We start from the raw sequence: 144,179 nt of genomic DNA, 5'->3' as shown, positions 1-144,179 counted from the left end.
CTTGAGAAACCTCACACATTAGTCGGACATATATGATTAATTTTAAGTTATGTACGCTGTACTGCTAGGCAACGTTATCTGGTTTTTAAATTACTCTTATATGTATGTCATAACGGGTACCTCCGCTCAACATACTTAACACCGATATAGATTTTGCCATGCAATATAAAGACATTTAACTTGGTTTTAACACATGGATCAGACATTAGTGTTATGGTTTATATTAAAACATGATTGGGTGATGGAGGGTGAATTCGATGATTTTTTAAAGAAAATTACATGAAAAAGATCCCTTTAACAGCTAAAATCCTGACCTCTTTTTTCGGTCATCTGCCAGCCAACATTCTCTTTCTTGACATAAATTTGACATATTCAACGAAAAGATCCCCCGGTCTTCTATTTGATGATATTTTACATGTTAGTTACTGATCTAGTTAAACAAAACTTTTTTTTCAATTAACTAAGCGATCGTCACTATTCTGCTTTATAGCCGATCTGATTCCACGGCTTTAGAACTCTCTCACCTACTACTCAGTCTGTTGATAGGTCGACCGTCTGTCCATACACACGCTGTGGTACTTGTTGATACAATGTTGTTTTAGTTAGTTCGATACAGAAATTGTCGTTTAAATGTCATATTCAGTCAAGCGTTTGATTATGTCTCCTCCAGTTTGATTGACCTCGGAAGTATGTTAATTGTACAATTAGAATGTTCGATCGTTCGATCTTATGGCTAGAAATTCTGAATTTCAAACAGATTCATGTTATCTTTTTTTATAACAATAAGATCAAGACCTATGTCCCATGTTTCATACATTATAATTGTTTGAGAAAACTTATTACATTTTTCAATTTTGTGGTTAAAACTATGAGAACGCTGCGAATATATGGTATGTGTCTCACTGGTGTCCTCGGCAGGTAAAATACACACCGAGCACCTGGGTTTTATTTGACTTAAAATGCCGATCAATTTTCTCTTTACAGCTTAGGAGAATGTCTTAATAAAAGATTGTTGTATCAATTCATAAAGACCCTACTGAGAGGGGAAAGCTTCGATCTTTGTTAAATACCGGCTTGTTTTCTTGGTAGATTATCAGTAGCCAGTAAAGAGTCTTGAGGACCATGTCCACTGACAGATCAGTTATGACAATATTAATACTTTTGCCCTATATTACAGGTACATAGTCGTATGTTTGCATTGTCAGCTCGGACTTTGAATCATTTACACGTATAACGGTAAGTTAATCAAATGCACCTACAGTCATTTCAGCTTTTTTCCGTACTTTTTTGTTTATTTTAAAAATCATCATTTCTTAACTTTTTTGATGCATTTGAAACCGCCATTTTCACTTGATGTGATAGAAAGAAATTATTCGAATTTTCCATTTTTGCTGTTCGTGTTCGTATTGTGTGAACATGAAAGAGATGTGACTGATTTGCCCCATGGGGTTCGTTGTCAACGCTAAGGAGTTAACTATTTGACATCAACGAATCTATATTTCATATGTTGAAATCAACCGAAATCAATCGTTTGAGAAATATCAATAAGGAAATATGATCACAGATCAGAGCACTTGACCATTAAGAGAAATAGGGAGAATAATTAGAGAGACATTCTTCCTGTGATAATCATTAAGAAATATATGTTTTTGTACTGGATGATATACGTTTTGTAGGTGTGATAGTGTTAATGTGGTATTGGCCTTGTGTTAACTACGTCGTTCTGTTTGACTGAGAATTCTGCGATGTGACTGTATGATCAACAGTCTTTCTAATAGCACATTAGTTTGGAGAATTCTTGCCTTTAGATTTCTTTTCTTTCCGTTAGAATCGTATAATAATTTTCGTATGAAAACTTAAACTGATATAATTCCAATTAATCATACGCAATTGGAATGGGGTTAAAACTGTTCGCATTTATCTATAAGATTGATAAACTCTGTGATAAAGAATTTGTAAATTCACATAATACTTCAACATATCTCTACCTATTCTAAAAGAAGTTGGTTAAACCCTTCATAGCAAGCCTGGACGCCAATGCAACATCGGTGAAAAATAGAAATTTGGTTCAGAAACGGTTAACAATTGACTTTTAAAAACAACTTAATGACTTAGACCAGGTTTAACGCAACACTGAATATATTCTAACTCATCGATTGCACCAGCCAGGGAATCGGGTACCTTCGATACTTTTCGTAAACGAGAAAATATTTACGGAAAGAGCCGAAGTTTCAAATTGGCCAGCGATATATGCAAATAAATGTCATGTTCTCTAACCGAGAGTCTAACTTATTTCGTTAAAGGTTTTTTCAAAGGAGTATTAAAACCTATTTTTCTTAAGTAAACAGATCATCATGACAACCAAGAAAAGAAATCGTCTATTGTGTATCAAATATTGACGAGGTAAAAAAATATACGACGTAAATCTGCTGACATTTCTAATTCGACAAATTAGTATTTTTCAAATCCTTATTTTGGCATATCGTGCTTACTGATCTTATTTAAGGACTTTTATGATTGGATGGTAAGTAACAGTTGATGGTCAATAGTATTAGCTGGTGACAACTTCGTGACTAATACGAGTCAGACAGGATCTCTTTGATCCCTATCAAGAGATATTTTTCAGGAGATGTTTATATGTACCCAGAAAAACAGGGTGATAACGGCACCTGATACTCAAACTGATTAGAGCATACATTTAAATGTCACATATGTTGACGTGGAAGCGTCTTAGTTGCCAGGTTAAATTCAACCATTTACGATATGCATTGTTTTATATCCTGTTGTCGTCTCTTGCAGTGAACAATGACAGCTTAACAAACAGATTGCAATTTATTGATATTTAATTTGGTAACTGAAATGTTTTCTCATTTAAGTTTATTTATGCATCTTATATTAGTAAGACCATTTCCAGTCTCATTTTTTTCATTTGATTTTAATAATGTTACCAGGTAATCCGTCAGGCACACTTTTATACCTTGAAAAGTATTTATTTTTCGTATTTTAATTGTTCTTTTGATTAAGTGATATTGAGTAAGAAAATCGTTCTGTTTTTTGTTGTTGTTTGTTTGGGGTTTTTTTTTTTTTGTTTATTTTTGCAGTTTGTAAGAACTATCTTAAGATAAATTCTTTAATAGATCTATCCTATATTTTGGCGTCTATTGCCAAAATCATGAATTATAAAGTACAGTAAAACAGATGTTATAAAATCTGGTGATTTGATATACCATTTACGGTATTTGATCTCGGGCAGGTAATCCCTACGATGACAGGTACACATGAAAGAGTAGTAAGTAATAAACAGGTAAACAATATACACACAACTAGGTCCCGTCAGCTTAAGTCGTAACAGCTTTGTCACACGAAAAGGTTGTTTCACATGTATGTTTAAAATTTATATAAATTTGGTAAAGTAGTAACATACTTATAAGTATTCATTAACAAGTTGTTCATAAAATGATGGATCTGTATATTTCATTCTTTACTAAATACAGTTTTCCTTAATTTATTGCAGAGAAGAAATGTTTGTTGTCATGTTGATAATAAATATTTTACAGGTAAGCAAGTTTTTCACAAAGGAGAACTATATAGCAACATGACATTAGAAAGTCGCTATAAAAATACGACAGCCTGTTAACAGCAAACGTTATTTAAGTCAAACCGTCAGCTTGCCTTACAACCAAACAGCAAGAAGAAAATCGTTCAGACCTGTTAACAGGTTCCAAGGGACATGTGATTTATAATCTGTGTTTATGATAGTTTCCATATAAATACAACAGGGATCAAGGACCAAATGTTTCTGTCTGGACATCTTAGAGAAATTCAATTTAAAACCGAAATTCCTCAAATACGAAGATTATCTGGTCTTATCTTAGTATATTAAATCAGAGTAAATTCAATAAATGTTGTGTTTACATAGCGCGTGCGTAATACACGAATGATGACCTTTGCCATACATTTTACGAAGACCTTTTTCCCACTGCTATTTTCGAGATTCGTTAAAACTTAATTTGATTTGAAAAATCTGTGAATACAAATGTATTTTTTTTAAAACTTGATTGAGGAGTATCAAGTGCTCGTAAATGTATTAGTCCTTGAAATTAAAAGCAGGCGGGATTTATCTTTATGGACCTGGATTTTAAGGATAGGTGAGTAATAATATGAAAGGAAAAATTGTGAGACTAAAATTAGAACATAATTACAAAATCAGTCCTCTGCTCCGTATACAAGTCAAAGCAGGGCGTTTTTTAACTGTATATAACTACAAAGGTGGAAGTGTATAATTGAGTTTCCCTATTTAAAAAAAAGGAGATAGTGTGGCAAGAAAAACATTACAAGTTTCTCACACTTGAAGTGAAAGATATAAGGTGTTATTGACTAAAGCTGACTGGAGTAACAAGGTTTCGCTGTATGACTGCTGTCGTCCAATAATTCCCCATGGTAAATATTGAGATTATACGTAGCTGTAGCAATCTAAAGACCAGTGTTGTAACAACCATCATGTATCTACTAAAGTTAGCAGTTAAATGTACTTAAATCACTTTGAATATTTAGTTTGTTTCTTAATTGCCGTTTTTGTGTACGTCATACTTGTGCAAACACGGTGTTGAACATTGTATTTGTAAAATCCGATATCATACAGTATTTCTCAGTTACTGAGTTGAATGCTATTTCTTTAATACATCCGAGGAGTTAATATAAACAAATGTTGATGACGTGCATGATGTTAACGTAAAACAAAAAAGTGCAGTTTAGTTCTTCACCCAACTTTGTTCCTACAGTCATGTAAACACTCAGAAGTGGGTTGGCAAGCACAAGCTATTGAATCAGGTCATGGAATTTTATTGAGCTAGTATTGATATTTTAACACAGAGCATTATTAATAGACTATAGGTGACTTTTAAAACGATAAAGTAAGAATGCTAAATATGATTTATAATCCCTTCTATTGGAAATCTTTTACGACTTCCGGTTACAGCAGGAAACACGTGGTTTTAGCTTTGCATTTGTGGACAATTTAACAGAAAGAAACTCTTTATCAGACGATCAGATATACTTCGGAGTGTAATGTAAACAGAATGTAACAAAAATAACTCATTGTTTGCGTTCATGCAACGCGAAAAAAAATCCAATAAAATAAGTAAGAATATCAATGAAGGGGTTGATCCAGGTTTCGTTTGGGTTGGATTTGTCTTTTGAAAAAAAAAAAATCTTGTGGTGGTTTATAAGCAATGTGTGAGATACAACAGTTTTTTTTATTTATAGTGACAGCAGTACACCACAAGAAAGTGAGATCCAGTTTTCTTGTTTCTCAAACGCTCCTCTCATTGGTTATAGACACGATGGGATCCTACAGCGTTTGGTATTGCACAATGGCACTTTCAACTTAACTAATGGCTCGAAGATTGTGTGCTGAAATCAACGACAAATCTAAATTTAGACATTGAAGATTTACTCTCTCGATGAAGTTTTGAAGGCCAAGCCTGCGCGAAATCAAGTTGAGGATACTTGAAATGTTCTAGTGTTGGCAACATGTATTGTTTATATAAATTTAAAGTAATTTCAATCACTAGCTAGTGTTATTTGACCGAATGTCTTCATATATGTGTAAATTGTTGGATATAAGCTCCTTACATAGCTGTGGATCAATATCATCATTCCAGGAGAAGGGTTCTGTTCCTCATATTGTTTGAACAAACCCGTCAATACCCCATTTACCATTTTCTAACTGAATATAAAGCACCTAAGCGCAGTACACGAATTGGTACTTTTTCCAATTAAATATAGCAATAGCCTTATTCATAGATTTATCATAAAACACTATCGATAAATCGGGTTGTGTGAGTCAAGGATTAACAAGGATGATTTCACGTTCAATGATATATTGTGATTGCTTCTCTTGTTGAACAAATACTTAAAGATAAGTGTTTAAACAAAACCACGGATGAAGATCGTTGATTTTACCAAACAAGATTTTGTGAATAGGTCTGCTTACTGTGAATGAGATGAGACTATCGGATTATTTACCCCTCGGCTAACACCAGTATACACGGAATTTGATCGTTTGTCTACCATTAACATACTGTATATTACAACACTTTAAGTGATCTTCACTGGATCTGTGTTTTCCTTGGAAGTTCAAACACGATTGTGTGTTTCCTTACCAGCCCTGGAATACACAATGAAATCGGACAGGGGAAGCTACTTCAGTGCTATGGATTCCCCTGTCCTATCCCGGCTATCCTTTCACGACAGAAAGATGAGTCTCATGTCCAGCAAGTAAGTAACATATATGAATATACTTTCCAATTCTTTGAAGTTACTCCTTATTTTACTTTACACATATATGTCAGAATTGTTATTTTGTATAATTCATGATTCAATATTTATTCTTTTATTGTTTTGTATGTACATTCTGTCACATTTGAATAGATAATACATGATTGAATAAGAATTCATATACAAAGTATCAGCTTTACTAAAGGCAATTAGATTAAAGAACTGACCAGGACAACATAATTCGAATTTACCTGAACAAATCAGATGTATTTTGGGAACGTGTCATGTTAGATATTCTGCTTTGAAATATCGATTTTATTTCATTTTTAAGATTTTTGTTCAATATTTGACGTACGTCTTTATTGGTTTTTAATAAGTCATTTTTTAGTACGTTGGATTAGTTACATTATGATAAAGACCCCCCGAAACGATTTAATTAGATTATGAAAATATATATCACATAAGGCTAATTATATTTATAGTGAAATATCTCACGAAAAATCCATATTGCTTATTCGACATAGTTCACAGTGTTCCAATATTCTGGGGATAATTGACTTATTTGACGAACTCTTTTCAATCGATGTATCAATATAAAACATAGTTAATATGAGGTCTTTTGGCAGTAAATATTCTTCAGCATCAGCATTGATGTACATATTGATCAGGTAAAGTGTGAACAAACCTACTGCCGACACGGCATGTATCTAATTTATTACCAGATTAGAAACGCATTTTAGCCATTTTTATGGGTGTTGTACATGTATATGTAATAGAAATGTTATTCAACTGATTTTCCATGGCAAACGTTTGTATAGGAACGCATACGGTATGACACAAATTTCACGTCACAGTATTCTTTAATATAACGATGACTTTGGATTAAGATAAAAAGCCACAACAATTTTCAAAAATTACTTTAAATTGCATTAATTTTCATTTTCTTTCCGATATTTACAAAAATATTTTCATCCTTTAATTAAAAAAATGGCATAGATTTGATATTGTTTTAAATGGCATGTATAAAATGGAAGTCCAAGATTTATAGTCTTATGGTGAATTCTTCGCTCAGCATTCGTCACTATTAAAAACAACTTGACGTGTTATTGTGAAACATCTTTAAAATGACATAATGATGAATCGGTGCACATGATGATAATATGATATAAATTACAAAGCTACACTGTACTATCTACCCAACACATTTGAGATCTATCTCCCCGATGTCTCGTGTCAATTGATAATTCCTATCACAGTCTTTGGGCTTATCTTTATAGCCAAACAGTATGTACCGAAACTATATTAGGTGAGCATTAAATGTTACTCAAACATAGTTTTTCAAACTTTGTCTGTGATTAATTTGATAGACGGCAAATTTCTATATTCTGAACATCTTAATTAATTTGTCAATTTCACTTCATCTTATTTGTTTGAATGAAAATTTCCCGAATAGAAAGTTAAACCCAAAACAAATGTACGCAAGATGTTACATTATCTAATTGCCATGTATCGATATAAATTTCTTTTTGAATTAAGTTCGATTTCTTCTGTAAGACCTAATAAATATATTTGTTAAGGAATGTTCAAAAGTCCTTTTATTGATATCTGGGTACAAACAGTTGATCGGTTGTCAAGACCTTGTCCATATAATACCACCGTCCTAGGACTATTCATTTCAATTCTAGCTAGCTTAACAAAATCATGAACTAATTAAGGTGTATATTATATCGTAATCCCCATTGTAATTATTATTTCTTTTTTGTAAAATTTATTTTCGTTCTGTTTCAAAAACGTCTACAAACATTTTAATTTTCATGTATTTAATATGATTTCAATATATTTGTTGATTACGATATTAAACGGACTCGCAGAAATTAAGCTGACTAGGTGTGCCTTCCGTCATAAAGATAGATATGAACTCACATGCTGTGGGTATACTCTGCGGTTTGGTCAATGGAGTGGGTATCATATTTCACAGTATAAATAGAACAGCGATATTAATTAAAGGCTTCACCGTCTTATGACCGTCTAAAATAAGACAAATTGAACATTGAAAGAATTCACAGACATACTAAAATGCAGTCGGTTGGAAAAGTCCCTTGACTAACTACACCTTCTTCCTTTATGATATGATTGCTTTATGTTAAAATGTTTTACTATGTAAGTAAGTTATTATGTTATTATAAGAATTATCAATATAAGATGTGCAGTTTACGTATAATATTACTTTCTGTAATTAAATGTCGATCAAGGCGTGGAATTCAGTATAAAAAACTATTTACAATGTACGCTATGGTTGTCATAATATTTAATGCTACAATGAACTTAAATAGTTAAATACAGTATTTGTTACAAGTGTATAGACATGACACAACTTTTCTCACTATGAAAGTGTTTTAAGATACAGAGGCATTGATCAGGCGTTTGTCCTATATTTCAGCGGTTTATAACGCGTAATATTAAAGTAAAAATTCATTCTAATTCCGTCATAAAACAATGGATAATTTATGATTTTGATGTTGTATTCAGAATACCTTAGAATTATTTATTTTCGCGGGTAATCGTAATCCACGAATATATATGCCCAGGAATTGTTCAGATTAGTTTAAGTTCTGATTTATTGACTTGGTCTTAGGCATAGGTCAACGAAGCAGTAATATTTTGGAAAATTGCGAAAATTGAGCACCACGAAAATATATAATTTTGCAGTATAATGTATAACTGAATATGGTCAGTAAGTGATTTACATTGATCATACTAAGTCATTATATCATAATTACCAGCATTGAATTGTCTATTGTTAATAGAAATATAGTGTTCGCTTACGTATCTGCAGGTACCGGTTTAGACATTTGTGTAGGAAGAGTTCAGATACGCAGCTCTACATCAACACTTGAAATATGAAGTCATGTCTTGCGACGACTTTCTATCTGAACGTTTTTTCCTCCAAATAAGATATGGATCTCCACTTGGAAGTCATTGAATGAAAAAAAATCATTTTTTAATGATTAATACGGAAGCGAAAAGCGGAAGAGTTATTACTAACTCGAAATTTCGAGTTGCTACCTCTAAATTTCGAGTTGCTATCTCAAAATTTCGCGTTGCTATCTCGAAATTTCGGGTTAATATCTCATAATTTCGGATTACTATCTCGAAATATCGAGTTGCTATCTCGAAATTTTGAGATAAAATAAGACACAACGTGGCTGGAACACGCTTCCGTAGATTTATACCATATAGGTTTACATTTTTTTATAACAAGATAGTTAGGCAGGAAATATAACTCGAATTCGGGTAGAGATAATGTGATTTAAAGTACAGAGAAAAACTATTGAAAGAGAATCCTGCCGCTTACTTCTATATCACATTTATCTCTCGGTTTTGAATCGTCTTATCGAAAACACACCTGGGGGCAAGATTATATATCATTTTATCAAAGTCCACTCTGTGACCTTTTTCTCGGACATAACTATTGACTATCTATACCATAAAACAATTATTTGAGTATGCAATGGTATGTACCTTGATATTTTTTTTGTTACACAATGTTGTTTAACTCCGTTATATAGGGCATGTAGGTTAGCATTTTCATTTTTGTATAAATTTTGTTCCAAAGCGTAATTTGGGATTGTCACTGTCTAACAGAATTCTTTAATCTTAAAAAAAATTGAATAATGATTTGATTTGCTGTAGGTGTTCTGCGCTCATTTCTAAACGTTAGTTTGCAAGCTATCTTCAAAACCTATAGTCGAGATATTGCCAAACCATTATTGCATATGAGCTGAAAAAAAGGATAGTTCCTGCAGATGCAGGGGAGAGAATGTTGCGAAAAATTCTGTCTGTTTTTCAGTTATGGCTCATTAGCCACTAGCCTTATCGCACGACATACGTGTACGAACTCTTCTATAAAGACTCCTCAGAGTATAAACAAGAGCAGGTTTATCAGACACCGATGGAGACCTGTATCGTGTTATCATGTACTCCGCTTTAACACCAGATTGTCAGTAAACCACGGGATGTACTTGTCTGGTGTTCAAAAATCGTTTACGCTGATTAGAGTTCTAAAATGGTATTCTGTGTGTGACATTTTGGGTGTCAATGACATTTTAAAATATGATAACACCCAAAACAAGATACTTATACATTGTACTCTGATCCGTGGTTAGACTCTCATCATTTTATCAATTCATAATTGAGACGTGGGAATGTCAGCCAACAGGTAACTATGTATATATTTGTTTAAAAGTGTGACTGATTTTAAACAAACAGGTAAATAATACTGGTTCATTTTCAAAGAAAAAAATTTTTTGAACAAGGAACAGTCGACCAGTTTACTAAATACCTAAACCTTAATTAAAGGGTGATACCAAAGTTTTGATAATCGTGTTGAGCTTTAACACTATGTTCAGTATTTAAGTTGTTATACACAAGTATGTTTTAATTCAATATTGCAATATTAGAATTTTAGGAATTTTGTGGGAAAAGCATGGAACTAAAACGGACCCATGTTCTTCGATTCTGCTACTAATATTATTTTTGTTGCGGTTTAGGGACAAAAGGAAAAAGAAAAGACTTGTCCATTGCTAAATTAACCAACCGCAATCTTTTTGTTTTTTCTAATTCATAATTCTAAAATTTCATATGTATACTCATTGTCCATACAGATTGCAGCCTACGTTTGGGAACGTCGCTCTATCATATCACATATCACAAATGAGTCTGTACCTAAGAAAATGCAAAAATAGCTTCCATGATACATTGCTTGGTGAGGTAATATACCTTATAATCAGCATCACGTCAATACTAGGCTTGTGTATGCGAAGTGGGTGTGTAAGTAACACATAATATGAATTGACTGATTGGTGATGTCTTAAGTAGGTATCAGTCAATCAAAGTATCAATTATTCTCATTCAGTAAGAATACGTGCTTAAATCCGCCCATTATATTGCCACTTATTCCACTCGGTAAACAACGCAGCGGATGTGGTTGCGAGTCTGTGTAAGGTTATTTCCTATAAAGGTGAGGGAGCATTCAGCTTCTGTGATCAGTTTGTTGATAATTCTTGAAGTAAATATTTGTTACTGAAACTGGACCAAACTGATCGATCATGACTGTATCACACCAGTGGCCTGGTACACTGTTCATTTCAGGTGATGTGTGATGATGGTCACTCATTGAGGCTGTAAAGTCAAACAACATCTTTGAACTTCTGGTACATGCATCACCTCTTCCTGTCATTGCTGCAGATAGTATCTCACTATAGTCATAGAATGGGTATTTTTGAGAAACCAATCTCCCAACTGTTCCACTGTTGGTAGCAGATTCCTGTTGTTTTACCTATGACAGAAGATATACGTCCTCAATCGGTCCTAATAAAGCGCTCCATGCGTTATGACGATGCGGTATTGCATACTGCAATGTATATGTCCATTCGTTCACAGCGAACTGCGTGCACCTGCTTATGTCAAAGAGAAAGAGCTATGGAAACATCTATTTAAACCAAGAGACACTTTTACAGAGTTTCGTGTTACCTATCATGTTAGTTGGGAACACACAACATACGTAACAAATAAATAAAATCAAAGAAATATTATTAATTTATAACTCTTCAAACTTCAAAATTACATTTTGTCATTCACCCTCACGACTTGCTGCATATATTTGACAGAACCGCGAAAGGTGGAGGAAATTTCTTTGTATTCTCCGTGTGGTGTAGTCCTCCATCTTATCAAAAGCATCGTCAAATCCAGATTTTCCTCAACATGTACCTCTTGTCCATAAGGCAAAAGAGAAAGAAACCCCAGTGTTTGTCTTGAAAACCATTTCAAAGTTACACTGCAAGGAAACGGTCGAAACAAAATTTCTTTTCTTTGCGGCTAAAAAGCCATAAAAGAAGCACTTCATACGGGTAACATACATCATATTGTATAGACACTACTTGCCTGCTGATTCTATCTTTTTTGGTTGATACATTACACATTGTGAGAACAAGACGCGTGCCAGCCCCAGGCAGTGTTGCTGTAACTGTTTCGTTCGCTCCTTACGTAAAACACTTAGGAATCTATTAAAGCATTATCTTGGTTGCTACATGTTTTAATTATGACAGGTTACAAATCAATACGTTGATAACGTGACACCGTCAATAATAGACTATGATTGAAACATAAATCGTTTTCCCTTTGTTTCCAAGTCCGTCCACTTATCGTTGGGAAGGGTGTTTTGAGCGTCTCGATAACGGATGTGTATGCACGTAAATACATCTGTGTGCTTGCCATTATCGAAACAGGTTCGTTTAACAACCATCTATTTATCTCACGTGTTACATATCGAAGAGTATGGTATGGTACGGGGACGACTACTGATCCAACAGATCAAACCTCGTAATGAATGGCGGTCATTTCAAGGTATGATAAGTGTTGTTCGGGTCATAAGTGACTTTGATGGAGGTCTCAAAGGTATCTTACTACCACACAGGTGTGTTAAAACGTTTGATAGTCTGATTCCAATCTCGTTATACAGTGGCTGCTCATTGGGAGAGGCCTTGGGGAAAAGTAGTCCAGATAACTTATTCCCTGAAAAGCTTTGTTGCAATGATTGCCTGACTATCATTGTTAAAGTCAGTCAGTTTTCCTGTTAACGATTGAGAAATTACGTCATATTTTTCTTATAAAAACAGTTGCTATTATTCTGAAAGTCATAACATTTTTACATCAATCCCGGGTGTTTATGCAGTTCATGTGTTTCATTGTTTAGGTGCGTTTGATGCTGCTAGGGTTTTTTCAGGCGCGTTTGATACAGCACTTTCATCATATACTTGTCTCGACAATCTTACCTCGTTAAACAGGTTTAAAACACCGAGAATGAATAAACGTGTCATTAACAGTCGTTATAGAGTAAAACCTGCAGGATAAATATATGCAATGTCTGTAATTTGTGAGCTTTAGAGAAGGAGTCGAATCACATAGCACTATTTCTGTAACGTTTACATCTTTTCTTAAAGCTATATTAAAGAAAACATAAATACTTTCTGGATATATTGTGAATGTTATGTTCCCGTTATCATTTTTATAAGAGTTTCTATCCTCCCATATTACACACCGGAACTCTGCTGTATATAATCATATTGACGAAGAATGATCTTTTGGTGTTGTAATATACATCTGAAATGGATGCAGTGGGGAGCATAGAAAGGAATTGGAGGGAAAGTGTACTAGTTATTTAAAGAATACGCCGTTGATGAGTGACATTCCTCAAACATAAATAATGCCAATAAATCCAGAGTATAATGAACATGCCTTCTATCGTACAAAAGACAGACAAGTGAATAGCACTTTTCAATACAAATTTAGAATTAGAGACAATAAAGCCGAATAATGAATTACGCTGCATCATACAGTTTTTCGTTCTTGTATTACTTATCAGCGATGTTAAGGGTCTAAATTTCAAAACCTTGGAGGAGACTTAGGAAATTAGAAAACTGTAGAAAAAAAAAATCAACGGAGAGAGGTAGCTACATAGCTATAAAGATTTCATAATTTTCATATATCAGCAGATTTCTAAGCATTATCCGATATCTAGGTTTAAGTCAAACCTCGAGGACCAAAAGTCACCAGCAGTGTTTACCACCTGCGGTCTAGAAGATTATACAAAAGACACACAAATGAATAGTGCCTTTGAATACAAATTTAGAATAAGACACTCCGGGAAGGGAGTGTCGAGCCACACGCACCTCGGGTCTTCTCCTCAGTTTCTACCGACAACGCCATCGCAATCTTTTCTTTCCTGATGATACAATTTTTTTTTTACTTTAATTTCCAGATAATTGAGAAAAATGGATTTTTCATTTAAATTTTTGAAGTTATCTTGCCCCGTTACCAATGTTCTTAATTGTGACGTCTTATCATAAAATGCAGGTAAATGACGTCATTCTATTATTTTGTATCCAAACCAAAATCGGCCATAACATTCATTCTTTCAACGAATAACATAACCTTTTGTACATACTTATAAAATACTGTAGGTATGTGTTACAAATTGGTACATGTTGTATTGTCATGTTTTTGGATAAGTCCGTGAATAAGAAATGTTGCTATAATCAAATTACAAATACATCAGCACAATTTTTTTTTCATTTGACAGGTGAAGGATTTTGTATGAACTTCGAAGTAAGAACGGTATTTAAATAAAACAATGGAAGTGAATGTCCTAAACCCTATAAGTAAATCATGAAAAGGGCTCAATGGAATTGTTTCTAACGTGAATATTTTAAAAGAAAACGTTTTACAGCGCAATAAATGCTTATGTGTGTTTAATTTTTAATATGACTTCCATAACAATGACCAGAAACTGTTTAAAAGTCAACAGGATCGTAAATCTGAATACACTGGTGTGTTTCGTATCACATGACATTTACGAACGCTCAACTTATCTTTAAAATGATGTAAGCAAATATTTATGACAGTACGGCCGTGAATAACGTAAAAACTAATTATGTTTTATAATTTACGACTCTGTCGAAAGAAACAATAACGGAACTCTGTTTTATGACCAGGAAGCCGGGGAAATCTCTAGAGAACACTAAAACTATCTGGCTGACCGTAACAGCTCAATATTGTTTTACAGTTGTGTAAAAGACAACGGTATTGCAGAGTTCACCTATCATATCGCCCGTTGAAGACTCGGTACGATTTTTTAAAATATATTTCTTTATATCTATAAAAAAACGGAATGCTTTAATATGTCATTGACAGTCGATCTCAGCAATATTGAATAGGAGGGAAAATCGACGCACAAACAAACAAAAGAAAGAGAGATACACTGGATATTTACAGAAGATTTGTCAAAAATCTGGAAACAATTACAGACAGAGCTCGTTACCTTTTCTAGGGGTCAATGTCAAAAGTTAAAAGTTAATATAGACGATTAGTTGAATGCCCAAACATTCAAGTGCTGTCCCACCGAAGTATTTCTGTTCATATTACTACAACAAGCAATTGCTGTTTTCATAAACAACTGGATCTCTACTGGGATCAATCTAGAATATACTGTAAAGTTGGCATTTTCCCTCTGGGTTTCGGTTAATATCAAACTTTGTAAATCACATATTTGCATAGTTCCTGTTCTATTGACACTGTGTCCCTTTGTTTTCCAAATCTAGGTCTTGCTCAAACAACATTTGTATTATTGAAAATGCATATCAAAGTTTCAGAACGTTTGTCTCTTCCAGCGTTCAGACCAGATTTGATGTACAAGAAGTGCTCTGGGATCTAAGCGAACACAGGTTAATGATCTGTGTTTGATTGCTGCTTGTTTATAATTAATAGTGTGTGTGGAAGTGTTATATATCAATTACCGGTCAGTGAAAACTCGTCCGGGCATGACCAGGTCCCGGGGGTCAAATTCAGTCCGTTGGTATGATTTTGGGTCGATAAACACTTTGTTTAACTATGCTTATCACAAAAATAGAGAATGCAATATAAATTCATGGAAGTGAATCCACTGGCAGCATGTATGTTAACACAAACGTCTCTGCACGTACTGAAAAACAGATAGGAAATAAGGACATGTCGATATAATCAATATTCAAACCTGACATAGATTAAACGCGTATAAAAAAGAGTGTTCCGAAAGAGTAAGCGTCTTCTTCTTCGTCCACGATGCCCAGTATGTAAATCTTGGTCAGTCCAATTAAATGATGACTCGTTTCCAATTGAGATCAAGGTAAACAACAAAAATTGGCAACAAACCTTGAATATCAAATCAGCAGCGGGACGTAAACGAGAAAGGAGGAATAATTACTATCTATAAATAGAAAACTCACAATAGGAAAATTTAAATCAGCATATTGATCAAACAGGTTTTTTGAATGTGTCCACATTGTTATTCCTTGTAGAAAAGCCAAAGATAAGGGGATGCCAGCGTCTTCTATACATAAAGCGGATTTAAAAAAAAACTTATATGACAGAAAACCGAGAGTTAAACATTATAGAAATAGTATCAACTTTGTACAAATTCATATGATGTTTATATAGGCAGATGAAATCAGGTTGCTTGGCTTCAGTGAAATATTATACGTTGATAATGATTCCGGAAATAATGTCCGTCTTCGTTTTTCTAAGTAATCTGTTGATACAGCTATCCTACTTTTTACCTATTAAGATCTCACATGTTAAGTGTCAATGCGATCATGAAAACAAAGGCGAATGAGAGACGAACAACACAATTGAATTGACGGAAACAGTAAATGATGTTGTCTTTGCGGGAGTCTCTTTATAATTCTTTCTTTCGTTCATATTTTGCTCTAGTTTGATTGAATTCAAGTTTTCATGTTGATTCTGGTTGTCGATTGTGCATTCATCTGTGACAGCTGGTAATTTTATCACTTTAGTCATGATAAATATTATAGCTTCAGTCAGTTTTGAACAAGACAAATTTTTATCATATTTTCAACACAACCATATTATAGGGAATAATGCACACACAATAAAAACGCAGTTAAACTGTTGACCAATGAACTACTGACCAAGATATTTCAGGGTCTATTATCCCGCCGGCTTCTCGAATCCAAGATGGAGGTTAAGAAGTGCCACAGTAAAATAATTGAGACAAATAAACATTGATTTTGCGTCTCTTCCGTCTTAAAATTACACGAAATTTTGTGAGAACGCATCATTACTAATGAAAACAAGACAATCTCCTTCATAAAGACTTAAACTTGTTACATTATGCCGGATGGAAATCGAAAACCACCTGCCGAGTTCTCACTGTACCGTACAAAAGTCCACACCAGAATGCGTGTCTGCTAAATCAACAGATATGTTCACACGGTAGTTCGACAAAGTGATATTTCCGTATTTCACTTTCTTTTTAATTGTTGTTTTTTATTTCTTTTGTTTTTCTATGACATCATCAATTTCAGGTTGATATCCAGTCATGAGATTTGAAATCTTGCGCGGATAAATTTAAATCACCTGGATACTATCGATCCTGCAGAAAGCCAGCTGTTTTTTTTATATTGAATTGTGCTACGTCATTCTATAAGATAATACACTTGAACGCCTAGAACCAAATCGTCTACCTTTTCTGCTTCCAGGCCATCAATCATTTCTTGGGACCTTTTTTACCGAATGAAAGAACAATCAACATTTTGCGGGAAAAGCCTCGGTTCTCATGTATAATTTAGTATTTGCCGATAACCAAGTGTTTTGGTCTGCACGTTTTCGAGGCCCTAAGTAGAATGAACTAATACTCTTTTAATTATCATTTCATTAAAATATTCATATGGAAGTGATTTTAATGTATTTTGATGACATATTTCAATCGGTTCTTCAAACATGACGATTCTTTTCAGAAACACAATAATTCAGAAATCATATCCTTTCGGAAGTTCCTGGTTAGTCGGTAGCGATAGAACTCTTCGGCGTTTTTTTTAATTAAAATATATATACCTGCGTGATGACATGCAATAACTACGGTGGTCAAACCGATAAGATCAGCACATCTTGCATCTATAATTCCAACTGACGGGCTGGTCTTTAATTTACATTTCATCGTTAAAGACGACTTCGGGATGCGTCGTGGAACCTTATTATCTCCATCCGGTGTGAACGAGTCGTGCCTGGCAAATTGTATTTTTCATACTAGTAATAAAACTGATAATGTTTCAGTGTGTTCAACAGAACTTGAATTATGAAAGCCTGGATATTTCAAATATTTTTTATCATCTGATACTTCAACCTACTGTACCCAGTATATAACTATTGCAGCGATGACTTGGCTTGGGATCTTACATGACTGACCTATCTATGCCAGGAAAGTGTTGAGAGATACACTTTCACTGAGACAAACCAAAATACATCAAACTGGCGATCAAATGTATTTTTATTTTGACGTTAATATTATTACAGCCTATATATTAAGTTCCGCCCCCTCCCCCCACCCACCTCCCATCCCACGCCAACCCCGCCCCTTTCCCTCCCTCACCACACCCATTCCCAATTGTGGTTATCGTTATTTTCCTTTGCCCGAATGAAGCTATCAAAATCTGAAAATCTCCCAAAAACTTTGAAAACAAGCATTACCCCCCAACCTCCCGCCCTCGCCCCCTCCACCATCCATAAAATAAAAATAAAATAAAATGTATTTGTAACCATTACTTTTGACAAAGTGTATTTTATACGAAAATCAACATATCTTTCTTACGGTCATATATATATTTGTTTATTTGTTTATTTGCTATTATATATGTATTTCATTATTGCTCAAACTTCACTCAGTTGTTAGTTGCCGTTATACATGTTTTGTAGAACTGTTGTAAATATAAATGTGGTTTGGCCAGGATCGATTGGTCATTTACCGGACAATTTCATGAAGTATGAAGTATGAAGTATGAAGCTCGAGGCAAATTTAAGATCGAATTCATTTAAACAAGACTTGAAATGTGGCAACATAATGAATATATCTAAGTTTGATCACTTCAGAACTATCCTGTGCCTGGACATTCATAATTCAATTTGCCTATCTACCAGTTACTAGACATAAACACCGTTACATATATATATTGATATATATCAAAGCGAATCCCTTCAAGCATACAATTACAGAAAATCTACCAGCAATTTTTTTTAAAAATTAGATATCAAAATACATGACGAATTCGTCTTTTCTTCCGTCGCTGTTTGATCCCGGGACTGTTAAGTCCGACTGTCAACCCCCACTGATTCTGATACAGAGCATTTGTTATAGTGTCCCTATCACTTCACTGCTGACACTCCAGTGTGTAACACATCGAACAAGAAGGTTGTTAATTAACATGTACAGGGCCGTTACAAACTGTACAACGCGTCTCAGCCCGTACCGTTGCGATCGAATAGACTACTAATTGACATTGTGGATCGCACAAAAACTACTTAACGAGATGAATCATTCTTAAGAATAAAATATGCTGGGATTTAAAAGGTACTGTTACTTCATGACTGGTAACGTACTAATAAAACGATTATTCTGATCGTCATTGACATATGTACTGAGAGCCAATACGGAAACAATGGCGACACTTTAGGATCATCTTGGATATTTAAACGGATTAGATAAATATAACATAAGACAAAAACGGATACGTAACAGAAAACAGTTTAGTCACTACAGCATGTATATATAACGTGACCCATTGAAACAATGAAGCTATGAATACTTGGCGCAGCGCTTTGGCTGAAACAATGATATTTAATCTTTTAATTGTCTTTCTGTAACGACAAAGAAGCAACTCGACACCCGAGACTTAGCTCGCTAGACCAAATATAGGCTTCACAACAGTCGTACGGAGATGTTCCGAGTGGGAAGGTTGAGCGTGACATATCTCTTATACTAAAGAGGAGAACGGGCAAAAATCTTCACCCGTACCTCGATACCGGATTGTCAACACGCCGCTACCCGGGTGTCAGATGGAGTGGCTAGTTTATCTGAACGGAAACTGCATTTAATGTGAGGTTATATATTAACGGCCGTGTGTACCTCTGGGATTAAACTATCATTGTCTTTGGGATTTATACAGAGTCGGTGATTTCGAATACCTTAACAACCTGTTCTTAGTGTTTTGGAATCGGCACAAAGTTTCGTCGTTAATACTGTGAATTGAATGGGATCTATTTCATTTAATTATGCTTAATAGATAAATGGCAACTAAAGGAGTGACGTATCCATGGATTAGATAGAGAACACGTCGTTTTAAATAAGTGTGTTTATTTAATAGTATTTATCAAGGAGATAGCGTTTAATTTATGCTATTGAATTTGAGATTATATAAAATAGTTCATGTTTTTATTTTCAACGACGAACTCGATCAAAATGTTTATAGAAATAACATAAAAAATAAACATAGATTTAAATATCGATGTAAGTTTTTATATAGGACCAACATTCTTAATTAAGTAAGCAATGCATGATAGACGATGTTAATTAAAGAATTGATTGGAAATTCACCCATAAATAACGATTAGAATCGGTTGATATTCCCTTAATTTTTTAAGTAAATAAATAGACAGATAAATTAAAAACATGGCACAAAAGAATGCCACAAGTCCGTCCAAGGAAGACGGTCCGAAAAACACTTCGGAGCAGACGGAGCCAAAGACAAGGGAAACAGCCATGAAAAGTCCACTCGGCATTATAGCCAATGGTCACGTGACCAACCCGGAAACTGTATCGCTCACTTCGTCTGTTGCCTCCTCACGTACAGACATCCGAGAGATGGGGAGCGTCTCTCAACGAAATTCCGCGTCAAATACCTCGCGGGGGGCATTTACAGGAAGATCTACACTCAAATCAACCAACAGTACATTCGGGTAAGTTTTAATGAAAGTTTGAATTATTTTTCTTGCTATTTTGATGTAATATCTTGCTTGAAACCTACGGTTTACTAATCATCTCGTGTCGACGCTGTTATCTTTTTAGAATGCCTGTACAGTGTATCTGAGGTGATATGAATCTCCTTTATATGTCTCGGCCTATTCTGCAGGTAGATTTTGATCTGCAAAAACAAACAGCTTTACCCTCTTGATCAATATTTTTTATAACATAGCCTGATCAAATGGAAGAAATGGGCCTTATATTCATGAACTATTTCTCTCTAACGTTGTGCAAGTTCAATATATTATGAGGAACTGTTGTCGTTGTCATGAACAGAATCTATATTCATTGGTGTGTAATTCTGTTTCGTCAAACTTAAGGATCACGAAGCAGTGCTGGATTGAAGTTCCAGTTCGGAATGTAAAATAAAATTTTCAGTAAAATCATTGGAAAACAGTTCGGTTACTTAAAATACATTATTAGTTACGCATAACTAGGCAATCAGCTTTGAACTTTAATTTAAAACCGACGAGATCGAGGTAGTATGCAGATGAGACATTTCATTTCAATAATAACGAAAAATAATAAAAATCGATTTATTTTCATTTGATGACATCGCACGTGTTCCATTATTCGTTGTTGAAATTTTCCAGAAAATCTTTGAAAATACAGATACTGAAATATTCCGCTGACGTCAAAAATGATTGATTGATTTCAAATGTGAAATAATATAATTTCATTAATAATTCATTTCTACATATTTCTATTTCCGTTGTCGTGTCTAGATGGAACTTGTCGTCCAGTCTAAATGGACAATGTCCAGTCATTATCATTCAATACCCATTTAACATTGTCCATTAGGAAATGAGATAGTACCTGCCAGCATGTTAATGGACATTGGCATTCTAATTATCCAACAGTTACTCCATAAAAGTACATGCATTATTTAAACTCGGATCCTTTACTATCTACAGTCTATGTATACAATGCTAGTCTCAGAAACGCCGGCTTGGTCAGGTAATCAGGTCAGATCGATGGACAAGGCAGGTGTCTTGTACATGTAACATGGAACATCTGTACTTTACCTGAAGGTAGTATCCAGTGCAGTGTTTGACAACCATGAATACTGGCTCTTTATAAGAAGACAGAATTGTAACAAGGGCCCACGTTAGATAGTTCAGTTGAGCGCTGGCTTAGGTAACCTCAGATGAACATCTGAGGTGCATGGTTCGAATACGTGTTCTTTATAAGAAGACAGAATCGTGACAAGGGGCCGCGATAGCTAATTTAGTTAAGCACTGGCTCACGTAACCACAAGTGAAGATCTGAGGTGCGTGGTTCGACGCTTCCTGCCCGTGGTGGTGTTTGTTACTTCGGAAGTGGAGAAACGGACATATCTTTGGTGACGCAGTTGTGTCCTCGGGAGATTTTGCCTCGAAATGACTCTGGCTACTCACGAGGCGATAGACCGAGCACACAAAATAAACGGTAGAAAAAGAATGATAACCTTTGATTAACGAAAATGTTCAAATGACTGACATAGGATCGATCCTACCATGTGCGCGTGCTTTTGTATCTGACCATACGCCAATTGCGACTGTTCTTTCGTCACAAAGCAACACCAACAATAGGATTAGTGAACGTTTGTGAGTGAAAGTACCGTTTATATTTATAGTGAACCTACATAAGACTTTTATCTAAGCAAAAGGTGAAACTGTTAATTTCCTGACCAATCCACTTCTTGTACGAAATATTTAGTTAGAGTTGCTGATCATTCTAAGACCAGTTTTCGTTAAAATAGGAATATTAGTCACGACTTTGAATCCTTGATTGTACAGAACGATCTTTTTGATGAGTCCAAACCCTTCCTCAACAGAAACTTTCAACAGACGTATAGAGGTTGAAAAGTTGTTAGGTCAGATATTTCATTTTTCATCAAAGTAGGGTACTAAGTACTTTTTGAAATTACAAAATCCTAAATGAATACAGACTGTTGACAAGAATATTTTTAGCATTCCGTATAGAATTAACACTTTACATTTTCTTTGGTATTTCAACTACTCTAGCAATATTTGACCATTAAAAATCTTAAACGCAAACACGAGTTTCTTGGTGTTTGAATAATAAATGACCACAACAACAGGACGCCATTACTTGAAAACTTCTTTTCGACTTCTAATTAAAATGTTGACATGCTGTGGCTTGGTCTGTAGCAAGTGGGTATTATAAAGGCGGAGAAATATTACTCGTCAAAATGGCTGTTGTCCCCTGTGACCGGCGTGAAGGTTTTATGAACGATACTTGTATATTTCAATAACCTGTCTATAAAGAAAATTGATGACTGTTGATTGTCTTGGTTGTAAGTTTAAGTACAAACATCAGGTAAGCAACTGAAAACTGCAAATGAACGTTTTGTGGCTAGCCTCGTTGTCAATGTTTGATTTTCTACTTACCTACATGACAACGAGAGACTGTCTAGACAATTTGCAGATTGGACACTCCATATGTTAATTAATACGCTGTTGACCTGGATCTGATTGAAACCCTAAAGTTCACAGCAATCGTGTCCGTAAACCGTGTCTACCATTATGTCGATATATTGTAACCCTGGTAAAATACTAGCAGCAATATACCACACGGCTAGAGAGAACTACTCTGTAGCTTGATTGGTTGAGCGTCAGACTAGCACGCCATGGGTTCCGGGTTCGATTCCTAGCGGAGGCATTGAAATGAAAATTGACCTCTGTTGCAATATCCAGAAATTTTGTTCGTGAAAATTTGTGGTTTATGGTCTCGTATTGTTAGGGACGATCATTGACAAATTCAACCTTACATCTTTATTTCACTATGGGAACAAAATACCAATGTCAATCAAATGCAATACTGATAAGATTATATCACGAGTATAGATTTTTTCATGATAGACACAAATATGTCACGGTAAGAAAAAATGAATGGTGACCAGGTGTGTTAAAGAGACGTCACGGTAAAAATACTAATTTAGTTATTGATTGTGTGTGTTTGATACACTTCCGGTAACGTTTCTATGCTATTCCGATAGTCAGAGTCGATTTCCTAAGTCCAGCTTGAGCACTCCAATGGTTCGAAAAATCCCTCTAAAAATAAGCACTGAGAACGTCACACGATAGTTTTGAAAACGAGGCAGTTTATTTTGTAAACACGAACACATGATGGCAGCCACAGTAATGACACAGGCAGTAAAATACCATTTTCACCAGAATCTTTTATCATGGATGAGGCAATTGTTATTTGAAAATTCTAAATCAATTCAGTATTATGAAATACACCATTAACCGCCAACCAATTCGGGAAGCCATTTTGTTCTCAGTCGACGGTGTTTTGTGCGCATGCATTATCATGCATGTATATGACGCAAACAAATTACATATTCACATCGTTGATTAACAGATAAGTATTTCCTGTTTATAATAATTAATTATGTGCATATTTCAGCGAAATTTTAATTGTCATTATTAATAAGGTTAGACACTTGATATTTAGATACTTATACATTGTATATATGCAATATTAAGAATATCATTTAAAAATCGTTTACCATGATGTTGATTTAATAAAATTCATTGTAGACAGAAACAGTCCATTTTTTATTGGGAGACATAGTTTTTGACACGTTGAATGATTAATCGTAAGATTTGATCTTGTCTTTACGAACATTACTAATTACTAAACTGGGATTTAAACGTCATTTATTTTAACACGTTGAGAGACATGTCACTTTGGTATATAAATAGACTAGTTGTCGCCGGAAACAAAGCTTATTTATACGTGTTTACTACACAAAAGAAACACAACCTGTTGTCTTATAAAGGAGTCCAAGATCTTCAGTATTGGACGTAGCTGACAAAACTATAGTGAGTGGTACCGAAGTTTCCATACATGATAGTGGACTGGCACGCCACGTGCACCCTGAGCTAGTTGGGGCCCTTGAAGGGCTTGTATGATAAAAGTTATTCTTGTGAGATGATGACTGATAAAAAAATGTGTACTTCTTTTTCAGCCATATTTTTCGATTAACTAGAGATTTAGGGGAAAGAAAACAAACGAAAATTAACAAAAACAAAAAAACAACAACAAACAACATCCGCAACAACAACATCAGCAAAAACAACAACAACAACAATCAAAGTGTTTATGTAATTTCCGTTTTTTCAACTTACTAACAAATATGTATCTCAAATTAATTTGAAAAACGGCGTTGAGAAATATCCGGAAATGTGTACTTCAAAGTTGCGACATCGTATGTTTGTAAAAACATGTACATCTTTTCACATTTTGCGACACAGAGTATATTTTGGTATTTATCTTAAACTAAAATAATTTCGGCATAATGTACATTCGCGTGAAATTGATCAATCGCGCCCAAAATGTAAATTAGTAATCAATTGTATGAAAATGAATAAATCGATGATATGTCTTTGAAAATGATTTTTTTCTGAGGATTTTCAAATGCCATAAGACTTAAGTCAAGATGTTTCGTATAATGTTTCTTTACAGTCGAACCCTTAAAAACACTGTATATTTAAATGTCTACCCCAAAGTTGATTTAAACCTACTTTAACTGAATATCCATTCTTTAAGTTTCATTTACAATCAAATGTGTCCATATTCTCACACACAACTACTTGATTTAATAATTATTTTATTGCAAAACTTTGTACAATTGGATTGGGCACAAGTTTTTCCAACTTATTAAGCCCTCTCCATTACATGGATGGTAAAACAATACTTAACTACAAGCAATGTAACAATATATTGAATCATAATATTTTTCATTGAAACAAAAAAAAAGAAGGATGTAAAGAAGAAAGGAGGATAGGTGAGGAAGGAAAAAGGGAATATATAGTACAAAGGAAGAAATGCAGAAACTAGCCAAATCGCCCAGAGGCATCAATAAATTTTTGAACAGCTCTAGCTAAAAGTGAGTTTTCAGCTGAACTTAGTCGTACGTCTCCATTTAAAAGTACATCTATCGAGATATCACCCTGATACCACGACAGTTCGGTGAACAGGGTGTTACGAATTTGAATGTAGTTCGAACAATGAATTAAATAATGAAAGGAATCTTCAGAGGGATGTCCGCAGGAGCAAGATGCTGAGTTCATGAGATTGGCTCTGAATAGGTCATAGTGAGTGAGCTTGCCCTATTTCTTAAACGACAATGAAGAATATTCAGTTGACGGGGGCCATATGATAGGAAACACGATTTAAGCTTGTTGGAGTTTTTTGGACGTAGTTTGGTTTTAAACAATTTTAGTGAACCAGCCGTTTTTAAAGATTCATCTAATCTATTCCAGAGTTCAGTTGTAGAAGGAAAAAAAGAGTTACACATAGATTGAAGACGATAAGTTGGTTGTCGTAACTGATCTGCATTTCGTAAGTGATACCTAGTGAGATTACCAATATGTTCAGGGATAAAGTCAGTGAGGACGTCTCATTTTAATGATCTAATATGAATATCATAATGTTATTTAGATTTTTTTTCATGCAAAGAAAACAATCTAAAAGGGTATCAGTCTGAGCAATTCGTGCGTTCACTACTGTAAATCATTTCTATTTCGCGTTGGATTTATTTTCGCGTTAATACGCGAGGAGAGTCAATCGCGAATTCAAATCCCTCGCAAACATTTGTACGAAACTAACACATGAAGACATCTCTTTTGATAAAGTCACTGATATCAGAGTCCATATATCTAAAAGCCCACCATTCGCGATTTTAAAGTCATTTCTATATTACAGTTCGCGAAATTAAGTATTCGCAAAATCTAAGTTACTTACAGTATGTAGAAATTTGTACAACGGCCAATGACATCCCTCTTCTTAAACGAAGTTACACTTCGAACTACAGAGTTGTTAATTTGAGTACTAGACTTGCACTGCTACAAACATTTTACAGGTGTCTGTATACAGGAATAATAGAATTATAGAAAAAGATGTTTGTACAACCGCGAACAAGAAATATGCGAGTCATGTCATCTAAAACCAACAACAATAACATCAACAACAAGAAAATACCAACATGTCAACCGAATTATAATACATACATCAATTCAATAAAAGCAGGGGCAAAATATGAATAAAATACATACATGAAAAGTACAACGAAAATCGGTAAACCGACTCGATGTTTACAAAATAATTATAAGGAAGCACCTGCTTCTTTCTTTCTTCTCTTATTTTTGTGTTTGTTTGTTAGTTCGTCCGTCCGTCCGTTCGTTCGTTCGTTTATTTCTTCGATAACTATAGGTTCAAACTCTTACCTGCCATCATACAAATGTGAAATGCTTCCGAACGGTTACTGAAGACATTATTATCAAGTGTTTGGTCGTAGTTGTTTTGTTTACTGTTTGATAGGATCTCATTAATCCTATGCATTCGGTGTAACCACAGTTGATACTGTCATACACGATAGCACCTTCAATATTTCACATTTATTTGTGTTAATGTTTGTTCATGCCATTGTGTTATGTTGACGTGTCAATGGATGTCGTCAAAAGACCCTTAATGCTTTATTTTAAAATCCATATAAAGATTAGCTTATCAGAAAAAGGCTAATAAGAACCCGTGGTAATTTATTTGTTTGTGCTTAAACTTTGCGTGTGGTATAAACAACAATGATGTGATAAATTTATGTATCTCTCTGAATAAAGCAAAACCTTCCGCGAATCTTATTATCATATAATTAGATTTGACATTAAGTTGCCTGACAGTTTAGATTAAATTTATGTCAAAGAGATATTTCCGGAAGTTATAACGAAATCTTTAACAATGTTAAAGAAGTTACGGCGTTAGATATCCGGAAACTCATACATAAAATTTAAATTTAAATTATCCTTTTAAATGAACCCATTTTCTGGTGGACTGGCTGTAACGATTTCGTGTTTTGGGTTAAATATCTTTAAACGTCTATGATAATGAATGCAATAAACTGAGTGCTTCAAAGTCCATTTCATTATAACCGCACGTGAAAAAACAAAGCAAAAATAAAATATTGGTAACGACGCTTCAAAAATAGCTTTAATTTGCTCTCCGTTGGGCTCTCCTGATTCGGGACAACGGGAAATTCTGAATTCATCACATACCCTACATACAACGCCTTCAACAAGGCATCTCAATATCTCTCGCCTCTGTTTGTCCCGTCATTTCATTGTCTGAGGTGTTGCGAGACCGTATAAAGCGGGCAGGGAGAATTGGCCTTTGTCACAAGTGTATAGCCGCAGACAAGGTTCCACTTCTTGATAGAAGATTTGCGTTTCCATAACCCAGAGAAAAAAAAATGGGAAAGACCGAGATGTCTGAAAATAGCATCGTAAAAATAACCACTTTCTTGTCGCCTGTGTATGGTCGAGTGAGTTTCGATTTCTACCGACCCGAGTTCGCATAGAATAAGATATAATATCATGAGTATGAGATAAGGAATGAATTAATTTGTGATACGAAACTACCACTTATAAAAATACGATTCCATATTAGGTACAAATATATCCACTTCCGGTGCGTTTAATTGAAGGTTCTAATCCCTATGTATTCGTTTTCTGTTGGTTTATATATTCATAATTACAGTATAATCCTTTCCTATACATTCCAATACCTCCTTATCCTATAAGTTAAAAACCGAAGGTGCTTTGGGTATATATTTAATCGTACACAATTCTCTGGTTTACGCTAATCCGCTATAGAGCTACAATCCTGTTTTTGTGGTTATTTCAAATAGAGCGTTAGTTGTAGTTAGTTAGTAAGAACAAATCAGTGCTACATATGTCTTCTTGGGAGAAACTGTGGGCGAAATTCTACTAAGATTCCACGTTTCATCTGTGTCCTGGTTTCATGTTGATGGAGAATTCGCTTATCTTATTTAGCATTCATTGTATGCAATGATTAGTTCAAGAGAAGGATTGTGTCCTAAACCTGTGTCATTATTTTTCTTTGAATAATGATAATTATGAAGACTGTCCAAGCTGATATACCAACCTTGATGTTATGAAGGACAAGACATGATTGTAAGTTGACGATTAAACGATACTAGTGCATGAAGGAACTACACGTACGTTCACTTATACTTGTCAGTCGCCAGGCCACTTGACCGACATGGATATGTGCCAGTAAATGGAATATATTCCAATTCTACTATTCTAAATTCGGATTTATTTTTGTAAATATGTGAATGTAGCTTTGCAAATCATGGATGGCGAACGTCAAGAAACTGGAAGAGAATCCCGTGGAACAAGGATTCCAGTGTCCAGACGAAACACAACAGTCATAAATAATCCTCAGCTTACTCCTGGACATTACTCGCCAAGGAAAAATGCCAGAAAAACCAGATCGTTTAATGAAGGAAGTAGTTCCGTCACGCCACGTCCCCATACTGTGATGAGAAATGGCAATGTGGATGGACAACAACCAGAAGATTTGTATATCATTGACGAGATAAACTCGGCAAATATCACTAAAATCAATCTTTCCAATATAGATAAAGTGGAACCGGAAGTGAGGCGAGATCATTCTCCATCTCGGGTATCTCGGCTTTCCATTGATTCCGTATCCGATCGTCCGCTGTCAGAGTTTCGATCTGGTTACAACACACCCAACTTTTCTCTTGGTCCGACCCCATCGCCGACTCCAAGAAACACACCAGGGGCAACTCCAGCGCCACCTATCGGAATAAATTTTAAACCCAAATTCGATGTCAAAGGGAAGTGGTATGTATTTGCAAAAGGTTGAAAAGCTATGCTTTGGTTAAGCAATACAACATTAAATTTATTCAAATCCTCATCATATCTAATAAATGATCCCCAAACCTTTGCTCCTGAAAGCTTCTCGACATCCAAGATTTTCAGTCTTGATATACATATCTCAAAATCCAGGGAAATACACTCAAACACGTGTGGCCGTTTGCCTTTTTCAGTACATGTTGTTAACAAAAGTGAATTTCATTTGTGGTATTTTTGTACTTCTATGTATACAGCTATGGAACCATGCAATGGATACTATTAGGCATAATTTGATATCCACGCAAATGCAATTTTATTAAAGTAAGTTTAAAGTTTAAAGAACGTAATGGAGTAGATATTTGGAACAACAGTCGCATAATTCCTATACCCTATACAAACATATACAAGTAATCGTTATCCATCTCATTCAGATAGACGAAACATTCACATATTATGTCACAAGACATCAAATGACAGATTTGTGGTAAAAAATAGATACGCCACTTTGGAAAGATGTTTTAAAATCGTTTTGAAAAGGAAAAAAACATGTTTGGTAGCCATAGTGTAAAAAAGATTGTCAATGGTTTTAATTGAAAAATGGTTGTCAGTTATAAAACCAGTGAATAGAACTATCCGTATATTTTGTTTACAAAATGTGGAACTGATCATACTTTTTGGGAACAGACTCGACATATTTTGTTGTCCATGTGATAAGTGATACAGGATTAACGTCCGCATGGTAAACAATGCAATATTATTCTTTGTCCCATCTCCAACATTGTTTGATTCTATCACCAATCAAACAATATATCCCGCAGTCTCAATTATATGAAATTCAAGGCGATGTACGTCATCGTCTCTTGGGGGTTAAACATGAACACACGGAGAATGAGGGATAGCGTGTGGTTCTTCGTGTTTGTTTTTATGACTTTTCTGTAAATAAAGCAATGATAATATTCCAACTGAAGCCGATTCACAGATATTTTATACTACCATCCATAATATTACAACGGCGGACAAAACATCAGAATGTTCATTGTTGTCCAACGTAGTACAGTATTTCGTGGTTATTCCACATAGATGAGTGGTTTAGATATTCTATATTCGCGCAACAATGACAGGGAGTTGACCGTGTTGCTTATGGTGCTGGTTTTGTTCCAATGTTCCAAGAAAAAATTAAATAAATAATAATAAAAAAAACAGAACAAAATCCTGTCCTCAAACATTCAATCTTTTCTAGTAACAGTTCTTCGCGTGTATTCTGAATATCGGTTACTTCACTCCTGGTATTTAACAGACTTATCGTCCGTTTTAGCAATTAATCAGCATAGCAGTAAGTACAACCGCTGAAATTATATCATCTTACAATCAGCTTATAGTTCAACACTTTATCCAAACCATTATAAATCTCATCACTTTCTAATCTTTTCAAAGAAGAATCCTGACCAGTCACTTTAGATAAGTTCAATGGCGACTAGACGTTATTAAAATACAAAGGTAAAGGTCAGCCTCTTTAGTTGACCAATGAAATGTATTTTATATAATGAAATAAAACATCAATAACATAACACTTGTTACCGCTTTTGTCGTTGTTGATTGGTTGGAAATGTCGTTCAACCATCAATGAACTGTAGACACGCGAGGTTCAGTTGTAATATTGTTTCATTTACACTTGTGGGTGCGCTTGTATATGTGTAACCTGTATTGATCATTGGTCAATGTTTACCTACATCGATATAAAGGACGAGGGTAGTATGTAACACCTCATAATGTAATCCGATTAAAATTGTATCGAATTCTAGTCCAGGTATCTTCTCACCTTCATATGCCTCATCAGATACACTTCAGGACAGGTGGTCGTTGTCATGTAGAGATATTTGACACGCAAATTATGAACACATTTGGAATTGTGTATTGAATTCATAAACAAAAGTGTCATATGAAAAAAATCGTTTTTCCATGTTATATTTCAGCAAAGAGTAGAGAAACAGTTTATGTATTTCTAATGGGGTGGGTGGGTTTCATTTAAAGCGGGTGGTTGGGGCCCACAAGGGAGGAGAAATTCAAGACAAAGTTTTACCGGTAGGTTAGACAAGCAGGGATGGTTATATTTAAAACCAAAACACTTTGATTTGTCACTAATTTGAAAATTTGTTTTTATCGTATTCAAATTTCTTGAATAAGATACATGAGGATTAGTTTTATGAAAGAGTTTCCGTGTGGAGCCCTTTGGTCCTTGCGAATAGTTTCTGATACCTTAACGATTAGTTATCGAAGTGTATACAATCGCTGTGTGTAATTAAAACAGAATTCATAGTAGAAAATAAACATTTGTGCCAATAAATCTTGATAGCACTTGTTTAAAATGACTACGAAACCGAGGTTAATCCGCACACCTGCATTGAAACTGGAATGTTAGTAGATGTTAGTGCGTTCAAGCCATAAATTCGGGATGTTGTAATGCTGATCAATGGATATCAACATCCGTTCTTTTGGAAATTCAGGAACCTGTACCTTTGTGAACATATCAGGAAAATTGTTATCATATTAATTACGGGAAAAAATTTCACGGACAAATATATAGTGTAAAAAAATAATGTGATATTAAGCGATATTAATTTGTGTGAATTATACGGAAGGTGATATTACCGGGAATTTCGTTCCCGTGGATGTATTTTACCTCTCTCGCGCGTCTCTTTGTGAGGGCTAACTGAGTGCACGTGATGAGTGACATACAGTTGGTGTATTCTGCTGTGAGACAGGGGAACCATGAGGTGGATTTTCTTAGTGACCTGCCGGATACTTTGGAGCCCCTCTTTACACCCCGGCAACAGGTGTATTCTGTCAACTCGGATATGGTTGACGCCATTTCTATCAGGTGCTACGTCGTTGTGATATTAAGTGTACTGAATTAATATCAATGGTGTCACTGATTTGGAAAAAGATGGTTTATTTAAGATAATGCTACATTCTCCCCATTTTTCAGAATCTGTGAACATTCTAATAAAAAATTTCCTAAACGCATCTTTCCTGCATTTTCATAATAGCTGTCACCTATACATAACAGATATGTATTATTAAATGTTTTCTCTCAGTTTGCACTTCGTGTCAGAAAAAGTTGAACGAAAAGATAAGAATATACGTGTCATGATAATAGAATTAAATTTGTCGGGAACATTAGATAAATAAATTTTGAGCAATAAAGAAGAAAATACAGAGACCTAAAAAGAGGTGTAGGTAGCCGGAAAATTAATCAACATTAATACTTAAAGCGTTTTGTTGACAAGGGTCATTTCAACATCTCCAACCGGAAGTAGACCGCGACGGGAGATATTTTACGGAAAGGAGGATAGGTGTCTGCTGTCACTCTCTAAAAAGACCACGTGATTGTCTTTGCTGCAATATATAATAATTCTATAAAGTTTCAAGAAGGTGAGACGGAGGGAACTGATGAATGTCAAATCACAGGTACTTCTGGACTCAATTTCAATAGCATTTGAAAATAACAAACCACACAATATAACGCTATTATGTGGTTTGTTATTTTAAATGCTACAGAAATTGAGTCCGAAAGTACCCGTGATTGAAACCCAAATTTTTCAAAGTCTTTCATGTTTTGAAATATTTGTTACCTCCGTGGCAACCATTTTTGAAAATTTAAAACAAGGTGAAACATCATGATATTGTAGATTTCACATCCTGACCAATCGAGGCATGATGGAGAAAACACATCTGTCTACGTGGAGTTCTTGGATGTAACCAGACACCAAGGGCTGTTCATTTAACTAATACTGGATTAAGAGTGATAGTTGTGGTTATTTACTGATGTCATACATTACTAAAAATCCCAAACGCTAGCCCCTTGTGCTCTTATTTCTTGTTTCCACACACTTATGGATTAATATAGAATTTGGGGAATCTTGGAAGAAGGGAAATTTTTGGTTTATTTTATTTTTGAGAAATGGAAGAATAATTTTGGACTGCCCTTTGGTCACAATTTATAATATGGACATAGTAAAAGGTGTGTAACATACATGCAGATTACTTGAATGAATTATGACAATGTTAATGTTAGACTGATTTTGAATTTCCTTTGTAGGATGATTTGAAAACATGCTAAGTAAAAATACTCCAAATAGCTCTGTTTTGGGGATTTTTTTCCCTATTTGATGGAAATTTTCCCATGTTTTCAGTATACAACTAGGCATACCACTTGGGGAATACTACCCTTTTCCGTTTGTAATAGTTGCCAAGAGTAACCCATGCCAGTGTGCAATATTCGCCACTTTAGATTTATCAAGGAAAATATTTTAGTACCACGTATCTTAAGCCTGCTCCTATTGATGTAAATGTGTTCCCTGTAGACTATTGCACTCGAAAGAATTGAATGATGTTTTACATCTATGGTAAAAATCTAGATCTATTGACTTGTATATATGCAATGTATGATTAAAGGTATTTGTCAGAACCAGTTTTAAACTGAGGTGAAATCTATGTATTTCACTTTGCGAAATAAAACACAATTGATAAGAAAATAGTTGAAATATAAAACCCACAACAATACTTATGGTAGAGTTGGATTTTGTTATCGTACAAATATTTCTGAAGATTTATAAGGAAAAAAAGGGGAAAAGTAATTGGACCAAATCTTTTTGGTTTGTGTGAAATTTCAATTTCTGTTTGATCAATTTACTGTGTACGTACTTTATAAGAAATTAAAAAGAAAGGATATCAAAAACTAAGCAAGTTATACATAATGTTTACAACCAGAATATTTCTGGAGTTTGAATACTTTCTACATTTTTTGTATAAGTATAAATTTATGTATTGAACATATCTAATTAAATTCTGTCGATGGGTACTCCTAGGTACCTGAGTTGCTAAACCACTGAAAAAAAAATCTACAAATATATGTTGAAGTTTAATTCCTTAATGTTTAAAACATTTGGAACGTCAATATATTTTGCTTAAATTACACTGAAAACATATATAATGTGTGTGTTTTTTAAAAGTTGAATCTATTATATGATTAATTGTAAACAGATTGAACTTGAGCATGAAAGAAAATATCCCAAGAAACAGATATTGTTTATAAGCAGGCAAACTTCATTTCTGCTAGTTTTAAAAAGCACACCAGGGCATTCTTATACTGAGTGTATACGAGTATATATACTGTATCGATCATCTATAAACAAAACTCATAACATGCCAAGTCTTACGAGCAGTGACCCAGGACTTGGCATTGTACTGCGTATATTGTTTGCGTTACAAGTTTATTTGGCCTATACCCATTCCTCAGTAATGAACTACAAGCAAGACATAATTAAAAAGGCCCTGTGTGTATACATTGCTAGTGTATATATACATGGTGTACACAGTATATCCATGTATGGCTGACGTGGTGCTGTGTGTAGATTCCGTATAGGTTATGCTTGGCTTTGTTGGTTCCTACAGGGGTACAATGGGCCACAATGTCCATTACCTGTATAGTTAAAACCCAGCTGGCTATAGTGTATGATTAGTTACATATGATCCTCTGTAAACTCTAAAGAGACATGTTCTAATATGCAGATTTTATCATAATAAATAATACTCCTTTGGTGGAGGTCTATCAAAGACCTTGAAAACAAGGAGTTTGAACAATATTGTTTTTCATCCATTTCATGTGTGTGATCCTTTTCATAATTTTTGGATTACGTACATTGGAACTCAACCCATAGATTTACATGTAATATGACTTTATAATTAAGTATAGATGTTCAAAATGCATTGATCAAAATCTCCATTTTATATACCCTGGTAATTTAATTACTAAATACCTTGACATGTATGAATGTGAAAAACTAAACATGTTTTGAAGCAAAATGTATTTACTTTGTTATGATTCTTACAACAGATTTTTTTTTTAACAATTTGGATGCGTTTTGTAGCAGTATATTCATAGTTGATCTTTTAAAATTGCATTTATACATCAATAGAGATATTCACCTTTCTGTTTTAACCATAATATCCAGCTTTAAATCCACGCCTGGTAATAAGCCCACCCAACCTGGTCAGTAGTGTATGTTTCATTATCCCGTGTCAGAGGTAATATGGCATTGTTGGCCTCCAAGCCTTATTACAGGATGAACTTTTTTGTATGTTATGTATGTACAAAAAACCTGGTCGTTTTTGAGCTGCACAATTTGATACATATCTCTCAAGATATTGCCCTGTATTGAGAAGTGGGATTTACAGTGGAAAATGTCATCAATAGCATTCACTAGTATTTGTAATATTGATTCTGCAAAAATTTTTCTGCCATCTTCCCTATATAAGTAATTGAACATGATGCTGTACAGATTGATTATCAGCACAAAAACTTCAAATAAAATGATCTCCAGGTCCTTATATCTATAGTAAACAAAAAAATTGTTTATCGTTTCATATTTGTAATCAATCAGGTAGACAGGTAAACAATCTGTATGGTAGGAGGGTGATTATGGCTGTGAATCCTTACTTAAAAATGGTGATCAATCAGGCCCTGGTTTATTAAAAGTTATTTAGCGTCAAAACCAGTAGTTAGTGAAAAATTCAAATTATTGCTACTAAACTAACCAAGAGTGTTAAATGTAAAACATATCAATCTGGTAAGTTTTAACAAACCTACAGCTGTGACATGATAAATGTGTTTCCAGTACAGTTTAATTCATGTTTAAACATTGTCCCGAAACACTGGTTATCTCGTACTGCCCTTTGAATTTCTAACAGGGCAAGAAAGTTTAGGTAGGCACAAAATAAATGGTATGGTATAACCATGGACTTTAAATAATCAAAGTCCGTACTACAACAACAACAGAAAACAAACTGTATTTTGCTATGCCTGATTTGATTATGTTAGTTGACACTTACAAACAAAGAGTAAATTTTCTAAATGATGTCCTATTTTTATGCTGATATCACACGTTTAAAATGCTAGTGTGTAGTTTCAATGAAATTGTCACCAGTTATGTTGAAATGACAAAAGAACCTGTAATTTTGGTTAAAAGTTGGGTCAATATCTTGATTTGCTTTTTCAAAATAGATGTTATTACATAACGATTAGAACATTCGACTGAGTATATACAGTAACACATTGAGTTGTTATACACCCAATAACACCCTTTACAGTAAAATATCTTTAGAATATCTGTCTGTAAAATTGAGCCGTATCAGAGAGGGTATTTATAGGGTCATATTACACGTAAGAACATTGTGTTAACGAACTGAAGGCTATTGTATGACCAGTTTGAAGGTTTTGGATACACGCCTCATGAACAAACACCAGCATATAGCAATACTGACCAGCACCATAAATCTTACCATGTGTTTACATTTTAAAACTGTGTGTATGTATGTAGTAAAATGGCTGTCTCTTCCATGTCTTTCAGGAGCTCTACGACTCTGTCATCAGCCACAGGATTAGAAGGTGATGATGTAGATGAGCACATCAATGTGGTTCTGAGGTTAGTATCAAAAATAAATTTAATGTTCACACATTACTTATCAATTCAAAGTAATTTCAGTAATGTTTTCTCCGTCATTTGGACCCCAAAAAGAAAGTTAAATAATTCTCAAAAAAAAAGAATTTAATAAATCTCTTTAAAAGAAAATTTGATAATTCTCAAACAGTTTAAAAAAAAAAAAAAAAATTCTCATTCTTGGCAAAATTACAAGTTTCCCAATAGGGTAAATGTTTCTCTGGAATAGATCTTAAAGGTAACTTAAATTTGTTTGTAATGCAAAGAGCAGGCTCTTTGAAATTGATTTACAACCATATCATTGTGTGACATGTATGAACAATTTGAAAAGAATTGTAAAATGGGTTTCTGTAATTCCTAATTAGCCACATTTTCATTTTTTTGAATTGACAGGCACTCAGAATATTCACATTTATTAAATGCTTTTCTGAAATAACCAGGTATATGAAAATTAGATGATTTAAAGGGTTAGTGCACTCCACACCTAGATTCTGACATTTCTTTCAATCAGTGTTGATTACCTTCATTATCTCCAAAGTTTCAAAATTTACGCCATTTCTCCTCAGCATCGCACCGCATAACAAGTCCTAGAAGGATGAAACAGCTGTGTGATGTAGTTTAATTCATTAATTTGCATTGAAAGGTGATATTCAATTCTGTGTCTTTTGTATCATCTTTGAAATAATTAAATTTCCTGTGAAAATGAATACAGGAATGAATTATTGATCTCTGATATTGATAAGCATATAGCCTTACATATCAGTTCAGTCTTTTATGGTACATTATGTTTGAAAAAGACCTATCTGGGGTACAGGAGTTTGTTTAATACACTTACTAAATACACTACTGTCAAACCTAATAGCGTAAATGTATTGAATCTTAGTAAGTTTACAAGTACAATACAAAAATAGCTTCAGAGTAGTCTATATTAAGGTCCTTAACTCAACTTTGCACGCTGACTTCTTCAACCCAAACTTTTTCTCATCAACAAAACAGGAAATCAAAATGCCTTGTAATACATTGTTCATGTTGTTCTATATGGTTTGTTTTGCTTTGGATGCGTGTCAGAAGCAAAAAAACGAATTATGACAACAGAATCCAAATTCTTTTATATATGTGTATGCAATTACACGTAAATTGAAAACTGTAAGAAAAAAATTCTTATTTCGTGATAAAGGAAACACCGACAGAAAAATACTGTTTTAAATCTAAGTTTCTGACTCTGCTTGATTTTTGTATAAAAATTTACTGTATATGAAATATAGTTTTTAATTTGGTATCAATTCAAAGCATGTGTTTCCAAGTCAAAATACACTACAAATTAATCACTTGTTCAGCTTTTAGAAACATTTATTATCAAAGGACTATTCAGTTTAATTCTCTTCATGAATAATGAATAAAGTTTGTGAGATCATTTACACTTCCGCAAAGCGACTGGATATGTATTTACTATTTTGTGTAGAAACAGGGTCTTTGTTTACCTTGTGTAGATCTGAATGGTTAAGTCCGGGGGCTGCTCACATGTGACAATTCTGTTTTGTGTAAAATTTATCAATGCATTTCGTTGTTATACATTGCCTGACAGAGCTCTAAATTATCAAGAGGAAGTCTGCGTCTGCACTTTTTAAGAGATATTGGATCGTTTGTCAATATAGCACTGTTTCATGATACACCAAGGCTAAGCAAATAATTTCCTTAAAATGTGTTTTTGATTTTGGATACATGTAAAATTTGATTAAGAAAGAAAGCATCTGTAAAAAGATATTTTGGTAAGGTATATATAGGTCTCTCAGTGACAGTCTCAATGGTGCCCTTTACACATAGTTGACTATTTACCTATGTAAATGAGGAAGGCTTTGGGCTGACCCTTGGCCGAAAAATACCAGAGTCTATAAAAAAGGTACTTGAGAATTTTTTGTATCCTGCATTATGGAAGTATAACTGGTTTTGTCTATTGTCAGTGTCATGTGACCAGTTGGTCTCTGACTATGTACTTAAGTATGATGTCATGTTAGAATTGGTTTCAATTCCACACTTTCACAAGCAGGTTTACACAAACAAAACATATATTGCATCCTTTGACAAATACATGCACGCCAACCACACACTCTCAACTTCCAGACATACATTGGATAACCATCCTTAAATGTCTATATCTGTTGATAAGAAGTTACATGAAGTAAAAACAACCAACCATCTTCATAACGCTATCTTTTCCTAATACAGTCTTCTCTATTCTTGTCAGCAGACTCATTATGTCATACGTTTGTATGAGAAGATTATGTTTTTTCTCATAACATTATTCTCACAGATTAAAGACATACCTGCTTACCGGAGTTAATGAAAATTACGAATTGAAGGAACTATTCATTCTAAATTAAGACTTAATATTCTTTCATGTCCACATTTCAGTGTTTTATCTTTTGTATTTTTAAAAAAAACTTTTAACCTTGTACATGAGTTGAAATAATTGCACTGTAGCTTTTTAATTGCAAGCATTAAGATTTCATCAGAAAGTTCTACTTTATCTGCATATCCAAGATAAAAAGGACAGCTGATTTCACTTGATATTTTAAATCACATGGTACAGGATATTGTTTACAAATTTTAAATTTGAAACTTAAACTGTTATGGATTGAATGTTAAACCAGAAAAATACTTCATTAAAAATTTATCTCCGACTGTCATTTAAAAAAAAATCAGTTCTATTTCTATATAACACTAGGAGGTACCATAAACTGAACATTGAATGTCTGATCATGATCCATTGATCTCACATTTGATACCCAAGTCAGTGTTCTAGCTCTTCTAATAAATGGCTCCTAGCCAGAGGTTGTCAAACTCAAATATCTAGTCACGAGATTCTTGTTCCATTCAAATAAAGTCTGTTAGTAATCAGGATTGGATTGTTGATATATATATATATATGTGTATGTAATTTCACATGGATGTTACAGTGATATGATTGAGGTACCTAAAATAATTACAGGATTATCAATCATTGTTGTTTATTTTGTATGATATTTCATACTTATCAATTTAAAACCCATGTCTGGTAATAAGCCCATCCCCATAAATTATCAATTTCTGTAGAAATGTAGATAATAAGCCCATCTCTGTAATCAAAGTGTTAAGTTAGATGTTGTCGCCCTGGGCTTTGAAATATTACCATTGATAACAGGATGAATTCGGTAATATGATATTCTGTTATAATTTTGTATAACTCAGACTTATAAGAGGCCATGGTGGCCGATTGGTCAAAGCCCCTGACCTTTACCGCTTGCCCTCGACCACTGGGTTTCGAGTTTGAGGCCTACACAGAAAACTGTCCTCCATGACCCAAACTTTGCACATCTTTAATGACCCTGGCCACTAATATGACAACAGTAAACTAAACTTAGACTATAGATATTTGTATGGTTTTATTCCATATATTTTTACTTTAAGCATTAACACTACTATGTCAGAACAAGAAGTTTAGCTTACTTTATATTTACTGCATGTAGCCTTTCACCTAGCTGTTCGGGGTTCGATTCCCAGAACTGAAGTGCAAAGGTAAGGGGTCACGTGCCTGACCATGTTGGTTTTCACTGGGCACTCCCGCTTCCTCCCACAATCAGCCCCCTCACGCACTTAATCCGGGCCAACAAGAGTGACAGGTATAAGTTGAAATGATTGTTTCGCAATTATGAAATGAATAAAGTTTATATTTATATAAAAGATAAATGCAATAAGCTTATATCAAAGTTTTCAGCAATGGTCCCATCAAAATGTATTACAGTTGAATCAAAATTCAAAGACATGCTTCAAATTATACTGCAATAAGTCTGTTAGATGTTAGTTCCTTTATAATCGAGTCAAAAAACATGTAGATATATCATGAATTATGCACGTTGCAAACTTTTTAAAAAACGTAAATTAAAATTCGGATTTTTGCGTACGAGGAAAATCTGGTGAGAATATTTGTCAGTGTGTGACAACACTAATGCAAACATTCATGATTTTTTAATTCAGATTTTATAAATCTACCTGGCCATCGGCCATATATGTAACCACAATATGTGTCTGGCAAGTATTTTATTTTTCAAAACCTCTTTAGATTTGACCCACCATTAACCCTATAAGTTTACATTTTTGATAACAAATAGTTCTGTGACTGTAGAATAGCCATGATGGTGTAACTCTTTAAACCCTGAGATTAAATTCTCAGCTCCACTCTAGATAAACAAATGCATGTATACAGGATTATGTTAGAGCTTTTACCATCAGCGACAAATTCTTCACGAAAGATACATTAGCAGGACGGTGATCCCTTTGATTTGGAATTTTAAAATTGCTATTACACATTATCAGTATATAGATCATAGGTATATTCAGAAGACTTTTAAAGTACACACATTTTCTTGTGATTATAAGCCTGTCAAAGTTAAAGGATACACAACGATATGACATTGTCCACAGGGCTGTGTTGGCTAAGTAGTTTAGGTCTGACTGTCTATATCACTAGCCATCCTTCTCTTGGCCATGGGTTCGAGTCCAACATGAGGCAGTCACCAGGTACTGGCCGCAGGTACATACAGGAGTTTTTTTTAAACTCTTGGAGCTCTGGCTTTCCTCCTTGACCCATACCTGACACATCCATAAATGACCCTGACTGTTAAAAAGTAGCTATACACTAAATAACCTGTACATCTATCCGTCCATTCATCGTCAACTTCCTCCCAAAATTTACAGTCAAAATTTAAATTTAGTAATATATAAGGCTTCATGTCAAATGAGAATTAAAACTGCATCATACAATTGTTTTGTCCTTCTGGACAATAGTAGTGTTGTACATAATCTAAAACAGACTAAAGTGGTCTGTAAGTACAGCAGTGAGCGGAGCTATAAAAGCCTGTGTGTTCACTGATGCCCTGAACAGCAGATTCAATAACAATGGAAGTTGCACTAGCGTCAAGCATTGGTCGATCTGCCCAAGAGCATTTCTGTATTTACAAGACAAGTTGCCCAAACAGAACTTCAGCATACTGTAGTGGTATACTGCAAGGAAGACCCATTTCACTACAGAAGTTATTGCAATAAGGATTACTCTTTTTAAATGAAGGTGATTCTAGACATATCAAAGAAGAAATTCTTCAAACAATTACGCAAACTACTGGTAATTGTCATTTAACGATCTTAAAATCATAATATCTTCTTTATATGTATTCAATTTTAGGAGGTTGCTTCTATAAATATAGATTTCAATCATTTAGGAATAATTAAGGAAAACGATCAAGTAACATAATCAAGTGTAAATTCTTTAAGGCGACATTTGAATAGATATGTAGTTGAAACTTTAATGTCTAATCTCATAAAAGTACTTATTTTATATGAACATGCTAGAAGAAGTTGAAAGATTTGATATTTTAGACAAATACAACACTATTACACTACCCTTTACCTCCAAAATATTAAGTCTTTTGCCAGATTTTAATTTTTTTTCAATTCCACCACACAACAAAGATTCAAAGAAGGGAAATAACTCTTGTACTACAGTGATAATTCCTTTTCAAGATACAAGGAAACAGATGCATTGAAATGTAGAAAGGGACTTCGGGGAATGCTTTGGATTATATGAAATGTCGGAAATGTTCCGTACAAACCCCATACTTTAATAAATATCGTAAATTTTTGATGTAGGATAATTTTAAAAGGATATCAGGTACAGATTTATATTCTGAGCTAATATCGCTGTTTGTAAAATCTCAGATATGCTATGTAAGGATTACAGTAAAGCGTGGGACTAGAGTCTTCCAGAAGAGATTTTCCTCTCAGCATTCTCTAAAGGCGGTAAAAAACACACATAAAACCCCTTCCTTTATAGTATGTCAAAAATGTCACTTAAGAAAACATGTTTAAACATTCAAAAGCTTAAGGGTTTAATTTAGCGAAATCATTTATGATTTCCTATAAAAGGTTTTATTTACTTATTGTGATTGATTAGCTGAAATATTATTCTAAGATCACAAGATGCACTTTCTAAACTTACTTCACCCAGATGAGAGGCTTAGTGAGCTTATGCCAAGGTGCACTCTCTGTCCTTCAGCCAGCAGTCTGTCGTCTGACATCAGGACTTTTTTTTTTCAAAATTGTTTAATCAGATATAAAACAACACTGCGTGGTGCAGGCTTTTTAGGCCTCTTTGTTGTATACACTGTATGATATGTTTAATTGTATAGTATCTAAACTTCTATCCAAATGTTGTAATTTACTATCCAAATATTGTAATTTAATACTTTCTGCTTCAGAGTTCGACCACTCAATAATCAAGAAATTATGAGAAAAGATGCATTTGTGGCGTCCTTTCCTGGTGCTGGTAGAATTGAGGTAAGGTTTTCAAACTTTGTAGAATCAAGACAGTTTTGGTTATAAGGAGACCTGCGTTCTTGCCATGTTATGGTGTTAGGGGAGTAGTGAAGAACTTTGGTTGAAATCTTGATGATTACTGATGTTTCCATCTTAGGTAATCTTCAGTTTACATTACAATAATGCATAGGTCAATATTTTACCTGAAAGTAAGGTCATTCATTTAGCAAGGTCAAGTCTAAGACATCAACTGATTACGGTTTGAATAAATATGAACTCCAAAATCGAAACAAGAAATTCATTTTAAAGATTAAACTGATTTTCGAAGTTTTGAAAATAGCATCTTTAGTGAATACAATTTAGATTTGATTTTTGGTTTAAAATCAAGGGTATAAGCTCATTTATTCCTTAGCAGAAATAGGTAATTATGTGCCAGTAGGCATGAAGTGGATAGGTTACAGACACAGTTTAGTACCGGTATGTAGTAATGAAAATATGATTTGGTTATAGTAGGGGGGTTTATGGCAATCTAAATTTAAGATTGGACAGCCTTGTCTAACACCATTGGGAATTTTAAAAATACATCTTAAATCCTACACTACTAAAAGCTTCCATACTTCTGTTTAGTTGCCAGCTACCTGGGGCATTCATGTTTCTCCAACACACTCCCAATGGTCCATATGTTGATTTTGACTTTATGTGTTTGTTTAGATGTGTTTTTTTTTTGGTTTTGACACAGTGTGATGCAAACACGTCAGTGCGGTCGTTTGGGTTCAATGTGGTGTTTGAGCCGGAAGCCACGCAGCAGGACCTGTTTGAACACTCTGGGATGAAAAAACTTGTAGACATGTCTTTGAATGGGTAAACATTTCTTTTAACTTGCTGAGATTTGTTGACGTAGGATTAAAGAGCATTTAAGTATATCTTCAGCTCACCAGTGGCTCGAAGAACTGAATAAGCTTTAGTGGCTTGTCATGGTATTCATCGTCCATCAGTCCATTGTCTATTGTCTATTGATTAGCTTACCTGTGAATCACTACTAGTTTCAAACGGCTAAGAAAGTCTTTTACCAAATTTCATCAGATGCATCCTTGGGAAGTGGAAACGTATATACTATAAACAGTGGATCTTCAACCCTAAGGGCCTCACTGACTGGGGTCAATAGTTGAAAGATAGCTTATTATTTAAAATTCTTTTTCTATATGCACAGAATTTGTCGAAATTTGGTTTGAAGTCTATTGGGGTGAAGGGAACTCAATTTTTTTGTAAACAACAGTGGGAACAATACTTTGAGGACTAATGGGATATGGTTTGACCATTTACTATTGGTAAATAGGACCACCCTCTTTATTTCCATAAAATGAAAGTACCACCTACTGTAGAAATATATAGATGGTCACCATGTGACATTAACTATTCCAAAGGATGAGTAGATTTTATTCTATCATTGAATATTTAATTGAGATATGTAACAGAAAAGGAGTAGTGTGCCTCTGTCTGTTATTGAACCCATGACCCCTGCACTCAGCCAATTAAGCTACACGCGGTAGAATTAAAATCTGCTGTAGGTAGATGGTCACCAGCTGAGGTCAACTATCAAATGGATTACTAAATACATGTATTTCAGTTTAGATGCAACTGTTTAAACAAATTTCAGAAAAACCATAAAAAATGGATATTTTGCAAACACAAGTTATTGGTTAATTATTGTGACTTGCACATAGCTTAAAATGAATGCAGCCCTGTCATTTGACTTACGGAATATCCAACTTTAATTTGGCTCAGATGTAAGAGTGCAGTTGGAGTTATCACCCCAGATGTCTAGCTAAGTTCAGGTTCTTTCAGAATTGGCAAAAATACGATTTTCCTGTTCTTTCAAATAGTTTTTTCGAATAATATTTAAAACTTCTATTCTTTCAGATATGCATGCACAGCTCTTGCCTTTGGACAGACAGGTTCTGGTAAAACTCACACAATGACAGGTCCGCCACAACAGGTTAGTATCAGGGAACATATAGTTGTTACAGGTATCCACAGAGGCGTAGAGCATTTCTCAAGGTCAAATCGACACATTTTCAAGGTCATTTGTGGATGAAAATAAACTAGATTCCAGTTGTTCACAATTTTGAAATCATAGTCCATTATATCAGAACTATTTCTACCAGGTGAAAGAAAGAAAATGAATGATATGTTCTTTAAATACAATGGCCTGATAGTCACAATTAATGATACAAGTTTGGGGTGAGTTTGTAAGATTGGTTTGTGTCATTATTGTAATTATTGTTGTGTGGTTTACAGCCAGGGTCAATTTGAGGCAGAGTCTCCTTGTGACTGGTGTCTACCTCACAACAGATGGGAAGCCAGAGCAATTAGGATAAAGTGTTAAATTTGCCAACAAACGACCCATAACAGCACATGTATTTTAAGCCTTTGAAACACAAATTGCCATGAATGTAACTATTGTAAAATATGAGCAGGGATTTAGAAAGTTTTTATGATACAAGGCTTTGAAACTTTGAAATAAAAAACAGAAATCCTGGATGAGTGTTTTGTATTAGGCATAGCTTCTCTTTACTCTACAATATAGGTAGATTAGAGTGTTGTCTTCTTGTAGAAAACACCTCTCTGTTAGTACCATATTGTCATGGAATCTTCAACATAGCATCAGTTTCACCATTTGTAATTTTTATTGAACTCTTTGTCAGCTACCAGTTGTAATCCCTCACGTAGTGTTGATATCTTCTTGTAACGTATTTGATAGATGTTTTTTCAAAGAGATTAAAAGTACTTGGCTTGTTAGTGGTAGTATTGACGGCGTTACATTACTTAATGATTATATGTGGTATGTACATTCTGTTTGGTACTAAAGGTGAAGTACTGAGTACACAGGCAATTAAAAAACATTGAAATTACAATAAGTCATTTAAGGCTAACACACTGGGTTGGATATAGATAATACACTTTCCAATCAAGTTGATAAGAAATGTTATATTGCTAATAGTGTCTAAGTAAAGATAACTTGGCAATTGACATAAAGATAAATAGTTTATTTGAAATTCTTTACATCCATTTATGATTTGTGTTGAGTTTGAGTGAGGTGACATGACAAAACATTACTACACAGATGTGATTTTATTATTAACCTGTACACTTCATTGGATCACAAGTCAGTGTCCGGTCTTCATTGTCTAATACAGAGTTTGACGTCTTGCTTGCAGTCACTAACATTTTTTGGGGCAAAAATGGAAATTTTCATATTCAGATACATGTATTTGTATATTGTATGTTGAAAGACAATACTTCCCACCGTACTGCCATATCTCCTAAAATATTTTTTCTTTTATTGTTGCATCACTCTTGATTCATCAGAATGTTGAGGTTTTTGCTATACTTTCACCATCTGATATAGAATTAGTCAATACTTTGTTAATATAAATGGTATTTTTCTTCGAGACAGTGCTGAATCATGTAGAAAGATAATGCACTGTAAAGAATCTATAATTTTCAGAGATAATTTTATATATACTGAAAGTGATACGGATCAATTGGGATAATTGATACCAAAAAATGATATCCTCCATCAGATTAAATGTTTCTAACATTGTGGTTATCCTCTGGTTCCATAGATTGATTCTTTCTGTCGAGAAAGATACCAGCAGAATTTACTTGTGCACAAGTTTCAGTGTAGGTCTTCAGAACCTATTATGGTGAAACATGTCAGCAAATAAATTTTCACTGATGTTTTCTGATGTTGTCTAGTCATCCTTATCGTCAATTTGAAATTATCAAATATATATGAAAAGTGCTAGAAAGCTTTAGGTGCTTCATCATAAACAAATATATTCCCACCTGTTTACAGGATTTAAGTGGTGCCATTAATCTTTTTTTTCCTTTTTAGTTAACTATCATTTAATTTCATTTTAGGGTCTATTTTCATTAACCAATGAGTTGTTAGGTGTTATACCGAGTATGTTTTGCAGTACTTACATCTTCCTACCATTAAATAATTTTTTTCTTTAACTTTCAGTATTATGATGAGGTTGGTACTTTTAAATGTATTGCCAAATTGTTCAGAGACCCATGTATGTAACACCTGCATATCGTTGATAACCTTACATATATTTTCCAAATAAGTTGATATTGATGTTGCACCCAGACCTAAACATTTTATCAGAATGGCATGCAGGTTCTTGAATTCACTTGTTCTGTGTTATATTGTTTGTATTGAACATGTTGTTGCACTCCCGCCCCACGTGAACGTATTATTTTTGTCGCAGCATGAATTAAGTTGCCCGTTTGTTTTGCAATTTTTGCTCACATTCACTTTGCATGAACTTGATTAAATTAACACTAGATTTTACATGGATAGGAAAGTGTGTTCCTTAAATAAGCCCTGGAGTCCAATCACATTGATTCTTACTAAATAAGCTCAGGGAGCAAATCCAATTGATTCTTACTAAATAAGCCTAGGGAGTCAATCACATTGATTCTTACTAAATAAGCCCGGGGAGCCAATCACATTGATTCTTACTAAATAAGCACAGGGAGCCAATCACATTGATTCTTACTAAATAAGCCCAGGGAGCAAATCCCATTTATTCTTACTAAATAAGCCCGGGGAGCCAATCACATTGATTCTTACTAAATAAGCCCAGGGAGCCAATCACATTGATTCTTACTAAATAAGCACAGGAGTCCAAGCAGGTTGATATTCACTAAATAAGCCCAGGGGTCCAAGCATGTTGATCTTCACTAAATAAGTCCATTGTTCCAAGCATATTGATTCTTACTAAATAAGTCAGGAGTCCAAGCATGTTGATTCTTACTAAATAAGCCAGGAGTCCAAGGATATTGATTCCTACTCAGTCAGGAGTGTGTTTATTTACATACAGGTGATGAAATAGTACTGATGTGTAAATTTGCTAAATATCAGTAATACAGATACACATTTACAGATGTATCATCACTTTATGCGATGCAAATAGGTTGGTAAATAGACGGATTCACTTGAGACCTGCAGTCTCAAAAGTTGACTAAATCAGGCACGTATCCAGTCAATAATGTGATTATAATCAGTAATCTGTCAATTTTTGTTTTATTATTTTTTTTTTGTAGCCGTTGATGTTATTTTGCATGTCATCCTGCAGTTGTGATGTTTGATAAGATTAAAATTAGTCTTTTCCTGCTTATGTAAAGTTGATTGTGTAAGCACATGTTTTCATAAAGTTTGTACATTATGTGATAAATTTACATAAATCCTAAAGCCACAATTACTTATTTCCTTGAAATACAGCTGAAACAATAAGGTAGAGACTATAGTCTTAATATTTCAGGAAATAACCATGAAATAACTACATTATATAAGAATAGTTAGGTTACAGTATTTGGATATGTAACTCATACAGTACAATAAATTAAGAGAATCATGTTCAGTTTGAGGAAAAATATCATTGACATAGGAAGAATTGAATCTTAGGAAAAGAAGTGAACTAAAGAAAATTTAACTGAAGGAGAATAAAAAAATGATAGTTATATAACACATGTAAGTGATGCTATAGGCAAATGTTTGTTAAAATGAACAGAAGTTTGGGTGAATATATCATAATATTTAGTACTTTAGTACACATGCACTGAGTTCTGAGTAATTTCACTGGTGTAATAGATCAGTTCTGTTACCAGTTAATATCTATTGTTATTCTCCTGAACAAGATTCTAGTATGTAACAAAATAATATATAGTACTTATGTATGTGTATGTTTACTCATGAATTTAATGCCATTAACGTAACCCTTGTACCTTGTTGTTTATCATTTGTGTTCACATTTTTACATTTTTTCACATTTTCACATTTTAACATTCATATGTTGAAATAGAAAACTGCTAGTTTAAGCCTCTTTTTCAAGGTAACAAATTAGTTGCAGCATTTGAGATTCCATGGATGCTGTGACAAATTGCCCCCAGACTGAGGCAGAGATTTCCTGAAATAAAGCAAAATTAATATTTTCTTGAACCACCTCAAAAGTCATCTGAGTAAAGTTCAAAGTTCATGTTGGGTCAGAATTTATCCTGAAATAAAGCAAATTTTATATTAAATCATTTCAAAGGTAAAGTGAGTAAATCAGAATGTTATCCTGAGCTGTGTGTATTTCTGGTACACTGCTTTGATATATGACATTTATATTGTGAATAATTAAGAAATTTTATTGATGAATTATATCTTTAAGATATATTTGAAATTTCTTTCCTAAATAAGGAAGTTGATAAGTGCATTAGGTTCAGGGTTAACACCTTAATAAACTTAAAAAGAATATTGTGTCATGAAAATCACATCACACAACTGGGAAATATACATTTTGATAATACCATCATAACTATTCCTTATATGTATACCATTATTAATTATGACTAGTTTTCAGGAGAAAATGTCATAAATAACAAACCTCCATTGATAATCAGCTCATTTCATTAATTAGACTGTACAGTATATCACTTCAACAAAACGCTTTTACATTATAACTGCAGTGTAGCTGGAATATCTGTTTTTTGTTTGGTAAATTTTATTATATGTGATTACATTGGTGTCTAACTTATTGTCCTAAAATATTGCTTTGAATTGTGATTTCAGTTTGAAGGAGGAAAGCATCCCCCGGAAGACATGGTGGGGATTATGCAGCGCTCATTTGAGTACCTAATTCACATGTTACAACAGAATGGAGGAAACAAGACCATTCGGGCATCCTACCTCGAGATCTATAATGAACAGGTAAATAAAGCCTACCTCAATATCTATACAGGTAAATACAACCTACCTCAAGATCTATACAGGTAAATACAACCTACCACAAGATCTATAACAAACAGGTAAATATAACCTACCTTAAGATCTATAATGAACAGGTAATTACAACCTACCTCAAGATCTATAATGAACAGGTAATTACAATCTACCTTAAGATCTATAACATACAGGTAATTACAACCTACCACAAGATCTATAATGAACAGGTAATTACAACCTACCTTAAGATCTATAACATACAGGTAATTACAACCTACCTCAAGATCTATAATGAACAGGTAATTACAATCTACCTTAAGATCTATACAGGTAAATACAACCTACCTCAAGATCTATAATGAACAGGTAATTACAATCTACCTTAAGATCTATAACATACAGGTAATTACAACCTACCACAAGATCTATAATGAACAGGTAATTACAACCTACCTTAAGATCTATAACATACAGGTAATTACAACCTACCTCAAGATCTATAATGAACAGGTAATTACAATCTACCTTAAGATCTATACAGGTAAATACAACCTACCTCAAGATCTATAATGAACAGGTAATTAAAATCTACCTTAAGATCTATACAGGTAAATATAACCTACCACAAGATCTATACAGGTAAATACAACCTACCTCAAGATCTATACAGGTAAATACAACCTACCTCAAGATCTATACAGGTAAATACAACCTACCTCAAGATCTATAACGAACAGGTAAATACAACCTACCTCAAGATCTATACAGGTAAATACAACCTACCTCAAGATCTATACAGGTAAATACAACCTACCACAAGATCTATACAGGTAAATACAACCTACCTCAAGATCTATACAGGTAAATACAACCTACCTCAAGATCTATAATGAACAGGTAAATACAACCTACCACAAGATCTATACAGGTAAATACAACCTACCTCAAGATCTATAACGAACAGGTAAATACAACCTACCTCAAGATCTATAATGAACAGGTAATTACAACCTACCACAAGATCTATACAGGTAAATACAACCTACCACAAGATCTATACAGGTAAATACAACCTACCACAAGATCTATAACATACAGGTAATTACAACCTACCTCAAGATCTATAATGAACAGGTAATTACAATCTACCTTAAGATCTATAACATACAGGTAATTACAACCTACCTCAAGATCTATAATGAACAGGTAATTACAACCTACCACAAGATCTATACAGGTAAATACAACCTACCACAAGATCTATACAGGTAAATACAACCTACCTCAAGATCTATAATGAACAGGTAATTAAAATCTACCTTAAGATCTATACAGGTAAATAAAGCTTACCTTGAGATCTATACAGGTAAATAAAGCTTACCTTGAGATCTATACAGGTAAATAAAGCTGACCTTGAGATCTATACAGGTAAATAAAGCTTACCTTGAGATCTATACAGGTAAATAAAGCTTACCTTGAGATCTATACAGGTAAATAAAGCTTACCTTGAGATCTATACAGGTAAATAAAGCTTACCTTGAGATCTATACAGGTAAATAAAGCTTACCTTGAGATCTATACAGGTAAATAAAGCTTACCTTGAGATCTATACAGGTAAATAAAGCTGACCTTGAGATCTATACAGGTAAATAAAGCTTACCTTGATATCTATACAGGTAAATAAAGCTTACCTTGAGATCTATACAGGTAAATAAAGCTTACCTTGAGATCTATACAGGTAAATAAAGCTTACCTTGAGATCTATACAGGTAAATAAAGCTTACCTTGAGATCTATACAGGTAAATAAAGCTTACCTTGAGATCTATACAGGTAAATAAAGCTTACCTTGAGATCTATACAGGTAAATAAAGCTTACCTTGAGATCTATACAGGTAAATAAAGCTTACCTTGAGATCTATAATGAACAGGTAAATAAAACCTACCTCAATATCTATACAGGTAAATAAAACCTACCTTGAAATCTAAAATGAACAAGTATGTATTATTTTAGTTTATTATAGGGTTATTTGTGGACTAGATATGGTATTTGTACCATTGATAAAACCATTTCTGATGGATAGTAGTATATTTCCTAAAGCCATCCTGGAATTGACACGAAAATATATGGTGAAGTGATAATTATCAACATAACTTTTTACAGTGAATTTAAACTTAAAATTAAATTGATATTTGCACAAATGATGTTGATGGTGTTAATTACCAGTGATTTAGATGTATGTTAATATCTCTTGAGGATAAGACTTTTACAAACTGGTTAAAAGGGAACAGCTCAAAACTGCTGATTACTATAATTACTTAGAGATTTAATACAGCTTAGAGCATCAGGAGATGTACAGAAACTTATCATGGCAGACAGGATATACCTTGAAGACTCAACATTAATTTAAAAGTTTTGAAACTGAACTCACAACAAATTATTTTCAAATATTTCTTTAAAAAACATACAAATTTCTGAGTTAGTCACATAGATATACCTGTATATGTTTTAATTTGTTAATTAAGAGGTTTGAATTTCTTTATTTGAGTTGATAAGGTAATCTTTTCTTCAATAGATTGTGCACATATATGTGTATTGTTGTGGCTGTATGCTGTATACATTGACCCCAGACTTAACTATATAGTGTCATTATTGGTTCTGTGTGTATAATATGACAAGAAGTGGGTTATTTAGAGTTTTAGAATGGTATTGATAAAAAGGTTTAACTAAATACTTTTATCTTGTGTCAACATTCTTCTTTTCTTCACCTTTTTGTCAGCTCCTACATACCAGACCTCCCTTGACAGTGTTTCCACCTTATGTCATTCAACTATCCTTGTGTACAATTATAAACGAATACACTCAAATTTATATTAAAGCTGTGTGTCACAGGTCGAGAATCCCCTGATAAATACTTGTTATACATGTGAAGTTTGTGTTCTTTTTGTATATAAGAGACAAGTGCTTCGAGTAAACTTGCTGAAAAAAAGCATGATACCTTTGGGTTTGTTCATAATGACCCACAGAAGTATTTATGAACAGATAGTAAACACTTGTTATTGGAATTTTGAATGAAGGACTTATTAAGTGTGGGTAGATATTTGTATGTTTATATACATATATAACTAGGTACACAATACTTGATCTTTAGGTTACATAACTACTAGATGAAGGAATCAAACAATATTATTTTTGATAAGTGGGTCACACATCTTTTAATCACACTAATTTGTTACTTGATAATGTATTAACCGCTAATATTTCAAGTTCTCAGTGAGTATAAACCAACTTCCTTTCGCTGCTATCATGATTTCAGTTCTAAAGCTGTGATTTCTTTCGCTAATTCTGAGCCACAGTTGTAAAAGCTCTGTAGGGATATCCCATCAGTAACTTGGCCATGATAGGTAAATTTACAGGATGTTTCTGGGACAAAGATCAGCATACACATTGCACTGTCCATAGACATGAACAACTTTTGACACATGTAGGAATCTGAGGTCAGTAACTTGGCCACGATAGGTAAATTTACGGGATGTTTCTGGGACAAAGATCAGCATACATATTGCACTGTCCATAGACATGAACAACTTTTGACACATGTAGGAATCTGAGGTCAGTAACTTGGCCACGATAAGTAAATTTACGGGATGTTTCTGGGACAAAGATCAGCATACACATTGCACTGTCCATAAACATGAACAACTTTTGACACCTGTAGGAATCTGAGGTCAGTAACTTGGCCACGATAAGTAAATTTACGGGATGTTTCTGGGACAAAGATCAGCATACACATTGAACTATTCATAGACATGAACAACTTTTGACACATGTAGGAATCTGCGGTCAGTAATTGGGTCATGAAAGGTGTGTTTATGGGATGTTACTAGGACAAAAGGTTAGCATGCACATTGCCCTACCCATAAACTAGTACAACTTTGGACACATGTAGCCCAATGTACTAATACATATAGACATTGTCATTATTATAAAGCAGCAAATGCTAGGTATGGAAATTTGAAGTTCATTAATGATGTTCCAATATAACTTACGTCAATGAATGTTTGCGATTTTGCTTCAGTCATAAAAGTAAACATGTAAATCGCATGCAATAGGAAGTTTCTTTACAGTAAATACAGATGTGAAAATCTAGCCATTGCTGATTATATTGTGCAATTATTTGATTGAATCAGTTTGTAACCATGGAAACTAAAAGCTGAAATTTACAATACGTAAACATGGTAAATTTTAGCTGCAATAGACCCCTTTGCTAAAAAGAAACTTCTCTTTAGCTGAATTGGTTAGGCATTGGACAGTGGTCACTTGTTGGAATCTGGGCAGAGGCACTGAAATAGATCATGACATCTGTTACAAATTTAATCACTGTTAACTCGATTAAAAGAAATTACATGTAAGTGTCTTATTGGAGGAGGAATCTGGAGGATCTGTTGAAAACCCACAAAGTTAGGCATGTGACTCCTGACCTTTTTGTTTCCATTCAGGGAATTGAACCTTAGTCTCCTGGTGGAAAAAACAAATTACCCTGCACCACCACAGCAGTTGACCAGATTAACGTACAGGTTATCTATTTGAATACAGTCACACTTCATTATTTGGAGGTTGGTGGGCTGTTGGAAAACTTCGAATTATCTGAGTTTCCGATTTTAGTGAGATCAAATGTGAAAAGTTTGGCTGTAACAGATGAACAGTTTCAGATAATGAGGTTAAGCGGTATTATTAATTCATGCAGGTTTGTGAAGAAAGATTACCTGGGTGATGAATAGTGTAGCCACTTTTTCCATAGTATTGACTGTTTTAATTAGGTTTAATTACATGAGAAGTCTTTAGGTGTAATGTGAACAGTTTTTTAAAATACTGGCTTGATATGTGTATATCAGAGATTCAAGTCATATTTTTCATTTACAATTGATTCTACGTTGGTTTGATTTATAATCATGCAAGTGTTAAAATAATTCCAATATCGCTTTGCAAGTATATGAAGAAGTCGACTAAATAATAATTTACTGCCTCAACAAGAGCAAAGCTAGATATATAAGATTGATTACCGTGGCATGTGTTTCAGGTAACGTACCAAGTGCCAATCATTGTAGGGGGGGTCTCACATGATATATATATTACATACCGTGGTATTGAACTATCTCTCCCACATAGATTGTAACCCAATTTTATCACCTCATACTACAAATGTTACAGCATAGTGTAAATAAATTTCATTTTATATTATGTGTAACCATTACAGGTAAATTGATAAAAGATGTGGGAATCCTTGTAAACTTAGTCAGGCCATCATTGATAAATATATAATTGTTCTTAACAGGTTGATATGTAGAAAAATATGCTTTTAACAAGCTTCTTGTTTTAAAAATAGTTCCTTGAACAAACATATATATAAACAGAGTCCATAGTCCTATATATAGATATTAATGATTAATTTTCTGTGAATTTCCTTCAGTAAGTCATGGGCTTATCACAGGACAATGATTGAGCCGTTGTTGACTTTCTACAGAATTATACTAGATGAGAGTGGGAATATGACAATGTATTATGAATTCAGAGTAGCCTGTGAAATAAAGTAATGTACACAGTGAGCTGTACTCTAAAGATATAGACAAGGAAATGTTTATATAAAAAAGTAAAGGTATGGGAATATACAGTCAGCTGAGGACTGGTCTTTATAGACAGGATTGTTTTACACAGATTTAGGACAATGGTCAACATGGACAAGGAGTAGTTAGCTGAGTCATACCTGATCATTATAGACAGGTGGTTGTTATACAAAGGTTAAGATGAAACAACTCATTGAGTCATAGACACGTCATTATAAACAGGTGATTGTTATGCAAAGGTAAAGATGAAACAGAATTCATTGAACCATAGGCTGGTCATTATAGTCAGGTGCTTGTTATACAAAGTAAAGATGTAGAATTAAAGAAATTGAGACTGGGCACTATAGACAGGTTGTTGTTAAACAGATAACAGTAAGATAGAAATGCATGAAAATGATGAAAGTGGAAAAGTTAATGTATGTTTGTGTATACCGCAATCATCTCTGATTAAAAAGTTTGAGAAAATTATAATGATTTCAGTTATAACTCCTTTTATTAGTGAGATGTATGTTATTTTTACAGGTGGTGGACCTGCTCAACCCAATCCGCAGGCGGAACTTACAGGTACGCTGGTCCAAGAACAAGGGTTTCTATGTGGAGAACCTGTTTGTGATGGAGTGTGAGACAGTAGATGATATGATGGCCGTTCTGGAGGAAGGTTCGTGTCCAACGATTGTGTCCAATATATATATATACATATTCAGCAAGACATTTTATGTAATACTGCTCTAAGGTTTTTCCCCCTTCAATGTGTTTGGCTTGGGAATCGGCTCTATTCTAAACATAATTTCTTCCGGTATTTTAATATAGCTAAAAACTCCTTATTTAAAAATTTCCTAAAAGACATATGATTTATATCATTGAAAAATCTTTTGAGATTTCTAGATCAAACACAGCTGTTTGTTTCTTACAATAATACTGCCATTTTTGGTAAGTTTTCAGTACCAGCTATAAAATTTTCTTTTGTTATGTACCTGAAACATCTTTCCTTACTTATCTGTTTTTAGAAGATTTTCATTGGCTTGGCCTTATAGAAAAACAATTTTGTGATTATTGCATCACTAGCTAATAAATACATACCCACTATATCTTTTTGAGAGTAAGACACCCCCGGTGTTATTATCAATGAAACAGATGTGTATAAAGCTCGCACCCAAGTCTTCTAGCTATTGATTTAGACTACACTCGACCTTGACAAGCTGCGGTTGAACAAGCCTCAAGTATTACTCCATGTCACGCCACAGGTGATATACATCCTCTCAGGAACGCAGATAAATCACCCTCACTGCCGAATTGAAATTGTAACATAAATAATTTTGAACAGGTTTACACTGTGGTTCTAGTGCATGGGAGCCGTTATGAGTTTGATTGATTGTATATTTTACTGCCTGGTGGTATTAAGTATTACTTTTGTCTATAGATTTACGTACTGATAAGACAACTTGATGATTATTGAAAGTGGGAACGGCTTGTTAACATGATATATAAATATAAGTAATATAATGCTAATCACTAAAATTCCCAATAAAGCATTTGAGTATGTTAAGAAGAAGGAAGCAGGAAAAGAGATGCTGATGTGTGAGGGGGGACAACTCTAGTATTGATAAAAATATATCGTCAACCTCTAGTCATTTAATACCAGATCATAACCCTTCAAATCAAGGGTGACAGGGTGTTTAAATAGGTCATCGATGAAAAAGACTTTCTTATCAGTTCCACAGTGATATAATCACAATTAGGTTTTGAAAATAGATGTTTTATAACATGTACATATATATATATGTCAGGATGACCTGATCAAATTGGATGAGTTGAGAGACACTTAATATGGAATTATTTGGTGGTGTAATGTTCAAGAAAAATATCATGTCTGAAAAAACCTCTCACAACAAACATTTTTATTTTAATCCACTTTTACTTTCTTAACTTTAAATGAATAACAAAAGAATAGTTTAAATATTTAAATTTCCCTAATTATTCACAGTATACTTTAGTAAACTCTTCATTAAAATTGGAATTTATATATATATGTATTATCGCAGAATGATCTAACAAGTTTCTATCAGATCACATGAACAGTATGACTTCAACTAGTCGAGTCAATTACAAAATCAAAAAGAAATAAAAAATAATATAAAGTTTTAGAAACCAGAATAAGTACTTCATGATAAAGGGAGACAACTCAGTTTTACTTGTCTGAAGTAATATTTCATTCAGACTTTTTTTTAAAGTTCAGGCTTTCTGATGATCTGTTGAATGCTGCTGAAGGGAAAAAAACTCTACTATGTCTGGCTTAATCATTTCAGCCCACTTAGTCCAGAATCCAATTAACTAGGAGTTCCATTATCAAGTCAGTGTTTTAGTAAAATTTTTACTAATGAAGCTGTCACACAATGCATTGTGTAGTCAGATCAAGATAGATGTAACAAAATCACATGTACTTACTGGAGACCATTCAGAGCCAATTTTGATAGAGAAATTAAGATTTGTTTGTAAGTAGAAGATAGATCAGAACTATTTTTCACTTATTTGGAAGTGGGCCTGTTATCTCGTTTTGGGGAGAAAAATTTTAAGGACTAAACTATATATTGGGAATTTGACCATATTATGAAATATATTGAATTGGGACTGAAGCCTACATTCAGCCTCACAGAGCCCCATGAAGAAGGCCTATATATCATTTTGACCTTTTTAACACCTTCATGAATTGCCTATGGAAAGCTTTAATATGATTTAAGTGGGAGCTGCATGATCAAATTGAGAGACGACTGGATTTTTGTCACACAAATAGTCGACCAGGGAACAGCTAACACTACTTGTATTGACCTGGTACTTAGGTGTCACCAAGATTTTAAAGGCACTTTAGGAATATGTCTTAAATGGGTCCACCATGCTAAAGGGTTAGGTATCAAATTATATGTGAAATAAAAGGGCCTGAAATTAAAATCTGTTAAGTTCAGCTTCATTGATATAACACATTAGTGTTAAAAGTCTTGTTGTTTTTATAAGAAGTAGATAATTTATGTATGGGAGAAGCCATGCCAAGTTTCTCGATACCATGTGCTTGCACTTAACACTTTCAATAATGTCTGACATTAAACGGTTGTTATACAAATATTTGTATTTGAAAACAATGTGAGATACATTAGATTTATCAGTGAACTAACAAAAGTGTTTGATGTTGAATTAATGGTTTAATTTAATAAGAATTGATAATAGGAATTTAAGTATGAGATTGAAGCATTTGATTTTAATAAAATTTCAGTCTGTTTTTTAACAAAAGGTTACAGATATTTAGGGATGGAAAATAATTTGATATTTAACTTAATTAAATCCTTTTTGACATTGATATCATAGTTTGTGTTTTTCTGCTCCTGAAGAATGAATATTATAAGAATAAAAATATGATAATCAAAATGTTTTAGGAGATGAAGGCTTGTTACAGTGTCTCTGATCCATTCCCTTGAAATATTAATGAAAATAACATGTTTTGATATAGATCAAATGTATATATTATAATGTGTAAATGAGGCTTGTGGTTAATAGGGAAGATACATAATTTTTCCTCAAACTTCCTTTATTTTTGCTAAGTCATCCATTATGGTTAATGTTTTTCTACTGTGTTATGTTTATATGACAAACTAGTGATGTCACCCATGGTCACGCCATGTCCTTTAATGGTGCTGTAAGTTAATTTGAAGTCTGATATAGATTTTTTTTGTTAAAATTCTTTAGAAAGTACCATTATGTATGGAAATGAAAACACAATCAATTAGAATGTTGTAGTGGTGTGTGATTAAACGGCCCATTACTGAAGGTTTATTAATGTATTGGCATGGCGGTATTTACGTGCTTAAGTGCTGAAATAAACAAAATTTCCCTAGGGGTTGAGTAGTTAAATACCAGTTGAATTTGAATGGAAAAGAGGAGCAGAACACGCTATACAAGTGGTAGGCAATCTTTCACATCCAACAATACATAGGAACGGTAAGGTGATTCTTTTTTGATGAATTGTCTTTCATAACACCTAACAAAAATAAAAAGGTTAAAAAAAAAACTTAAAGAAAATAAAGAATAATATTTGTGTTATTTATTAGTAAGGGGAGATAATTAACCTATACACTTCATTCATTTTACAAAAATTAAGAAGTAAGTGATGTCAATGTAGGTTATTTATTCCTGACGGCCTAGTTTGGTCAGTCTCTACTGTGGGAGAAAATTCAGCACCTGATGAAAACCCAATTGGTCTATAGGAAATCTCAGATTATTTCACATCTGATATGGAAATTAGACACTTCATTGACAGGTGTGGTATCACTGCACCTCTTGACCAACCAAGGGAGATAATCAAGTTGATTTTTGATAATCATATCGGTATAAGTTATTTCAGTCTAATTTTGGACAGAGGTAAAACAGGTGTAGTTTTGTGCAAAAAAAAAAGTTATTGTAAGAAAAGTTCCATTATAAAGACTGGTAATTAATGAAAGAATAACATCTGATTTTATCTTAGTTATCATAGTGTATTGAATCATTTCTGTTGGACATGTACCCCTGTATATTTGATAAATAAATTTGAATGTTGGTCCAATATAGAAGGAAGAAACAATGGAGTATTTCCTCTTTTGACTGGATTGACCTAAATGAATTTCACACATGATAATATTCTTGGATACTTTGACTATTTTAAATCTAAATGCTCTGTGGTTTTAAATCTTTGCCTAGAAAAATATGTTGTACATGTTTTGAGATGGCAATCGATCATCGTAATAAAATGCCAGATGTTAACCCCAGAGAAGCATGTCTACCCAGATTTGTGATAAATGGATTGTAACTTTCATTAGTTATTACAATTTTTTTCTTTGAAGTTTGGTATTTATTGAAATCTACCTTTGTAAAAGTTGTAACTTCAAAGTGTTGATTTTCTCTAACATTAGATTTGATTTATTTATGATTCCTTATATCAATACCACTAGGTATGCCTGTATGTATAATTGTTATACATATGTACTATATTTGGGCCAAGGTTTCCTGGAGTAATCAGTTGTTCTGGGACAACACATTTACTGTCTCGTTGCACAATGGTGTTAAAAGGAATGACTCCACACTCGTTACTTTTAATATTTGAACAAAATCCAACGATCACATCTGATTCATGCCTGTAGTTATTAATACATGTAAGCTCTTATACAATGTACACCAAGTTATTTAGCTGTTTGGATCAATGTCACCACTCCCACACTGGCCCCTAGACTTTTACCGTTCTGCTGTAATGAACAGTGTAAAGAATTAAACGCGGTCCATTTCCGGGTGCGTAATCAAGCATTGCAACACACAACATTGTGACACAGCTTTTATATGCCTGGCTGGTTTTAAGCTGTGCCAGAAATGAATGTTAGGACTGGAATCTGTGAGGAGAACATAAATATAGTTTTATCACCAGAGGCTGGAGACATTGATTTTTTTGTAACACTCCTGTATGAAGACGCGTCAATAATCATTACCTGAATTTTATGTGAAGTCCTTAGAAAATTCTGTATAGAAAAAATATATTTTGAAATATGTATTTCAGACGTTTGTAGCTGGTGCATTTTTGATGTGAGAGTAAAAATTTTCTATACTACATTGAAACGACTGATATCATTTTAGAGGAAATATGTCTTTACATACTGTAAACATGCTGAATTTGATGCTTTGAAATTTTTGCGCATTATCATGTTCTTGAAAATATGTATTATTAAGCATGAAATGGTAAAACATAGGATTAATGATGAAATATGTATCTTTACAGTATTGTCCTCAACCGGATATAAATCTGGCAATATCGTAGCATTAAGATAGTGATTTTCCTGAAATGTAAAATGAAGGAAGGGCACTATGGCTATCATTAGATGGTTATTAGGTTTCCTTTTGATCAGTAAAAATGTTTGTAGCTATACTTAAGGGTGTATACTACCTAAATTTGATTTGTATCTCCATTCCGAAAGAGTTCCACACTTTTTAACCTGTTAACTTTTCACTAAATCTGACACTGTATTTTAGTTTGGTTGCATAAGCTGTGTGACAGGGAAGATACAGAAAATATCTACCAACAAACAGCCCAAAGTATACCTAGATGTTCTATTGATATGTCACAAAGATAACTCCTTTGTAAAGTTACTGTTACCTTAGCTGACAATAAATACTTGATTATAATGTCTGTATATAGTGTTGCTAAGAGGACAAATTGCACTGCAAATACAGACGATAATGTTCTCAGGTAACTTAAACATTTTGCTTTTGAATGATAATACAAAAATTATTAAAAACATGAATTTTTTTTTTTTTAAAAAAGCAGTTATATGAAATTATCATATGTTCTTTAGTAAAAGCTTGAAAATCTATTTGAAAAAATATGGTAATTATACTAATGTCCTTTATTAAAGCTAGACAAACTAGTGGATATTCATGATGTAATCACCAGAATGGTGTCCAAGGAAACAAATATTGATTAGACGTAAGTAAAACTATAATTTGTTAGCTATGAATATTTAGTGAGCTTCATCACGACTAATGAAACTATTTCTATTGGTTGAAAGGAGACTCTGAAGTATCAAACTGATCAGACCAGACAATTAATCTTTTTCACTGGTACATTTGCCTGTTCAGTATAAAAAGATAATTTACCCTTATATAAATAATGAAACAATGTTTTGGTTGCATTTGGATTTTAAATACCATTACAATGTAATGTAAGCTGAAGAATTAACCGTTAAAACATTTGAATAATTTATTGATGCAAGTTGTTAGCGACTAAGAGGGATAACTGTACACGTTGACAAAGTGCTAACACTGTTCTGTGTATACATAACAATACACCTGAACCACTTCATAATTGATCATTTCACATCAATTGATATCCTACAGTGTTATCTTCAGATGAAAAGTGTTTCTGCATACATAGTGCTGTACAATGTAGGTATTAGCCTTATAAAATCGGTATCAGAAACACTGATGTTTACATCACCTTGTTTTTATCTCTATGTACCTGTCCCAGCATCTGCGTCATTTTATGGATTGTTTTGGGCTTTGATAGCACATAAATAGGTTAACGATACCTAACACTCCCTAGGTGGCCTTGTCAGCTTCCCTCACAACGTGATCGATGTATAACTGGCACTAAAGCTTGTCGACCTGTCCCATACATTGTGTAGTTTTATCTCGCAGAGTTTTTCGTTTGAGCCAATCTAGACAAAGTGATAAAAGTTTGTAATATGTAGTACATGTTACAGTAATGTATATATATATATATATATACCTGGGCAAAAACACCTGTATTTTTTTCAGCAAGTAAAACAGGTGTAGAATATTGACTAACAGGTAAATGGTGCTGATTATATAGAGGTTACAGGTTTCAGTGGCAGAATTGATTTATCTCTGAACAATACTCAACCGCTATACCATTTACGCGGAGAAACTGTGTTATATATACACCTGAAACAAAACATTTCATCTGGTGGTGTACAGGTTATCATTTTGTTAGTGCAGGCTTTTAGGATTTTATAAACAAGATTATTAATCTGAAAAGTATGACAGTTGTAACATGGCTATATGTCTTAAGCATTGCTCCTCAAAGCTAGATGTACTTGTCATTTAAACATCATTACTACAATCTGGGACATTTTACCCAGTTGGAAACCATGTAAAATACACAGGTGTAGTTGAAAGGGTGGAGTTACCTGTATGTTTTGTTGGGATCTTACAAGGCATCGAAGAGACGACATGGAGTGAGAATATTTAAACCCTATCTCTGTGTATATTTGTTTGTACATGCCTGAGCGACTCCTTCGTGTACATTGACATACAACTTTGCTTCCTAGGGGATATAAAACAGTTCCATATAAGTGGAATTACATGGCACGGGTCAGTGGCTTTAAGGGCCCTACGTACTGTCACCAGACACTGACACACTATTGTTGTTTACAAGGACTTCTCATTTATTGTCCGACTTTCCTTTTTATGAAGTGTTTGCTTGAGACACTTGATCACATATGGAATTTAATTTATGCTGCTCGCCCAATACTTCTGGAGTTTAAAGACTATGTATGATTACAGGTGTGCTAATTTAGTATTACCTGTACAGCTGAAGACTGTTAGACATTTAACATACACATGTGTATATTGATAAAAGATATTGGACAATTCAGCTGGGATAATAATTCTACTTTCAACGAAGGTACGACTGTGATTATGAAGTACATACTCCAATACATAGTACAAAACCTGTATATGACTTTTCCAATGAATGTTGAGAAATCATGTCGTGAATAATTTTCAATAACATTGAACAGTACACAATCTGGCTTCATATTTAGAAGCCTACAAATTTGTTGTTCGTTATTATGTTATATATGCCTTAGTACACTGAAAGAAATCCACTTTTCTCCTTACAATAACTGTGATTTCTAAAGACTGAAACAAACCTGTTTGGCTTTGCTGTACTAAAGGAACATTTTAAAATGTGCTTGTGGAGAGCTACAAAAGGCTATCCAAGACCGGTGGTGTGGATTTAATTGCTTTTGCAGTTGAGTACTCGATACAAGCTTATCATACGTCTCTCCAGTAATACTGGCCTCATGATGGTCTAGATCAGCGACTTGTTGACCGAGAACTGATAATGGCTGGGAGATTTTGTCCAGACTACTGAATGTGAATTTAAGATGGTGACACATATTGATGACCTGGAGAAAATGTGTTATGTAAACTTTTCTGGCAGTTATAGTGATATATATACATTAAAGTATATCCACTTGTGAACAGTTGATTGAGAACTTATCAGACCTTTGTTACTGGATCTGCTTGACACAATTACTGGTGGGACATTAATCACAAGGAGATGAAAGTTTGATTCAACTTTAAGAAATTGAGGATTTAATTATTTTAAGGATGATACTCTATTAATAGGAATGAAATATCATTAAGTGACTGGGAAGTAACTGTGTTTGTGTCCTGACAATGAGATACCAAACTGATGACAGACAGCAGCCTGCAGCAGGCCGACCTGTCTACCAGCCAGAGTTAAGGGATCTGCCTGCTTTTCAACCAGGGCCCCCAAGGAGTCAACAGCCTGGGTACCATCTGTCTGTAGATGACCGTCAGCGATATTATGACCTGAAGGCAAATTCCGGAAAGGATAGAACACCGAACAGGGGACAGGATCATAGAAACTCTCCAAGGTATGATAGAGATGGAAACAGACCTCCTGTCAGAGATATTCCTCGTAGGGGAGATAATCAATACAATAATTTTGACAGGGGAAGTAATCAGTCCAATGATTTACCGAATATAGACCCAAGATATAGGAGAGCTCCACAACAGCAGGAGCGACAGAACTTTGACCAGAGACAGGAGTTATACCCTGATCGACAGCAGAGATCCCAAGATGCCAATTATCACAGACAGGACACTAATCGACAGAGATATCCTGACCAACTGGACACACACAGAGGTTTGGAAAACCGTGGACCATTGCCTGCTCATACGTCTGTGGCACCAAATGGACCACCTCCACCACGTGATCAGCGACTCTTGGACAGTCCAGCATACAGCACACCAAGGCTAAATCAACCCTATGCAAATAATGATCGTAGAAATCGGGACCCATTTGGACCTGATCCCTACTATGGGGGACCTCAGCAACAAAGGGCTCCACAGGGCCCAGATCATCCCCAGTATAGCGATAGATCCCATCCCCCACCCAGGCAGATGAACAATAATAATGGCTCAAGGCCATTCAGTGAGCAGATATCTAAAAATGGTCAGGGTGGGCTGTATCAGAGCCAAGGACAACGGAGTGAGTCCCAGATTATAGACAAAACAAGAAACACTTTTTCTAAGGAAAACTCTGTGCAATACTTATTGAGGAGTAATTCCAGGACAAAAAGTTCTATTAGGGGATCAGGTGTAACAAGGACAACTAATGCATCAGGTCAACCTATTAAAGACAGAACAGAGGTCATTCAAGGTCAAAGCAGGTTTAGTCAGGGTCAAATGAATGAGGATGGTAAAAGTAGAGACACTGCAGTCAAGGGCATAATGTCAGGACAGAGGTCAGATTTAGAAAAGGAAAATGCACAGAAAAAGACTGTAGAATTTCATAATAGTAATAAACAGACCAGCAGTGATCTGAAAGTTGTTGAAACGCTAGACAAAACAAAAAATGTTTCCAGTAAACCTAAAGTAGAAAGTATAGGTAGTAAGACAGGGTATGAATTTCCTGATGTCGATGATTTAGATGATGTTGATCTAGAGGATGTAGAGGATGTTTACGAAGAAAAGGATATATATGTGTGCTACTTAAAAACTGAACAAGGAGCTCTTGTCGGGCCTTTACGTTTTGACATCGAAGACATCAGTATGGGGCTTCCAAAACCGGACAATGAATCAACAGACACACAGGAAGGTATACATCTAATATTCATTTTATTCTAATTCACAATTTTTTTTGATGTATTCTTTCAGGATGTTTACACACTGTGTTTATCGTGTAAACAACCAAGGTGTTTGATTGATTGACACAGAAGCTTCTGTTCATAGTAGGAGGTGTACTCATGATGATGGAGTGTCACATGCAAAGTTTGGTTTTGACCTATCACTATACAGAGTTACTGCCCTTTATTACATTGTGACATGTTCAGGGGTAATGGACTTTGGATTGGCAAACTTATTTCTCTTCATAATTTTTTTTTTGTGTGGCTGTTTGATCAAGATGTTAAAGATGTGCAGGTTTTAGGCTTATGTCTGGGAGAGTTGCAGGTACTAGCCGCACTTTGGTGGTTTGTGAGAGGTACTCTGCCTTTCCTCAACCACCTTAACCTGATAACCTTGGCTTGTTGATAGGACAACAAACTGATGAAGGTGACATATAGAATGGTCATGCTAGTCATAGAAACCTCCCATAGCCTTTTCATTTGTTGTATCAATAGGTGAAGTGGAAATAAATTTGAAATCCTATTTAGATACATAGTATTTTTTAGTTATATTAGTCAGAGAAATAAGTATAAAGTCAGTACCTAAAATCACAGGTGGTCTCTGTATTAAACATATCTCTGGATAAGTAAAAATGTCAGAAATATTGTCTGTTAAAAAAAAGGATATTGATTGAAGTTATGTCAAAACACTTGTACTGTTGAAATATAATCCCCAAGGTCAGATATTTTCTTTGAATTGATTGTCTTTGTTGAGAAAGAAAATTTATTTAATTTTACTTAAAAATCTAGTGGTCAAGGATGCTGGGGTCGTACTTCATCTACATAATACTGAAATACAAAATGGATTTCCCATTTTCAGGTTTTTTTTGTGAGTGTAAAAAATATTCTTGTTTATTTGTGAATTAAATTATTCAATAAGTAAAGTGATGGACAGATTTGTAGAAGAGGTTTTAAGTTCCAACCAAATTAAGTAAACAACATTGTTTGAGAAGAGTATAGAAATGGATGGTTTTGTTTGGTAGTTACATAGATGATGTTGTCAAGATGTCATGTTCACTAGCAACAATCTCCAGGGGTCCAGTCTTTTGATGACAACCCAAAAGGTTACTAAGTACCATACAGATGTTTAAGTGTATACAAACAACCTTGACATGACCTAAGACTGAGATCTTGGTACACATAACAACATCTTGTAAAATATTTGTTTTAAACTGTCAGTCTCCTAGACAAAGTTAAAAGATCAATAAACCTTTCACAGTCATGAATATAGATATAGAGAAATAGAATATATAAATAGTGTGTTGGGGAAATAATAGGAACTGTTTCCTGGAGTAGAAAATCTCTTCTCAACCCAAGAATTAGAAAATGTTTGTTTAAAAATCAGCCTTGGGAAAAATTTTAAGATCAATATATTGAGGTGTAGATATGGTAAATAGAAGCGTTGATGTGATAAAAGAGCTGACTGCCTCGGTTTGAAAATCTCTTCCATAACCCTTGACTTAAGAGTAATCGTAAGTAATTAAAGCGACTACTTGTCTGTTTATATTGGCTAGTGTCTATCATAGAACAAATGTTTGCTTTGTATAGTGTTAATCTGGGACCACTTGCTGTCAATGAAATAATGCTGCTTGTTAAATGACATGCCCCTTTGTCAGGTGCAATGCTGCTTCTTTTACATCATTTTTACCCTTATTTTTTGCCATAACAAAAACTATTGACATTTTGGGACCATATTACCTGTTGCTCAATATGCATTCAGAATTTTACAAAAGAGTGGAGTTGAAATTTTGCCAAGACTTTTTAATTATTTTTCTAGATTAAATGTCTGTGAATCTAATGGAGTGTTTTGAGCACTAGGTGAACAGCTTGAATATATGTGACATTTTGTGACATGACACTGTGAATATTTTAAACCTTAACTTTTGACTATAAGAAAACAAACTATGTATCTGTTACATAATGAAAGTGGGAATGGCCAGTCACCGAGTTAAACACATCATTTCCACCTGAGTGTCTCAGCTGTGGGTAATGAAATCAAGATTAAGTGAGCCTCTTGATTATCATAACATTGTCCCAGGAGTGATCAGGTCCCATTTAAACTATACCTCCTTGTTGAATATATCTAGAGGAAAGAAGAAGGAATTTTTAAGCTAGATTCAAGGTTAAGATCAGTATAGCCGTGTCACAGTGAAGCCTGATGGGAAACTCTACAATACTTTGGTTCAAGTTATCGAGTCTAGCTGTGATCTTCATAAATTTTCCCCTTACATGAGAATTCCGCAATATATTTACCCGAAAGAAAAAGTCCCATGATAATTAGCTGGAAAACCTTAAATTTTAATTTGATTAAGTTTGACTGTGTATATTATATACTGCTGTGTATGTCATTGAATACACATCCATCAAGGCCCATTTAACTTCAGTATTGTTGTGGTATACATTATTATTAAATACTTTCCTGTATACTTGTTATCAGATATCGTGTATCACTATAATTAATCACCTAGTCACTCTGTATTGAACCCAACCTAAGAGTTCCACCACTTGAAATGCCAAACATGTTAGAATATTCACAACTACTCAGATGTCTTGATATGATAATGGAAACAAATTCATTAAAAAATTCAAATTAACTTGGAGACATATTATACCATGCTAAACCTAATGAACATTCCTCCCTGTAGGCACACCCTCTAATGAAAACATACACTCCAGTAAACACTTTCCTGTCCTGTAAATACCTTACATAATGTAAACACACACAAATACCAGTAAACACACTTCCTGTCAGCACACTCCCAATATAAGCTCACAGATACCCCTGTAAGCAAACCCTCAGATGTAAACACATACATCAGTAAACACACCTCCTGTCAGCACACTCCCAATATAAGCTCACAGATCCCCCTGTAAGCACCCCCCCAAATGTAAACACATACATCAGTAAACACCTCCTGTCAGCACACTCCCAATATAAGCTCACAGATTCCCCTGTAAGCACACTCTCAAATGTAAACACATACATCAGTAAACACCTCCTGTCAGCACACTCCCAATATAAGCTCACAGATCCCCCTGTAAGCACCCCCCCAAATGTAAACACATACATCAGTAAACACCTCCTGTCAGCACACTCCCAATATAAGCTCACAGATCCCCCTGTAAGCACCCCCCCAAATGTAAACACATACATCAGTAAACACCTCCTGTCAGCACACTCCCAATACAAGCTCACAGATCCCCCTGTGAGCACCCCCCAAATGTAAACACATACATCAGTAAACACCTCCTGTCAGCACACTCCCAATATAAGCTCACAGATCCCCCTGTAAGCACCCCCCCAAATGTAAACACATACATCAGTAAACACCTCCTGTCAGCACACTCCCAATATAAGCTAACACCCTTTGTAAGCACACACATGCCATGTAAGCTACCTCCCTGTAAGCACACACACCCTGTAGGCACATCTTCCTGTAAGCACACACCCTGTAGGTGCACTTCCCAGTAAGCACACACACCCTGTAGGCACATCTTCCTGTAAGCACCACCCTGTAAGTGCATTGTCCAGTAAGCACACATACCCTGGAGGCACATCTTCCTGTAAGCACACACCCTGTAAGTGTACTTCCTTGTAAGCAAATACACCCTGGATGTAAATGCACTTCGCTGTAAGCACTCCTGCAACTTATTTATTCAGAGAAAGAGATAATCTGGTAATTGCTGGGATGGAAAACCTTGACTCACGTTCAAGGTTAAAGGTGAAAAATAGGGACAAGCCAAAACAAAAAATGTATCTGTTTATCACTAAAATGCTTCACACCAACATCGTATTATGTTGGGGCATACAGCATTACTCATATCCATCTTGTTCTTAAGCAAGGCTGTAATTTTCATTACATTTGATTTGATTCATGTTTACAATGTCAGAGTATTAAGCTGTATATTTGATCAGGTACTGGGTTACATGTGAGGAGACGGGGGGGGGGGGGTAATCATGGCTTTTAAAATTTTTCTAGTTTTACAAATAATTTTGCTTCGTTGTGTTGATTATCAGTTACACTTTGTTGTTGAATTTCAGTAACATTTCTCATAAATAGATTAATCTGTTCCTGAAACGTATTTTCAGAAGTAGATTTCTGAAATCCAAGTATCATAGATATAGATAGTAAGTCAAAAACAGTCTTATTTCAAAAAGTGATTCATACATGCTATTTTGAATGATCCCTTCAACCCAATGTTTGCCCATGTGTTGTTATTCCAATACACTTTACTAGAAATTCCTGTTGTGTTATGTCAGTTGTGACACAGAAATCCATGAAACTGGAAAGTATCAAATATTTATTATCTATAAAAGGTTGGACTGTTAAAAGGATTTTTTTAACTTGTTTTGTCTTTGAATTCAAAATTACCTGTTTAAAGGAGTTGGTAATCTTGTCTGAAATTCTTCATATCTTTGAGCTAAACCAATATCATTATCTAAACTGAATACACGCCAAAAAAGTTCCTATTTGCCTTCATAAGTTTCAGTATTATTGATTGAGAGTATACGTGTAAGCTAATCAGCATCTGGAAATCTTTGTCAAACATGTTGTTTATTCAAAAGTCTCTTTTGTTCCTTTTGTAGAACTCTAAACACTAAATATAGGAGAACTTACAAATCCTCTTAGGACGGTGTTGAATTTGAAATGCTGGTAAAGTAGTGGATATGAAATAAAAATATACTGGTTAATTAATTGTTTATGTATAGGCTGTAAACAGTATGTTTTCAAAGTCAAACCTCGTTATCTCGAACTCTTATAACTCAAAGACCCTGTATAATTTGAAGTATTTTGTCGGTCCCGACTGGCCAGACTTTACGAGTAAACAAGTAATCAGATAAACCTAAGTTTTCCCACGACTTTGGACAACCAGGTTCGGCTGTATTTTTTTGTGAAGTAACTCTTAGATATTGATCTGTTTCCACTGAGATATTAATTGATCAAGCTTTCAGTGGTAGACATTGAAAAATACAATGTACAATGATACGTAGAGGTGCAATATGAAATAGGCTTTGCCTTTCACTTCAAGTGGGAGGGTACATTGGGGATAGGGTATACGTTGGCATTTCTGCAAAACTAAAATATGGGTAAGGTTGTCTTATTGCCAGAGATGTGGTCAGTTGTCAATAACACAACAAAATACAGAGCTGGTACAAACTATAATCAAACAACTGTAAAATCATTAATTTTGGTGGGTTGTTTATTTTATTGTTGAATTTGTTGTTAATCCACAAATGTATATGTCCATGAAATGTTTGGGAGATAAAAATTGATATTGATCACCTGGTATTGTGACTGATGGATTGTGAGAGCAAGATTTATACCTGAATACAAATTCCAAGCATTGTTCACATTTCTGTGAAACTACAAAATTTAAGCCCAGACTAAATATGTGATTTTTCAGTATTGAAAGTTAAAAACAAATCTTTTATTTTACAGGAATGAAGAACCGTCAGACAGGGTCGCATGGTCTTAATGAGACGTCAAGTCGTAGTCACAGTATGATGACGTTGTCCATTGACTCTGAGCTTCAGGATCCCGAAGATGAAAACTTGTATGTTACAAAACGTGGAAAGCTCACGTTTGTGGATCTAGCAGGTGTGTTGACATTATAGAAACCTATATACACTTTATCTTGATCAGAAATATGTAAATTGTTACCAAAACTAATTTAATTTTAAAATTGAAATAAAATTAAAGTAGGCCCGCACTGAGGTTGTTGAACTCTGATTGTTTGAAGTTTTCAGGTAATTCTAATATAAAGTTTTCTTTGAAAGCAATCCAACCTAGTTGTGGCAAGTCTAGATCTTATTATGTGTTCTATTAGCATGAAACAGGTCAGTTGACGGGAATGTTTACCTTTATATCCATATCAAGTATTGATACCTTCTGTATCCGAGTTGTTCTGAAGACAGCATTTTGGGTCACTATTCTACTGAATTAGGTCGAGACACTGTCTGAACCAAGCTTTGTGGCAGCCAATTATATTGCGATCAATCTATACCATATATATTAGTATTTATTCAAAGACCGCCTTATGAAGGATGAAATTCGTGGAGTGGTTGGGGTGGAGTAAGGAATGGAAGATAGGCTTTCTCCTTCGTAATTAAATTATGACATTTTTTAAAGTCATATTTACACTGAAGATTAGTAAAAATGGGTTTTATATCTGATCATGAATTTTGGTGGGTCAAGGTCAAAGAATCTTGTGGATGTTTGAAATAATGCAAGTTTGTGTACAATATATCTTGCACATATAATGCCTCAATGGTCAGATGACTGATACATCAAGATATATCTTAAATAAGAAATTTTATGTATTTTGATTATTCTAAGATGGACCCGATTATCAGACACAAAAAAAAGACTTAAAAATTATCAAATTCCTAAATATTCACAGACATTCTCCAAAATTATTTAAGTACACATGTACTTGAATGAGTAAAATAACAGATATTGTAATGTCTGATCCCCTTTTGTCTGTTGTTTGGGATTTGTGTAGTGTTTTGAATTCATTAAATCCCTGCTTTGACATTTTTTATGACAGGGAGAAATTGATTAATGATTGTCAAGCAGTATAGAGGTTCTGTCTCACTGTTTCTTGGTGGGGGTCCATATTTGAGAAGCTGAGATTTTGGATATGAAGGATAGGGGTATAAATGCTCTCACCAGGTCAATGTGCCATATCTATCTGATGCATTTCATATGTAAATGCTGACTATGGGCAACAATAAACAGATAACAGGGAGTTTTAAACTTAACGTACCTTGTAACAATATGGCTAGGCAGATCTAAAGAAGGTTGACACAAATTCAGTCAGCATGGTAAAGGTTAAATTTTAACGACATAATGTGTTTGAGAGTGTGAAATAGATGTTTTTGTATGGAAATTTTTGTAATAAAAATCTGAAAACAGGGAATTCACATGCATTTGGGGATATAAAAATCACACTTTCTAATGTAATTTTAGTCCAGATTGGGTGATAGATGGTTATAAGAAAGAGTTGTGTAATACTGATGGTATACCTGGATAATTCTATAATGCAAAGTGTGTACCCACAGTATGGGAATTTAAACTCATCAAGAATGATACAGACACCCAAGCTTTTACAGACTGTAACTAGATGATATGTGTATATTAATTATTTCTATATAAAATAACACAAATTTCTCTACAAATTCTTAAGATATGAGGTTTGAACAAATTCAAATATGGGTATTATAGATATATGAATTTTTTCTCAGTGTAATTTTTTTTGAAATGGGTTGAAGACAAATCAGAAAATTCAGAAATCAGACCCAAGATGTCTCCTCAAAAGGTGAATACACAAGGCAATGTGTAACCTGTATGTTATCATTTTGTTTTCCACAGGAAGTGAAAAAGTGAAGGATTCTCATTCCACAGCAGAGACACTTATAGAGTCCAACAACATCAACAGGAGTTTACTGGTGTTAGGTAAGTACACACAGATCATTAATTCCTGATGAATCAAAGAAATAATGTTTTGGTCAAGCTGGATGTAAATTCCTGATAAAGTAAAGTGTAAATACAGGTCAAGATAATTAATCCCTGATAACGTTTAGCTTAAATGTAGGTCAAGCTGAAGAAATTCTTATAAAGTACAGACTAAATATAGGTTAAGATCAACTATAGACTAAATGTAAGACAAAGTGAATAAATCCTGATCAATTATAGATTAAATATAGGTTAAGGTGAATACATTCTGACAATCCTGATCAAGAAGACGAAATATAGGTCAAGGTGAATAACTTCTGATCAACTATAGACTCAATATAGGTCAAGGTTAATAAATCCTGAAATATAGGGCAAGGTATAGGTATGTACGCAAAGATGGGCTATTACTGAAGTCTAAGAAGGGGTCGTGATCAAGGTGAATATGCATTTCACTTTTAATATCAGCAAATTAAAGGTCATGAAGTGAACATTTGAGTATGCCAGGGCTCTCACACCCCATTTTGGGACTGGGGCCTGGGGCCCTTACAATCGGGAAAAATAGCGGCATTTTCCTTAGAAGTGGGAAAACTTGGGGTCTAAATTGGGAAAAAAGATACTATTTTGCATTGGGAATGGGGCCGAATATCGGCCCCAAACCTGGCAGATCGAGAGCCCTGTATGCTAAATGTGAAGTCAAAGTTAACTTGAAAAGATCTGGTTTCAATAAAAGTCAAGGTTAGTCTGTGTACAAAAATGTCAATAATTCCTTATCAGTTTTAGACTAAATATATACAATGTACTTAAAATCAACAACACAATTAAGACCCGTACATTTTCAATAGAAAATTCACCATTTTTGTTCCCAGTAAATACTTTTGGGGATACAAAGATGTCAACCCGAGGGGTAAAAAATTTTGGTTGTTCCATGTGTACCATATACTTATATCCAACATAGGCAGATGTTGGAGAATAATAGAATCTTTCATCCCCTTTGAGATGAGTTTGGTGGACAAAAGTTAGTAGCACCTTTTGATACAAATTTAGAGTTAGGTACAGTAGAGCCAAAACTATGTATAGAGATGTTTAGGGTAACAGAAAATCTAATCTTGATTCATGGGGATAAGATCCTGGAATGACAGGATTAGTGGTAACTGAGTGTTTGGACAATTCAGAATGTCACATCACTTGATATGTGTGTAAGTTAATGTTGGCTTGTTACAAAGACAGTCATTGTATCAATATAAGGGGTTTCTTGAAACAGACTATAATGAGCAAAAGTCATTGTTATTATTGATGTGCTCCATTACAAACATTGACCACTAAATCTATGATTTGTTATTATCAGGAAACTGTATTTCGTGCCTTGGTGATCATCGAAAAAGAGGTGGCCATGTTCCATACAGAGACAGCAAGCTGACTAAACTGTTGGCGGACAGCTTAGGGGGCAGTGGGGTCACTCTCATGGTAAGCAGGCAAAAGTATTAGAATCTTGTAAGTGTATGGGAGAAATGATATCTTGTAAGTGTTACAGGAGGGAAAAAAGTCTTGAAAGCAACATCAGTAAGAGAATCTTGTATGTGTATGGGAGAAATTGAATCTTGTATATGTTACTGGAGGGAAAAAAATTTTGAAAGCAACACCGGAAAGAGAATCTTGTATGTGTATGGGAGAAATAGAATCTTGCATATGTTACTGGAGGGAAAAAAATTTTGAAAGCAACACCGGAAAGAGAATCTCATAAGAATATGGGAGAAATAAAATCTTGTGTTACAGGAGAAAAAAAATATTGTAAGTGTATTCCAGTAAGAGAATCTTGTAAGAATATTGGAGAAATAGAATCTTTAAAGTGTTACCAGAGGAAAAAATCATGAAAACGACTCCAGAAAGAGAATCTTGTAATTGTATTCCAGAAATAGAATCGTGTGTGTTTGCAGGAGAAATAGAATCTTGTAAGTGTAAACTAGGAGAAATAGACCCTTGGAAGTGTGCAGGAGAAGTAGAATTTTGTATGTGTAAAGGAGAAATAAAATCTTGCAAGTGTACAAGAGAAAAAGAATCTTGTAAAGTACAGGAGGAAAAGGATCTTGTATGGGCATTTGAGGTACAGAATCTTGTATGTATTCAAACTGTCTACCACAGATCTATTCTGGAAATAAAGAGGCCTTTTTCAGCACTTATATTTCAGTTTAATTACCATATGTCAGAGATAACATTGATTTTTCAACTACATGTCATGCAACTTGAAACAAGCTTCATACCAGCTGGGATTTCAACCCTAAACATGAAAAGGCTGCACACATTTATTAACAAGTCATATTTAATGATGAGCTATAATGCTCCCATTCCTGATGACAACCTAAAACGCTTCGTAAATGAATCGTTAAATTTGTTTGACAAATGACTCATGGGATCTGTAGTATTGGATTTTTTTCTGGATCTTTATAGAATAAAATTACAATGGCAGTATTATACCTGAGTTGGGTGGATAAACTGGTTGTAAACTAAGCTTTTGAAAATCGAAAGTTGGCTGTTTGTATTCATTAAATGCTTTATAAATGACAAGATACGTCACAATTTTTTGTTTGAGAAATGGTTTCTGTCTGTGTTTGCCCTACACGTCAAGATTTAACACACCCAGCAAACACTGGAGAAACTGTCTGAAATATATTGAATTCTGTTATTTTGATATTTTTGATAGTTTTACTTCTTGAGGTATAATTGTATTGGTTAATAATTTCTTCTACTCTATAATAAAATACTTGTCAATATTGTATTGTCAAACTGCAAATCAGGAAAACTAGAGGCAAAACATTGATTTTATAGAACAGCCAACAAAACAAAATTTCCATCAATATGCATGTATGATTTGCATTTTTTGTCAGGAAATTATTTAAGTATTTACTATTTTCATGGAAAGGAGTGACAAAGTCTAAATAAGAAAGAAAATTCAATCTTACATGGAAAAATTGTACAAAAATAAGATGTCGTATTTATCTGTTATAAGCCTACCCACATCTATTGCTTTCAAGTTACAGACATAGATTTAATGTCATCTCATTGTCCTTTAATAAGCCCACCCCTGACATTGAATAAGATTTTGTATGCTGGCCCCCTGGGATTAATTCGGGACAAATACAACATGTAAAGATTTTGTTTTCAAACTGATAAGAATTTGCAGACCAATGACTGACTTACACATAAACATGTGGTGTAATGACAGTAATAGTAATACTGTACCACAGTTATATATATTACCGGTATCTGTTTTTGAAATGTTGATTCGTGTTTAATATAAGTATGTAGCTGGATATTGTGATACAGGTATATCTAAAGCACAATCAGAAATCAGGTTGTTGGGATAATTTGTCTTACTCATGTCAGCTTTTCTAAATTGACATAAAATGTGTGTAAAAAAGATACACAGCCACTAACTATATATTTAAATTACTTTAAACATAATTTGAAAATCTTTTAAGATTCCAAATGACTTGAATGAAAAACTTTTGAATCCTGTTTAAAAACGAAGTGATAGCAAACATCTGATCCTATAAACTGGGTAAAGAGTATGAAACAGTGGTTTCTCGGATGTGATAGGCTTGTGGAATACATTGGTTGCTTTGCCTTTATCTTTAGGAAAGTTTTGACATAAAAGTGATAAGCATATCACATTTTTTATCATACAAAGCAAGCCTAAGGGTTTCCTGTGTTTCCTGCACTACACCTGCCTCACGACCAGCCTCCGTACCTGACAACAGGTATTCATACCTGTCCTGTTCCTGTCTTAAGACCCTTATTGATCAGTCTGGAAGCTGTACAAATCTCTTGATATTGATCAAGTACAACTGTATTGTGTCTTTTCCCTTGTAAAGAAATTTGTTGAAAGCCAACTCAGTATCCTGTATAAAATCTGTATACGGCATTACATTAATGCTCTTGTCGAATTGATAGTTGAACATATACGTACAACTTATAAAAAAATTCATTGATTTTTATCAAACTATTAATAACCTGCTTCAGCTTGCTTTGGTTTTTTAAAGCTTGTGACAGTTTTTTACTGTGATAATTGATTTTAAGCTTAAGATTATATGTGCAAATATAGAAAAAATCTGTAGACAGAAAGCTTGCTAGGAATTTCATGAAAAACATAAAAAAAAATATCACAGCAATGAGATATATTGATATATAGGAATTGATTTCCTTACAATAACAGTGTTTTTAAATATCTTCCCTCTAATGCCTGCTTCCATGCAATACCTTCTTTGTATACTTAGCTAAATTGTCTCTTTATGACAAGCTTACATTGGTATACACTTTCAGATCCTGATTTGTAGATGAATGTATCTTCTTAAATCTAGGGAAAATTCAATCTAAGGAAGGACTTTTTTTACTTATAAATATTGCTGTAAGGCAATGTATCAGTGACGGTCGCCTTGCTCCAACTAAACTGATCTTTTTACATATCATATCAATCTTTTACTGTATCAGTGAGATTTAGTAAGTTTAGAGAGTATTTCAAGGGTGAATATTTTTCATTAATTATGATACTATGAAGATGAAATACAGAATGTCAGTCTGTTTCATTGTTTCCATGAAAACTATGTCCTCTTTGCTTCAAGCTCTTGGCAAAACTTTCAAAATTTGAATATTTGAAATGACAACCTTTAATAACGATAAGTGAAACAATCGTTATCGGTGACAAGAATGGATACGGATGCTAATTAAGTTTCTTCCTTCATTAAATTATTAGTGTTAGTAATCGTTTAGTCTCTTTAATGTTTTATTTAAGTTTGGGTATTATATGAGGCATGAATTGATCAGATGAAAGTTTTTAATCTTTAACATAGAATTGTTGAACTGCGAGACAATAAATTGGTCGATCAATGTCGTCTCATGTGACCACTGCCTGGCCTGCTCTGTTGATATAATGTAGATTTTGGAAAAAATCATAAGGTAGTTTTGTTTTGTGATAGAAACTGCAGTAAAACCTGTGTAGAGTAAGGAAGCCTTTAAAATCAGGTATATTACTGTAAATCACTTAGATTTTGGGAATACTTTATTTCACAAACTTAACTTTTCAGACATATTTGCAAATACATGATTTTGTGAATGCTGATCTAGAAATTACTTAGAATTTGCCAATGATGAGTTATTAGAGACAGGACAAATCAAGAACCTGATATTGGTAACCAAATCAACGTGAATGCCAACCAGGATTTGAATTAGCGACTTACTCTCTTCATGTACTAATGCGAAAATAAATCCCACTCAAAACGTTAGTGATTTACAGTATCCGATAGGTGGTTGCTATACACAGGATCAGTTAGTGATTTACAGTATCTGATGGGTGGTTGCTATACACAGGTTCAGTTAGTGATTTACAGTATCTGATAGCTGCTTGCTATACACAGGTTCAGTTAGCGATTTACAGTATCTGATGGGTGGTTGCTATACACAGGTTCAGTTAGTGATTTACAGTATCTGATAGGTGCTTGCTATACACAGGTTCAGTTAGCGATTTACAGTATCTGATGGGTGGTTGCTATACACAGGTTCAGTTAGTGATTTACAGTATCTGATAGGTGGTTGCTATACACAGGTTCAGTTAGTGATTTACAATAGCCGATATGTGCTTGCTATACACAGGATCAGTTAGTGATTTACAGTATCTGATGGGTGGTTGCTATACACAGGTTCAGTTAGTGATTTACAGTATCTGATGGGTGGTTGCTATACACAGGTCCAGTTAGTGATTTACAGTATCTGATGGGTGGTTGCTATACAGAGGATCAGTTAGTGATTTACAGTATCTGATGGGTGGTTGCTTTACACAGGATCAGTTAGTGATTTACAGTATCTGATGGGTGGTTGCTATACACAGGTTCAGTTAGTGATTTACAGTATCTGATAGGTGGTTGCTATACACAGGATCAGTTAGTGATTTACAGTATCTGATATGTGGTTGCTATACACAGGTTCAGTTAGTGATTTACAGTATCTGATAGGTGGTTGCTATACACAGGTTCAAATTGGTTGGCAATTGATATCCTTCATCCTCCTTTGTAAGGGTGATGGATCTTTGAATGATTGATTTTTTTTATTATTGATATTTCTGCCTAGTTGAAATTCACTTTGCTATGATTTTTTATTAAGAATCATAGACACAAGCAGTTTTTAATTAGAATAATTATCAGGGCTCTCTCTCCCCATTTTGGGACTGGGGCCCGGGGCCCTTAGAATTGTGAAAAATAGCAATGTTTTCCTTAGAATTGGGAAAACTTGGGGTCAAAATTGGGAAAAAAAAGATACTATTTTGCATTGGGAATATTCAGCCCCAAATCTGGCAGATCGGAGCCCTGATTATAGATTAAAATTTACACATTTTAAATAAACATTACTCTGGTTTTTACCTGTTAATGTGTATTTATTACATTATAGTGTTGATGGTTTAATCACCAGGTACTTGAGTTTGCTAATTTTCAGGCTTTCTACATGTATAATGACTAATAAGAAAAAACAAATGTCATTACCTTGATCAAACATCAAACATGGTGATTATTTATATATAATTTTATTTTAGATTGCCTGTATCACCCCTTCCTCACATCACATATCGGAGACCATGAACACGCTGAGATATGCCAGTAGGGCCAAGAAAATCAGAACTAAACCACTAGTCAAAATGGTAAGAGCTGTTACCCTGGTGTCTCCAGTGTTATGAAAGTTACATTAAACAACATCTTTCACATTTCATTTGAAAAGTAGTTCTGGATCTTATTAAGGTTTCCCTTTTAGATGTATCTGTTATTCAGTTTTGCAGTTTGATTAAGAAATCTATTAGAATTTCCTGGTAAATTAAGTGCTAGTGAGACAGGGACATTGAAATATATTGTACAAATATCCCCTGTTTACATTGGTCAGGTTTATGTATTAATTTGTGTGTAGTTCTGGTCTTGTAGCTGATTATTCATTTTCTTCTTTTCCTGTGAAGTATTGAAAACTAATCAATAATTAATATCTATATGATACAGTTTTTTATAATTCCATGCATATGTACAAATATAGAAAAACATGAACATTTTCTCTTCCTTCATATTAGGATCCAAGAGAAAAATTGATTATGAGTTTAAAGAGAGAGATAAAAATACTCAGGAACGAAAACCAGTATTTGCGTCAACAGGTAAGTTCTTTTCATTGTAACTTCAATTCTTTTTTGTTTTAAAAAAAGTATTTGTTAACCTTCAAAAATATGTTTATGATGCTATTTTTAGAAGAACACAGGTAATTCTCAAGGGTCAAAATTTATGATAGCGTAAAAGAGTAAAATTATTTTCATTACAGAAATTTGTAAAATATTATCAGTATGTATTCCTTGTTCAAAGACATGTGATATTGAATAGAGAACTTTCATATCAAGAAATAAGATGGTGATTTTGAAGTAAATAACCCAATAGAATATCTAGATAACACAAAAAATATTCAAATATTTACAGTTGGAGTTCCCAGAGAAGACAAAAATTGCCATGCAGAAAGAGGATGATGAAAAATACAAGAAATTTCTAAAAGAGCAAGAAAACAATAAAAGTAAGTGATAATCAGCTTTCCTGTATTTTCAGTTTCTGATACCCTTAAAAAATCATTGTCACTAAAAATGTCATTAATCATGATTTTAAGGTATGTCATTTTCTGTCCCTTTCTTTATCATGATTTTAAGGTATGTCATTTTCTGTCCCTTTCTTTATCATGATTTTACGTATCCATTATGGTTTTATTTACATGTAAATATAACACAATAAGGTGGATACCAAAGTATTCTGATAGAGCTCCATAGACAATAGGTATATAATAAGTAGATAAAAGATGGACCATCAATATCAGGGATTTAGTGACTTTGTCAATGTGATTTGTTGATATGATTCGGATGGTTGGGCTAGGTCTGATGACGGTTGGCCTTGCCATCCCAAACATGTCGAATAAAAAAATAGACAAAGTCAGTGAATCCCTGGTGTTGATATTCCTTCCTTTATCTACTTGCTACATGTAGATATATATGTGAATAACAAATTTAAAAGCTTCATGGGGTTTGTTATCTGACATCTCATGTTTTCTTCATTAGGGTGGCATAGGAAAGTTCATTACAAACTCTTGTGTTACACTGACACAGGTTTAAGAGCCTGTTTATCAACAAGTCTAAACCTGCCTACTTTTTACCCTCCACGATATACTAATGTTAAGGAAAACATAAGCTTTTCATAATATTTGTGTGCCATCTGTAATCTTCATGATGGTGACAGTAACTCAGAATTTCTCAGTGGTTCTGATGTTGATTACATAATTAATTAGCTACATCAAAGATAAATGATTGACATTTCCTGTTATATCTTTATCAGGCGGAGACAAACCCAAAACTGACCCCAAATCTGAGGAAGCAGGATTATATGAAATGTTACAGGAGTATATGATTGAAAATGAGGCTTTGAGGTAGTGTATATTTTTAGGAAATAGTTAAACAAAAATTTTGAATTTCAAGCAGGTTTGCTTTGTTAAAATGGTCTTCAACAAATGATGTAATTGAAAATGAATGGTTGAAAGAAATTGATAAAAGATGAAGCTTGGTCATAAAAAATTCATATGAATATGTAATTTCTTATTTAACATGAATATGTAAATTCTTACATGAATATGTAAATTGTCCGCATAAATGAAGATCTAAAGCTGAATACAGTGCTTTATGTTTCCTGTATATTGTGTTCTAAAGGACAGAAAATGCTGATCTGCATGCAACAAAGGATAAGATTCGACGAGAGCAACAATTACTGTACAAAGACAATGAGAAGATGATGAAGAGAATTGAAGATCTAGAAAGGTACAGAAAGGTTTGAGTGCTACTTGGTACCATTGACTTCTTGGTTTTTTCTCTCTGTCCCACTTAGTATAGGGTTGAACACTTCTGACGGCTCAAATATGTCTTAAATACAGTAAAACCTCAATGCCACTTGTTTGTCTTCTCTGATCCAATATTTGGATATCTCCCTCTTTATATCACCTATTTCCTTTACTGCCAAAAATTGTTTAACAAATGGTGGCAGTATAACTGGATTTCACTGTATCGTTTGGATTAAATTTCAGTACTAATTTTTTCCATTCAACTGCAGAAGTTGATTTAGTGTGATGTTTGGAGATTGTAGGGTATATATTGTGATTTTACTGGAAATGTGTGTCGCCATGTAGAATTTACAGATGTTTTGCGCAGCATGATTTATGGAGGAAGTTGCCATCTACCTTATATCATATCTCTGACTTTTTACTGTCTTGGAACTCTTTTGTATTGAAGATTTTTCACAATGATATACCATGTAGCCTTAAATAACTAATTATTCCTGTGTCAGTTTATAAATTATGCTGATATATGTCTATTTTTCTTCTAATTATTTGAAAATTAGACCAAGTTGTAGAGTTTCTTGTTTCTCAGTGAAAAAAGCATCACAGTTCATTCAATTTAAATTGCAGTTTACATAATATTTATCAAAACATAATTTTTAAGAAAATTTTAATTTTCAGCAATTTCTTTGGGTAAGATTTAGAAATAAGTAAAATAAGCATGTAATTTGGAACTGAAATTGGGTCTGTTTTGTGAGATGGTGTGTACTTTAGTAGGTGTTTTTATATAACAGTCAATTACTGCATGCCATTGTTCAAAGTCTCTTGTTTAGCGTTCACTCTGTAAAAAAAACCATTAGATATCATATACAGTGCATGTGTTTGCATTGAAAAAATATAATAAAGGTGTTATTTTGAAGGACAGAAGAGACAATTAAACATGCTCGCCATACTCAAGAGAAAACATGTTTTTCAATTCATTTTCATTTGACATTGATAAATTTTGAATTTCACCATGATTTGATATATTTATGAAATATTGTTTGCTGGAGACATTTCATTTCCTGGTAGAATAATTTATGATTCTGCAGTATAATGAACATTAATTTTATAGGTAATGAATGGTATAGAGAATAGCAGCCCAGCACTAGATATGTCAAGGAAAACAAATACCTGCAACATTGATTCAACCAACAGAAGTTACTGTTGGCTCATTAAGTAGGAAAAATTTCACAAAAAAAATTTAATATCGTTAGCAAGTATGATAAGAGCATGATTGTTTCTATTGTCCTAAAAGAACAGTGAATTTACTCCATATAACAGTTCAATAGTGTTAAGTTAACAAGCTGGCTTTGAACAATTTGGCTCAACAGAGAAAGCAGATGTACCAACTTCAAGTATGGTAGGATTCTTGATAGTATTATATGTAGATTTCTTGGGAAAGAAAAAAAAAAAAGAAAAGTGCAGAAATTTAAATGAGTTTTCTGTAATATGATAAAATGGTTTGAAAACTTTTTGTGAAAGTATAGCAATCTGAAAGAAGGCTTTCTATGAAGCTATATATCTCAAGAAAAAATGGTAATATTATGTGATAAGTGAATGAGAATTTGAATGTTTTCCCAGGAAATTTAAATCATGACTAGAGGCTAGTGCTAGCTCATGTAAGATTCATAGCTTTAATACTTTCTTTAACCACGTCATATATTTCATTGATTTCTGGGAAGTGTTTTTTTTTCATTTTTCAATCCATTGAACTGTTTTCTTCAATTTCAATAAACAGAACTTGTTTGCCCGTGTAAGATTTAAGCACAAGGTAACTAGATGAATTCCTGAAAGTGTTTGGAATTTATAATTTGAAATACTATGAAGATTATTTTTTGTGATTGAAATATGATTGATACAACCCTTAGTATCCTCTTGTTTTAAAAATGCATGATGAAGAGAAAAAAAGACTAAAGTTATTTGAATTCATTAAACAACATTTAGCACCATAGAAGCTTAACATTAAAGGTATTTTTCCCCTTTTTTATTGTATCCTCACAAAAATTGAACATAGTATCCTTGAAAATAACTTTTACAGTAATTATGATGTCAAAGGTATACCAAATAATATGTATATTTCACTAATTAATTTAGTCTCAGGATCTCAAATATTAATATTGTACCGGTAAGTCATTATAAAATGGCTGTCGGTTAATTTTGTAAGATTACCGAAGTCTTCATAGGTAACACTACTGAAGTTGAATTATGTAAGTAAAGTACAGGTACCACAATTGACAATTATAAGGTTGCTACAGTAGTGGTTGTCATGGCAACATACTATCAATTATTTTTTGGTTTTTTTTTTTTTTTGGTTTTTTTTTTTTTTAATGATTTAATAAATATTAATGTTACTTAGTTCGTGAAAACAATTTTGTTTTACTATAATATATATATATATATATATAAAGTTTGGGACAAATAATAAATATGTTGTACATGTACTAATGAGTTGTTTTGGAGCAAGGTTTAGCATTGTAGTTTGGAGGAAATCAGTATTTAGTTGGTGATTGTACAAAACTTTTTTATTATTAATGTTCTGTATGCTGATATAGATTAAAACACAAGACAGTTTTACAAACTTCGTAAGACATACTAAATAGACATGGCCATATGTAATGTTTATCCAGAAAATGATTTATGAAATAGACCATTTTGTTTGTTTTAAGTATTGTTTAATACAGTGTACCTTGAAATGGATATTTCTAGTACTTTAATATGTAATTTTTAGGATGTTTTAAGTATTTTATTCATAATCGGGGGGAAATTGGCCATTAATTTTGCAGAATCATTCAGAAATGTGACGTATTTCAGAGAAGGGCACATGTCTGGACAGTTAACATTTATTGCTCTGGCTGTTTTCGGTTCCATGGACACTTTCCTTACGGAAAAAGTGCTGTAACGATGCTGATTTGAACTTTGTTGTATATTACAGGTTAATTGGTCCAACTGCCTGGCGACGCCCACCAGTTGACCCCTACAGCCAGCCTTCGTCCAATGCTCCATCACAAGTTCAGTCCCCTAGACAGTCTCCTGCTTTGCCATATCGCTCCCCTCAACCGAGCGGTCAGCCTTTCCCGATTGGCCAGCAAGGTCGTTATCCGGTAAGTATATGCTCTGAAATGCTCGATACTCATGAAGTCTAGTCCTGTAGTCACCGACTGAGACATTACCCAGTAAGTCTGTGTCTGATATTGATAAAGTCTAGTCCTGTAGTCACCAACAGAGATATTACCCAGTAAGTCTTTGTCTGATATTGATAAAGTCTAGTCCTGTAGTCACCAACAGAGATATTACCCAGTAAGTCAGTGTCTGATATTGATAAAGTCTAGTCCTGTAGTCACCAACAGAGACACTACCTGGTAAGTCTGTGTCTGATATTGATGAAATCTAGTCCTGTAGTCACCAACTGAGACATTACCCAGTAAGTCTGTGTCTGATATTGATGAAATCTAGTCCTGTAGTCACCAACAGAGACATTACCCAGTATGTTTGTGTCTGATGAAGCCTTCTAGTCAACTTCAGCATATATTATTCAACGTTTCGTACCCAAGTGGCTGTGAGGTATAGAATAGTGTCAGTATTTCTTAGTGTGTTGTTACGAATGTATGAATCATTTATAATGGTTTTGTATATGCCAAATGCTGTACAATCTATATATGTCTAATCAGTCTTAACGTAGAAGAGTAGATATAGGACCTAAATTCAGAGTGAATACTAACCTCAACAGAATAGTTGAACTTCTCAGCCAATGACACTGCAGTGCAATAAAGCTTCAATATTTACAGTCACAAGAGCAGTATGCTGTAGCACCGAGTCCTAATGGGGCAACCAGAGGCAAGGGTCCCCCACCACCTCCTCCACCCAATAATAGCAAGCCTCGTCGACCCCCTCACAGACTGGCAGAACCCATCATGAGACCTGCTTACGTGTAAGTATTTATCTATCTGGCCCACCCCTAAGTTGTTACTCCTGAGTTGTTACTTGACAAAATCACTTTAGTGATAAAACATTACACATGCATCAGCTGTATTTACAGCCATCATTTATTTGGAATGGAATTAGAATGATGTTCCATCACAAAAAATATTTAGCTTAAGATGTGAGAGTAGATTGTTAACACACTATAATATATTGCTAAGCTAGAAAAAATTCAAAGTAAATTCGAGATTCTTTTTTACTTTAGTCTGATTGTAAATTATGATATACAAATATTACAGATGATTATCCAAAAAGCTTCACTAATGTAAGCAACCCTGGTCGATGTGGCTTGTATAGTGTGTTAAATATACAGTCCCTGCCTTTGGCTCAGTTGAGAGCCAGTCAAGTATCCTAACAGAGACCCAGATTTAATTCTTGGTTTGGGGCACTTAACAGGAATAAGTATTTTTTTCTGTTCTTTCACATTGGCACCCAAAGAAATGCCACTGGTTGTGGTATATGGAAACTTGGGTTGAGATTTAGGTACTCTCAAGATAGACACAGTGAGTAGTGTAAAATGAGTAGGTGATATGGCTTATACATAGTGTTAAATATGTTCTCTGACACTCAGCTGATAGAGCATGCTTCTTTGGCTTAATTGGTAGAGCCAGTCAGTTATCATGGCGGAGACTCAGCTTTGAGTATTTTCCTTGTTCTTTCATGCTAAAATAATTCTATTTTATTATTTCAGACCCCCCGATCACCAAAATGGAGGACCTGCATATGATCATCCACCTCCCAGCATGCCACCACAACACATGGCAAATGGACCAATCAGACAAGGTAAATTTTGTTCACATGGCAACCAGAAAACTTTCCTAACCAAAAGAATTTTTGAGGGTGGTGGAAATACATATTGCATGCCGACTTGAATGTTAGGTGCATTTATCCATAAAATACTATAGTTCTTTGTGTGAAAGGGAAATGAATCTAGAATGCTGTGGTTTTGTAATATTTGTTGTGTTTTCTGTACCTGTATGGAAAATCTCATGTTTATATATTTTATGAATTATTAATCATCTAACATAAAATATTCTTTGTCATTTTGTTTTTTTTCTTGAACGAAAAATAACTTTATTTTGATCCCCGCCTTTTATCAAGCTTGATGCCAAACAATTAAATGCTTTTTTGCAATTCTGAATGATCTATTTTCATAATCAATATCTTTATTGCACATTTACTAATACGAGAATACTCTGTCATTCGCTGACTTCACTTTCCACCATCAGGGTCGTGGGAAAGCAGTGGTTCAGGGACAAAGAGCTATATGTATATTCATACTAAGCGTAGTCAAATGAAAGAATGGAATAAAATAAAGAACACCAGTCTTCCTGAGTTAAGGTCCTTTCATTCCACTGATATGTCTCCGTGATGTAAGTGGTTAGATGTGCCCTCTAAATGCTGCTTTATACCAAACTTTTAGTTGACATTGATTTTGTCCTTTTTCCCGGCCATCCCTTTCCTCCCACAATGTCTACCCGTCTTGCTGGATTAATGGTTTCTTAACAATGATACAAATTAATCAGATAAAAGAATGGAATTAGATCTTTGTAGGACTAATTTTAGTGGTAGGAGTTTCAGCTTTTGAAATAAACCCTTTATATATCCACCATACTAGATTGGAATTCAGCTGACTCAATCATTTTCTCCATTCTGGTATACATCTGGAAGATATGGAAAATCGTGTGTGTCTGTTCCTTACTCAATTTAATTCTAATATATTCTAGATAGATAGAAAAAATGGTCTTTACTGAAAGATCTTCTGTGTAAAGCAGTACTAAACTATTCCTTGAAAAGAAACTGGTAGAATTCTATTCAAAATAAATGACATGTAACATTAAAAACACCAAGTACTCTTATGACAAAATGGTTCTAGAGTTTTAGTATCTAAAAATTATATACAATAGCAAACATGATTATATCAAGCTAGACTGGAATATCAGAGACATTTTTAAAACATATTTTTAGTATGTCTTTATTTCAATACCCTATTGAATCATTCCTTTTAACCACATAGATGTACTACTGGTCTTTTAAATGTCTAATTGTGCACGAGATTTTTTATTGACTGTTTAAATAATTGTATCAGAGTGTACGAGCTAGAATTTAAAACAAAAGTTTTATTCGTTCATTAATGCAATGTTGAAAACACAATGAAATATTGATATTTTAGAATCTTGTAAGTATTATAACAAATGTTGCTGTGTATTTACTCGTATTCAGACAGCAACAATTCCATAACGGGCAAAAAGCGCTCAAAAAAGAATGCTTCCTGACATAACCTACCAAGGGGAGGTAAATCTTACTAGAAAATGCACACAAAAGATTATTTTCATATTGTCACTGTATATATTTGGAATGTAAACAGTAATTGATACGTGGTGAAATACATATTGTAACCTCTTCATTTCATCTTGTGAAATATTGTACCTATATCCATTATCATGTGCACCATCACAAATACAAATAAACATGTGAAGTCTTTTAGGCCAAGCCAAAACCTCAATTTGTTTCGATATGTTCAACATTTTCTCTGTGTCAGTGTCTTTGTGTTAGATTTATTATAGAATATATTAACTTTCATATCTGATTTCAAGGCAAAACCTTTCCTTTGTGTTGTTGCATATGTTACTATGTTAACCAGTAGCTCAATTTGTGATGCCTGCATGTTGTTTTTTTGTGTTATAGGCTGTATTCACATGTCCTCATAACTGCTTATCTCTTATATCCTTTTCAGCAAATATTCTTGTAGCCATTTCTTTTGATTCTCTCCTATGACCTGTAGTGTATTGCTGCCATCTCCTTTATCCTGTACAACTGAATCATTTTTTAAAAATCATTCTCTTCTATTTCCAAATGTCTTTTCGCTCTAAGATGTCTATGATGTCCTACTGACTTCCTCTTTATTCTGGCTGTATTGCTTTCATCTCAGATGTCCTTGGATCTCTTTCATCTCAAATATGCTCTGTCTCTAATACTCAACAGGGACGCGACAGCTCTGTCACTGAATAGTGTTGGCCTATGTAACCACAGGTGAAGATCTGAGGTGCGTGGTTTGACACTCTCTACCTGTGGCACTTAAAAATTTCTCAGGAAGCTGAAAAACAGATTAGTCTATGCTAATATGGTCATGTCCTTGGGTAAGACACATACTTTCATTGCTCTGGATGAAGCGATAAGGCTTCCATAAGTTGTTCAGTAAGTTTATTAACTGCTACTTCAAGGAGACCCTGTCTCAAAGTCTTTTTTGGTATTGCTGTCTTTCAATAGACTTTTACACTTTAATCTCTTTCTGGACATTTCTGTTTCCTTAATTCTGTAGCTCCTCTATTCTGATACATTGTGTTCTGTCTATAAATTGTTTCACTAAAAATGCCAAGTCTGTTATCTTTCTCCTTTCATTTAGTGTCAGTAATCCATTGCATGAAACCACTCCCCAAGATAAATGTTTGTGTGTTGTATCCTCCTTATTGGAAATCGTTTTATTTGTATGTTCTGAAATAAACAATGAACCAATATACAGTGTATATATTTAAAGTATACAAGGTACATTTGTATCTTTGATTTAAGTGAAAGGATATACAATGTGAAGGTAACTTCATAATTCTTATCTAAAACAATATGTTTCGGTTTCCAGAAATTGTTTTACAAAGTTACATTAAAGAAATAATATAAAGGTGTTTTTATTTGATCTTTTTGCTGTTTTATTCCTTTTTGCAAAAAATGGAAAAATTTAAAGCTCCTGCATACCACCTGTCTTTGCATGTATCCATTTGTATAATGCTTTAGAAGATATATTTCTCACGTTTTTGTATTATGTATCTATATATCGTTCTGCTGACTTGGTAGTTTTATTGATAATTTGTAGTATTTTTCAAAATATAAGACTATAACATACCATGTATGGTTTTTTTTTTCTTTCTAACAATTTTGATAAGGTATGAATATAAAACAAAACAGAATATATGGAATTGTCAGCTTTTGTCAAAAAATGAACTTGACTGTTTCCCAGTGTGTTCAGGTGAATCTTAGTAGAGACATCTTTTTTAAACAATAATACAGCCAATATTTATTCATTTTTTGATAAATTTGAAGTCCAGGAATTTTTTTGTCTGTTTAAGATAATGATTGGTGTGTTCTATAAAAATGTTGTTTTGTTTGTGCGGTAGATTTGAAAATACCAAGAAAATTTCATGATTGAGACAATCTAAATTTACTCTTATGATATGTTTAAATACATGTATAAACAGTTTTTAATAATATGATTATCTCCCTTTGGATACTGATTTGGTTATCTCCCTTTACAGAATCACCAGCAAGGATGGACAGCCGGGCTGCTTCCCAATTATCTACTGCAGGTATGCAGTCTTGCACAGGAAAACTTAGCTCATTTATGTAAACTAAAGTATTTATCCATGCAATGTACCTGAAATAATTACACATTGTACATCAGGAGTTTTTTCATCATAGTATTCTAATCATCATAACTACATCATGAATGTTTACTGAAGGTGTTTCGAGATATTGTGACCAAAGTCAGTTTTAATGAATAACGTGTGTTGGTGGTAAGTTCTGGTATATGTTTTCATTAATCACTTCTATCTTATTTTTTTCTCTCACAGAATCAGTGCGTTCCTTGAACGAGAAATTAAAACAAGACCTCATTGAACTGGATGGAGAAATAGCTTACCAACACAATATGAACCAGAGGACTAGGTCTAGTATGTATGGATCCCAGGCTTCCGTTCGGTCTGGACCCCGGTGACAGGCCTCAAATCATGACTTAATCTTCCATACAACCAAATCAGTGTCTTAAATGTACAGCTTCAGGGCCATGTGAATACACCTCCTTTGTAGGGGTCACATGTACAGCTTCAGGACCATGTGGATAACTCTCTTTTGTAAGGGTCACATATACAGCTTCAGGGTCAATAAAGTAGATTATCATGTCAGCGCCTTGAGAATAGGCCTCCTCTGTAGGGGTTAAATATATACATTGTACAGTTGTAGGGCTAATGATGTGGAAAACTGCTGCAGTTTCATATGAGTGGATAGCTACAGGTCTCTTGTTTTCTACAGCAACAGTCCCATGAATATGGGCAATGCTAACAGACCTTTTTCTGGGTCGCCACACATGAACTGATGAGGATGTGGGTAGACCATTAAGACCAGGATCAGTATGTACATCTGCAGGGCCTAAGGAATTGGTCTTGGAACAGACCAGGAGCCACAAGTACATCCACAGGGCTGAATTCAGAAAAGGCATGATACTGTGTACTTGCTGTTTTCAAGTTCAAATATATGTGTATATCAATTACCTAATGTTGACTATCTTAATTGGAGAACATTTTCAAAGCCCATAGATAAAGTCCATGTCCATAGGCTTCAACATCAAATACAACTGGTATTCCTATTTTCAGTTGGTCTTTACAAAACATTGAACATTGGAGGGCATTTCCATACTTCTGAAAATCTTTAGAAAATATATCTAAAATAATGAGTTTTATTTATTTATTCATTGCAAATATTGTTATCAAACAGACAAAAAACCAAATGAAAGTAAACCTGCATTTTGTAATGGCTTAATGTTGAAACCAATATATTCCATATTGAAGTCAAATTGTGTTAAATTCCGTCCAAACTCAATGTCTCATCTTGTTTAATTTAATTTTCTTATACAATATGTATCTCTTATGGTACAGAAATACATTATCTTACACATTATATATCTCTAATAGTACAGAGATCTCTAATAATACAGAAATACATTATCTTACACATTATGTATCTCTAATAGTACATTATCTTACACATTATGTGTCTCTAATAGTACATTATCTTACACATTATGTATCTCTAATAGTACATTATCTTACACATTATGTATCTCTAATAGTACAGAGATCTCTAATAATACAGAAATACATTATCTTACACATTATGTATCTCTAATAGCACAGATACCTTATCTTACACATTATGTATCTCTGAGGAACAGTTAAACATTCTCTTATTCATTTATATACTGTGTAGCATGATATGTTTGAGATACATAATTGAAATCATATGAGATAATCCCATTAGTTCTGATACATGTACTTTAATTTTACTGACTTTTCCGTTTAAATGAAATGGGTCTTTAAGGATGGTTTTATTTGAGTATAACAATTATGATTTACAAAATTAAAAGGCAGTAAACAGTATATCAAACAAAACAAATTGTAAAGTGATCAGTGAGATTATTATGAATGCCATGTCTGTGTGTTAAAACTAAGTCTGCTACTGTGGAATCACTCATTTACATGGGGGGGTTTGTTTTCATTTCTTGGGTATTCATAATCAACCAGTTGATATGTTCCCAAACTATTGAAATAAGTATAAGTAGATGTATTGAGCTAAACTTAGCCACAAGATTAAGTGTGAACCGAAGAGTAATTTTCATATTAAATTATAAAAAACAAACAAAAATAGAGACTCAGTATATCTTTATTTTGCAGTATGATAGATGTTTGGAAGGGTCCACATTCTATGAATGCTATATTGTATGAGTGTGATCAGAATATTGATTATAACCTACCACTATACTATAGAGATAGAATTTCATGTCAAGTCTATAGTTTAAGTGTTTGTCTGGTATTTCATGTCAAGTCTATAGTTTAAGTGTTTGTCTGGTATATCATGTCAAATCTATAGTTTAAGTATGTGTCTGGTATTTCATGTCAAGTCTATAGTTAAAGTATGTGTCTGGTATTTCATGTCAAGTCTATAGTTTAAGTGTTTGTCTGGTATATCATGTCAAGTCTATAGTATAAGTATGTGTCTGGTATTTCATGTCAAGTCTATAGTTCTATAGTTTAAGTGTTTGTCTGGTATATCATGTCAAGTCTATAGTTTAAGTGTTTGTCTGGTATTTCATGTCAAGTCTATAGTTTAAGTGTTTGTCTGGTATTTCATGTCAAGTCTATAGTTTAAGTGTTTGTCTGGTATATCATGTCAAGTCTATAGTATAAGTATGTGTCTGGTATTTCATGTCAAGTCTATAGTCATGTCAAGTCTATAGTATAAGTGTTTGTCTGGTATTTCATGTCAAGTCTATAGTTTAAGTGTTTGTCTGGTATTTCATGTCAAGTCTATAGTTTAAGTGTTTGTCTGGTATATCATGTCAAGTCTATAGTATAAGTATGTGTCTGGTATTTCATGTCAAGTCTATAGTTTAAGTGTGTGTCTGGTATTTCATGTCAAGTCTATAGTTTAAGTATGTGTCTGGTATTTCATGTCAAGTCTATAGTTTAAGTGTTTGTCTGGTATATCATGTCAAATCTATAGTATAAGTATGTGTCTGGTATTTCATGTCAAATCTATAGTTTATGTGTCTGGTATTTCATGTCAAGTCTATAGTTTAAGTATGTGTCTGGTATTTCATGTCAAGTCTATAGTTTAAGTGTTTGTCTGGTATATCATGTCAAGTCTATAGTTTAAGTGTTTGTCTGGTATTTCATGTCAAGTCTATAGTTTAAGTGTTTGTCTGGTATTTCATGTCAAGTCTATAGATTAAGTGTTTGTCTGGTATATCATGTCAAGTCTATAATTTAAGTGTTTGTCTGGTATTTCATGTCAAGTCTATAGTTTAAGTATGTGTCTGGTATTTCATGTCAAGTCTATAGTTTAAGTATGTGTCTGGTATTTCATGTCAAGTCTATAATTTAAGTATGTGTCTGGTATTTCATGTCAAGTCTATAGTTTAAGTGTTTGTCTGGTATTTCATGTCAAATCTATAGTTTAAGTATGTGTCTGGTATATCATGTCAAGTCTATAATTTAAGTATGTGTCTGGTATTTCATGTCAAGTCTATAATTTAAGTATGTGTCTGGTATTTCATGTCAAATCTATAGTTTAAGTATGTGTCTGGTATTTCATGTCAAATCTATAGTTTAAGTATGTGTCTGGTATTTTATGTCAAATCTATAGTTTAAGTGTTTGTCTGGTATTTCATGTCAAATCTATAGTTTAAGTGTGTGGATTAGAAATGTATGAATTTTACTATATTGTAATTTATTTATTATTTTTAATTTGAACATATCACTACATGTGATCTGATCTTAAGTCCGTCCTTTGTTTCTGAGATTGATGAATCTGAACACACACATTGAAGTATCCCTAAGGTTACAATCAGAGCTGTATATAGTGAATAATTCTCAAAATTTCAAACAGTGTTTCAGTCAGAGTTAAAATGTAAAAATGACTGAAAGAAGTACGAAAGGGGAACAAAGCTTAATTGTACAATTGGTGATATTTATTTTTGATGCAATAATTACAAGAAGCATTTCACAATAATATTACATTTCATGAACTGTGTTTATGTTTTGATTATTTTAAATATCTTACTTTGTGACTGAATGCTACTAAAAACCTTGTAATAATGATTTATGCAGTTACTTACATTTGCTGAAGATTTGAACTCCAGATTGTGTCCTATTGTGAATGAGTGTAAATAAAATTAGTTAAATGGAGAGAGCAAAAACACGCTTTACTGAAACACTTAACAGTAGAGAGGTATTGCACCAGTACAGAGCTAGACAAACATGCTGTAGTTTTATATCATGAATGTTCCAGTCAGTTTTAGTTAGTATTAAGAAACAAAGTTGAAAACACAAACATCAAATCTAAGCAACAAGTTCCTTATTACTTAAAATTTAGATGTTATTCAAAACACCAATATATACTCATTACAGAATATTAAATCAGATAAAAAGAAAAAGAATTTTTTTACCCCATTGTGTGATGAAGGTGATCGTATAGTCATTGTAACGTCACAATCAAATCTTCTGGTTGTGTTATAAGAACTTATAATCTGTTTAATCAGAAAATGTATTCTAAATTAATTATGATTTTATATGGAATTATCAATATTAGCAAGTTTAAGCTGGTATACTACATATATTTGAAATATTGTTGACAAAAAAGGACATCTAAACCCAGAGTCGCTGAATACATGTGGGTTTTGTTTATGATTGTATCTCAGGATTGATGCCTAGTTATTAGGAGTAAGGTATCGGTGGTTGTCCAGCATCATAGGGTCTCATACAGGTCTCAAAAGTTCCTTTTGTCTTAGAGCTAACATATTTGATGTGTTCTTGGGATAACCTGTATTCCCATTTGGGTAAAGTCTTATAGCAGCCTATTTTTTAACTGCAGCTTGGAAACAAAAATTTATTTTGAAACATTTTTCTCAGTGACTGGAGTCATGTCTGAGGCAGGTACCAGGACGTGCCGAAACTTTTGAAAATAACATAGAAAATTTATTAAAGAATTACTTTTCAAAGAGTACTTTTATGTATCTGCAAGACATGATTTGTGAATTAAGTCCTCATATGTCATGTCAAGAATACACTCAAATCAAAGATGCTATGGTTTCTTTTTATAATCAATCTCATATTTTTAACTTAACATGTACATATATCTTAATCTTTTACTGAACAATACACGCCTACATTTAGATTTTCATTTCATTTCAAATTTGTGAGGGTTATCTGATATTATTCTCAAGTATAACATCAAGTTATTCAGGAAAATGTTCAGTTTTCTCTAATAAAGTGTGATTTTGCGTTATATACCAGAATACAATAAAATGTATAAGATTAATATTTCCATTTAGATTGATCTTTAAACTTGTGCATTGAAGTCTGTGTTATTCATCACATTGTGTTAGAACATAATGTTCACATGTTGACATGGTAAAACACAACTTTTCAATTACTATGTCGGATGTAGAAAGTTGTAATGATTCAAAATTTTGGTCACTGAATTATATCATCAAAACAGGCAATATTTGTTATTTTCAGTATTTGTCTTTTCCGTCAGTAAGAATTGCATAGAATATACATTTTTGACATTTTTTGTTTCTTCATCAATAATAACAATATGAATAGGTTTTCTATTGGTAGTGGCTCAAAGAACTTTAACTAGATGTCTAGGGTATTTTATACCAGGTCTTTCAATGTAGTGTTAATTGTAAATATAACTGTCTCATTTGTGTCTCATTTTATAGTCCTTATATGTGTGTGATATAATTATTTTGTTGCTTTTGGAATAAGTGCTAAGTGCTTTATTGCCTAATAATAAATTTGTTTGACTAGTCCGTTCGAACGAAAGAAGTCAGGAATGAGAGTGGGTTTTTTTTTTGTAAAAATATACATGGTGTATGTTTTATACAGAATTTTGAAAAGAAATCCGTCCACAATGCTGTAGATAATGAAGAATCTGTGATATAAAGTCCATTGTATATAGCGTATACCCGGTATAGATATATATATATATATTTAACATGTCTTTAACCAGTCAGAAATAAAACAAAATTCACCACAGATCAGTTGTGGTAAACTTACATGTGTTATTCTGTGTCTTCAGTTGACCCGAGACGAAAGGTTCATGTCATGTACACTTTTGATGAATATTATATATTGCATCTTCATTGGCCAAGGGAAAAAAAAGTATCTCTGAATAAAAATTAAACGGAGGCCTAGGCACCTTGATAAACACCTGACAAAAGCAATATTGATTATGAAGTTAAAAGGTAAGTAGCTTTCAAGTGTCTTGAAAAAGAAATTGTGACATTGATGATAATAAGCCAGTGTCAATACCTGCATACCATCAAAACTGTCATCCTAAGCTAATAATTCTTACAAAGATATTTCTACTCTGGAATAAACGTTCTTCTCAAAAATGCAATTTTCCTATGAAAATTTCTGTAAAGTTAACCAACTCCCCAGGAAGAAATTTGAGACCCATTTTGGTAATCAAAGCACCTTAAGACGCTTCCATCCATGAAGAGCATTTGATTCTACCATACCTGGCTATTGAGAAGAAAATATTTGTTAATTTAAGTCAATTTGACGCCTTTTTGCACTGCCCATCATCCACTGGGTGCCAGTCAATATCAACATGGGCATACCATCTAGCTGTCATCCCTTGCTCAAAATTCTAACCAAGTTTAAATATTTTCGATGGAAATTCATCAAATTATGCTCAAAAATCTATTTCGCCTATATAAACAATTGTTAACTTTACCCCCTCCCCACGGGAAATGCAAGACCCTGGGGCCATGAAATTCATAATTTTGGTAAGGCATCTTAAGATGCTTCCATCCATGAAATGCATTTGATTCTACCATAGCTGGGTGTTGAGGAGAAGTATATTGATATACGAGTCAATTTTAACCCCTTGTGGCCCCACCCATCAGTCACAATCAATATGGACATACCATATAGCAGTCATCCTTTACTCATAATTCTAAATAAGTTTGAAATATTTCCAATGGCAATTAAACAAATTTCCTCTATAATTTATAGCAAAATTTGCCCCTTCCCCACAAGGAAATTTGTGAATCCTAGGGCCATTCAATTCACAATTTTGGTAAAGCACCTTAAGATGCTTCCATCAATGAAGAGTGTTTAATTCTACCTTATCTGGTTGTTGAGAAGAACATTTTGAAATCTGAGTCAATTTGACCACTTTTGGCCCCGCCTCTCAAGCCCCTGTGGAATTGGGACCATATGAATCACCCTTTTGGTTCATCTTAGGCCAGGAGAGGTTTCTGCAAAATTTCATTGAAATCGGTGCTGGGCCCTTTGAGAAGAAGTCAAAAATGTTAAAATTGTTTACGGACACACATTACGGGAGGTGATTGCAATAGATCAACATGAGCCTTTGTCTCAGGTGACCTAAAATTAAATATTCCTGGAAGATAATACATTGTATAATCAGATGCGAAAAACATCAAACTTAAAGGAACAACCAAGAAAATACCAAACTATTGCAAAATATTAATGAAAAAAACATAGCACAGAGACAATAAAAATGACAAGATGGCATATTCTGCTTTGTCAATAACACTCACTTTGTAAATAGTAAGTGAAGTCTTACCAGTAAACAATAAGATGATTCTACTGAAATCAATTTCCAGTATTTGAGAAAAAAATATCAAAAAGTATTGAAAGTTTTTAAAATTTTATTAGATAATAGCATCAAAATGTACAAGTATTATACATATACAACACATCTCTGTTTAAAAGTCATTTAGCCTTATTATTTTCCAATGCTTTTAAATGTGCCATTTATATAAACTTTCAACTTTTCTCTCAATTCAGCATCAGCACACTAATGTATTTATTAAGAATTACACCATCAGTCTGTCTTATAAGTTCTGTCCACCATGATTATACACCAGCGCTGTTTCATTGTTAGGTAATTGTCTACCCCCTGACTTTGAAGAAATATGCACCAAAATAAATTACATTTTTGTAAAAGTTTATATGTAACAATTCATTTTATCTGACAGACAACTGTACTGTATTTATCAAGGAATAAGCCCAGTCTGCCAAAATAAAACAACTGACTCATCAAGTAGTTGTCTTGTTTTAGAGCAATAATACATTCTATATTTGGGCATTTCTACTGATTTTTAAATGCAAGGGACCTTATTGAAAAGTATGATTTATGACTGGATAAACACTACATATTAACACCAAATTCAACTTATGAATTAAAAAATATATATATAATTAAATTTTTATCAGTTTGCTTTCAACCCTACACTTAATAACTTCTATTCCTGTACTAGAATTTAATTTTTATCACACAAGTAAGGCACAGACTTCACTTTATCAAGGGGAGTAACTCTATGAGAAAAATCCTTTGGTTGCTTTAACTTAAACATATACACTGTACTTTGAAACATTTTCTTTAATATTACAATTCATTGCTTATAAACTTTACACAAGATATGATTTATGAGTATATCATGAATTTCAACAGTGTTTTGTTTTGATAAGCCTTTCAAAAATAGATAGGAAAGATGATGCCCAGCACATGTGTGAACTGAGCACTTCAAGCAATACAAAAGAGGAAAATCAAGTGAATGGCGTGCAAAACCCAAATCTCTAGGACACAACATTGAACCTGAAATGTTTGCAGACATAAACACGCCACATTTGAAAAAGCCAAAAAATAATTGACTAGTAGAGGCATCTCTCGAACCAATAGTCGCATGTTATGTTCAATGCTTCGGAAACAGAAGGATTTACAATAGTTCAACCAATCAAGAAGGACACGCATATTACAATCTGCAATCCAACATTTTGAAAAACTCAAATCAATATGGCTATTTATTTCTTTTCATTTTCGTAACATAAAACTGTCTATTAAATTACTAATGAAACAGAATGAGAAGAAAAGAATTCTTTTTAAAATGTCCTTTTTAATTCACAAACTTAATATTCTAAAATGTGATAAATTGATTTAAAAATGCATGATTTTAAATATGATCACAGGAAACATAGTCTGTTCCAGTTGAAATGAAAACATGAAAATGATATCTTGTAAGTCACTGTCATGAAGAATCTGTGTTATTATGTCCATTGTTTATAACTTTGTCAGATGATGTGTCATTTTCTTGTCCTTTAATCTCATCCTCTTCACTTTCTTCTTCATCAGATTCTTCTTCCTTTACTGCAAATGAAAAATATATAGACGTCTTCACAAAAAAAAAAAAGAGAAAAATTTTCAAACCAAAATTATGTTCACACTTTGAGAATACTGCATGCTCCCCCAGAACAAGTGCAAAACTTATTTATTCACTGAAACAAGATATCAACAGGTTTAAATAAGAATTGCATACAAAAGCTTACAATGACTTTCAGTTTCAAAATATATTTTGGCATTGCCTGTATGTGAAAAGGTCCCAGCTAGGTTGATTTTATTACTCAAAATTCATACTGATGCTGTTTACTTTATTTATCAATATGCACAGCTGATAATTTAAGATATGCATGTTTAAAAATGCCAACCAAACATATCCCCTATATTAAAATTCACTAAATATATATATCTCAGAGACAGAACCTATGTAAACCCATGCTGAAGTCCAATATATCTCAACATTCTCATGATAAATTTAGGACAAAGTTAATTATAAATATATGTCTGCATATACATTGTGCTGACATCAGTTTGCATCAAAGACAATATGTTTTTGTTTTGTAATCATATACTTGATATTTTACACCAAAAGGTAATGTAATTGTATTCAAAAGGAGTATACAAGTAATATAAACTTTATTATTTTACAATAATTGCGAAACAAGTTATGTCAACTTATACTAATCACTCTTGTTGGCCCGGATGTAAGCGTGCGAGGGGTCTTATTGTGGGAGGAAACAGGCGTACCAGGGGAAAACCCACGTGGTCAGACAGGTAACTCCTTACCTTTTCACCTCCGTTCCGGGAATCGAACCCCAGTAGGCTTGGTGAAAGGCGAGTGCGTTACCACTGTGCCACCCGACCACCCATACAAGTGTTTAGCAACATTGTTATAACTTTCAATTTTCTTAATACTACAGTGTGTAATAGTAATATCATCTTGCTTATTATCACATCACTTAATATCATACTCTATTTTTCTTTTACATATACAATGCACTGACCTTTGACTTCAGTTTTTGGTTTCTTTCCTTTTTGCTTCTGTTTTTTCTTCTGTCGTTTTGCTCGTTTCTTTGCTGTACGATCCTCTGCAGCCTTCAGGTTTTCTTCTACTTTTTGTTGGTATTCAACATCTGCTTCTTCCTGATAAACATAGGGATATTGACAATTATTAATTAAACATTTGTATACCTTGAGGACATCCAGTTGACCTGTGACATTTGTCAATATATCACAAATCTGAAGGGTCAAAATATATATGAAATAGATATGTCCTTTCAAACCCATCATTACCTTGAATTTCGAACTTATTTACTCACAAAGCAAACATATTCAAACAACAAAAGAACACCAGTGTCTGAGCAGAATCATAATCCAAACTGAAATTCAATACAATGAGGACAAAATATTAACAATAAAAAGATTTACACAGAGACTCCTGAAAAAACATACAAAGAGAAGAAGACAATGAGAAAGTGTCTTCTGCTTCATCGTCAACATCCACCATGTGAATTTTATTCAATACAAGGGAGTAATGTCACTTTCCCAAATGAGAACAAGGTATACAACAACAAAACTAATAGACAAACTAATGAGAATCAAACACAACCAGCTTCATTCCAAACTAAGAAGTTAAATATTTTTTCAATGCAATTACTATGATAACTGCAAAAACTCTACATAGTTTTCATGAACCTGCATCTCTCAAAACACTTTGTTGTGAGTTTGTCAGTTGTTGATATCTTCGATAAAAATCGTGATATTTTGAGTTGGCCCTTAAACATTAAATCATCTGCAATATGTAAATACTACAGGATGGGGTTGCAGGAATGTTGCTATTCTGAAATGGAAAATTCACAATAGGAAAATTGAAATCATCACACTTATAATAAAGCTTGGTGGAAAACTGTCAATGTTTGTTTCATTGCAGGAAAAGATCGAGATATGTTGCTGATGTAGAAGATCCTGTCATGTCCTTGATTTCCAATTCTGGTTGGCATATACAATGGACACAGTCAATATATCTCGAGTTTTTTTATAGACAAAACATCATCAATATACATCTGAAAGTGAAACTAGAGAAATTTACAAGACCTTTGTGACTTGTTTGATAAGCTCTCTGATCAATTCAGCCTCAAGTTAGACAACAGAGAGGCACAATTTGTTTCTCTTTGTATGTCAATAGTCTGACAAATGATCATACCAACAAACTTGACGAAGATGTGTTGACATAAGATCCCTATCAGGATCTTGGTATCAAACATTATTTGATCTTTATGGTTCTTTAAAAGTTGGATCTTTTCCCATATTTTCTACTGTATTTACTCTTAATTACATGAAACTCCTTCCAGTCATTGTAATGATAATCTTTAACTGCCAAATCCAAAGAGGTCTCCTGATGGCAATTTTGTTTCGTTATCAATTCTACAATCAGAAGGACCTAACTAGGAAACAAGGAACCTACATATGAAATATTGAGAAAGATCCGACCAGTATTTATCAAGAAATAGCAGCAACAAACTTGCATGGTCAAAATCCTTGATAACTGCCTGTTGGCCATTTTGTTTTGTAAGCAGTCCCAAAATCAAAACGGTACAATTAGGGAATCTATATATAAAGTATCAGAGACCCAACAAATATTACTCAAGAAATAGCAACAACAAGAATTGTGTGAGAACAGACAAAGGCGAATGATTTCAGTAGCTCTTTGTTCAACATGTACAGAATACAAGCTGATATCTATCAAACATACCCGCTTTGCTTTTTCTAAAACAAATTTTTGCCGAGCGTACTCTCTTCTCCTTACACCTCTGTAAACATGAAAATCCCCACTACCAGCTCCTGCACTGGATCCTACAATGCAAAATGTACAAAAATTACATTAAACTAACCCTGTCAGATGACAGACTAGAATTTAAAACAACCTAACATTAATGTTAGCAAACATTTAATAAGATTGTAAATTTTATCTCATTTCACTGGTAATCAAAAGTCTGAAGGATATGCTGTATTTTTACAACAATTGTGAAACAAGTTATATCAGTTTTGGCACTAAAATGGATGTGTAAATCATTCCATACATATGGTATCTTTGTGTATGATATTGGTATCACGACACCATGACAAGGATTCCATTGCATGAAAAGTAATAAGAGTCTCCATTCTTTTATTTGTATTACAGGTTTAAATTGAACTTTACAGTAGCCAGCACCTGCAAAATTTGTGAAAATTTTCTAATTTCTTTGTCATTGTCATTATTATCGTCAAAATCACAATCATCACCATCATCCTTAGAAAACCGATCAATCATGTTATTAGTTAAGATGGGCATCAGAAAATAAAAATTCAAATTCAAACTATCTACAGTAGAATAGACGTCGAGAGTAGGCACAACACGAAGCAGTTCGGGTCCAATTCATGATTTATTCGTGCTAAGAGTTGTTTACATGTTTCGGATCCAAGCGATCCATCTTCAGAACAACAATATTCAATTATTACGTCATCAATCTTGATAAAAACAACATGAAATGGTGACGTCATGAAAACAACACATTATTACTCCTTCCTATTACAATTAAATAAAACCTAGCTTACTGATCTTTAGAAAGAGGGACATTTGTATATTCAGCCATCTAGAGGCAGAACCCATTTTTCCCCTCAAACACGTGTGACCAGGTTACCACACAAGACTGGCATGGCTACAAAATGAAATTGCTTTGACAGACTGTTTATAAACCTATCTTACCCCACACATTCCTGATGAACTCTAAAGGTGCTCTTGGGTTGTATTCTTGAGATTTTTCTGCTATGACGACTTCTTTATCCTAAAAAGAAAAAAATTCACAAATCAATGTATAGATCAATTACTCATGGTTTCAAATCATATGAAGCAAAAGGGGGAAAATCAATTTTAATATAAATATATAGCCTTGTATGACAACAAAGAGCCGTTTAAGAACAACTATCTATTGATGATATAGTTCATGTCAATTATGATTAAGATGTCTTTCTTTTCTAAAATAATCAAGAGATTGAAAGAGATCTTGGCACCATAGTATATATTTTATTATTATTTACTGGATCTTTTCCTTATTTTCTCTTCTTTCCTTTGAGTTGCTCTCATTGGTTGTACTACCTGCATGTGGATTTCCTTGTTTATAGATGTTACTATAGAATTCAGAATTGACAGACAAGGTCAGTACTTATTCTTTTGTAATTACTGTCCATACCACAGGTCCTTGTTTCTTTTAATTAGAGATAATGTAGAGTCAAACACAGAGAAGGATATATAGAGATCAGCTCATGTATTCCCTTCAGACAGTTGTATGAAAAGCTACCTTAACACAGGCACTACACTAGTTGGTAATTGTACTTTTGTATATCCACATATATAATACTATATTTTTCGCGAACTGTGATGTATCACAGGAATCGGACGCTCTTTATTTGAGATATAACTATTATGCTACGAAAATATCAAGAATCAGTATTATAAAATAGCTACAATCAGCCTGTGGTTGAATCCAACTGATAAGGCTGGGAAGAGGATGTACATACGTTCCACCAATCATTTTCATTACTGCCATTTTTTAAATTACCGTCTTTTTCATCAGTTTCTCCAGCTTCAATCTTTGTAGATCTGATGCGGTCTTGGGTAGGACAACCTTTTTCTCTTCACTCGACATTTTGCAACGTCTTCTCACAGAACCGGAAATATACAATGAATCTATAAGTGAAAGCACGAACTGACTAGTACTTTCCGGAAAATGTTATTTTATGTTTGGATATTTTATAATGTATCCATACTACAGGTTGATAAAAAAATCTTCGCAACAAAAAATGTTGAGACAAAATGAGTAAACCACAAAGTTCGTTAAGCATTAGTCAAAAGGATTTACTATATGTTACTGGGGAAATTATAATGAAAATCCGTTGAAATATAATCCGCGCTCCGTACTATAATTCCAAAAAATGTGATTCAACGCGAAACTCTCGTATTAAACGAGAAGAAACCATTTTGGTGCTTTGTAAACAATAACACACTTTGTCTATTGTTTTTATTGTGGTTTCCGTTACCTGCTTTGAGGACCGAATACAAATCTCGATGAAAATCTTCGAAAATTGACATTAACGTCTTAGAAGAGGCAATTATGAAGGTATCCGTCTGACAAATTTTGTTATATCGAAGAAAATATATTCGGTGATAACATTGCACTTGATGCCTTCGGCTGAAAAGGGGGTGTTGCTCGTGCTACATACCGCACAGTAAACAGTGCTGTTTTGACAAGTTGAACGTAACACACACGTGTGCGTTTTATGTTTATGATGATTTAATAAATTTATGGTTACCTTTTGCACGATATCGCGTTGACAACGATAGTTTTGTGAATTAACATCAACGGATTTTTCTCAGTTTATCGTTATTTTTGGTCAGTACGCATATATACCGAATGAGCACGTTCGTTGTAGAAATGATATTGTGCAGAGGTACTCACATTCTTCGACTTATAGCTATATATTGCAGTGCTTTAGATGGCTTAATGTAAGAAGGAAGGATATTTCCCTATTGCCAATAATCTAAGACTTAAGACTTACAAACATGGTGGAAAAATAAAGTAGGATAGGCAGTGACTCATGTGCGATATTGACATAAACTAAATCTTTTTTTGTCTCTCTCTGTCTCTCGAATAAAATGATATGAAAATAAAAATCTTGTTTTCAGATTCAGATGGAGGGTTTTCATAAATTACACGATGACTTGGAGAAAGTTATTGAAAAAGATGATTCCAACAGTTCTATTACAACAGATTCTGATGAAGCAAAACAGGAGTTCCGAACATTCAGAGAGAGGCTGGTACACATTCTCCATACGAACAAGTTTCAGATCATTGTGGTGTGTTTTGTCATTTTGGACTGTCTTCTGGTTATAGCTGAGCTTCTTCTGGATATGAACATCGTGAATCTACCAGACCATGAAAATCACATTGCTCCTCAGATTCTTCACTACTCGAGTATTGCTATTCTCTGTTTGTTTGTTATTGAGATTATTGTCCGTATCTATGCCTATCGACTGAGCTTTCTAAAACACAAGATGGAAGTCTTTGATGCCATAATCGTCATTGTGTCGTTTGTCCTTGACATCGTGTTCCGTTCCCACGAAGGTCCTGAAAGTGGCATTGGCCTCTTGGTGGTGCTAAGATTATGGAGGGTCACAAGAATCCTAAATGGTATGAAAACAGAAATCTGAATACCTAGCTATATATATCAGCAACTTCACTTTATCCAAGTAATTATTGTCATATTTGTGAAAATGAAAATCTGCAGAAGCAATCACAACAGGCTGGAGGTTGTTTCTAGTATTTTATTAGCTACCAGTTTTGTGCTAAATCTTTGGCTAAATCAGGACACAGTATCTTAAATTTCAATTTTAACAATACTATGTCCTGATGAAGCCAAAGTTTAAGGGCAAAACTTGCAGACAATACCTAATAAATTATAAGAAACTTCCTCTAGCCTGTGGTGACTGTTTCTCTGAATTTTAGCTCAACCTGTCACATTAACCCCCAGTATATCCTCGGGTATCTAGGTGGGAGGCCTAGGACCGATATCCCACTTGGGCCATTTGTGAAAATTGGTTCAAAATTTATTATAATCCCCTGTTGATGATCTTACTTTGAAGACATACTATCATCACAGTTTGAGACTCAGTGTATTAGTTCATAAGAGAATATTATTTCATGATATTACTCAAAATTATTTCTGTAAAAATTTATCTGAATTATGATTGATCATTCACAAAAATAAAGTTGCTCATATTTTAAATGTAAAACACAGACTAGCGATGTGCGAGTATACTGTTGCAGTAATGTTGCACAGGTCATACAAAATTTTGTGTATGGATTATAACTGCTTATTATATTGACATCTAAATTACAAAATTTAGTATGGTAATCCAATGATATCATTTTCACGATTACAATTATTTGTAATCTTCTGATTGGTAATGGCATAAGTAGGTGGTTTCCATGATTTTAAGACCATATACTGTAAGACGGAAGTGTATTTACAGCTACACATAACTTAGTTTGTCTCAAATAAAGCAAAATCTTGAAAAAAATAGCTATCATACAGTATTTGTAGGATCTGGGATGAAGAACTTTGTGTATCTATATGAATTAGCAAGTTTTCAGGCAATTGTTTATAAATCTTTATGTGTTTGAAAAAATATGTTTATCATTATTTGAGTGGGAAATTTTTTTTTTTATTTATAAAGATAGATATCAGCAGTTGATATTTAGAAGTTTTAGAATTGTAGTGTCTTTTCTGCAGGTATTGTGATGTCAGTGAAAAAACAAGCAGAGAAGAGACTCTTGAGAGAGAGACGACTACGCCAGGCTTGTGAACAGGAACTTACAAAATACAGAGAGTATTGTTCCACACAAGAACAAGAAATTGAAATTCTCCGGGGAATGTTACGGAAACATGGTATTGAGGATGCCAACAGACTAGACAACCAGCCAGTTGTAATAAGTACGATTGATGTTGTCGCAGAGGTTAATCAGGTATCAGACAAAGCATCAGAATCAGGCGAGGAACTGAGCTCAGACAAACGCACAGAAAACTCCAATGGGAGTTGAGTCTGTTGACCAAATTGAAGAATTTTTTAGAAGGAGCATTTGTCTGATAATGATGAGATTGAAAAGAAATTTTAATAGAAAATGTGTAACAATATTGATTGATGCTATTTTTTTGATGGCAAATGGTTGTAATTGTATCGGAATTTTATATGTACATTTGTAATTTGACAAATTTGTATTTGTCACCATTTAATTGGTATTATGCACTTTTTCTGTATTTTTTTGTACAAAATGACAGATTGTTTCTTATCCCGAAACTGAAATGTATCAGCCTTATATAAAATGTAACACTGTTTAAAAGGATAAATATAGGTAAATCTTCATGAAATCATAGAGAAAATTTGGGAAAAAATCAGATTAAATTTGGTGTATTTTCTTCACTCTTTGAGACATTAAGAGTGAGCTATCAGTCTTTATATACACTGCAGACAAGATTTAGAACTTTTCTTCGTTAATTTTTAGTAGAGGTTGTACAAAAATGCAGTGTTTCCATTTCCAGTATTTTTATAAACTATTCCTGTATAAACAACAATGACAATGGGAATTGAAGTTCAAAGCTGAAATATTATCACTGTAGTAACTGAGATAATTGATTTCTGCTTCATGCCATCCCTGGTAAATTCCTTCCTTCTTAATATGTTAAACAGTATTTGTTATTTGACTTCTTTGTTGTAGTGATTGTACATGACTCCAAAGGTAGAATTTATAGAAAAATGTCTTTTCAAAACTGTTCCAGGTTTTAATATCATAATATTGTGTATATTTCTGCCTTGTGGACGGTATTATGATGTTTCCATTCACTCAGAACTTAATTCAGATTAATTTTGAATCTTTTTTGAAAAACTGAGGTAAAACATCCTACAAAATGCATTTTGTTCTGTTTAATTTATTAAAATAATTATAACATATAAAAATTGATATATCACAAAATGAAATTTATAAAATGTTGAGAAGAGAATTGAAATCAGGCATATTCACTTAATCAGTTGTATATTTAAAACTTTTCTCATCCTCTTCCTTTTATTTCACAATGCTGCCTGCTGTGTAATGATTCTTCCTCCATTTCTGTATGAATTTTTGAAATCTGAAAAAAATATCTTAATTTAATGTTATACATTGTAGTAACACAAAATGAGTTTAAACAATATTTTATTCAAATTTCAAAAATATTTCACATACATATACACATATTTATACATAGGATGGGAAAACAAGCCCAACCCCCAAAGCATTGATGTATATATAATGAATTAGATCTGTTTAACAGAATTGTAGATGATTCAGCATTTATGAGATGTATACCCAATTTTTTTTCTGTTATTATGAATCTTCAAATGAAATAGAACAAGGAAATACCTCAAAAAGCAGCCCTCCCCATACGTACATATTCATTCTCCTGGCTCTTTTTACATATAGATTGTACATTTTTACATAATGATATGTTGTGATTTTTAAACTTTGAATTCGAAAGCAAGAATAATTAGCTGGAAACTGGACCCAGAATGGATATATTTGAAGGTGTCCTTTTAAGATTTAAAGGACATTTTGTTTATATTAAAATGCGACAATATAAATCCATAGAGTGAAAATGGAATTCGTCCTTTTTATTGTTTGTAAAACTGTTCGTGTAGTGCAGGCTCATTTAGATGTTAAATATTCTCATTTTGAACTGATATTAATTTTGTATTTTAGATAAGTGTTTGTCTTACACTCACTACAGCTTCTAGTTTGAATCTCTGGTTCCTTATCTGTTAATATTTTACAAACTCCTGTTTCTGACAAGACAGGTATATCTGAAATACAAAGCAGGCTCATTGTTCAATAAGATTAGTTGGGATGTATATGTAAGCCCGACATACTTCTTTTTTTATATTTGATGAAGCAATGGATAATCAATAACTATGAAACCAGCAAACTACTTCAGACTCCAATTTTATTGAAATAAGCAAACAAGGCCATATTTTTGGTCATAATCCACTGATCTGTGTCAATTGCAGGTCAATGAATATTCTAAGAAAACTGCATCGTTAGTTGGTTATGAATTTTTTAATTTGTCTTCATGATTTTTTTCGAATTCATGTCGCTACGTGTGTTGCCCCACTGACTAATATCAGTGTTTTAGCCATATATAACAAACACTATAACAGTAATCCCACCATTTAAATTAGATCTGAGTTTCTATGTTAGCTACCTTGGCTTAGCACTGGTTAAATATAGTATCTAATTATCCTATATCTTGGAAAAAAGTTTTGTGAATTTAAATCTGCCTCAGATTATCTTTCGTTATTTCTTCAAAGGGCATTTCTGGTAAAATTATTCCCTACGTGTATATGTTGTTTATTATTTACCTTACATAAAGCATAGATTCTCATATTTATTAGTTGTGGTTTTAACAAAGATGAAATATTTATACAGTGTACATATATAATTTGTTTTAAAGTTATTATCAAGCATTCTTTATTGTGGTAAGTTTTTATATATACAACAAAGGATTTGGGCACAAGTTACTTGAACATTACAGATATGCAAAAAAAACCAAAAAAAAACCTGATTGATTGATAATGGCGATTTTAACTGCCTGAAGTATATTCTTTGAAATTCTTGAGTATTTTTCAGTCTCACAATAAACCATCATGCAATGGTAAGCTTATCGTTAATATGATAATGGCTTGAATAAGGTGATTCCTGTTCAGTTAGATAAATGTGTTGATTGGTTTGTAGTGCAGACAGACTGAGAGGTTGTACATACAGATGTATGTAGTAGAAATCATTACTTTAACCAGTCCCTCTGCTAATGAGGAATTGGACATTGGACCTCCGGCTTACTAGTCTAATGCTTCATTTGATTGAACGAAAAAGAAATTCTTTCTAGCCGTGTTATTAGGAAGCAGCTAGTTGTCTTACAAGGATGACCTGCTCCCCTCTTTAGGAAAGAATATACCCTTACGTTTTCCAGGTAACAGTAATGCTTTGGAAAGAAATGCTGTGTGTTTTTGTCAAGTTTCTATATGTGAGTGCCATTATAACAGAAAGATTTGGAAGGGATGAAATCCAGGACTTCTGTTTTATTTGTCTAACATTCTATCTATTGGAACGAGAGAAATTTCTCCCTAGCTGTATCAGTTGGTATCAAGGGATGACGCTTTACCATATTGTAAAGAAAGTGACAGTGATCCTAGTAAGGCCTAGCATGATCTTGAAATGAACATTTCCAAAAATAGAAGTTAACTTTGTAAATTTAAAGTTCTTGCATGAAATGTCAATTACAAACCCAGTATATGTATAGATTTGAAAAAGAAAAATATATATTGCAAATTCAAATTGAAGTTTTAAATGTTTTATTTATGTAACAAAAAAAGAAACTAATTCAATTGAATTAAGTACAAAAACTTTACATATATTGTTTTTGTTATTGCAGATACTGTATCTCTCTTCTTAATGAAAAACTGGTGTTCTGAAATGAATATGAAAAGAGATGGTTTCATAGAAGGCAACAAGTCTTTGAATCACTGATGATATAATTTTTTTTCAATGAGATTGTAAGTAAACATCTTAATTATGTATATATATTAAGATGTTGTGACTAATTATGTTTGTTAGTTACACATTGATGCCATAAATTTGCCAAAATTCACTTTAATATTTGTCCTTTTTGTACATCCATTCTTGAATAGATTTTCATAATGTATCTTCACTGCAGTTTGTAGGGTAGTTGTATAGAAAGTTTAAAACAAAAAATCTGATTTCTGTATATGCTGTTTGGTCACCTGGTCCACTGTGCTTAAACTTTTACATTGTGAACTTGTTCTTAATTTCCATCACTGGAATTGGGGTGAAACTTGTCTGAAATGATCCTGAGATGATACTGACCAAGTGTTTTCGGATTATTCCAAGATCCAAAATGGCTACCATCTTTGAAAAAAAATAGTTTTAAACTTATGTTCCACTGATGAATTTAAGCTGAAAATTGGCGGGGATGTTAAGGACAGGGAACAAACAAAATATTATCATTTTTTTCCTTGTCAAAAGTTGAACATGTCAGCATTGACAGCCATTTTGTAACATTATGGCACAATTACGGTTTCTCTGAACAACTCCTATTTTTGACATTTTCTTATGTTTCACCAGTAGGATTCATCTGAAACTTTCCTCAAATAATCCTGAGATCGCTCTAACCATTTCAATGAAAGTGTTGTTATTTTGAAGGTCAGTCAGAAATCCAATATGGCCGCCGTCTTAAAAAATGCATTTTAAACTCCATTTCAAGTTATAATTCAGCAAATGAGCTGAAATTTTGTGGGAATAGAATGAGAAGTATATTTTGTCAATACTGCTAAAATACTCTCAATCATTTACTAACTGTCCTGCTACTTCCACTGCTTTGCAACCTTCATGCGTAGTCAGATGACTGTTAAAGCTCATGTGCCTCTTGTTCATGAATACTAGGGATCCAGATTTGAACTGAAATAATAAGATGATATTAAAAGTTGAAATCAGTCAGTTGATGGCATTTGATAGAGAAGTCTGAATCATTGCCACAAAGGAAAAGAATTTGAATTTTAAACACATTGATATTGTATCACCCATATTCATAGGTTTGCCGTGAAACTATCGCAGTGTATTCTAGTTAAAGTTACTATTCATTTACAACAAGCGTCCGAAATGTTTCATGTTGAATTGGATCATAGAAAAAATTGGGATATTTATGATACCTGCAATTCTTGCTTGCATTGTTAGAAATAAATAATCTAGATTATGCAGTGTCCTTGTTTCAGACCTGGATGTAGCAGTTTCTGGAGCACATTAAATATGTTTCCAGAGGCTTTTCCAACAAGTATAAAATCTACACTGTTATCAATCTTTGCAGTCATGAATAATTGCAAAAGTCAGTAGGATCAGAATTTCGACACTTGTTTAAAATCACATGTAGCAATCAAGTTTAGTAATTTATGTATATATATGCATTATCTCTTGAAATCAAACTACAGCACTGTGCCATATACAAGTATATATATCAGTAGTGTTTGGTCTTAGTATGATAAACTTGAAGGCCTAGAGCTAGGTACATACATAGATTAGAATTGATTTTTGGTATATTTTGATAATTTTAATGGCAACTGTTGTATAAGACTTGGAATCTCTTAAACTCAATCCTATTTGGAAAAGAATAAATCTCCAATCCCCTGTATAATCGCTTTTCAATTTGACTTACTCCCTTATTCCTTGCAGTGGAAAAAGGAAAGGCACTCATGTGAAAGCTTCTGTGTGCTGGCCTTGAACTTTGTCAGTAATATGCAGAGTAAAGAGCCTGGTTGACAGGGTTTCAATTTTCATATGGTCAAAGACTCCAAATGTGTTTGATCAAACATTTTTTTATATTCTTTCCTATATTGTTTTTGGAGGGATACACTGTTAAAAATATGGACTGAAAGAACAAATCGCTGTACTATTACTGAAACTAATGAAAATTACTCTACAATATTCAAAATTCTTTGAACTCTTAACACGAGAGTGCCTTGAAAGGTTAATTGTAATGGATACGTACAAATAAAATGTAAATCTGGTCATTTTGTATGTAAATTTTACATGTATACCATATGTAGTTGTTAGATTATTGATACGCCGGGATATTGAGTCATGGAGGAAGATGGATTGGTGCAATGGGAGGGTATATTCACAGCAGAACGATGTGTATTATGAATAAACATTGATAATAGGTTTGCCTTTTTGTTTTTATTTTTCATTTAAACACAACTTCAATGAAACATGGAGTTATTCAGTGGTTAATAAGACAATTTTTGATATATTATTTTCTGGCAGATATAGTTTTTATACGCCCGTCGAAAGACTTACGTATTATGGTATGGCGCTGTCCGTCCGTCCGTCCATCCGGCATCCGGCATTCGTCGTAAACTTTTATTTGTCCGCAGATCTTCTCCTACATTTGTCAGCCGATCTTTATGAAACTTGGTAGGCTTAATCACCATGATATGAAGTTGTGTTTTCCTGAACGGGCTTTTGATTTGGTGATTTGAACAAGAGTTGTGGCCCTTTGTTTATTTCACTTTAGAAATCTTGTCCGAAGATCTCCAACATTTTTCAGCCGATCTTTATGAAACTTGGTAGGCATGATCACCATGATATGAAATTGTATTTTCCTGAATGGGGTTTTGATAAGACGATTTGAATAAGAGTTATGCCCCTTTGCTGTTTTGGATATTCACGGACGTATTTTGTTTCGCTGTGCAGTACTCTTGTTAAAAGTAGATAAAATCGTCAGAAACCTTTGGATTATTCAATGGTAAGAATGTGAATGGGAACATATAAACAAAAAATCTATTTCAATTTGAAATTGATGAAAGGAAGTCAAAATATCAACAAAGTGAGCATTAAGTCACAATTTCAACAAAGACTATTGAATAAGAAAATAAAAGGATAATAGAATCGGATGTACAGGGGGAGGTTAGGTAGTGGATAATTAGTGTCTTCTGCCTCGATAGCTTCTGCCATATAAACATAGGTCAAAGAAAAGAACAGATAATGTCATGCTCTCAATGTGACAACTGGGGTACTGATAACAAAATCACCATTTGCACTAACTTAGCAAAGATACATTCATCTGTTGATTAGTTTGGTGTCCAAGCGCCTTGTGATCTATAGATCTATATCTATAGATATACATGCACGTTGCTATGAACCTTGTGATCATTTTCAGAACGTTACTGTTTTCGGATTGATCTCTATTTACTCGAACACTGTTGTCAATGAAGGAAAAGTTGCTTACCCACTCAGAATTTTCAGAGGTTATCCTGTAAATGTTTTTCTTCTAAAATCTAATGAAGTCTCTCTTTAATTTCAATGACGGTTAACTATAGCTTGTCTTCAACATGATTTGATCTTAAGATGGACACTTTTTGCAAAGGTCTCAATATGAATTACAATTTGTAAAACTGGTAATTTTGAGTAGCAGATAAAATATCTTACATTTTCAGTGTTCAATTTAAACACAGAATTTGTTTTTCTGGCCCATATGTAAAACTAATCACTCCTGAAAATTAAGTCAGTAACCATATAATTTTTATATCCTCCAGTATTGATAGTAATCCGTTTGTCTTAAGCTATGGGCCTAAATTGTTTGAGACTAGGAACCGACTGAAGAATAGGAGTTGGTCGGAATAAAACAAACACTATGTGGGGAGGTACAGTGACACCAAAATTAAATACTATTTAATATATTGAGAAATATCTAAAGTTCTGAACCGGCGAAAACCAGAGTCTTAAGTCCATCAGCAACCTATTCCTTTGTACCAAGAAAACACGCACCTGTTAAAAACATGATGGATTCATTTTCGTGATCATTCCGTCATTGGAAAGCATTGCTACAAACCGAAAGAAGTACGAGGGAAAGTTCCGTATCATTAGTTTTCTTAATGAGAAATTTAAGTTCTCGTTCTTTCTTAAGAAAGTGTCTCGGTACATAAATACCTCTGAATTGTTACCTCTGATTATATCATAATCTTTTGTCTGTATTGTTTAATGTCCTCGTTATATGTTTATGATACAAAAGAACAAGAAAATACCAACCTGTCAACATGATCATAATTCGAACTACAATTCCATGAATGTCAGGCAAAAATGTCAACAAAATTACACGAAGACTCCTAAAAAAGCACAAAGATATTAAGACCAGGTGTTCGGAAGGTTAAGCGTCTCCTGCTTCATAGCCGACACTCGCCATGTAATTCAAAACTCGTTTTCAAGAAGGCCCGAGTACGTGTTTATGTATACACAAACTACACGTGTTACCGGTACGTTTGAACCGTAATCGTTATCTAAAGTCACACGGTTGTTTGCTAACAACGTGTGACACCAGGATAAGGGTTAAATCATGGGAATATCATATATACCCATCTGATATGTCACATACGGCTACACAGGGGCTAGTTATCGTCCTAGAAGTGATTCGGGATAATTTATATATATAAATATTCTACTAGTGATAGATATGTTAGACTTACAGATAAACATTTGGCCCCTGTGTTCAGATGCAAATATTATCGAAGGCTGCACATGACCACTAACCGATAACCTTTATCATATTTATATATATAAAGGCTTCTGACGAAGTACAACACAAGGATTCACAATGAGGAACATTGCCGCAATAGTTGTCTGTGTATTTTTGGGGACGGTGTATGGCCAGATTCCCATCCCTAGTAAGCCACTAGGATTTACTTATGGATTGGGGAAAACCTCTGCTCCTATACAGCTTTCAGCTTATTTAGGACCGCTGTGCCCCGACAGTCAAAATGCCTGGCCAAATCTCCTCAAAGTAGCAGATTACTATGGTGCAGACAGGGTCCGATTTATTACACATCTGTTCCCGTTGCCTTACCATAGAAACAGTTTCCTGGCTGCAAAGGTAAGTTCGTCGGATATATTTGATAACCTGTGATCGGATGATCGATTTAATTAAAATTTTATTTGGATAATAGTATCAAAAGGATATAAGGCAAACTAGTGAATTTCTGGTGACATGATTGTTCTAATGCTCTTACGAAATATAATCAACGTTAATCAATTATCATAATTTGAACAATGTGCCAGCGACCCTTTGAATTTTCAACTTGTAAAAACGATGATTAACTTCATATAGCAATGTTTAAGTTTCATGCTGGAAATCAAGTCTAGGCGCTCTGACGTCGTCTTGGGAGATGGCCCAAGGAACAGCGAGGGAATCAAGTTAGGATTATTTTCTCACAATGTCTTCACTCATATCCATTAGGTTTACTGTTGCAATATTGCCATTGTGTGTTGACATCGGTTTTCGTTGTATTCGTTTATTCTATATCCGCTTAGTTATTTTAAAGATGTTCATGTCGGAAAACCGGATGGCATCTATTGTTGTGAAAAGAAATCTATACTAAAAACGGATTATTCGCTATCCTAATTTGTTTCTGAAATACTGTAAATCACATAGATTTCGCGAATATTTTATTTCGCGAATTTACCTCTCCAGACAGAATCGCGAATACAGGATTTCGCGAACGCTGATCTAGAAATGACTTTAAATTCGCGTATGATGTGCTATTAGAGACCAGGACGCCGATATCGGTAACCAAATCAACATGAAAGCCATCCAGAGTTGTTTTCGTACAAATAATCGGGAAGGATTTGAAGTCGCGATGGACTCTCCACATATATTAACGCGAAAATAAATCCCACGTAAAATACAAGCGATTTACAATACTGTCTTATACATTAGAAAACATTGGATGAAAATATGTTGACCTTTCTGACGTCTACTTGTGACCTAATATGGAACCATAATACACTCTTAGATTGATGGTTTTGTGTTATTCTAGGGAGCACAGATTGTTGATGTATTAAGCACAGGAAACTACACATACCATTGGATTGGTGCCGTATATGATAATATCGAAAAATTTTCTAATGACGTCACACATGATAAAACAGAAAAAGACGTGCAAGAGTAAGTAAAATAATGACAAAAATATAATTATAATAACGACATTTATTTGTGGGGGAGGGAATCAAATCACATGTAATATAAATTATGTTTACAAAATTTACGAAGGCACAGAAAGAAATTAATTAACAATAAGACATTTGCAACGAGACATTGCTATATCTGTGTGACAATAGTTAATGGGTTATCAATATTATAAACGATATAACTCGTGCGGAACAGCTATGTCAGAAAAATAAAAAGGAATGTATGAATTTAGTTTCATAAATAAAGCGGAAAAAACAGCAATATACTTACCTTACAATATTCATTTTATTTAACACAGCTTGTTCGCATCACTCGCGACCAACTTAAAACTTAGTGGACCCAAATTCAACGATATGTACAAAGACTCTGCCATAGAGGAATCCACTCGCCTGGATTGGAAGTACACCGCGACGAGTAAGTACATCAAACCATACACATAATAGTGAAAATACGTAAAGTTGTCGACATTTTATTACCAGGAGTCATTAAGACAGTTTAGCTTAATATACTGTGACGCATAAATACACTGAAATTACACGAAAGTATCAACACATTAGCAAAGTCGTGGTTCCAACGAAAAAATGTGAGGTTAACTATGAACAAAGATTTACAATGAAAATAGTATCATTTGATTTGTCTCGGAATGGTAAGCGTCTTTCGCTTCATTTGTTTCGCATATGGGATCGTGAAATTACAATGAAACCCATTTTCTACCAGCCAGTATTGTCTTTTCTGTCAGCAGTCGACAGCTAACCCAGATATTTGAAGCAATCTTAGCTTTGAGAAAACTGTTGTATGTCACCAACATAGATGGGAAAACAGGGATTTTGCTACATATGAATGGAAAGGCCACCGTAAAAATGAAATCATTCATCTTTGCGATACGTAAGCTTGTCGCTACGATTGAAGGAAAGATAAAATTAGGCGGCTAAAATGTATGCAATGCCCTTTAATATCACATGACGTTCATAAAAATATACGTACACGGTAAGTGTTAGACACTGTCCAACTTCTGTAACTTTAATGCAAAACTCAGAACTTTAGCGAGAACTTTATTTGTTATATGCGTTGATAAGTCACTTGTTCAAGTTTCTGTACAATATGAATACAAACCCATGACGACATAGAGAGAAATTTTCTCTCCTTTGAAAATATGTTGCGAATGAATTATCATGATTAAATGTTAGAAAGATACCTTGCACCTCTCAGAATCATTTTCGACTCTTAAAAATCTACAATGAAGATAACTTACAAACAATAAATGGTTTATAAAATATATACTTGATCCAGACAAGTAAATTATGGATAACCCGCTTGAATTGAGTGAGTATAAGATTAATCTCCCTTTGTACAGGAGGGGTAGCCTGGACTCCCGCCTTTATGATCAATGACGTCATGATTCAAGCAGAACCAACATGGACACTCGACGACTGGAAAAAAGTAATCGACGGTCTTCTTGGAAGGCAACAGGAACAGGTACGTATAAGACATTTGATGGGAGATGTAGATCCAATATCTACTTCTTCTTGTAACGTTAAAAGGTTATGAAATTCTAATAAGTCTTGGCTTTTAACATTGTATTGTTTTAATTCATTAGAATAATGACACGGTTCAGAATGTACATATGTTATTGTCGTCCTCCTGAATTCATATATTTATAGAAATAATGCGCTCGGTTCGTAGTCGCCTCTTAGGTTTTAGAATTTAGGCATTTATCTTCACTATCGAGACCAGTAGAAGTGCATTAGAACTTTAAAAATTAGGATAAATCGTGATATTTCTCTGAAATATACAGATTCGTAAAGGATATGCTGCTATCACGATACCCATATATTTTTTCTGAAAATCCTTAATATAAAAAACCAATTTACTTAATGTTTCCGAAAGTTGTCCGCAACACACGATCGTTTGGTAATATGTTTGACCATAAATCTATTGATTTTCATGACTTAATATTTTTTGGTCCAAAATCTGTGATAAAACAATCCTAAGCTTCCGGATATTTCTACTTCCTAACATCAATCAAAGTAGCCAACATCAATTATAATATGTCATTCGATAGATGAAAAAAGGATAAAAATGCAGCTTTATGTTAAATATGCAAACACAGGTTAAAATGGAACAGAAATATTCACGTTGGTTAAAAAACAATCATGAATTCAAAAGTCTCTGTCAGTCAACAGAGAATCCACAAAAAATTATATCGATGATTTTAATGTATTAGAAGATTTTTTTTGTCAGCAGCAGTTGTTTACTTCATTATCAAATATATTTTTAAAAGGTACCTGTAAATTTTCACAGGTGGTCTCTGACATATCATCAACCTGTAAAGTAGGAACCAAGAGATGTGAATACCTGCCTGGGAAAATTGAGTGTTGTACTAAAGGCGAGGCATGCATTCCAAATGTTGGCTGTCGGTGTTAGATAATTAACAAATTATTCATCCTGGTTATAGAAGATATCTTAAGGTGTTGAATACTGTTGTATGAAATGTTTATATAAGAAATGGAAACTGTTATAAAATACGCAGATAGCAATTTGAACACCTTTTGTTTGCTTTGAAGTCCAAAAGTTGACGAACATTGATACAGTTATAAAAATTGAGAAAAAGAAACTAAATATATATAACACTTAAATTTCTCGGGCGATAGCCCGTAGGTCACTATAAAGTCATTATCTTTCATGGGGGTATTTTCGTTAATTTCATGGATACCCAATTTATCCACGAAAACGAGTATCCACAAATTTTTTTTTCTGAAAGTTCACGAAAATAGGACACCACAAAAATATATGATCCTGCAGCTTCACAAAAATCATTTAAAACGTTCTGGTTGTATTCAATGTATATTACAAAAGCTGCATTTTAAGAGTCTTCTGAAATTAATGCAGTAACTGTTTACATCTATATTTACTTCACCCTTCATTGTTTTGTTTTTATATTTAACATATTTTGATTTCCAACTAACATACTTGATCAATAAAGTCAATACCCAACTGCATGTTAACGTTTGTATTTAGCAACAAAACAATTTACAAAAAAAGGTATTACCGAAGAACGATGGAGGTGTGCAATATATTATTATGAAATTATAGGCAAGACTTATTTTATAACATTTTGCTTTTAAAATGTTAGAATACAATTAATATAGAGTTGTAAAGTTTTCTATGTGATTTTTCACGTAAATATATGTATATATTTTGAAAAGTAATAGACACGAACAGTTGAATCCAGAACTGTTAACAGCCAAAATGTACAAAATGCCAGTACACTGGTGATTGTTGTGGACAGATGTCAAGAAGCCAAATAAAAATTTACAATATACGCTAGTCATTGTTTCTTGGGAGTGTCCAATAAATCGGACGAAGAAAATAAACGGAACCATGAAATTGTATTGTGGACAGTTTTCTACCAGTCGGCATAAGAATGACGTTTTAAATTACTCGATCGTAAACACACTCGACAATAGTGATAATATATATACATGGCTTACAAACATCACTACTTCCACGATATGACAGGACGATCACGATGACAGGAAAAGTACACAAGTCAGCCTTAAGAAGACTGGACTGGAACCCTACTACCACCGTGATCTGATTGGGCCATATTCTGTTTCCTTTTTTGTGATATAAATGTCGATGCTTTTATTACCATCATATGTCTTGTAATACATGTACCTCGGGTCATCGCTATGGTTTCACTTAGGTTTGCATGGTGGAAGTCATCAACAAAACTAAGAGTATTTATCTTTAGGAGCCCTTCATTATCAGAGCACTTTTCAAGACTTCCTTTAAACGCATCTCTATGTTATAGTTAAGTGCTGCATTTATCGATATTGCATTCATAAATTCGGTTTTGTTTATCACCACTTTTTTGTTCTTTGATTTTACTTAAAATGGAGAAAATATTTATATATATATTTGTTTTAAAACTGTTTATATATTAAAATATTTCATAAAAAATATTTGTAAATAAAACACATTCGTTTTAAGGAGTACAACATCCATTTTATTGTTAATTATACAATTATATTGAAGTCCATATATTGAGATCGAGATGAACTGGTAAAAATGTGTGTAAAAAAACAATGTTTTTTATGCTCTGTATGTCATTTCTACTCTCACCACTCTACTTAAATTATATTCAGTTTTTAATGACACGAGACATAATTATTATTCATGTCTAAACGGATATACTTATTTGAATTCCAATACCGTAAAATAATTTTTGTGGAGGATTTATTTTCATTGATTTCTTGGGTACTCCACTAATCCATATGTCTTGTTAAGATATATTGCTTTATACTTATTTATCCAGGATCAAAAGTATCCACGAAAGTAGTATTTAGGAAGAAAAAATACACGAAAATTGAGCCCCGCGAAAATATATGATTTTGCAGTAATATATAATGAAACATACATCTGTCTTTTATGTGCAATCCAAACATTTTTCACGGATAATATAACACATGATTGACATATTATGTCGATGTGATATTCACCGTAACACTATCATTGTCAGAAGTAGCACAAACACATGTTTGAAAAAATGCCGTACTTCACATGGTAAATACTTGTCCACCGGGAAATATACCATTATTTCCAATAAAATTAAAAGGTTCTCCTATGATATTGAATCCGTTTCCAACAGGAGGAATGAATGTATTTCCTATTTGGTCCGGAAATGACAATCCCGGAAACACATTACCATCGAAAGGAGACGGGGAAAATCCGTCACCTTGAGGAAATCCTCCAATCGGTCCTGGAAAATTGAGTGGCTGCGGAAAACTGTTAAACTCGGGAAATTGTGGCCTAGGATTAAAGATTGGAAATCCATTGTCAATAAATCCATCTTGTTGGACGTTGAAAGGAAATGGTTCTGGCTGGTTAAATTGGAAACCGTTTCCCGGAAAATCAACACCTCTTTCGAAATTAGGACCACCTTGAAAACCCGTATCTATTGCAAAATTCTGATCAAATCCAAAATTCGGTCCAGCAGCAAGTCCATCAATGCCCATATTTTGTGGAGAAGTGTTTTGTCCAAGACCATTTGTATTAGCTCCTGGTCCGTCAAAATTTGCTGCAGCTGCAGCTGCTGCTGCCGCTGCGGACGGAGTCCGGATTCGTGGATCGTTGAAATCAAGACCAGCAGCAAAACGACCCTCGACAGAGTTGAATGCCGGTATTGCTGGCATAACAGCAGGCGTATCCAAAGGTCCGCCGCGATTGACGTTGGGGTTGTTCGTTAAAGACGATATAGTACCTGAGGATAGGAAATAAATGTCAATCAGAATTAAATGTGATATAAAGCGAAATGTCACATTGACAGAATTCTTTCCCCAAAAAATGTCTAAAATTCTGTTAATGTATTGACCGATATGGTATTACATTTAAATTGTATATCGATATAACTTATATAGGAGATCAAAAAAGCAATACTCACTACATTTCAACATGTAATTACACGAAACCCAAGTGTCAAGAGGACCATCACGGCCATCAAAAGAAAAGGCATTCGTACTTCAATTATTGTAAATATACATTCCGTCAATACTATACATGTATGTGAGAGTCTAATGTCATGCATCATAAAACGAACAAAAATGTGTACTAAGAATGATTGAGTTATGTCGGAAATTAAATATCGTGCCATGAAACCAAAAACAGAGGAACAATGTATATATGCATTTGTTAAAAACACAAAGTTACTGGACAAAACCCCAAAGACGTTTTGGTGCCTGCTTGTACGCCGCGTGCCAAAGACTCAAATAATGTTCTATTAGCGTTGTGTTACCTTGACCTTGGTTTACATTGTTGACGGTCTGCATAGATCGGAAGCCATTACCAACATTGGTAGGTACCATACCACTCTGTGGAAGGTTGGCAACAGCTGCACCACCACCTTTAAAATAAGGTCAGAACTCGACAGCAATAACAAAATATATAGGAAATATAAACAGAAAAATAATTTGTAATCATATTTCATTTATCTGGATTAGCCAGTCTTTTTTTTAAATGTAAATGAGATATCATCTTCACATCACTGAACATAAACAGGTCATTAAAGAGAAGGAAAAAATAAATATGAGACTACAACTTTAAATTCTACCATTTTCCAGCACCACTTATACCAAATGTTGTGGTGACAATTACTGAACTGGATTTTTTTGGTAATCTGTTAAAGAGTTATTAAGAAATCGTACATTTTAGTTATTTTTGGCATTACGTGTGGTTAAACAATGATCGATTCGACAAAATCGCCTTGGATCTCCGAATGTTTTTATATCAATAACGCCTCCGATTCTTTATATCTTAATTACACACTTTAGTGCGAAGAAGTAATAATATATACTAAACTGTTATTATTCTTATTCATATATACTATTATTCCATTAAACACATTTAGAAACTAAATTACTTTTCGTCTTCATATCTGAGTTTTCAAAACGAAAGTAATCTATTGCTGTATATAACATGATTGCTTGTATGATAAATTAAATAAATTTAATGAAGTAAATCAGACATTTTACGAAAATCTTACAATGTATACGTCTTCCTAAAAGATACTGAGTTAAAGTGCATATATGTCATGTACAAATGTTATGCTGGCTTTTGAAACAATATATTCAGATTCTTCAACACATCAGCTGAAAGTTGAGTACGGCAAATTTGGTCATCTCATTTTCGAAGCATTTTGATAAATTTACGTTCGTAAAACAATTATTTTTTAATCTTGATTTGAATGCACATCGTAGAGAAAATGCAATGAAATATTCTTGAATACTACAGGTTTACGTTGAAACACAATAAGAACTATAATTCATACTTGCGGAATTGCTGTTTTGCTGCACCTGTACTTGGTTGGGCATTTGTTGTCCAAATTCATTGAAAGCCAAATTATTTGTTTGAGAGCTAGGATTTCGTACAGATACACTAGGCGGTTCTGGAATCTGTGGTATGACGGGAGGGAAAGGGAGAATCCGTGCAAGCCCTCGTTGCTGAGTGGCCGGATTCTGCTGGTTGGCTGACGCAGCATTTCGGAGAAGAATTTGTCTTTGTAAATTTTGGACTGCAGCTGATCTAGCAGTGAAATCTACATTTGGCATCACAGCTGGTCTAACATTGAAATTAACATTAGGCATTACAGGTGACCTATCAATGAAATCAGTATTTGGCATCATAGATGATCTTGCATTGAAATCAACATTTGGCATCACACCTGGTCTCATATTAGCATTAGCATCAATATTTCGGATTATAGCAGGTCCGACGTTCCCATCACTATTTGGCATCATAGCAGGTCTAACGTTAGCGTCCATATTTGGCATCATAGCAGGTCTAACGTTAGCGTCCATATTTGGCATCATAGCAGGTCTAACGTTAGCGTCCATATTTGGCATCATAGCAGGTCTAACGTTAGCGTCCATATTTGGCATCATAGCAGATCTAACGTTAGCGTCCATATTTGGCATCATAGCAGATCTAACGTTAGCGTCCATATTTGGCATCATAGCAGGTCTAACGTTAGCGTCCATATTTGGCATCATAGCAGGTCTAACGTTAGCGTCCATATTTGGCATCATAGCAAGTCTTTCGTTAGCATTGAAATTTGGCATTATGGCAGGTCCAACATTAGCATCAAGACTTTGCAGCACCGCTGGTCGAACATTTCCGTCAATAAACGTAGGTATTACAGGGACGTTCACCCCCTGAGGTACATTTTGGAAATTTACATCAGGCATGGCACGAAACACAACATTCTGTCCACCAGTGCGCCCTATAACAAAAGAATGAGATTAAACAATTTTCAAATCATTCTCCATATATACACATTAATAGGTTCTTCGGGAAGACAGCATTATGCATTAAAACGTCTTCCTTTGATATTAATTATCATTCAGAGATTTGAAATGCGTTTCCCACGCAATTTAAAGAACGATGTCAAAAACTCGTTGAAATAGATTCATTTGTTTCAGTTATCAACCCGTGAAATCAATGTTTTGTTGTTGTTGTTTTTTGTTTGTTTGTTTGTTGTTTTTTTTACATTTATCGCGACCTATTTTAATTTTCCTCGGTCGTCCCCAAGGATTCAACAATTTAGGTCCTTAGAATCATGAACGAGTCCTAGAATGACGAAAGATCTGTTTAAGGCTGTCAAGCTCATCATTGGAGTCTACTCTATCCAATTTTATAGTTGTAGTGAAATTACTAACCAACCAGTTGGACAACATGTCCTTGACTACAGCTTACTGAAACTTAAATGAACATTGAAATTTGCTTGTCAATCTCTAAATGTAACAGTTAAACATGATAAACAGATATTTAATTGGCAAATTGATTATGAAAACAGTGATAAAATATAAAGTTTGCTTTTAGACATTATACACTTTCTCTATTAAATGGAAACGAATATAGACAGAAAACTGATACCAATTGTGGTAAACCTCACAGATTAACGCTCTTTGCTTTGCTGAACACTGTCAAGTTATTTCTTCTGTTGATATTTTTAATGTGTCGAATCAGAGAGTAGACATATTATCAATAAAGTTTGCAAGTGACAAGCCAACAGGCACCTTTTTTGTGCATACATATATATAAAAGAACTCTGTCGAACATAGAATTAGGTGATCTTAAGGATCGACATTACACTGAATTAATGGTGAAGCATATTTTTTCCAAATAATTCAAATGAGTTGACAGTTTTGGATTAAAAATAAAGTTAAAACATAAGCAAATACAGTCGAATATCGTTATCTCGAACTCGACGGGGTCGTTGGAAAATTTCGAGATAACCGAGTATTCGATTTAAGCGAGATCGAAGGTTGGGTAAAAAGTTTGGCGGGGACAGACGAAATGATTCGAATTGAACGGGATCTTTCGTTATTCGAGTTTGGGATAACGAGGTTCGGCTACAGATACTTATATGCTGAAAAATTTACTTTTTTACAAAAAGAACCAAGACAACTCGGACGATAATCTATCAAACACTAATAAGAACATAGATTGTACAAAAAGTAAATAACATCTTTCAACAGGAGCTGGACACAGTAGAACCAACTATGAATTGAGCTGCATTATAAAGTGGTTTTATCCTTCTTGGAATCGTGATGATAAGGACAAATCATCGACACCAAGGAGGCAACGGATGAAAAATCCAAACTGTTTGAAAGTCAGAAAAAATAGATGGGGAAGTGTATTTTATCAAGAGGAGGCCGAGACATTTTTGCGAGAAACAAAGATGGTTTTAAAAAGTTACCACTTCTGGAAAAAAGTCATGGTTATTTCTGTTATCACTTTAATATTTTAATGACTGTAAATGCTACAAGTTTATCTATTTTTAACAATGGGTTGTTACTTTGCGAACACATTTCTAATAAAATAAAACCACAATGAAAAATCACCTCCCTTGAGGATCCTCATACGAACCTACTGACACTTTGTTCTCTGGAAGTGTGTATTGGTCAGTTGGTCAGTTAGGCTGGCAGTAGAATGATTGATGACCCGATTGGCAATACGCAGTAAATCATCAATTAAATATATATATGACACCAGGTACATGATGCACTACTGATAGATTTAGTGCCGAAGTGATCACTTACATTTCAGTATTCCCTGTACCACCCAAGGGTTAAAATATTTTATGTACATTCAAACTACTGATATCTTAATATAGAATAAAATAAAGAATGGTCTTAGTGTCAAAACCACCGTGAAGGAAACATTGTTATTAATAAACTTATGTTCCCGAATGAAAGAGCGTTATCTGTACTAATACTGTATGCTAAAGATTGTCTGTTGTCCGCTTTTGTAATGGGATATATTTTAATACGAAGTGTTATGATATGCCAAGACAAAAACTACGTTAAGTAACATACTGTACAGTAGTCAATTTTCGTGGGGATTTATTTTCGTTTAGGTCGTGGGCACGCAAAAGCAATTGAAAGATATATCCACGAATTGTTAAACAGATAAAATTGACATTGATAATAACAGTAGTGAATATTGAAAGCAAGATTGATCCACGAATTCAAGTGACAACAAAATTATGTAATTTTACAAAATCATGGAAATGTGAGTCCGACAAAAAATATAACTTTACCGTACCATATGAATTTGGAGACAAATTATGACATGCTTATTTATAAATCATGGGTTTGCGTTACAATCTTAATCTAACAACACAAGACAATTTACTATAGTTGGGGAGCAATCTTCAAAAACAACTTCACAGAACATCAGTCAAATGGAGGCTGATTATAAACAAAATAAAGAAATTTCATTCGCTTTTTATGTATGTGTATGAAATGTTTTTAAAACAACCTGAAAGTTCTGCCGTATACTGAATCAAACTACTCCCTGAGTTTCTCTTGAGATCCCTATACTAAGCAGAAGAAAAAGTTGTCAAAATAAATATCAAAATGTTGATTGAAAAGTGCACTTTTTCGGAATAAAAGAAAGACGTGATAGCAAATGGTTATAACACTTTTATAGTGACAGTTACAACCCGCTTATAGTGACCAATGGTGTTAACACTCTTATAGTGACCAGTGGTTACATCACACTTATAGTGACCAGTGGTGTTAACACTCTTATAGTGACCAGTGGTTACATCACACTTATAGTGACCAGTGGTGTTAACACTCTTATAGTGACCAGTGGTTACATCACACTTATAGTGACCAGTGGTTACATCACACTTATAGTGACCAGTGGTGTTAACACTCTTATAGTGACCAGTGGTTACATCACACTTATAGTGACCAGTGGTGTTAACACTCTGATAGTGACCAGTGGTTACAACACGCTTATAGTGACCAGTGGTTACAACACGCTAATAGTGACCACCCCGTGAATTTCAGAAACCACGAAAATTGTGAATATCTAATTTACAGTTCGGTATTCTCTTTATCTAATTTTTCGCTATCTCGTCTTTAAAAAAAACTATTCGCCGTGTCTCATACATGGGTGAGAAATAGAATTTTCTCTCAAAGAACCATGAGTCAATTTCAATCGTGCCAGCCGATTGCGAAACATTTTCTTTCCATCAATGGAATATTCCAATTGTATAAAATCTTAAAAATAAAGAAATAAATCTGTGCGACATTTGCACTGGAATTATAGATCAAATTATAGAAACAATTGAATTTTTTATTGCGCAAATACCGCATGTGCATTATTCCTGGAAAAATCTAAATATTCGCATTTAGGTACAATCGGATAACATTTCTAAGTTGTACGAAGCAGAGTGGCCCAATAAACCATTTCATTTTTTCTTAATTTTCAACACGCAGTTGATTAAAATTGATAAATATTTTCAGAAATTGTGACTTCAAAATTAATAATTTTTAAACAAAACATGATACACTTAATTTTATGAAATGCATACATCAATGTTATCGTATTTTGATATCACGAGATTTCTACACAAACTGTACATCCGACTTTTTGCTTTACATATCATAGCTATTATAGTTAAATTAAGTATAAAGACTTACCTAGGCACAACAAAAGAAATACAGGTAACATTTTGCCAGGTGTGTATTGTCCGGTACACCTGGTGTTCAGAGAGTATGTGGACAGTGCATAATCTATCGCGTTGTTTTGTATGACGAGGCAGTAATAAGTAGCTACAAAAATGTGTCAATGATCAATTCTTCGATGTTATAATGTCAATCAGATCTCAATCAGTCTGTGTATAGCACGAACAAGCTGTAGAAACGAGAAACTATTTTATATGGTGTACATAGGAATGCGTGTCTGTGGACATTTCCTTACCTTGTACTTTTATTTAGTTGATAAATGTGATGCCAAGTCATGTCCAGGACTCATATGTACCAACATCCATCACGGCCTAACGATGATTGTAAAGAATGTGATCGTAATAAGATGCTACTCTTACCGTTGTCACTTTCATAAACAATATCATTTTATAGGCATTTCTTGAGTCGAACGACAGAAATGAGCTATGCTATGTCCAAATTTATACCTCAAAGAAAATCACACTAATACATGTACCAGAGGACATGAAAATTGTACCGAATATTAAAAAAACAAAAAAAACCAAGACCATGTGGCCCAGTAGGTCAAGCGTCTTCTGCTTCTTTTATGACTCATGCCATATAATATTATCTTTATTCATTTGACAACAATTGTGAAACGAGTTATTGCAACTTCTTCTCATCACTATTGTTAGCCAGGATGTAAGCGATCGAGGGAACTTGAGGTGGGACGAAACCGAAGTACCCGGTCGGATATGTGACCCTCTATTTTTACACGTCCATTCCGGAAATCGAACCCCAGACGGTTATGTGAAAGGCGAGTGCCATGTAAAGCTTGGTTAATCCAAAAACAAGCAAACATTCTTATTCTTTTTCTAAAGATATTTTCAACATAATTAGCTACTTTTGATTTTTAGAGTTTTATAGAATAAATGTCAAATCAGACCTGGTGTATATGAAATCTAACAACCCAATAGAAATAGAGATTAATATCAATAGACATAGGTTCGGTGTCGCAATGTCTATTGTGTCCTTTTTATTAACAGTTCGACAATGCTAATAAAAAGATGTTGGGAAACGTTGAGTCCCAAAATGAAAAATTAGTCAAAAGAATAAATTCTATACACTACTGTAAAAAGAAAAAGAAGAAATTCCTGACACGTCTTTAAATGTTACTAAGAAATTCTGTGTATGTAGCTGATCTAGATTTATTTTCAACGAATTCTCTTTTCCGGTATCGTTATTTTTACTGTTTTTTTTTCAAGGATAGAATGATGTTTAAATGAAATACCTAATGAGATAATTTTTGAAAGAAAATAATGCTCGTTTTAAAGTCGTCTGTGGAAAAAACATTTCTTCTGTTAACACGCGGTAAAGCCACGAATATTTGAATCGTTAAATTAGCCAACGTTACAGTAGATACTTATATTTTTATTGCAGGGTTGTTCATTGTCCTAAATCTGTTAATTACCACAGGCACGTGACCATACACTTACATACTTTCTATTGACATTGATCATGTAGATTTCATATAGATAATGATAAACACACATTTGTTTCGGAAAAAAAAACTAGATTTCTGCTGATCGTCTTATTTTTTTACTTTTCTGCAACAAAATTGAAAGCATGAAAATTAATGCTATAAAATATAATGTTTTGGCTTAAACTTTGATAAATGATGAAAAATGAACAATTAATTACGAATCAATAATGATATATTACAACTGAAACTGTGATATATTTATTACCATACATCCTTGATTTACTGTCACTGTTTATCACAACATGATAGTATGTAAAGACTAAATTCTCGATAATTCAGTGTTTCCTGGTTGTGCTGAAAGCTTTAAGCGAAGAATATATTTGTGAAATATATTTGTGAAAATATATGAAGAAATGTTTTAAGTTAAATTCACATTTTAATTTGGAGATAAGATTATTGAAATGTCTATGTGAACAACCGTTGTCTTTGTCTTGAATTTTAAATTTTTATCAAAAAGCTTATGAAAAGATGTTACCTTGAGAAGTTCTAATGTTTACTGATGATGTCTTGTTTTTCCAAAAAAAAAAAATAATAAATAAATAAATAAATAAATAAAAAATAAAATAAGTATTGACCACGGTCATCGTCCATAACCACCATAATTTGAAATCAAGGACACGACAGATATATTTTTCAGCATCTGTCGCTTATTTCTATTTTCTCTCCCTTCAAAGGGAACAACAGAGAAAGTACTCACATTCCAGTTTATCATGTTTATGAATATTCCATTTCTTATTTCTATATAGCAACATTCCTGCTTTTATTCTAACGTATTGTTGTTTCTATGTCACGGTGGATGCGATATCCTTGTGCTTGATTCCTATAGCACGATATCCGTTCAAGATGGCGACCACTGCAGCTGCACTCTAAACACAGGTTTCCGAGAGATCAATGTGTTTGAATTAATACTTAGATGACATGTCGATATATATTTTTATTGTTTTAGAATATAATATTCAAATCTATTAAACTAACTTCAGCATTGCTGATTTTCCAATGATAATTAAATCTAACTTTTGGCATTTAATTTTATAAATTGACTTTCCTCAGTTGCCTTATAGTTAAAACTATAACATGGGGGCAAATCTTACCTAACAGGTATTTATAGTACATTGCATGTTTTTGTGTGATATTACATGTACCTTAACTTACCTATGGACAACAACCTCGCGTCAGTAAACAATAACAACAACAACAACAAACACTGACCGCAAATTACCATACGTATTTATTCAGAACGACAAAGAAGTAAACATCAACGGACCCTTTGTTGGGATTTCATTTTATGAATTTTCTGATATCTCAAATTAGATTTTAAAAATCAACACGTTTTTAACAAAAGAGGAAAAAAATAAATGATTATCGATATGAAATGAAGACTATAAAATTTGAACGAAACAAAAGTCAAGATGATGGCGTTTGACAAACTATAATATATAATGTAGAAAAAAAAAAGAATTCGGTTTAACCATACAAATGTTTACACCAAAACATTTTCGAAAACTGATTTTAACTTAAACATATCATTTCTGTGTAACTAGTGGTATGCATCAATGCCTTCATCGTCGTGTTGCGGTTAACGACGACACGTGTTGACAACCTGTCAAGTTACTTATGATTATACTGAGGATGTGGTGACCATCTTCGTGGTGAATCGGGGCGACTCTGTGACAGGACATGCATGTACAACTATTTGTCATGATACAATGACCATTATTTTTCATGCAGATTTTTTAATACTTTACAGTCTTCCCATTCAAAGTTTTTTTTCTTTTATGTTTTCGTGGTTTGAGTAAAAAAAAAACACGGATCGATTTTTCGTGCCATCGATGTGCAGAAATAAGAAAAATTACCAGCGAATCACTACTCAAAGATGTTAGTAAAAAGTAATATTTAAAGAGTTATATTTGCAGGTTTTGATTAAACTGGTTAATTTCCAATGTCCTTACCTCACCTGGATCTATACGTACAACGTAGACGGAGTAAAATTCGTTAATGAGGTATTTTTACATTTCGCATTTGAAATACAACCACGAAAATCACTGAAATTAAAATCTCGAGAAAATAACAACTTTTACAGTAACCTTGACAAATCTCCATCTAAACACTTTCAAAACAAATATCAAAGGTATAAAGAACCGTAAATGTAATCAATTTGGCGCAACTTTGAAGCACGTCACCATTTTTTGGGCAAATTAGCGCAATAATAGATTTGCACATCAACATTATTGCTATATAATCAATAACACTAAATGAAATCAGCGCAGTCATATTTCAGAGAGGAAAACGCTCTAAAATAAAATTACCGCCAAAATTTGTGCGTTTACAGCATGGCACTACAATGTAACTGTATCATACAATTTGACTCACTTTTTGTATCCTTAAATGCTATAATCGTCTTTTTAATATGGTTGTTGTTCATTATCGCGAAGGTTGTAATTATTTTTTATCAATTGGCATCTTTTAAAATAGTAAGTTGTAGAAAACCAGAACGTAAATAAAAACATATATTTATATATTATTGAATGACATTCTAGGTACTGGGCGTATTTTTCTTCCATATACGTTTCTAAGATGGAGGGATAATTATGGAAAAGTAACAAAATTTTCTTACAACTTCTTTCTAACAAATAAATACTAGTAATTGGTACTCCATTTTCGATATAATCTGTTTCAATTTTAAATATTTGCTGAAACTTATTTCGTTTGGAGTTGAAAATGTTAATTTTTCTATGTCCGCTATTTATAGTTCTGCAGTAGCTTGGAATATATCTTGTACATGTATATATTTACTGTGCATCGATAACTCTCGCACAGCCGCCTCCAGAATCACGGTTTATTCAATAGTCTACCATTACTGTAGACAGATATAAGACAGTTATGTTATTTATTGACACTAAGAATCGTAACGATGTCACAGGAAGCGGCGACGTACTCAACACGTAATGAATGGTAGTGAAAATATACACATGTATTTGACGGTTCAGGTATAATGACCTGCACGTGGCAGATTTACAGGTGTACACCTTATATCATATATAGGATACAGTTTATATATAGATACAGAAAAAATCTCATATATATGATTTTCAATTCATATGAGAATTGTGATAACAGTGTACTTATGTGATAAAGGGTTTGATTACTCTGATAACAGTGTAGTTATGTGATAATGGGTGTGATTACTCTGATAACAGTGTAGTTATGTGATAAAGGGTGTGATTACACTGATAACAGTGTAGTTATGTGATAATGGGTGTGATAACACTGATAACAGTGTAGTTATGTGATAATGGGTGTGATAACACTGATAACAGTGTAGACAGTGTAGTTATGTGATAATGGGTGTGATAACACTGATAACAGTGTAGTTATGTGATAATGGGTGTGATAACACTGATAACAGTGTAGTTATGTGATAATGGGTGTGATTACACTGATAACAGTGTAGTTATGTGATAAAGGGTGTGATTACACTGATAACAGTGTAGTTATGTGATAAAGGGTGTGATTACACTGATAACAGTGTAGTTATGTGATAAAGGGTGTGATTACTCTGATAACAGTGTAGTTATGTGATAAAGGGTGTGATTACTCTGATAACAGTGTAGTTATGTGATAAAGGGTGTGATTACTCTGATAACAGTGTAGTTATGTGATAATGGGTGTGATTACACTGATAACAGTGTAGACAGTGTAGTTATGTGATAATGGGTGTGATTACACTGATAACCAGGTATTTATGTGACACTTTTTTTACACTGATAACATGGTATGAACATGATACTGTGTGTTATTTTAATGATAACAAGACTGTTTCTGTAACGTTACAAGACTGATAACAGGTATTTTGTGATAAAGGGTGTGATTACACTGTTTCGTATTTTGATTTCTAATAATCATATTAGAATTACCATCAGATCGCCATGTTATTAATTATTGTTGAATAATAAACTACTTGATAATATTTTTACAAATAAACTCACTGTGATCAAGAACTGATATGGAATAATGACATAACATCACCTGTATACTTTTGTACCAGTCAGTCTGACAATGGAGACATGAGAGCCAGGTCCAAAAGAATAGAAGAATATAAATGAAAATCAGAAACGATATACTACACGTTAAGATAAGATAATGTTTATATTTTAACCCATTTATAAGAGAACATTATTGCAAGCAAATTTCTGGCTCAACTGAATGAGTTTTAGAAAGTGTGATATCTTATATACTTTCAGTCTTACACCATCAAAATTTTATGTGAATGATTGAATACAAACAGGGAGGTCAGCAATTTGACAAATAAACTGCATATTATCAGATGCTTTTTAATCATATTTCTTTCGCAGTATTTAAGAAGTCACTTGTTTATGAATACTGGTGCTGCTTTAAGTTGTTGCCCCTCTTAATAATTTTTTTTTTAAAAATCACAGAAGATACTGCACTTTTTTAATAATTTATTTTTCTTACTTTACTTTTTACATTGTATATCACACATTTCAAAAATATTCATTTTGAAAACAAAACAAAAAAATGTTGAGTATCAAATATATTCAAACACCCATTGTTCATTTATCATGCTACACAAATATATGCAAATATATTTACTTATTTACAAATGTCATAAAGCCATCCACACATAAATAAGATATTAAAGATGTAACAACAGTTTCTCTTTGTTCTAAACAACAACAAAATATTCCTACAGAATTAAACAGAACTTCTTCAATAGGTGAATCATTGTCAGAAATGAAACTGTCGTCATTCTAATTAATTAGGGTAAGTGCTGATAATGGTGTCTCCCTTCAAAATAAACAAAGTTGAATATCATCTGATATATTCTAATATAAATAATTTCTGAAGAAATGAAATAAAAATAAACAAAAAAAATATGATACAAGGCGGTGACTATATACTCCCTTAAACAATTTCTGGGGAGCATAAAAACATGACACCTTTGTATTGAGCTTACAAATGTTCAACAGAACAATTTTATTCATATTTATTAAATTGAATTTATTTCACAGAATTTGTCTTTATAATCATTGCTATGTCCTGAAATAGGGGAAAAGAAAAACATGAAAGGTATGCAATTATTCGATGAAACTAATAACTCATCCTTATTATATATCCAGACCCTATACTACCAATTTATTTAGTTTGTCTTTTCCTACTCTTTTGTATATCATATATTTGTATACATCACAAACATAAGATAGCAAATTGAGTTTCACATCAAACAAAATTAATTTCTTCATAATACTTTGATAATCTGCCAATTTTCTTAAAATTTAAATTCATCATATGTTAATGTTTAATTTAACATTGGACTAAATCATCAGGAATTTTTTAATCCCATCAGTCAAATTTGAACACTTCATACTACAACAACATTAAAGGGATATTCCATACAAGTTAGGATGTCATAAGATGCTTAGAATACTGTACAAAATTATCTACTGATGTTTTTATAGAAATCATACACTTCAATTTACTATTTAAACAAACATATGTTATCTTATTTCCAGGATTCTTTATAGATCTGTCTAAATTGATTTTTAAATGTTTGTGCAGCTCTGATTGAGTCATAACAGGTTTGCGTTGTTATAAGCTGAAGAGAATGAAAATGTAAATTATAAAATCAACAGAAAGTAAGTCTAAAGAAGTCAAAAACAAATTGTAACACCAGCTGAACATTTTGTGAACAGTATTCCCTTGAGTAATTATGTGTACCACACACCATAAAATCTATGATCCTGTGTCCTTTTAATTCCAGGTTTCTGATACGCTATTTTGTTTTTTTGGCTGGGAGTATTCCCAACAATTTCACCTGTCCAATGAGTTCTTAAACAGTACAGAACAGCAAGAAATTTGCAAATTGGGTGGAATGTCCCTTTAAAAAATCCAAAAACCAAATTATTGATTAAAAAACACAGTTCTTAAGAGTTTATAGTCAAATTAAAAACAAAATATACCTGAGATGACATTAAGTTTCAACTACAGTATATACAGTCATTATAGATTGTTCTTATTAACAGAATTAATCACACTATTGTCAGTCAGTCTATCAAAGTAACTATTCATATATGACACATTAGGTAAGAGGGTGGAAATGTATTTGTCTTACCATGTGAACTGTATCAATGAAAAAAGTTATACTATCACAAACATTTTTGAAAACACAGGAAACTATGACTATTGTTTAATGTTTGAAAATAAAATTAAACAACCATTCATGAACTGACCTTTCCTACCAGTGGGAGTCTGCAGGATCTGGTAGATCTTTGAAAACATTTGATCCAGCAAAGTGTCTTGTAAATCTCAAATGACCAAAAAGGTTCACAAATACCTACACAAGAGTAGTATGATAATAAGCGATTTAATTTCCACATTTCCATACTATGAATTAACATAATTATTTCATGACTTTACTCTGCCTCTTCCTCCTCTGAGCTGGATTTGATATGGACTAGAACTGAACCCTTTGATACAGTTTCACCTTCTTTGAAGAACACCTTTTCTACCACTCCAGCTGATGGTGCATTGATGACATACTGTGAAAATTAAACAATATAACAAAAACGTTCAAACATCAAATAAAGAAAAGAAGACATCAATGAAATCTGTAAAGTCCTGCTCTCACAAACCTCTGTATTACACCTACTCCCTGCTCTCACAAACCTCTGTATTACACCTACTCCCTGCTCTCACAAACCTCTGTATTACACCTACTCCCTGCTCTCACAAACCTCTGTATTACACCTACTCCCTGCTCTCACAAACCTCTGTATTACACCTATACAAACCTCTGTATTACTCTCACAAACCTCTGTATTACACCTACTCCCTGCTCTCACAAACCTCTGTATTACACCTACTCCCTGCTCTCACAAACCTCTGTATTACACCTACTCCCTGCTCTCACAAACCTCTGTATTACACCTACTCCCTGCTCTCACAAACCTCTGTATTACATATACTCCCTGCTCTCACAAACCTCTGTATTACACCTACTCCCTGCTCTCACAAACCTCTGTATTACACCTACTCCCTACTCTCACAAACCTCTGTATTACATATACTCCCTACTCTCACAAACCTCTGTATTACATATACTCCCTGCTCTCACAAACCTCTGTATTACACCTACTCCCTGCTCTCACAAACCTCTGTATTACACCTACTCCCTGCTCTCACAAACCTCTGTATTAAGCCTACTCCCTGCTCTCACAAACCTCTGTATTACACCTACTCCCTGCTCTCACAAACCTCTGTATTACACCTACTCCCTGCTCTCACAAACCTCTGTATTACACCTACTCCCTACTCTCACAAACCTCTGTATTACACCTACTCCCTGCTCTCACAAACCTCTGTATTACACCTACTCCCTGCTCTCACAAACCTCTGTATTAAGCCTACTCTCATAAACCTCTGTATTACATATACTCCCTGCTCTCACAAACCTCTGTATTACATATACTCCCTACTCTCACAAACCTCTGTATTAAGCCTACTCCCTGCTCTCACAAACCTCTGTATTAAGCCTACTCCCTGCTCTCACAAACCTCTGTATTAAGCCTACTCCCTGCTCTCACAAACCTCTGTATTACACCTACTCCCTGCTCTCACAAACCTCTGTATTACACCTACTCCCTGCTCTCACAAACCTCTGTATTACACCTACTCCCTGCTCTCACAAACCTCTGTATTACACCTACTCCCTGCTCTCACAAACCTCTGTATTACACCTACTCCCTGCTCTCACAAACCTCTGTATTACACCTACTCCCTGCTCTCACAAACCTCTGTATTACACCTACTCCCTGCTCTCACAAACCTCTGTATTACACCTACTCCCTACTCTCACAGACCTCTGTATTAAACCTACTCCCTGCTCTCACAAACCTCTGTATTACACCTACTCCCTGCTCTCACAAACCTCTGTATTACACCTACTCCCTACTCTCACAAACCTCTGTATTACACCTACTCCCTACTCTTACAGACCTATTATTGTTTTGACTGTATTGACTGCTTAGTTGTTTTCATATCCAACAGTTAAAAACTTCACACTGCCAATACACTGAAATGTCATGATATAGACAATGTTATAACACTGCTAGTTCACACAGTACACCAGGATGTTTTTGCCCAAGCTTATTTTTGTTTCAATCATTGATTTACCCTCTCTGTTCATGGATGAAATGGGAAAAAAATTAAACAGGGGCGGAATTCCCAGTATACAGAAGTACTGACAACTAGCTAATCTGTCCTTCCTTCCACCCAAAAAAGCTAGACAGTAAGTTAAAAGCAGCAGTACTAACTCAAAGATAAACAATTTTAAGTTATAGATTTAGTGAACAGGTCATGTATCTCCTTAATCATGTACCCCCTTAACACATGGGACAGAAATATGATACATGGCACTGCCATTGAAAGTATCAGGTTACAAGTAAGTGAAGTGAGAAAACAAATATTACACGATTGTTTCAGAGAGTCGTAAGAATGCATTTCTTTAATTTCTGAAGTTTTGATTAAGAAGATGACACAAAATTGATTCTGCATGAATTTTAAACACTAGTCACCTTTTACTTTATTTTTTCTTGGGTTCGTATGAAGGGAATTTGGCAGAATATTGGGGAGAAGACAAAAACATATTGTGAGGGAAATGAGAATAAAGGGGACTATGAGAATAAAGGAGACTGCAAAAATATGTCAGGAAGGTAGGATATATATCCAACCTGTGTCTTGAAACTTCTGTTTAAAATAACATTCAAACATACCTCCATTTTCATTGCTATCATCTTGACCATTGGCTGTCCCTTCTCCACATTGTCCGAAGGTTTCACCATAACCTTGTCTATGACTCCAGGCATTGGGGCTATAGGATCCCCAGTCTTGGCTTTGGCCCCTGATGCACCCAAATATTCAGGTACAGGCAGGGCCAAGTCTTGTCTGCCATCCTGAAGTCAGATATTCATGTTTATATTAAACATTCCCTTTTAAACAAGAACAAAGTCATTTTATCATATCTAGATTCCATGTTTATATTTTTGAAACACAATTTCAAGCGGTAATTATAATATATGTTGCAGGGATTATTGCCTTGTGAACATCCATTGTGATTTTGAGGCGAAGTTGCATGTTATCAAGAGTGAATGGGGTAAGGTGTCTTACCCAATGACAAAACCATGTTGGCACAGATTGGTCGGTTTCTCAGCTTCCTGAGATACATGTAGGGAGTATTTAACTATGTACCACAGATCTTCACTTGAAGTTACATAGGTCAACACTCTAACTGTCTGGGCTATTGCAACTATTGCTAGTTTTACATTTTCCAGTTTTTTCACAGTAAAATTTTAATATCAACTTTAATATTTATTTCAATCAATTTTGATGACAAACCAGAGAGAAAATGTGAATGGAGGAGCCCATCTGTACAATGTGAGCACTAGAGAATTTCCCGTCAATGTTACATGTAATCTTCATCTCGTCAGCCTCTTTACGCTGCGTGGCAGTCACATTGTACTGCTTGTTTTTAATTTTGATGGTGTAAGAGCCTTCACTGTTTGACTGTACAATTATCTCTACTTCTGAAAAATCAATAGAATTTCAAATTACTGCTCCACTTATAGAAATATATTAAATATACAGAAATAACAACATATAAGTAAGAACATGAAGATTGTGTGTTTCTCTTTGTCTTGTAAATATATTAAATGAAAAAGCTTTGAAAAAAGAATAGGAAAAAAATGGGGTTGGGGGAGAGGGAAGAAAATAATGATACTGAAGAAGTTCTCAAATTTGTTCAAATCAAATTACTTAGCTCATAAAATATTTCTAGATTTTCAAATTGACAAGAATTTTGTAGACATCTATTTCTAATATTGAATTTTGATATAATTGGTTTTGAAGTGAATTCCATGGACTAAGGAAAACAAAAATAAAAACATTAAGGAAAAGATTTCTTAGTTCTACAACTTCTAGAAAGGTCATATGTCAGGTAGATTAAGTGCTGAATAATCAATATACATATATTAAACCCCAGAAGATCTTACAAACTCAACTTGTTCTTTTTTTCTCTTACTTTGATCTCCATCCTGCAAGACAATTTTTCTTGTTGGTGGTGAGTTTATTCTAACAGCTGTACACATCGTGAAAGGTGAAAATGGATCTGAAAATTACAAGTAAAACTTTAGAGAACAAAAAAATAAAGACTGCAACATTATCAGCAAAAATAAAATCTAGAATCTTATGTTATAGAAACACCTAGAAACATGACTAGGATGACCTCAAAAAAAAAAGGTTGATTGTAAATTTCTTGTTATATTGGAAAAAATGGTGGGATTGTCATAAATCACAGTATCAATACAAGGGTCACTTGTAAGGAACTTGGCTTGTCAGTCTGATGACTTGGGCTAATGAAAGACAGTCAGATATTAAAATGATATGCATTATTTAGACGTTAAAAACAAATTGACAAACTACATTGAATTTTTTTCACTGTATATTTTAGATGCTGTTGTATATAAATTCACAGTCCTTGGCTGTGTCTGTCAACATTCTCTCTGAGAGCAGTTGGTAGATACCCCCTACCTACCCCCTCCCTTATACATCCCTAACCTGTACCTAGAGTATGGACACATCAGTCCTTGGCTGTGTCTGTCAACATTCTCTCTGAGAGCAGTTGGTATGTCCCCATCCCTCACATATCTAATGCATACCTAGTGTATTAACACATCTGTCCTTGGCTTTGTCAGCCTCTTGTATTACTAGGGAAACAGCTGCCTGACATAAGGCTGTATCAGATACTGTTCTCTCAGGAAAAAGTTCGTTATAGTGCTGTGGAATGAAGTCCGTATGCACATCAGCTGCCTCAAAGTGCCGGTTGTCTGCAAGGTCCATCAGAAACTGGATATTTGTACTCAAACCAAGCACCTTTTAAAAAACAGTATTGCAAACCAATTTACTTTCACATCAAGTAATGTGTGTGAGTTTATATGATAATGGTGTAAGTTACTGCTCTAATCTAACTTTTATTGTCCCTGTAAAGCATGCCATATTTTTACAATTTAATTTGAATGACCAATTTAGTAAAGTGCATTACAGACTCTTGAAAAATCATTTAAACAACTGAGGAAACAAGGAATGATATAATACATTGTACAGTAGTATTCTGGACGTCGGACCAAAGCTACAAATTCTCCTCATTGAAGTAACAACTTAATACCTAGATTCTGCATCCAGACAATCCATACTTACATGGTAATCAGCAAGGGCAGACTTGATGCGACGTAGAGCAGAACCTCTGTCCTCAGACCAAACCACTAACTTGGCAATCATTGGGTCATAGTGAACAGACACTTCATCACCTGTTAATGAAAATTTAACAATACCAGACTAACTGAAACTTCAAACATTTTCAAAACTATATTTCTTCGTGTAATTTGTAAAAATAGTAATCTTGCACTTTTTTCAAATCAATGTCTCCTAAAACAGTGTGTATTGTTGTGAGGTCCATCCCACTTTTTGTTATTTTTTATTCATTATTTTTTATTTTTGGGTAATGTTCCACCTATTTTAAATTTTGTATCAATGAAAACAAACCAGTTCCACTTAATGATTTCATACAATTTTGTATTTATTCATGAATTCATCAATGAATTCTAGCTCAGTAATACTAACCATTCACTATATTAAAATTTTCCCTTAAAATTCCTGAAGATTGTTTGATATGCACTATTTCACTCTCCTTACTAATGAGGAAAAGACGAGGACCATATCAAATACTCTCATTCATAAAAAAGTTCAGTTTCAGAGTATCAGATCACAGACAGAAGAGTTCCTTCTATATCTACAATCACTTACCTTGTCTGACACCTGTATCAATCCTGGTATTCTCATCAGGAGAGGGTGTGGTCAGATGTAGCAATGGCCCTGCCCCTGGCATGAAGGTGTTGTTAGGGTCCTCAGCATAAATACGTGCTTCAAAAGCATGACCTTTGAACTGTATGTCTTTCTGTTCCACAGGAATTTTCTCTCCACTAGCAACCTACACATCGTAGGAAAGTCTTCGCTAATTATAATCAATAAAAGCAGACAAAACAGAAAGGTTTGTTGTCCTTTGTCTCAATGTTGATAAACTCAGGAAAATATCCATTGGACAGTGTTGTTTGTATGAACACATCTACAGGTGTATAATAATAAACAATAGGTGATCTTTTAACCATGCATCTAAAATTCCCTTTAAAACTGATAATTTGTTAAGATTTTTTTTTCTAATCATAAAAATTTTACTTTTTTAATATACAAACATTGCTTTTCATTCTAGCAGGAGTATATTGGTAAAATATGAATTACAGCAGAATTGAGAGTCTAGTACTGATCCTGAACTGTTACAGGTCTGTACCAGTAACTATCTCAGTGACAAGGTTCTATTATATAGGGAGTGAGAGAGTGCTTACCATGATCTGTCACAGGTCTGTACCAGTAACTATGTGAGTGACAGGGTACTATTATAGAGGGAGTGAGAGAGTACTTACCCTGATCTGTCACAGGTCTGTACCAGTAACTATCTCAGTGACAGGGTACTATTATATAGGGAATGAGAGAGTACTTACCCTGATCTGTTACAGGTCTGTACCAGTAACTATCTCAGTGACAGGGTACTATTACAGAGGATGTTAAAGAGTTCATACCCTCATCTGCCACTCCACCAGGTCTGTACTAGTAATCATCTCAGTAACAGGGTACTATTATAGAGGATGTTAAAGAGTTCTTACCCTGATCTGCCACTCCACCAGGTCTGTACCAGTAATCATCTCAGTAACAGGGTACTATTATAGAGGATGTTAAAGAGTTCTTACCCTGATCTGCCACTCCACCAGGTCTGTACCAGTAATCATCTCAGTAACAGGGTGCTCCACCTGTAGTCTTGTGTTCATCTCCATAAAGAAGAACTTCTGGTGTTTGTCCATAATAAACTCAACAGTGCCTGAGAACAAACAAGTTTCATTCATTTATAGAAGAAACCTATAGCTTACTGCAGATAAGAAATCAGACCTCACAAGCTTCTTCCTAATGAGAGTAAAATATCACATTTAAATACAGATAAAGACTGCTGCATATTTGGTTTCTCTATTTCTTTATCTGACAGTACAGAATCATCTGAAGTCCACACTCCTATTGACTGCACACCCTACTGAATTGGTCCAAATCCCTACCAACATGATCCATGTCCTTACTGACTTGCACCACAAAACCTACTCTGTTGGTCCTTACTCATACTATCTTGATCCACACCCTTCATGATTTGATCCACACCCCTTCCAACTTGGTCCACATCCTTATCAACTTGGCCCACACACTAACAACTTGGTCCATGCTCCTTTCAACTTGATTCACACCGATACCATATTTTCCAGATTATAAACCCCAAATTTTTTCCTCATGAGTCGGGCATGTGGCTTGATAGTTCATAAGGTTATAGGTCAAATCATAGAACGATGGCCATGGTTGTTTACGATATGAAAGCTACGTGTTACATACAAGAAGAAATTACATGGGACTGTAAGAATTTGGTCAGCATACCAGGGCATTCATTAATATTTAACAGTGCAATAACTGATGGAGGAATTGTTTAGTAAACCATACATAACATCAGGCCTTACATCTGTGCATAGACAATCTGTGAACGCACCCAAGCCAAACAAGTTAGATATTTGCTATTTAACTTTTTAGAAATATGTCAATAAAATAAAGAATTATCTGTGTATGATGCAAACTTTATTAAATATTTCACAGATAATCTTGATAAATTTCCCTCCATTGTCTGTTATATCAGTGAACTGATTTTAAACGACCAGCATCATCTAAAAACATCCATAAAATAAATGATTATTTGAGCAAAATTCATCAGTAAACTTTATCAAATGTTACAGTTACGATCTTGTTATCTGTTACTTGTATATCAAACGTCAACAATTGTGATCACCATATCATAAGAAAGGATGCAGCTTA

The 144,179-nt window shown here is 33.8% G+C and overlaps 5 protein-coding genes across 5 annotated transcripts in view; 3 read left to right on the top strand and 2 right to left on the bottom strand.

Annotated features, from left to right (window-relative positions):
- The first annotated feature begins 28,846 nt into the window (after positions 1-28,846).
- LOC132547377 (kinesin-like protein KIF12) lies at positions 28,847-91,248 on the top strand. The gene is made up of 20 exons (XM_060211136.1): positions 28,847-29,364; positions 36,786-36,860; positions 43,166-43,244; positions 43,963-44,084; positions 45,144-45,240; positions 49,849-49,986; positions 56,147-56,282; positions 71,571-71,729; positions 73,503-73,586; positions 74,932-75,050; positions 80,164-80,268; positions 80,683-80,763; positions 81,077-81,167; positions 81,980-82,064; positions 82,342-82,449; positions 85,438-85,606; positions 86,291-86,433; positions 87,175-87,266; positions 90,791-90,841; positions 91,106-91,248. Exons 1-20 carry the CDS (start codon positions 28,847-28,849, stop codon positions 91,246-91,248), a joined length of 2,595 nt encoding a protein of 864 aa, XP_060067119.1.
- An 8,492-nt stretch (positions 91,249-99,740) lies between these two features.
- LOC132547382 (PRKR-interacting protein 1 homolog) lies at positions 99,741-104,648 on the bottom strand. The gene is made up of 5 exons (XM_060211140.1): positions 104,558-104,648; positions 103,705-103,783; positions 102,712-102,812; positions 100,964-101,102; positions 99,741-99,989 (listed from the first exon to the last, which is right to left on the bottom strand). Exons 1-5 carry the CDS (start codon positions 104,642-104,644, stop codon positions 99,871-99,873), a joined length of 525 nt encoding a protein of 174 aa, XP_060067123.1. The 5' UTR covers positions 104,645-104,648; the 3' UTR covers positions 99,741-99,870.
- Positions 104,649-105,012: 364 nt separating this feature from the next.
- Positions 105,013-108,509, top strand: LOC132547383 (voltage-gated hydrogen channel 1-like). The gene is made up of 3 exons (XM_060211141.1): positions 105,013-105,115; positions 105,682-106,186; positions 107,289-108,509. Exons 1-3 carry the CDS (start codon positions 105,110-105,112, stop codon positions 107,594-107,596), a joined length of 819 nt encoding a protein of 272 aa, XP_060067124.1. The 5' UTR covers positions 105,013-105,109; the 3' UTR covers positions 107,597-108,509.
- A 7,233-nt stretch (positions 108,510-115,742) lies between these two features.
- LOC132547376 (uncharacterized) lies at positions 115,743-119,537 on the top strand. The gene is made up of 5 exons (XM_060211135.1): positions 115,743-116,018; positions 116,962-117,089; positions 117,412-117,527; positions 118,468-118,589; positions 119,415-119,537. The coding sequence occupies exons 1-5, from the start codon at positions 115,743-115,745 to the stop codon at positions 119,535-119,537; spliced, it is 765 nt and encodes a 254-aa protein (XP_060067118.1).
- A 15,091-nt stretch (positions 119,538-134,628) lies between these two features.
- The window catches only part of LOC132547375 (methylcrotonoyl-CoA carboxylase subunit alpha, mitochondrial-like), a 14,490-nt gene continuing 4,939 nt past the window's right edge, over positions 134,629-144,179 (bottom strand). Inside the window, exons 10-17 of the mRNA XM_060211134.1 lie at positions 143,027-143,154; positions 142,029-142,212; positions 141,423-141,532; positions 140,885-141,098; positions 140,248-140,334; positions 139,566-139,753; positions 138,944-139,123; positions 134,629-136,711 (exon numbers count right to left, since the gene is read on the bottom strand). Of these exons, the coding sequence (XP_060067117.1) occupies positions 136,586-136,711; positions 138,944-139,123; positions 139,566-139,753; positions 140,248-140,334; positions 140,885-141,098; positions 141,423-141,532; positions 142,029-142,212; positions 143,027-143,154 (1,217 nt within the window). The 3' untranslated portion in view covers positions 134,629-136,585. The remainder of the gene's footprint in view (positions 136,712-138,943; positions 139,124-139,565; positions 139,754-140,247; positions 140,335-140,884; positions 141,099-141,422; positions 141,533-142,028; positions 142,213-143,026; positions 143,155-144,179) is intronic.

This window comes from Ylistrum balloti, unplaced genomic scaffold, assembly GCF_031769215.1.
Source record: "Ylistrum balloti isolate Yb309-2 unplaced genomic scaffold, AGI_CSIRO_Ybal_v1 Utg369952, whole genome shotgun sequence".
Taxonomy (NCBI): Eukaryota; Metazoa; Mollusca; class Bivalvia; order Pectinida; family Pectinidae; genus Ylistrum; species Ylistrum balloti.
This window is presented reverse-complemented; position numbering and strand designations above follow the sequence as displayed.

Bases quoted from the DNA above. Each gene is read 5' to 3' on its own strand.
- LOC132547377 (XM_060211136.1), top strand. From the start codon at position 28,847: ATGGATGGCGAACGTCAAGAAACTGGAAGAGAATCCCGTGGAACAAGG. The intron at 82,065-82,341 runs GTAGTGTATATT...TGTGTTCTAAAG, and splicing joins ATTGAAAATGAGGCTTTGAG to GACAGAAAATGCTGATCTGC. The intron at 90,842-91,105 runs GTATGCAGTCTT...TTTCTCTCACAG, and splicing joins TTCCCAATTATCTACTGCAG to AATCAGTGCGTTCCTTGAAC.
- LOC132547382 (XM_060211140.1), bottom strand. From the start codon at position 104,644: ATGTCGAGTGAAGAGAAAAAGGTTGTCCTACCCAAGACCGCATCAGAT. The intron at 101,103-102,711 runs GTATGTTTGATA...TATGTTTATCAG, and splicing joins TTTTAGAAAAAGCAAAGCGG to GAAGAAGCAGATGTTGAATA. The intron at 99,990-100,963 runs GTCAGTGCATTG...TTTCATTTGCAG, and splicing joins ACCAAAAACTGAAGTCAAAG to TAAAGGAAGAAGAATCTGAT.
- LOC132547383 (XM_060211141.1), top strand. The intron at 106,187-107,288 runs GTATGAAAACAG...TCTTTTCTGCAG, and splicing joins GGTCACAAGAATCCTAAATG to GTATTGTGATGTCAGTGAAA.
- LOC132547376 (XM_060211135.1), top strand. From the start codon at position 115,743: ATGAGGAACATTGCCGCAATAGTTGTCTGTGTATTTTTGGGGACGGTG. The intron at 117,090-117,411 runs GTAAGTAAAATA...TATTTAACACAG, and splicing joins ACAGAAAAAGACGTGCAAGA to CTTGTTCGCATCACTCGCGA. The intron at 117,528-118,467 runs GTAAGTACATCA...CCCTTTGTACAG, and splicing joins TTGGAAGTACACCGCGACGA to GAGGGGTAGCCTGGACTCCC.